Raw genomic sequence first — 121,896 nt, 5'->3', positions numbered from 1 at the left:
AACTCCTCTAAGTTGTCATTTAGATGTTTCTCAAAATAAAATTCCAACGCAAGTGAATAGAAATCCAAAAATAATCCGTCCACATATCTCCACGTATATCATCGTACCCGACGCACTCAACTGACCATATACACGTGACTACATGTACGTACCTGACCCGAACGAGCGGCACACACGTGTCGTTGTACATGTACGTGTAAAATTTAGTGTATATTGAAGTGTTTTATTAGTTCGTATTGGACATATGTTGGGATATAGCTGACAACACATTCATCTATTACTTCAATGAAATATTGTCAGGTGAGTGCAGTGTTTATTTTCAATTTGACATTGTTATTTGCAATATCGGGGCATGTGTATCTGAGACAAGATATGTTTAGAATGATACACGTGTCCCGTGCTTTATATAGGGGGTTGGCCAGTGAAGGTTACTAAGCAGAGCAAAAGAAAAATGGCTGCCACTTCCTTAGATACCACACTGTCGTAACTAGGGGATGTCTCAGAAACAATTTTTGAACAAAAATATTTCGTTAATATTTTTTTTTTAAATTTCAACTGCATGTTTTTAACTTGCATTGTCAGCTTTAAGTCTTGGTTGTCCACGTCGCTGGCTAAAATCAAATTACTTTATCCTGTTTTGACTTTTAACCAAAAGTAGAACGTGTTTCTCCAACTATTACAGTAGTTGTCAGAAACTACTATTTTGCTCGAATCATCAATCTGAAAAGATTTCTGATTCTGGATTTTCTTAAGTAAGTAACTGAAGGAAATGAATGTGTTCTTCTTAATAAGCTGGTTTTTCATTTTATCTCGTTTCACCTATGCAGAATATTTTATGGTAATTCCTCTGATTTCCAACAAGAGTATCTCTAAAAGAAGATAATAATTAATTGTAAAGTGAATATCAAGAAAGTCCATTTCAACAACTTTACCCCTATCATAGGAAAATGCAGCATATTGACAAATAACTGTTTTAATTATTTCACAAACATTTTCTTTGTATTTCCAATCCCTAAGAACGATTGTATTGGATTTCCAGAAGCCTTTGCCTCTTTCAAATTTTGTAAATCTTAGTTTTAATTCAATCATTGAATGATCAGTTCTATAGCCCGAACCAAATCAGAATTTTCATATACTGACAACAACATTTGAGATAAAAGAAAATCATCTAGCCTTCCGTTCTTAACTGGAGATTTCTTGAACCATGTGTATCTCCTTATTTTGGGATGGTTTATTCGCCAAGGGTCACACAACTTAAATTCCTCCATAAGTTTGAACACTTGTTTTCATGAATGAGGATTATTAGGGCTTTTCACCATGTGGTGAAAAGACCTATTGTTTTTGTTCTGTTTTTTATTATTATTATTATTATTATTCTACACTTTTTTTTGTGTCCAAAAGATCTTCAAAATGGTAAGAGGTATGCCAATGGCCTTATTATCATATTGTTTGGCATGAGTTGAAGGGGTGACCGCAACATTTTTAAGTAGGTCAAAAATCCAAGATGGCCGCCATGACGTCATACCTAAAAAGTTTAAAACAGCCATAACTCAATAACCGTTTAAGATACAGCAAATATATTTGATGTTTTATGTAGATCGTATAAAAGACTAACTTTTATACAATTACAGCAATTAGGTCAAAGGTCAAACTAAAAAGTTCGCTATGAGGTCAAAGTTCACGAATTTTTATTTTTTTTGATTTTGCGAAATTTCTTTTTTACATATCGATGCAGAATGTCATTCCGATGAATTTGGTGTCTTTTATTTTTCGGTAGCACTCCCGGTTAATGCTGTATGCCATTTTGAACAATCCTTTGATCTTTGCTAATTTCCCGCCAAAATGTTTAACATTATATATTGTCGAACTGAATGAATAATATAGTCTGCAATTGCTATAGAAAAGACCCCTCTAATGTTCTCTAACGTTTAATATGATTTTCATCTTCATCAAAAAAACAAAATGGCCGCTATGACGTCATATCTTAAAATTTAAAAATGCTTATAACTCACTAACAGTTCTTTTCACAGATTTCATCCAATAATATTTTTTGCAGATAATCTTAAGCGTAAACTTTTTCTCTCTACATGTTATTACAAAAAATGGCAACTTCCGGTTTTCGGTAAGGGTCAAATGTTAAAGGTCCTGTTTTTAACAATAAACTTGAAAACTTTTCTCCTGAAGTTCTGTAAGGTCTAGGATCTTCATATTTCATATATAAGATGTCCAGGGGATGGGCTATAAAGTCAGATACTAGGAATGACCTTGACCCATATTCAAGGTCACATGAGTCAAATATGTTCAAATCTTTAAATGACTCAACAATAACCAAAATGACAAGAGTCTTCATACGTTCAAGGTCACAGGGGTCCAGAGTTTAAATATACATACCGGGGTATATATACTTAACAACACCGCAAGTGAGATGACGTTAAGGCGCATTCGATCTCGTTATCATTCGCTCGAACGAATTTGGAAATATTAATTGGATTAAGATGAGAGGTCTCTTCGGCTGATCAAACTTAATCTGCGCAAAGAAAGATAACTCCCCCTAAAAACCTATGTAACAGTATATTTCTTTATAAGTGATTACCGTTGTTCATATGTTGGTAAGCAAGTAGAAATGACTCAACAATAACCAAAATGACAAGAGTCTTCATACGTTCAAGGTTACAGGGGTCCAGAGTTTAAATATACATACCGGGGTATATATACTTAACAACACCGCAAGTCAGATGACGTTAAGGCGCATTCGATCACGTTATCATTTGCTCAAACGAATTTGGAAATATGAATTGGATTAAGATGAGAGTTCTCTTCGGCTGATCAAACTTCATGTAGATCTTCACTAAAACATTTTTATTCGGGGCTGAAAGTCAAGGTCATTTATTGGTTACAACTTCAAAACCCATGCATTACCTAGTTCTTAACTTACCTGGCTATGACGGTATTGTAAACTAAATATAGTGAAAAGCCCGCCAAATTGTCTATGACAATTTCTAGTTTATATTATCATAGTTATAAAAATCCATATCTGTGTCAAGGTTTAAGTTCCAATCACCACAAATTATTAAAAATTCATTATCAAAGGTTTGCACAGCCTCTCTAATATTTTTAAAGAATTGCGGCGAGTCCTTATTTGGACCATATATGTTAATCAAAGTAAATGAATATTCAGCTGTCTGTAAAATGATGTAAAAAATGATGTAAGATGCAAAATCTGTGCCAAGCACAACACAGTGGCCGAGTACATTGGTGAAACCGGCCGAAATGCCTATACCCGGTTCCAGGAACACAGGCGCCAAGTAGAGAGTGGTAATCTCTCTAATGCTCTGGCTAAGCACTTGCTCGAAGAACACCCAGGAGACGAAGGTGACATTAGAAACTTCAAGTGTGAAGTCCTCAAGACCTTCTCCAAGCCACTCGAACGACAAGTTTCAGAGGCGGTCGCTATACACGGATCAGTTGCTGACAAGCTCCTCAATTTTAAGTCAGAATGGGAGCAACCTGCCGTAGAGAGATTGGTGGTCATGATCACTAGGGAACCACGACTGTGAACAGCAATATGTGATAGGAAATCTGATTAAAATACAGATCTTTATGACCATTCCGGTGATTAGAGGATCTGACAGCGTCCCATGGGGGGTCATGTCATGTTCAGGTGACCTTTATACCACGTGTACTCACGACCACGTGTAGGTTCTGCACCTTGCTGCATCAAGTGTAAACAACATTTCGTCCCAGTATACATATACGGTAAGCTATGTTGTTCTCTTGGGGCGAGAGGACCTTAGATGTGAAAGTTTTGGGGGGCAGCAATTTGACTGGTCTTTATCAAGGATCACGTGGACGTGGCCCCTAGTGGGAATTTCTCTGATCCTTTTTATCAAACGTAATGATAATGGGAATCTGTGTTTTATTTTATTAGATTTGATGTAATAGGCACTATGTCTACAGAATAGTGTGAGGTACGAGTTGTCTCAAAACAATAACATACCCTTAGTCGATTGTCAAACTTTGCTTTCGATTGCCACCTCGAAAAGCTGGTATGTCTGACGTTTCGACCGTGCATGTGATTGCATATAATATCCCCTTTTCATACGTCAATGTTATGTTTATGGCTACACAAGTCTATCTGATAAAGTATCTTGCGGTTATAACCATCGTTTAAACACTGGGGTTGATTAAGTGCACATAGCATGTTGGGTCGAAATGACCCGCCGTATACATCAAACGGGCCGAGACATTTCGTACCTGCACACAATAGATGTAAACAAACATGTAGACGAACACGTTGTGTTAGTGTTATTTCGGACTGAAGAAGGCCCTATAGTGGCTGAATATATATTCCATAGAAATGAATTTATTTAGGCCTTTTATTTCGGATTATTAATATACTAGCTTTATACCGTTTATCCTCATTATGAGCTGTCTGTAAACTCAGTACAATCATGCTGCCATTGTCATCTTTCAGGATATTAGTTACCTTGTAGTCAAAACTGGTATTAAAAAGAATGGTTACTCCTCGAGCATTACCTCTAAAATTATTCAACAGAATATCATATCCCCACTATTGTCTTATAAACAGACTGTCGCTATCCTTGAAATGAGTATCTTATAAACAATATATAGATTTTCCTTGAGATAATTAAAAACATTCTTTCTTTTGTTGACATCACCCACGCCCTGACAGTTCATTGCGAATATATTTAATAATTGCCATAATTAAAATATATTACTACATATCGTGTAACGTTTTCTGCGACCCCTCTTTCCTGAATCAAGCTAAAAAAAATTGACAGCGCAAAACGAAATGGAATGATCTGTAGATACAGTTTACATATGTACACCCGTACATCTACCGAACATAGATATAACATAAAAAATTATCACATGTAACACAGAAAAAGATAACCCTTCATGCTAACAAAACTAAAACAGATATTTGGCATCCTGGGGCTGATACAAGCAAATGTTTTTAATATATATAAAAAATGTGACGCAATGAAAATTGAAAATCAAAATTGATGCTAACAGAGTATTCAAAAAGACATTTTACTTTATAACTTCTTATATTTGCCTTCTGCTGTTACTCTGTATTTTTTCAGTATTTTATGCCTTATTTCTTAACTATCCCATATTGATGCCGACAATCTGTTGCCTTGCACCTATATAGCGCTATTTAGTATAATTGTTTCTCATAGACAAATCCAATACTGATCATTTAGGCATTGTTTCAAACAAGAAACCTATATCATTAAACCATCTTACTCACTAGTCATGATCGTTTAAATATACAGAATCTGGATTAGATACACTTATGAATAGAAGGCGAAAACACAAAATCATTAAATTCCATCAGATGGTTCATGGTCAGTGCCCCTCTTACCTTACTAACATGCTCCCAGCTCGTCCTCGTAATATTCACTCATACAACACAAAGGGGAGCCAATTCTTTCTATCAACCTCCATACCGCACTAACCTTTACAAAGACTCCTTTCTACCTTCTTCTGTGGACCTATGGAACTCATTTCCGGACATTATAAAATTTAATCCATCTATTACCTGTCTCAAAAATTTCCTTAACACTGATATCCCTGCTGTCCCTCTCTACTACTATTATTGTAAAACAAGGCACGGCCAGATTCACCACTCGCGTCTTAGAATGCATTGCAGTTCTCTACACTCTCATCTATATCATCGCAATCTTGTAGTTAGTCTTCACTGCGCTTGTAACCAATCTGACGAAACTTTCGAACATTTCTTTCTCCATTGTCTAAATTACCAACAAACAAGAAAGGTATGTGTCAGAAATCTACCCCATGACTATTATATTAACACTACTCTATGGTAACCCTAATATGCCCGATCAGTACAATGTAAATATTTTTGATACGGTTCAAAATTTTATCAGTTGCTCAAACCGTTTCAAATAGATATAAATACATATGTATCCATCAGTACTGCTCTATTGTCCATCTTTAAACCAATATGATCTTTTTCGTATATTGGTTATATAGTTATGACCCGTGTTAGTTTTACTGATGATCAAACAATGGCCGATTTATCAACATATTTCTGGTTTTGTATAGTTGAAAAACAAACACCATTTTTCACTACTCAATCCCTGCACCCTTCCCTTTCCCTACCAAAACACTGTATAATTAGCACTGAAAATTCTTAGAAATCAGTATTGTCCAATTGCTTATAAGATATATATATATATGGAGACGGATTAACATAAGTACATCGTACTTGTTTCTGTATCCAACCTTTTTGACATGTATATTGTACTGTATCGTTATTGAATTGAATAAAATATTGTTTAAACCAAACCATCTTGTTCAATTGTATAGATTGTGTAATAAAGTTAAAAATAATCAACAAACAAGATCCAAATTCTCTATGTAGATATCTGAAAGAAAGAAAAACAACAACTGAAATTCACAATGCAAAATTTAGCGAATATACTTAAACATTGGGTTTCCTTTTCCCTTGCACTAAATCTTCAAGATTTATCTCATGAACACAACAAAAATGAATATTAATGGTCGAGCATATTTACAGGTATCTTAATCAGCCTACTAATTAGCCTACTAGATGTAATTAAGATAGAATCAGCCACATAAGATGTTCCAATCGCGAGAATCGGGCAACTTTATAGACGTTTGCTATGCTAATTAACATTGTAACTTCGCAAAGTAGGAACAACACACGTATAGATAAGTCAAGTTCCGTGCGTTCCCACATTCCGGTTTTTGATTTCGTTATTTCCAACCAAACGTCAGGTGTCTGGTTGTTTTCTCGAATCCTTGTCCAAGTTCCCTTTTCATCTTGTCTGATCTGGAAAGCTGGCCTGGCCAGCCGCGCTCGCTTTTGTTTCAAACGCAGACATAAGTCCGTACGAATTGACATCTTCGTGTGTCTCAACTGAGTGGCCGATAATTAATCTGCCAGAGTAACACCGTATGGTAATACATTTATAGATGTTTTTGGATACTGACGTTTGGTACACGCGATTCCGAATATATCAGCCACACAATGATATATAAATGGTCTTCAAGAAGTGTCGCAAAAAAAAACTTGCCAGATGTAAACATGCCACCACACCAAGGGAGGTACCGATGTAAATCGCCTGTCGTTAGAACAGATGCTGGAAAAGAACTTTCCATCGACCATAAATACATATTTTAGTACTACATTACTCTAATACGATATGTAAGGGTAGATTCACAAGAAAAATATTTCTCAGTCCGTCTCGTTTATGTCAAAAGGCTCGTCTATGGTGGCTTATTTGTGCCATTTTCATTTTTTCGCTTTTTCGCGTTGGAAAAAACGCGAAAAAGCGAAAATCCGATGTTTGCTTTTTCGCGTTTTCTTCTAACACAAAAAAGCGAAAAAGCCAAAAAATACCACGAAAAAGCGACGGAATGGATTTTCGCTTTTTCGTTTTTCGTTTTTTTTCGCTTTTTCGCTTTGCATTTTTCGCTTTTTCGCTTTTTCGCGTTGGAAAAAGTGCGAAAAAGCGAAAAAGTAAAATAGGATTTTCGCTTTTTCGCGTTTTTTTTTCAACGCGAAAAAGCGAAAATGGCACAAATCAGCCACCATACAATGGTGTACGGCACATAGCGAAGGAGGTGTACGGCTCATAGCAAATGCTTATCTCAGGAGGTGTACGGCACATAGTCACTTTATATGAAGGGAGTTGTACGGCTTATAGTTACTATTACATAACTTTTCAGTTATGGGATGGTGAAAACAAAAAGGATAACTATTTAAGACTTAAAATGCATCATATGCATGCATCATTATTAGTGTTACTGACAGTTTACAATCATGCATAAAATTGGGGTTTGTTTCTCGTAACCAATGAAAATGTTTAAGCTTTATATTCAGAAACGTTTGGTTTTGGTTTTATTAGTTTAACGTCCTATTAACAGCCAGGGTCATTAAAGGACGTGCATGGGATCAGCGGTCTATAACTTGCAACTGCCCCACATGGGATTCGAACCCGCATCCCAGAGGTGGAGGGCTTGTGGGATTATGTCGGGCTTTGAGACACTTTCTAAGAGACGCAAATGATAAAACTTACAGTTTAGTCTACAAAATCGAATACAATTTAGCACCAAACCATCTCCATTCACTTCTTCCTCCAAAAGCCGCCGATACTAATAACTATGCTTCAAAAACTAATAGCGATTATAGAATTCCTCTTCACAGACTTTCTCTAACTAGATCTTCTTTTATACATTCTTCTCTGCATTATGTGGAATGACTTGGATGAAGCGATTAGATCATCACCTTCATTAGCAACTTAAAAATATATCTGATTTATGGAAATTCTGATGAATAATAATTGTAGAAGAACAGGGAAAATACACATTCCTGTCGAGTGCCCCGACCAGGAATCGAACCCGGGTCTGGGCGTGGAAATCTACGGCTCTACCGACTGAGGCAAAGAAGCATGCTCCGTCAGCTGAGTGACAGAGACCGTATTTAACACTTTGAGACTTACATGTGATCAAAACAGATATTAAGCAAAACCCAACATGGAACATTGGCAAATTTTATTGGTCCAGCAAGGACCCAACAAGTATACAAAAAACATGACATAAAATGACTAGAGTTTATAGAAAATAATAGTACAAAAAATAATCTCCACACACAAACAAAATTACAAATATACTGGTAAGAATGCAACATGTATTGTACATTTGAAACAATTATTTTAGCATTAATATTGCAGTGAGCTAATTACTGACCATCTAGTAATACTACTGAGCTATGGCAGAGAGCAAGCAAGTAAAAATGCTGTAGAAAGCAAATGACCCTACCCAAGTATTGAAAAATGCAAAAACCATGGGAGGGTGTGGCGGGAGCAAAATTTAGAGCAAAAAAGGCACATGGCCTGCAGCGTGCGTAGACATAGCAAAACTAACTCACAGAATTAGAGAGTGCCAACCAAGGGCGGTAACTCGTAACAAATAAGACCCAAGGACGGCAACTCGCAGTAGCACATACACAGATCTCAAAATTCACTTTATCCTAAAATAATAATTTGAGACTTACATGTGATCAAAACAGATATTAAGCAAAACCCAACATGGAACATTGGCAAATTTTATTGGTCCAGCAAGGACCCAACAAGTATACAAAAAACATGACATAAAATGACTAGAGTTTATAGAAAATAATAGTACAAAAAATAATCTCCAGCCCGGAGGAAAAAAAAAAAAAAAATTAAATGATATTATATATGAAAAGGTATTGTATGGAGGTAAGATGGAGCTACTTAACTCTTAAGCTCTCTATATACATGTAATCGCTAATGTTTAGCATAGCCTTAACAACGATGAGCCAAACTTTTGCATTATAGCTAATTTTCTCTCGAAACCAGGTTCAATGTAGCGATTGACAGCATCACTAGCCCATAATCCAATAGATTTAATGTCATCAACAGCAACACCAAGTTTGCTGAGCCAAGTGGCACCCCCTCTTCTGAAAGAATGGCCTTTAATGCAGTGATTTTGAATGCCCGCATTAGAAAGTGCAGCCAAAAGTCTTTGCCGAAAAACTGAATAAGAAAGGCAATGGCCATTTGATAACAGAAAAAGGGGGCCGAGAGGGTCAGCATGATTGGTAGCTACTAATAAAGCATGTAAAGCTGTTACAGGACACAATTCATGATTAACCCGAGGTAAGCAAACTGACACAGTATGTTCACGAAATTGAACTGTTTTTGTGCGACGCAGGACTAACAAATAACCCCACGAACAAGGAATGACATCTGACCGACACAAATCCTTTGTTCTATCATGGGATGTGCAGGTTATATTAATGGGCCTTAATAGGCCATAGAATGCTACTAGACATGCACACCAAAAACACAAGTCATCAGTCACAGATAAATTAAGGGTAGCCCTTATGCTTAGGAGAACTGAGGGAGATATAGCATCTACTGGGGTCTGTGCAACACCTAAATCACGTTTTACACCGCGAAGCAAATGCTGTAGTTGAACATTGTTTGGTATTGGGTCTGGCAGCCCCTCAAATCGATGTAGTTGAGTCAATACATTCAGATACTGACGAACCGAGGCATATGTAAACTGTCTTACACGCACCAAGTATGTCACATACAGTTGTACAGTCTCAGCACCTACTGGGACAGACTCCTTATTGACTTTGGCACAAAAGTCTATATAGCAGTTTAGTTGTGCCTTGTATGTCGACATAGTACTGCTAGCCCACGCCTTCTCTTTTAATGTCCTTGTCTCTCCTTCTAAGAAATCCACCAAATCTGTAACACATGAAGAGAGGTGACATATGTCTTAGTAGATTCACAATATTGAATGTCTCAAATTGGAGGGATGGGGCCACATTATATAATTCACTTAATTTATCTGGCTCATGTAAACGCGAGGCAGCATCCGCAATCACATTATTCCTGCCAGGCAAATATTTTGCAGTAAAATGACAATTGAGAGACGCTGTAATCCAGAACATCTGTCGACAAATAGTCATAGCAACCGGGTTGCGAGAGGTACCCTTATTTAACCATGCTATAGCACTCTTGTTATCACTATATATAATCACACGTTTGTTCCTTAATAAGGAACCCCATCGATACACTGCCAACAGCATGCTAAGAAATTCCTTAACATTAATATGTTCCATATAATACATCGGTAGGTCGAGAGACCAGTTGACATGGAAATAGTCTCCCAGGAAATAACCTCCACCTCCTTCAGTACAGGCATCAGTTTGAAGGGAGATAACTGGTGAATTCTGGATGATGCTAGTACCATTAAAATGTTCCATGAAAGTATCCCACCAGTACAGATCTTGAAAAAACTCATTGTCTAACAACACGCGATGTTTATAACTCTGTAAATTATCTTTGAGTGTAATGAGGCGTCGTAGGAATGATCTACCACCACACACAACTTGTGATGCCCAATTCAGCTTCCCAATAAGCACTTCTAACTGTTTTTTGCTTGCTCGTTTTTTAAGTGTAAAGTTGGTTATCAGCGCCTTAAACGCCATCAATTTCTCCTTTGGGAGTGAAAAAGTCATGTTTACCGTGTTAATTTCGATGCCAAGAAAGATCAAAACTTGGGATGGACTCTCCAGTTTTGAGTAGTTTATCGCGAAACCTAGTTGTCTAAGCACTGCAAGTAATGTCAACAAAGCTGTGTAACATGTGTCATAAGTCTCTCCCAACACTAGGAAATCATCCAAATAGGACAAAATTGTATAACCGTAACGATGATACATGATCCTGCAGACAGCGCTACTAAGAGTCTGAAAGATTTTTGGGCTCTTTTTTGCCCCAAATGGAAGTCTGGTATCGTATAAGTAAGTAGGAGTTGTGTCCCCTGAAAATGTCCACTGCAAGCCTGTAGCTGAATAGTTCGAGGGATGAACCCCAACTGAGCGATACGCGGAGCTAAGGGTCAACCTTAGCAAGAAACATGCCAGGTTTGATATGTTTTGAAGCTTCTCTCAAATCCATGTATGTACAACTACAATCACTAGAAATACAGTCATTTAGTGACCGACCAGCTGGACTACTAGCGTCATGTATTAACCGAATTTTACCATTTGATTTTGGTAAAGCACCCAAAGCACTGATTATCGTTGGCTTTTCCTGACTAATCTTGTAATGGCCATTAGCAAGTTCATAATTAATTTGTTCCTCTACCTTATGCGAATTCATTGAACACGATTTATAATTTTTTATTTCCGCGGGCTCCTTTGGTTCCATGTCTATAATGTTAAACCCGTTCATCACGCCACTTAAAATGAACTCTCGATCTGGGTCATCAGTTGGTAGAAGTTTTTCCCATGCTTCATATTTCATGGACCCAGACCCTGTGGCCAGGAGCCCATCTACAACTTTTTTGGAAGCGAGTCTGGATGTGCGACACTAGCACTGTGTTCAAGAAAGCATGATGAGCACACATGAGCCAGTTTACATTGAGGAAAATCACATACACCAGCATTGTATTTACGACAAATCTCTCTACCTTGTGGTGTAAAGGGACCTTTGACCTTGCGTCGAGGGTATGGGTGAGAGCGCGAGGATGACATACTGGATAGGGTAGCTGAGCCATTTAACATTTGGACTGTCACATTGTTACTCTTTGGAATTAGCTGAAAATCAGTTAACTGTGGTTGGGGGGTTCCCCACGGGAAGTTCAGGTCGTGCTGTAACTCGCGATATTCTTTGTCATATAACAAAACACTTCCCCGAACATATTTACTGAAATATCGGTTGATGGTTTTGCTGTATTCTAGATACTGACTGATCAACACACTGTCAGAGCGGTCTTCTTTCATTATATCTTGTAATATACGACTATTGCCATAGTTCCATTGTTCCACTGTGATTTTATGATAGTCCCGATCGAGTTCTTTAGCCTTGTTACACCCGATTCAGACACAGTCAGTATTTCATCCTTTTCAAACTGAGATAATGGATCATCCCATAAATACTGATGGACAAAACGAGGTTTTTTCCTACCTGATGTCACTGATGGGGTTTCAGACTGTGGACCACGTGGTTTTGGTGTGACGTCATGACGTGGTTGGCACTGGACGAGGTGTCGAAGTTTGTCCTTTTCTTTTTCGATACTTTTAAGAAGCTCCATCCGCTTAGACTCCATTTGGAGGCTTTTTAGAGTTCTTTCTAAATCGTGGAGCTCCCCTTCATCCCCCGTAGGCTGCAAATTTACAGGGGTCGTACATCGAGACGTAGCTGTGTCATGGGGGGTCGATACACGTGGTCCTGAAGCGTCTCCATGCTGCCATAGTTCAGTCTGTTCGTGACGATCATCGGATGAACTTAGCATTTCAGTTAGAACAAAGTCCTTTAATGCAGATGGTACCTTTCTGTGTCGTTTCTTTGACTGCTGGTCCATAATATTTCAAGCAAAATTTAGAGCAAAAAAGGCACATGGCCTGCAGCGTGCGTAGACATAGCAAAACTAACTTACAGAATTAGAGAGTGCCAACCAAGGGCGGTAACTCGTAACAAATAAGACCCAAGGACGGCAACTCGCAGTAGCACATTACAGATCTCAAAATTCACTTTATCCTAAAATAATAATATGTACAAGTCACACCGACCCGCTCCTTTTACATACTTAAACTACTGTTTTACACCTACACGTATGGCTGCCGATCTCGTAAAATAATATGGTGAAATCGTTCAGTTTTCATGCTGCAGTAGTATCCGAGCATGCGGGATTACCGGAAGCGCAGTGACACTCGTGAATGGAGCATCGACGTATATAGTAGATCTAAACCCCTGGTATCGCACAAAATTACTTTCTTAGAAACCGATTGCTTGTGCCAAAGCCTTTCAGTTTTTAGGAAATCAAGTCTGTAACCCGTAGAAAATAACTTTCAAACAGAAATTCAATAGGCAGACAAAGAAGATTGAGAAAAAACAGGTGGGTTTTTGTCAAAAAAACACGCGTTAATTTTTGTTTTATAACAAGTAAATCATATACAATGTATTCAAATATAACTAATGTACGAATAAATATTGGTTAAACAGCACTGTTTTTTTCTTCTATTTTTGCCTCATATAATCATGGTTGCATTTACATGTAGCACATCAGAAAAAAATATATAATTTACCCGGTACTGGCAGATATTTTAACTTGCATGGTATTGTGGAAATGTCACCCTGAGAGGATTATTATCAAACAGGATGATCTAAACGATATATAAATTCAACATACATATTTCGTTTTTCAGTGCGACGAGCTCTTGTGCACGTGGCTGTCCCTTTGATCAGTCAGTTAGGTATAATTGACAGACATGGAAGTGTATGGCCCCTCCCCCGTTACCTATATAGGTAAATATCATTAGCTGGCTAGCTCTAACCACATGTGTCAGTATTACAGTATACAGGTGATTGACAAGGCGGCGTGGTTTCTGAACCGACCGGTGACCCAGCTATTTAGAATTTTTTTAGACATGTTTCTAAAATAAATGGCATTTTATATGATTTTTTAAATCATGGTTCACCAGAAAATGTACTAGATTCTACTAGAAATTGTGTTTAGACTACAGATAGATACGTAGATACGTCATACAATATGTAATTACTACCACTGACGGCTGCGATGTCTGAAAAGCTACCGTAAGGAAAAGAAATCTTCCTTGTAATTCATAGAATAACTCCTTACATCCACAGCATTAATAACAATATATCATGTAAGTTTATCATTTGTGTATGTTTTTTCACTGATCACTGCGCGGCTAGACAAGTACGTTTGTCAACGGTATGGTGTCCCGCGCGGTAATTTTTGGTGTCACGAACACAAATGTTGTACATGCAAAGTTAAGACATCGATGCAGTCAGTTAAACTTTTTCGTGCAAAACTCATCAACAGTCTAAATTGTATCTGTGGTCATAAGTGTGAGAGTGCCTATCATTTTGTTTCTTCCAATGTAATATATATGTGAATGGCAGAATTATTTCATAAGATAACTTAAGAAAATTGAATATTGACATAAATTTGAAAGTTCACTAGTAAACTGCTATACGCATGTTCTTATAAACAAAAGTATTTTAAGACACGTGCATCAATTTATAAAGTCCAGCAAAAGATAAGGGTTTTATAAAAATGTAAATTTTGTATTAAATGTTATTAATATCGTCAATGTCTATTGTCTCCTGTTTCGTCATTGTATGTTACGAGAAGGATTTTTAAATTTGTAATAACTTTTGCCTGATGTCTTTGTCTTTTAAATTGACAATAAAATATGTTTAAACCAAACCTTTTCAACATTCCTATCTTTTGCTATCCAGATATCAACGTATATTCCGTCTTTGTACATTACAGAGTTAGCTCCCTTTCGGGTTGTTATCGATTGTTACGTCATTATTTTATGAGCGCAATTCACGTCGTTTTCTCCGAAAAAGTATGACGTTAAGCTCGAAAACATATGACGTCACAATCAATACCTATCCGCAATGGAAGATCTCTGTAATATGCAAATACGGAATATATAGATGTGCGTATTGTCGTAAAATTTGTTCTAAATTCTCTGACGTTATATGTCATCTGACTGAAAATGATCTTTATGATAATCACCGATATTGAAGTCACTATGAGCCGTACACCTCGTTTGCTATGAGCCGTACACCTACCAAATAAAATAGATCAGCAATAAGCCGTACACCACCGTGATTTAACATTGCTCCCATAACATAAATAGATGGGGCTAAGAAGTTTTTTTCTTGTGAATCTACCCTTATATATCATGATAGAGTAATGAAGTACTAAAATATGTATTTATGGACTATGGAAAGTTCTTTTCAAGTATCTGTTCTAAGGACAGGTGATTTACGTCGGTACCTCCCTTAGTGTGGTGGTATGTTTACATCTGGCAAGTTGTTTTTGCGACACTTTTTGGAAACCATTTATATATCATTGTATGGCTGATATATTCGGAATCGCGTGTACCAAACGTCAGTATCCAAAAACATCTATAAATGCAGATAATAGCGCCGATCTTAGCTCTATTCAAATCTTTATTTTCTCACTCTCGCTCCAGGGGGTAACTAGTTCCAGGGTCATTACCATACGGTGATCGAGTAACTTCCCTTCGTTTACACTCCGTCAATACGAACGCTACAGATAATTTGACATGGATACATCAGCAGTCTGTGGACAGTGTCTTTGTCACGCGGATTCCACAATACTCATCGACCGTTTCGAACCATTTCAGTCACGACGTCCAATCTTCTGGCTGAGGGGTCAACAGTACTAGCGGTGGTCCGTCGCCTTTGCCCGCTGGTCCACTGTTCTGTTCATCTTTGTCTGCTCGCCTCGTCTGCACAATAACAAATAGCAACATGGTACTCTTTTTGCCTTCTTTGTTATGGTCTTTATAGTGACACCCCTCCCCTTGCCCCATCAGTCTGACCTTCCTTGTGTAACTGTCGCCACGCGCACTTCGCCTGGTCAGAAAACCATTGTTATCAACCTAGACCGGGAATAACCAATTAAGCCCTTGGTATACGACGATCTTCCTTTTATGTGCCTCCTCACAACCGTCTTTCCATGGTACATTTCCTACAAGGATGACTTTCCGGCGCTGTTGCGACCATATCACTAATATATCCGACCTCAGTCTGAGGTGTACTGTTTCCGGAAAGACGTTTGTAAAGATATTTTTGAAGGATCGGTGGTAGAGGTTGGTTAGTTTTTCTCCATGTGGGTTGGTTTCTGCGGTTCTGTTAGTTGTTGATTTCTCGTGCTGTTGCTGAATTTGATGTTAACTAAATTAAGACTGTTAGCTTAGAACCTGGTCATGTCACCAACGCTATTGTCCTTGCTGGAGAGCAATTCTGCATCCAGATAATACACGTGCTAGCCCCTCTTGCCGCCATACAAGGTACATTCTACAAGTTGGATTTTTCACAATACCCCGTCGACACAAGTTGACTGGCAATGTGTAATACACTAGCTGGAGACTGAAGGAAAACATCACGGTGTCCATATCCGACATGGTGATCTACAACCAGGCCAGGTAACAACAACACGATGTCCATCTCCGACATGGTGATCTACAGCCAGGCCAGGTAACAACATCACGATGTCCATCTCCGACATGGTGATCTACACCAGGCCAGGTAACAACAACACGATGTCCATCTCCGACATGGTGATGTACAGCAGCAGTCAGGCCAGGTAACAACAACACGATGTCCATCTCCGACATGGTGATCTACAACCAGGCCAGGTAACAACAACACGATGTCCATCTCCGACATGGTGATCTACAGCCAGGCCAGGTAACAACAACACGATGTCCATCTCCGACATGGTGATCTACAGCCAGGCCAGGTAACAACAACACGATGTCCATCTCCGACATGGTGATCTACAGCCAGGCCAGGTAACAACAACACGATGTCCATCTCCGACATGGTGATCTACAGCCAGGCCAGGTAACAACAACACGATGTCCATCTCCGACATGGTGATCTACAGCCAGGCCAGGTAACAACAACACGATGTCCATCTCCGACATGGTGATCTACAGCCAGGCCAGGTAACAACAACACGATGTCCATCTCCGACATGGTGATCTACAGCCAGGCCAGGTAACAACAACACGATGTCCATCTCCGACATGGTGATCTACAGCCAGGCCAGGTAACAACATCACGATGTCCATCTCCGACATGGTGATCTACAGCCAGGCCAGGTAACAACAACACGATGTCCATCTCCGACATGGTGATCTACAGCCAGGCCAGGTAACAACAACACGATGTCCATCTCCGACATGGTGATCTACAGCCAGGCCAGGTAATAACAACACGATGTCCATCTCCGACATGGTGATCTACAGCCAGGCCAGGTAACAACATCACGGTGTCCATCTCCGACATGGTGATCTACAGCCAGGCCAGGTAACAACAACACGATGTCCATCTCCGACATGGTGATCTACAGCCAGGCCAGGTAACAACAACACGATGTCCATCTCCGACATGGTGATCTACAGCCAGGCCAGGTAACAACAACACGATGTCCATCTCCGACATGGTGATCTACAGCCAGGCCAGGTAACAACAACACGATGTCCATCTCCGACATGGTGATCTACAGCCAGGCCAGGTAACAACAACACGATGTCCATCTCCGACATGGTGATCTACAGCCAGGCCAGGTAACAACAACACGATGTCCATCTCCGACATGGTGATCTACAGCCAGGCCAGGTAACAACAACACGATGTCCATCTCCGACATGGTGATCTACAGCCAGGCCAGGTAACAACATCACGATGTCCATCTCCGACATGGTGATCTACAGTCAGGCCAGGTAACAACAACACGATGTCCATCTCCGACATGGTGATCTACAGCCAGGCCAGGTAACAACATCACGATGTCCATCTCCGACATGGTGATCTACAGCCAGGCCAGGTAACAACAACACGATGTCCATCTCCGACATGGTGATCTACAGCCAGGCCAGGTAACAACAACACGATGTCCATCTCCGACATGGTGATCTACAGCCAGGCCAGGTAACAACAACACGATGTCCATCTCCGACATGGTGATCTACAGCCAGGCCAGGTAACAACAACACGATGTCCATCTCCGACATGGTGATCTACAGCCAGGCCAGGTAACAACAACATCACGGTGTCCATCTCCGACATGGTGATCTACAGCCAGGCCAGGTAACAACAACACGATGTCCATCTCCGACATGGTGATCTACAGCCAGGCCAGGTAATAACAACACGATGTCCATCTCCGACATGGTGATCTACAGCCAGGCCAGGTAATAACAACACGATGTCCATCTCCGACATGGTGATCTACAGCCAGGCAGGTAAAACACACGTGTCCATCTCCGACATGGTGATCTACACCAGGCCAGGTAAAACACACGTGTCCATCTCCGACATGGTGATCTACAGCCAGGCCAGGTAACAACAACACGATGTCCATCTCCGACATGGTGATCTACAGCCAGGCCAGGTAACAACAACACGATGTCCATCTCCGACATGGTGTGATCTACAGCCAGGCCAGGTAACAACAACATCACGGTGTCCATCTCCGACATGGTGATCTACAGCCAGGCCAGGTAACAACAACACGATGTCCATCTCCGACATGGTGATCTACAGCCAGGCCAGGTAACAACAACACGATGTCCATCTCCGACATGGTGATCTACAGCCAGGCCAGGTAACAACAACACGATGTCCATCTCCGACATGGTGATCTACAGCCAGGCCAGGTAATAACAACACGATGTCCATCTCCGACATGGTGATCTACAGCCAGGCCAGGTAACAACATCACGGTGTCCATCTCCGACATGGTGATCTACAGCCAGGCCAGGTAACAACATCACGATGTCCATCTCCGACATGGTGATCTACAGCCAGGCCAGGTAACAACATCACGATGTCCATCTCCGACATGGTGATCTACAGCCAGGCCAGGTAACAACAACATCACGATGTCCATCTCCGACATGGTGATCTACAGCCAGGCCAGGTAACAACATCACGGTGTCCATCTCCGACATGGTGATCTACAACCAGGCCAGGTAACAACATCACGGTGTCCATCTCCGACATGGTGATCTACAACCAGGCCAGGTAACAACATCACGGTGTCCATCTCCGACATGGTGATCTACAGCCAGGCCAGGTAACAACAACACGATGTCCATCTCCGACATGGTGATCTACAGCCAGGCCAGGTAACAACAACACGATGTCCATCTCCGACATGGTGATCTACAGCCAGGCCAGGTAACAACAACACGATGTCCATCTCCGACATGGTGATCTACAGCCAGGCCAGGTAACAACAACACGATGTCCATCTCCGACATGGTGATCTACAGCCAGGCCAGGTAACAACACACCACGATGTCCATCTCCGACATGGTGATGTACAGTCAGGCCAGGTAACAACAACACGATGTCCATCTCCGACATGGTGATCTACAGCCAGGCCAGGTAACAACAACACGATGTCCATCTCCGACATGGTGATGTACAGTCAGGCCAGGTAACAACAACACGATGTCCATCTCCGACATGGTGATCTACAGCCAGGCCAGGTAACAACAACACGATGTCCATCTCCGACATGGTGATCTACAGCCAGGCCAGGTAACAACAACACGGTGTCCATCTCCGACATGGTGATGTACAGTCAGGCCAGGTAACAACAACATCACGATGTCCATCTCCGACATGGTGATCTACAGCCAGGCCAGGTAACAACAACACGATGTCCATCTCCGACATGGTGATCTACAGCCAGGCCAGGTAACAACAACACGATGTCCATCTCCGACATGGTGATCTACAGCCAGGCCAGGTAACAACAACACGATGTCCATCTCCGACATGGTGATCTACAGCCAGCCAGCCAGGTAACAACAACACGATGTCCATCTCCGACATGGTGATCTACAGCCAGGCCAGGTAACAACAACACGATGTCCATCTCCGACATGGTGATCTACAGCCAGGCCAGGTAACAACAACACGATGTCCATCTCCGACATGGTGATCTACAGCCAGGCCAGGTAACAACAACACGATGTCCATCTCCGACATGGTGATCTACAGCCAGGCCAGGTAACAACAACACGGTGTCCATCTCCGACATGGTGATCTACAGCCAGGCCAGGACATGGTAATCAACAACCAGCAGTATCACGGTGTCCATCTCCGACATGGTGATCTACAGCCAGGCCAGGTAACAACAACATCACGGTGTCCATCTCCGACATGGTGATCTACAGCCAGGCCAGGTAATAACATAACGGTGTCCATCTCCGACATGGTGATCTACAGCCAGGCCAGGTAACAACAACACGATGTCCATCTCCGACATGGTGATCTACAGCCAGGCCAGGTAACAACAACACGATGTCCATCTCCGACATGGTGATCTACAGCCAGGCCAGGTAACAACAACACGATGTCCATCTCCGACATGGTGATCTACAGCCAGGCCAGGTAACAACAACACGATGTCCATCTCCGACATGGTGATCTACAGCCAGGCCAGGTAACAACAAACGGTGTCCATCTCCGACATGGTGATCTACAGCCAGGCCAGGTAACAACAACACGATGTCCATCTCCGACATGGTGATCTACAGCCAGGCCAGGTAACAACAACACGATGTCCATCTCCGACATGGTGATCTACAGCCAGGCCAGGTAACAACAACACGATGTCCATCTCCGACATGGTGATCTACAGCCAGGCCAGGTAACAACATCACGGTGTCCATCTCCGACATGGTGATCTACAGCCAGGCCAGGTAACAACAACACGATGTCCATCTCCGACATGGTGATCTACAGCCAGGCCAGGTAACAACAACACGATGTCCATCTCCGACATGGTGATCTACAGCCAGGCCAGGTAACAACAACACGATGTCCATCTCCGACATGGTGATCTACAGCCAGGCCAGGTAACAACAACATCACGGTGTCCATCTCCGACATGGTGATCTACAGCCAGGCCAGGTAACAACAACACGATGTCCATCTCCGACATGGTGATCTACAGTCAGGCCAGGTAACAACAACATCACGGTGTCCATCTCCGACATGGTGATCTACAGCCAGGCCAGGTAACAACAACACGTTGTCCATCTCCGACATGGTGATCTACAGCCAGGCCAGGTAACAACATCACGGTGTCCATCTCCGACATGGTGATCTACAGCCAGGCCAGGTAACAACAACACGATGTCCATCTCCGACATGGTGATCTACAGCCAGGCCAGGTAACAACAACACGATGTCCATCTCCGACATGGTGATCTACAGCCAGGCCAGGTAACAACAACACGATGTCCATCTCCGACATGGTGATCTACAGCCAGGCCAGGTAACAACAACACGATGTCCATCTCCGACATGGTGATCTACAGCCAGGCCAGGTAACAACATCACGGTGTCCATCTCCGACATGGTGATCTACAACCAGGAGACAATATCAAACAAAACAAAAATCATAAATAACACTGTTTGTATTATATGTAGGAGACAATATCAAACAAAACAAAAATCATAAATAACACTGTTTGTATTATATGTAGGAGACAATATCAAACAAAACAAAAATCATAAATAACACTGTTTGTATTATATGTAGGAGACAATTTCAACAAAACAAAAATCAATAATAACACTGTTTGTATTACATGTAGGAGATCAAACAAAACAAACATCATAATTAACACTGTTTGTATTATATGTAGGAGACAATATCAAACAAAACAAAAATCATAAATAACACTGTTTGTATTATATGTAGGAGACAATATCAAACAAAACAAAAATCATAAATAACACTGTTTGTATTATATGTAGGAGACAATATCAAACAAAACAAAAATCATAAATAACACTGTTTGTATTATATGTAGGAGACAATATCAAACAAAACAAAAATCAAACAAAAATCATAAATAACACACTGTTTGTATTATATGTAGGAGACAATATCAAACAAAACAAAAATCATAAATAACACTGTTTGTATTATATGTAGGAGACAATATCAAACAAAACAAAAATCATAAATAACACTGTTTGTATTATATGTAGGAGACAATATCAAAACAAATTAAAAATCAAAATCATAAATCATAAATAACACTGTTTGTATTATATGTAGGAGACAATATCAAAACAAAACAAAAATCATAAATAACACTGTTTGTATTATATGTAGGAGACAATATCAAACAAAACAAAAATCATAAATAACACTGTTTGTATTATATGTAGGAGACAATATCAAACAAAACAAAAATCATAAATAACACTGTTTGTATTATATGTAGGAGACAATATCAAAACAAAACAAAAATCATAAATAACACTGTTTGTATTATATGTAGGAGACAATATCAAACAAAACAAAAATCATAAATAACACTGTTTGTATTATATGTAGGAGACAATATCAAACAAAACAAAAATCATAAATAACACTGTTTGTATTATCAATAGGAGACAATATCAAACAAAACAAAAATCATAAATAACACTGTTTGTATTATATGTAGGAGACAATATCAAAAACAAATTAAAAATCATTAATAACACTGTTTGTATTATATGTAGGAGACAATATCAAACAAAACAAAAATCATAAATAACACTGTTTGTATTATATGTAGGAGACAATATCAAAACAAAACAAAAATCATAAATAACACTGTTTGTATTATATGTAGGAGACAATATCAAACAAAACAAAAATCATAAATAACACTGTTTGTATTATATGTAGGAGACAATATCAAACAAAACAAAAATCATAAATAACACTGTTTGTATTATATGTAGGAGACAATATCAAACAAAACAAAAATCATAAATAACACTGTTTGTATTATATGTAGGAGACAATATCAAACAAAACAAAAATCATAAATAACACTGTTTGTATTATATGTAGGAGACAATATCAAACAAAACAAAAATCATAAATAACACTGTTTGTATTATATGTAGGAGACAATATCAAACAAAACAAAAATCATAAATAACACTGTTTGTATTATCAGTAGGAGACAATATCAAACAAAACAAAAATCATAAATAACACTGTTTGTATTATATGTAGGAGACAATATCAAACAAAACAAAAATCAAATATCATAAATAAACACTGTTTTTTTTTGTATTATATGTAGGAGACAATATCAAACAAAACAAAAATCATAAATAACACTGTTTGTATTATATGTAGGAGACAATATCAAACAAAACAAAAATCATAAATAACACTGTTTGTATTATATGTAGGAGACAATATCAAACAAAACAAAAATCATAAATAACACTGTTTGTATTATATGTAGGAGACAATATCAAACAAAACAAAAATCATAAATAACACTGTTTGTATTATATGTAGGAGACAATATCAAACAAAACAAAAATCATAAATAACACTGTTTGTATTATATGTAGGAGACAATATCAAACAAAACAAAAATCATAAATAACACTGTTTGTATTATATGTAGGAGACAATATCAAACAAAACAAAAATCATAAATAACACTGTTTGTATTATATGTAGGAGACAATATCAAACAAAACAAAAATCATAAATAACACTGTTTGTATTATATGTAGGAGACAATATCAAACAAAACAAAAATCATAAATAACACTGTTTGTATTATATGTAGGAGACAATATCAAAACAAAACAAAAATCATAAATAACACTGTTTGTATTATATGTAGGAGACAATATCAAAATAAACAAAATTTCATAAATAGCACTGTTTGTATTATATGTAGGAGACAATATCAAACAAAACAAAAATCATAAATAACACTGTTTGTATTATATGTAGGAGACAATATCAAAATAAACAAAAATCATAAATAACACTGTTTGTATTATATGTAGGAGACAATATCAAAACAAACAAAAATCATAAATAACACTGTTTGTATTATATGTAGGAGACAATATCAAAACAAAACAAAAATCATAAATAACACTGTTTGTATTATATGTAGGAGACAATATCAAACAAAACAAAAATCATAAATAACACTGTTTGTATTATATGTAGGAGACAATATCAAACAAAACAAAATCATAAATAACACTGTTTGTATTATTTGTAGGAGACAATATCAAACAAAACAAAAATCATAAATAACACTGTTTGTATTATATGTAGGAGACAATATCAAACAAAACACAAAAATCATAAATAACACTGTTTGTATTATATGTAGGAGACAATATCAAACAAAACAAAAATCATAAATAACACTGTTTGTATTATATGTAGGAGACAATATCAAACAAAACAAAAATCATAAATAACACTGTTTGTATTATATGTAGGAGACAATATCAAAACAAACAAAAATCATAAATAACACTGTTTGTATTATATGTAGGAGACAATATCAAACAAAACAAAAATCATAAATAACACTGTTTGTATTATTTGTAGGAGACAATATCAAACAAAACAAAAATCATAAATAACACTGTTTGTATTATATGTAGGAGACAATATCAAACAAAACAAAAATCATAAATAACACTGTTTGTATTATATGTAGGAGACAATATCAAACAAAACAAAAATCATAAATAACACTGTTTGTATTATATGTAGGAGACAATATCAAACAAAACAAAAATCATAAATAACACTGTTTGTATTATTTGTAGGAGACAATATCAAACAAAACAAAAATCATAAATAACACTGTTTGTATTATATGTAGGAGACAATATCAAACAAAACAAAAATCATAAATAACACTGTTTGTATTATATGTAGGAGACAATATCAAACAAAACAAAAATCATAAATAACACTGTTTGTATTATATGTAGGAGACAATATCAAAACAAAACAAAAATCATAAATAACACTGTTTGTATTATATGTAGGAGACAATATCAAACAAAACAAAAATCATAAATAACACTGTTTGTATTATATGTAGGAGACAATATCAAACAAAACAAAAATCATAAATAACACTGTTTGTATTATATGTAGGAGACAATATCAAACAAAACAAAAATCATAAATAACACTGTTTGTATTATATGTAGGAGACAATATCAAACAAAAATAAAAAAATCATAAATAACACTGTTTGTATTATATGTAGGAGACAATATCAAACAAAACAAAAATCATAAATAACACTGTTTGTATTATATGTAGGAGACAATATCAAACAAAACAAAAATCATAAATAACACTGTTTGTATTATATGTAGGAGACAATATCAAAAACAAAACAAAAATCATTAATAACACTGTTTGTATTATATGTAGGAGACAATATCAAACAAAACAAAAATCATAAATAACACTGTTTGTATTATATGTAGGAGACAATATCAAAACAAAACAAAAATCATAAATAACACTGTTTGTATTATATGTAGGAGACAATATCAAACAAAACAAAAATCATAAATAACACTGTTTGTATTATATGTAGGAGACAATATCAAACAAAACAAAAATCATAAATAACACTGTTTGTATTATATGTAGGAGACAATATCAAAACAAAACAAAAATCATAAATAACACTGTTTGTATTATATGTAGGAGACAATATCAAAACAAATTAAAAATCATAAATAACACTGTTTGTATTATATGTAGGAGACAATATCAAACAAAACAAAAATCATAAATAACACTGTTTGTATTATATGTAGGAGACAATATCAAAACAAAACAAAAATCATAAATAACACTGTTTGTATTATATGTAGGAGACAATATCAAACAAAACAAAATCATAAATAACACTGTTTGTATTATATGTAGGAGACAATATCAAACAAAACAAAATCATAAATAACACTGTTTGTATTATATGTAGGAGACAATATCAAAACAAATTAAAAATCATAAATAACACTGTTTGTATTATATGTAGGAGACAATATCAAACAAAACAAAAATCATAAATAACACTGTTTGTATTATATGTAGGAGACAATATCAAAACAAAACAAAAATCATAAATAACACTGTTTGTATTATATGTAGGAGACAATATCAAACAAAACAAAAATCATAAATAACACTGTTTGTATTATATGTAGGAGACAATATCAAACAAAACAAAAATCATAAATAACACTGTTTGTATTATATGTAGGAGACAATATCAAACAAAACAAAAATCATAAATAACACTGTTTGTATTATATGTAGGAGACAATATCAAACAAAACAAAAATCATAAATGTAGGAGACAATATCAAACAAAACAAAAATCATACATAACACTGTTTGTATTATATGTAGGAGACAATATCAAACAAAACAAAAATCATAAATAACACTGTTTGTATTATATGTAGGAGACAATATCAAACAAAACAAAAATCATAAATAACACTGTTTGTATTATATGTAGGAGACAATATCAAACAAAACAAAATCATAAATAACACTGTTTGTATTATATGTAGGAGACAATATCAAACAAAACAAAAATCATAAATAACACTGTTTGTATTATATGTAGGAGACAATATCAAACAAAACAAAAATCATAAATAACACTGTTTGTATTATATGTAGGAGACAATATCAAAACAAAACAAAAATCATAAATAACACTGTTTGTATTATATGTAGGAGACAATATCAAACAAAACAAAAATCATAAATAACACTGTTTGTATTATATGTAGGAGACAATATCAAACAAAACAAAATCATAAATAACACTGTTTGTATTATATGTAGGAGACAATATCAAAACAAAACAAAAATCATAAATAACACTGTTTGTATTATATGTAGGAGACAATATCAAACAAAACAAAAATCATAAATAACACTGTTTGTATTATATGTAGGAGACAATATCAAACAAAACAAAATCATAAATAACACTGTTTGTATTATATGTAGGAGACAATATCAAACAAAACAAAAATCATAAATAACACTGTTTGTATTATATGTAGGAGACAATATCAAACAAAACAAAAATCATAAATAACACTGTTTGTATTATATGTAGGAGACAATATCAAACAAAACAAAATCATAAATAACACTGTTTGTATTATATGTAGGAGACAATATCAAAACAAACAAAAATCATAAATAACACTGTTTGTATTATATGTAGGAGACAATATCAAACAAATTAAAAATCATAAATAACACTGTTTGTATTATATGTAGGAGACAATATCAAACAAAACAAAAATCATAAATAACACTGTTTGTATTATATGTAGGAGACAATATCAAACAAAACAAAAATCATAAATAACACTGTTTGTATTATATGTAGGAGACAATATCAAACAAAACAAAATCATAAATAACACTGTTTGTATTATATGTAGGAGACAATATCAAACAAAACAAAAATCATAAATAACACTGTTTGTATTATATGTAGGAGACAATATCAAACAAAACAAAAATCATAAATAACACTGTTTGTATTATATGTAGGAGACAATATCAAACAAAACAAAAAATATAATAAACACTGTTTGTATTATATGTAGGAGACAATATCAAACAAAACAAAAATCATAAATAACACTGTTTGTATTATATGTAGGAGACAATATCAAACAAAACAAAAATCATAAATAACACTGTTTGTATTATATGTAGGAGACAATATCAAACAAAACAAAAATCATAAATAACACTGTTTGTATTATATGTAGGAGACAATATCAAAACAAAACAAAAATCATAAATAACACTGTTTGTATTATATGTAGGAGACAATATCAAACAAAACAAAATCATAAATAACACTGTTTGTATTATATGTAGGAGACAATATCAAAACAAATTAAAAATCATAAATAACACTGTTTGTATTATATGTAGGAGACAATATCAAACAAAACAAAAATCATAAATAACATTGTTTGTATTATATGTAGGAGACAATATCAAAATAAACAAAATTTCATAAATAGCACTGTTTGTATTATATGTAGGAGACAATATCAAACAAAACAAAAATCATAAATAACACTGTTTGTATTATATGTAGGAGACAATATCAAACAAAACAAAAATCATAAATAACACTGTTTGTATTATATGTAGGAGACAATATCAAAAAAAACAAAAATCATAAATAACACTGTTTGTATTATATGTAGGAGACAATATCAAACAAAACAAAAATCATAAATTACACTGTTTGTATTATATGTAGGAGACAATATCAAACAAAACAAAAATCATAAATAACACTCTTTGTATTATATGTAGGAGACAATATCAAACAAAACAAAAATCATAAATAACACTGTTTGTATTATATGTAGGAGACAATATCAAACAAAACAAAAATCATAAATAACACTGTTTGTATTATATGTAGGAGACAATATCAAACAAAACAAAAATCATAAATAACACTGTTTGTATTATATGTAGGAGACAATATCAAACAAAACAAAATTTCATAAATAACACTGTTTGTATTATATGTAGGAGACAATATCAAAAACAAATTAAAAATCATAAATAACACTGTTTGTATTATATGTAGGAGACAATATCAAACAAAACAAAAATCATAAATAACACTGTTTGTATTATATGTAGGAGACAATATCAAACAAAACAAAAATCATAAATAACACTGTTTGTATTATATGTAGGAGACAATATCAAAAAAAAACAAAAATCATAAATAACACTGTTTGTATTATATGTAGGAGACAATATCAAACAAAACAAAAATCATAAATAACACTGTTTGTATTATATGTAGGAGACAATATCAAACAAAACAAAAATCATAAATAACACTGTTTGTATTATATGTAGGAGACAATATCAAAACAAAACAAATCATAAATAACACTGTTTGTATTATATGTAGGAGACAATATCAAACAAAACAAAAATCATAAATAACACTGTTTGTATTATATGTAGGAGACAATATCAAAACAAAACAAATATCATAAATAACACTGTTTGTATTATATGTAGGAGACAATATCAAACAAAACAAAATCATAAATAACACTGTTTGTATTATATGTAGGAGACAATATCAAAACAAATTAAAAATCATAAATAACACTGTTTGTATTATATGTAGGAGACAATATCAAAACAAAACAAAAATCATAAATAACACTGTTTGTATTATATGTAGGAGACAATATCAAAACAAAACAAAAATCATAAATAACACTGTTTGTATTATATGTAGGAGACAATATCAAACAAAACAAAAATCATAAATAACACTGTTTGTATTATATGTAGGAGACAATATCAAACAAAACAAAAATCATAAATAACACTGTTTGTATTATATGTAGGAGACAATATCAAACAAAACAAAAATCATAAATAACACTGTTTGTATTATATGTAGGAGACAATATCAAACAAAACAAAAGACAATATCAAAACAAAACAAAATCATAAATAACACTGTTTGTATTATTTGTAGGAGACAATATCAAACAAAACAAAAATCATAAATAACACTGTTTGTATTATATGTAGGAGACAATATCAAACAAAACAAAAATCATAAATAACACTGTTTGTATTATATGTAGGAGACAATATCAAGAAATATTTTTTTCATTTAAGTAAAACTATAAAGTTAGGGTTTGATGGTTTTACAAATACTAATAGATACAACAGGACTTAAGAAAGAATGCATTGTCTGAAAATACAGTCTGTAATTTGGTGAGCCTCTCTTTTCTTTCTGACCTGAATAATTGAGCTACAGCTTATATTTTCAGACACTCATTATAGATGTACCTAACGGGGGTTAGGTGATCATGATATGACATACGATTAAGGTCATGTGGTAGTGTGAGTTATGGGGGTTAAACAGGAGGCTAAATCTTCTGTTTGACCCAGTTTGCTGGTATTTTTGAATAGGTTTATGAATCAATATATAATAAATACTATTTACCGTCAAAACGTAGGGGATATTGACCTCATTTTGTAAAACACAAAGTATGCAAATATTTTAGTCTATCTGGTCCCATAATAGACTCGAGAAAAATATGATATATCATGTTATGTTGCATTAAGCAATAAAATTGCATATTATAAATTTAGGCATACAATTTTATTAATGGTTTGGGATTGGGGAGGTGGAAGGGTGGGTTTGTTTTTGAAACTTTGAAACGCCAATAAATGTTTTGAATATGTTCAAAGGATAAATAAACTAGCTCAAATACTTTGCTATAAAATATTGAAATGCAAGAATGATTTTGTTGTGAGCCTTTCAAATGTGTGCATTATAATGTATAATTACATTCTCTAAAATGTAATTTGTCGCAGAGAAATATAGTAAATAAAACATTTATTGGTGTCACATGTAGCCCTCCACTCCCCCCCCTGCGTCACCTACCCAATTCTACCTAATTCATAACATTCTTTACCTAAGTTTATAATACATTCATTCACTGGTATGTAAATACATTTATGTAATTGTTTAATGCAATATAATATTATATATGACGTTTTCCTTTATTCAGACACTAAATAAACTGCTTTTTTCATATTTGGCATTTATAAAAAGTTTGATTACTGTGACTAATTTTTGTTTGACAGTAAGTTTTATTTTCCTATTTGTTTTATTTTTGACATATTAATCCATAATAATTCATGAAGTATCATTCCAAAATATCAATTGATTTTAGCCAATACGGACCAAACTGAAAACTGGTCCTCCTGATATAAGCTTTAGATGACAACAAAACTACTTTCAAACAATGTTACTTTTCGAATGGAGGTCAGTCAAATCGGCACTTGTGCTGAAAACATATGTTTTTAGTGCTTACCCCGAACTGTAATGGGATAGGGGAGATTACCGTTTCCTTGTAAACTATCTGTTCTCTGAACTAAACTCTGTAGATATATAGCATCTTTCTGGGTTGGAGATTCAAAACTTTACAAATGATTGGCATTTGTTCTAGCGTCACTATCAGGCGACCAGATTGGGTGTTTCATTCCTTTTGGACAAAAGAGCAAACGTTTAGCTTTTCTGCCCTCGTTGACGAAGAAAACACACGGGGCAGAGGAATATTTGATGGTTATTGATAATTTACACAACTGGTCCATTCAGTCACGTCATACCGCTATGTTATCAATACCGTATGATGTCACAGGTAATTATGACGTCAGAATCAAAATATGACGTCGAACGCTTATCTTGATAGACAGAATTAAACGTCTAATTTCACTACTCTCATATATAAACGAAATTGAAAAAATTGTCCAGATATATATACCAGATATATACCAGATTTCGGTCCTAAATTTATGGTCTGTACATAATCATAATCATGTTTGCGCAAAACTCCAAAACTTAAACTAATGAAATATTGAGCACATCCAGTTCTATACCTTATATACAATATATACACTATATGTCCCTTGCTTTAAGCCTGCTTATAGTAATGTCTTCAATAGCAGCTAGGGTAAAACTTAATGTCACAGCTAGTTCTTCCAATACGTGTTTGTGAAGGTTTCAGTAATCTTTTATTGTGTCCCTTGTTCTGTAATGGTCTTGTTTGGTCAGCATGCTTCGGTCTCTATCACTGGTTATGTTAATTTCATTAATAATTCTAAAATCTTGTAAAACTTCACCTCTTTTACGTCTGTTCTCTAGAGATGGTAATCCAAGTTGACATTTTGAATAGGGTAAGTCGGAAAGTCCTTTTACTAGTTTGGTGGCCCAACGTTGCACATTTTCTAGTTGCTGAATATCCGTAAGTAGCAGTGGACTCCAACTGTAGTAGCATATTCTAACTGTGGTCGAATGAGAGATTTATATAATGGCAGAACATGTCTTTGTCGAGTAGACCAGACGTTCTTCTAATCATCCCCAGAAGTCGATTTGCTTTCTTGACACAAGTTGATACGTGTTTGCTAAATTTGAGCGTTGAATCAAATATCACACCTAAATCCTTTTCTTCGAGTCGAGTGTAATACTTATATATAATATAGTTTGTCCGTTGTTCCCCAACATACTGTACTCGGTTTTCTGTGTTGTTATTTCCAAAATGCATAACTTTGCATTTGTCAGCATTAAATTTTAATTGCCATGTCTGTGACCAGTCGTCCGCTTTTTGAGGTCTCTTTGTATTTTTTCCGAATCGTCGATGTTGTTGGTTGACCCATACACTTTAGTATCATCCGCTAAAAGTTTCGCTATGGAATATGTTGTTTCTGGAAGGTCATTGATAAATATAAAAAAATAAAACAGGTCCGAGCACACTACCTTTGGTACTCCGCTTATAACTGGGATCCAGGATGATGTTTGTTCCGTTTAAAACAACCCGTTGATTTCTCTCTGATAGAAACGCTTTTATCCACGCGGCCATTTTACCATTAATTCCCAGAGCTTTAATTTTTGACAGCAGACGTTTGTGTGGAACAGTGTCAAACGCTTTTTGAAAGTCTAAATAACAATGTCCACATTGTTGCCTTCATCTAGTTCCCTTGTGATGTCATCTAAAACTTCAATTAGTTGCAATGATGTAGATTTTTTTGATCGAAAACAAAACTGTTCCTCACATAGAAGTTAATTATTTTCCAAAAAATCCAAAATATGATTTCGGCAAATTGATTTCAAAGTTTTTACGACAATACTGGTTAAACTGACGGGTTTGTAATTTTGGGCTTTCTGTTTGTTTCCTTTTTTGAAGATTGGTGTCACGTTTGCTTCTTTCATACTTTTGGTAATACGCTTTCTCTGAGAGATTTATTCAATATAATTGCCAGTGGTTTACTGATTACGGATCGTAGCTCATAAAGTATCTTAGGATGAAACTTGTCAGGTCCATGAGATTTAGCGACATTTAATTCTCCGAGTTTCTTTTTGACCTGGTCTATTGTTAACTCCAGGTTACCGAGTTCCATGTTGGTTCTTGCTTCGAACTCCGGTATATTGTTGTTGTCCTCTATTGTAAATACACTGCTAAAGAACTGATTAAGTACTGTTGTTTTCTTTCTCTTCGTCTGTTGTCACAATATCGCCGTTTTCATCTGCTAGATTTGGTATTACTGATTTAGTTTTTGTTTTACTTTGGATGTATTTCAAGAAACATTAAGGAAAGTCCTTAAATTAAGTTACTATTTTATTTTTCATATTCCTCCATTGAGCTTCTTTGCTGTTTTGATGCTTCGTTTCTGGCAAGTCTTTATGTTTCGTAGTTTTCTGGAGTACATATAATAATTGTTTAATGCAATATAATATTATATATGGCACTTGTGCATTTATAAAAAGTTTTGATTTAAACTAATTTGTTTGACAGTAAGTTTTATTTTCCTATTTGTTTTATTTTTGCTACCCATGAAGTATCATTCTGTAATACGGACCAAACTGATAAACTGGTCCTCCTGATATAAGCTTTAGATGACAACAAAAACTACTTTCACAATGTTACGAATTCAGTCAAATCGGCACTTGTAAACTATCTGACTGTAATGGGATAGGGGAGATTACCGTGTAAACTATCTGTTCTCTGAACTCTGTAGATATATAGCATCTTTCTGGGTTGGAGATTCAAAACTTTACAAATGTATTGGCATTTGTTCTAGCGTCACTATCAGGCGACCAGATTGGGTGTTTATTCGTCTAATTTCACTACTCTCATATATAAACGAAATTGAAAAAATTGTCCAGATATATATACCAGATATATACCAGATTTCGGTCCTAAATTTATGGTCTGTACATAATCATAATCATGTTTGCGCAAAACTCCAAAACTTAAACTAATGAAATATTGAGCACATCCAGTTCTATACCTTATATACAATATATACACTATATGTCCCTTGCTTTAAGCCTGCTTATAGTAATGTCTTCAATAGCAGCTAGGGTAAAACTTAATGTCACAGCTAGTTCTTCCAATACGTGTTTGTGAAGGTTTCAGTAATCTTTTATTGTGTCCCTTGTTCTGTAATGGTCTTGTTTGGTCAGCATGCTTCGGTCTCTATCACTGGTTATGTTAATTTCATTAATAATTCTAAAATCTTGTAAAACTTCACCTCTTTTACGTCTGTTCTCTAGAGATGGTAATCCAAGTTGACATTTTGAATAGGGTAAGTCGGAAAGTCCTTTTACTAGTTTGGTGGCCCAACGTTGCACATTTTCTAGTTGCTGAATATCCGTAAGTAGCAGTGGACTCCAACTGTAGTAGCATATTCTAACTGTGGTCGAATGAGAGATTTATATAATGGCAGAACATGTCTTTGTCGAGTGGACCAGACGTTCTTCTAATCATCCCCAGAAGTCGATTTGCTTTCTTGACACAAGTTGATACGTGTTTGCTAAATTTGAGCGTTGAATCAAATATCACACCTAAATCCTTTTCTTCGAGTCGAGTGTAATACTTATATATAATATAGTTTGTCCGTTGTTCCCCAACATACTGTACTCGGTTTCTGTGTTGTTATTTCCAAAATGCATAACTTTGCATTTGTCAGCATTAAATTTTAATTGCCATGTCTGTGACCAGTCGTCCGCTTTTTGAGGTTTCTTTGTATTTTTTCCGAATCGTCGATGTTGTTGGTTGACCCATACACTTTAGTATCATCCGCTAAAAGTTTCGCTATGGAATATGTTGTTTCTGGAAGGTCATTGATAAATATAAAAAATAAAACAGGTCCGAGCACACTACCTTTGGTACTCCGCTTATAACTGGGATCCAGGATGATGTTGTTCCGTTTAAAACAACCCGTTGATTTCTCTCTGATAGAAACGCTTTTATCCACGCGGCCATTTTACCATTAATTCCCAGAGCTTTAATTTTTGACAGCAGACGTTTGTGTGGAACAGTGTCAAACGCTTTTTGAAAGTCTAAATAACAATGTCCACATTGTTGCCTTCATCTAGTTCCCTTGTGATGTCATCTAAAACTTCAATTAGTTGCAATGATGTAGATTTTTTTGATCGAAAACAAAACTGTTCCTCACATAGAAGTTAATTATTTTCCAAAAAATCCAAAATATGATTTCGGCAAATTGATTTCAAAGTTTTTACGACAATACTGGTTAAACTGACGGGTTTGTAATTTTGGGCTTTCTGTTTGTTTCCTTTTTTGAAGATTGGTGTCACGTTTGCTTCTTTCATACTTTTGGTAATACGCTTTCTCTGAGAGATTTATTCAATATAATTGCCAGTGGTTTACTGATTACGGATCGTAGCTCATAAAGTATCTTAGGATGAAACTTGTCAGGTCCATGAGATTTAGCGACATTTAATTCTCCGAGTTTCTTTTTGACCTGGTCTATTGTTAACTCCAGGTTACCGAGTTCCATGTTGGTTCTTGCTTCGAACTCCGGTATATTGTTGTTGTCCTCTATTGTAAATACACTGCTAAAGAACTGATTAAGTACTGTTGTTTTCTTTCTCTTCGTCTGTTGTCACAATATCGCCGTTTTCATCTGCTAGATTTGGTATTACTGATTTAGTTTTTGTTTTACTTTGGATGTATTTCAAGAAACATTAAGGAAAGTCCTTAAATTAAGTTACTATTTTATTTTCATATTCCTCCATTGAGCTTCTTTGCTGTTTTGATGCTTCGTTTCTGGCAAGTCTTTATGTTTCGTAGTTTTCTGGAGTTTGATTGTGTTTATATTGATACCAAGTCTTTCGTTTGATTTTTAAAGCATTGACGGTTGTCTCTTTCATCCAAGGTTTCCTCAATCTCCGACCCGACGGTCTTACTTTGCACACTGGTATATGTTGATCAATTATCTTGAAGAGTTTATCTTCGTTCATGGTATCGTAGTTTCCTCTACAGTAGCAATATCTTATTAAATCGGTTTTCGGTGTTGATGTTACTGTATAAACATTTAGTCTAAATACTATCACAGCGTGATCACTTTTACCCAGATGAGTTCCAACATTGAGATCCATGTCTGTGTCGAGTAGCCTCAAGAATATGTTGAAATAAAAAGTTTTCTTTATTACACTCTTAAAATCATAAGCTAAATAACCATTGTTTCGGTTGTACTTTCCAGTTCCCAGTTGATATTTTTGATATTGAAATCTCCAAAAATAAGTAAATGGCTGGAATAGTCCATAAGAGAATTGATATGTAGGATTAGTTTGTCCGAGTTTTCCCTGGGGCTATTTGGACTATTTATACAACCGACAACTAGAGTGTCATTGCCTTTCAATTTAATATTGCACCAGATCATTTCCGAAAAATCCAATTCCATAATTTCTTCATTCAATTCGGCTTTAAGTTGTTGGTCAATGTACAAGAGCACACCTCGTCCTTGCTCCAAATACAATTTTATCAATATCTCTAGCGTTGTTTTTTGGCAAAATTTCGGTTAAGGCTATAATTGACGGTGCTTCCTGTTGAATTATCAATTGAAGCTCGTTCCTTTTATTCATGAGGCTATCAACATTACTATATATTACTTTAATGTCGCTGTTCGTGTTCGTCCCAACTGTCGTATAGACACTGTGCTCGTTAAAACTGGTTTCCTACTTAGAATAGATGATGGACAGTCCTTCGTCACTAGAATCGTCAACCTCAATGTCGTCTGTTAATGGTTGAATAACAGAAAAATTGATGCTATCCACTAATGTCGACTCATCGTAGTTGTTGTAACGTCCGTGTGACAGCGACGTTGTTTTCAATATAGGCTGCGAACCTAGGCGGTTAATGGTGCTTGTGTTGTTTTGTGTGTTTGTGGCAGGAGCAAGATTTCCCACTGCCCCAGGCCCAAGTGCTAAGCTTGAGCAATCTCCTCGCTTCTTAAAAGGGTCAGGGGTAAGTAGTGGTATCACTTTCTCCTCGATCACTCCTGTTCATATTTGACGACCGATTTGAAATGTTTTATCAGCCTGTTTCACCTTTGCCCATTTCCTGCCGTCATCCATGACTTTCACAATCTGACCAGCGCGAATCTTCCCATTATCTCCCGCATCTTTACGTTGTTTCAGTTCGTCACGTAATTTCCTGTTGTTATTCCGTTGCTCAGGTGTTAGGTCTCGAGTGATAACAACCCTACGTAGACATTCATTGTGGATGTTTTTTTATCCATGATTTTGTCAAATAGAACTTTCCTGCTTCTGCTGTTTTCAAACACAAGTTTAACTGGTCTTGCTTTTTCCTTGTGTACGTTCCTATCCTAAAAATATGTTTAACGTTTAATTCCGTTTTCTCTAGTTCTCTAGCTCTACAACAAAGGAGATGTAGGTCGTCTTTCCTTCTTGCTTCACCGGTTGAAGCTTTTGATTCCGGCAAATTAAACACCATTAAATTGAGCTCTCTTCGTCTTCGCTTTTGATCATTTGCTTCTTTTAACCGTTCATTGACTATTGTTCCAATATCTTTCCTTAGATTGTCTATCTCTTCTCCTTTCAATTCCTCTACAGTTGTTTTCATTTTTTCTGGAATATCAATTTCTAATTGTTCGAGTTTGTTTTCCACCTTGACAATCTTTCCTCTGTGCAGGATTATATTTTTGATAGCTTGTTCGATTGCTGACAGTTTTGGGAAGTTTTGTTTACATACTTTGCAGATCCACATGATGTCTGAATTGTCTTCCATCATTGCGTTGTACAGTGGAGTTGAAACATGGTAAACAGTACAACAAATTACAAACATCACATTCGATTTCTTTATCATTTCTCTTGAGTTTTATGTCACAAACAGGACAGATGGATGTTCCGTCACTGTCCATTCTGGACTTTTTCTGGATGCCATGGTGTATTATCTCAAGAAACACTCCCTTTTCCAGACTGATAATCCTACACGTCTTGCCCAATATCTACTCAGTAATTTTCCAGTAATTTTACACCGTCATCGAGATATCCTAGGCATATCCTTTCATCCGGTTTCTCATTATCTTTCTTTGTTCGGTTTTTATCAGGTCCATACAGAATTTAGGTGAACTCACTGAGCGTCTTTCGTTGATTTGACAGATCAGCTCATTGAGATGTTTTATCCTTGATAAGAGTTCTCTTTGTTCGTTTTCAAACACTTCCGAATTGTTGTGCCCTTTGACAGAGTTCCACTAGACAATTGAATAGAATGGACTCTCCAATATCACCATCTTCACATGTTCTTTGTACCTACTCCCAATACTCCCCATTCTTTCTTAAATACTGATTTAGTGTATCGATGAAATTTTATACTCGTTGCTACGTAATATGATATTTATCAAACTCGTCGTTACGTAATGTGATATTTATTAAACTCGTTGAATAATTCCATATGTTACTTACTTACCTAAAGGTTCATGGCATATCAAATTATTGAACCCGTTTGATAAATTTCATATTACACAGCCATTCATGTAATCTTCCGTTTTATTTCCTTACTTTGAATTAATCTGTATCGGTTTACCATGATCATATACACGGAGCTAGCGTTTCCAACACTTGATACATTAATGTGTCTATGTTTTTAACTATACGATTAATGGCAAAAAGCTTGTTTCAGAATCTCATAAACCATGAAGATTTTAATAGCTGCGTTATTGGGAATACTGGTGGCCATAGCGACTGATCATTACTTGTGGAGAGCTCCACACGATTTTGTCCAAAACTTTAACCAGTCATACGACTACGTCATAGGTAAGCTTTGGTCAAAATATAACGTGAAATATCTAATATTTTGTTTGTCAATAACGTTTTTTTATATTTTGTACCCAATTCCAAAGAATTGAGTTTTAGACCTAAACAATTATATACATGTATTTATATAAATTGAGTAACTAAGGATGTATAGTAAACTACATGTAACTTTACCCCGATCCCATGAACATCAAACAAAAGTCAACAAAATAAAGGAAAAATGTTTTTCAATCGACTAGGGAATACCTATCTGTAAAAAAAAATATTTTTAATGAAATCATACGAACAAGAACAAAACATCATGTACATTTTGGTGCAGTTGGAGGTGGTGCTTCCGGTTTGGTGTTGGCCAATCGGCTGTCAGAAGATGCCGACGTCAGTATTTTGGTGTTGGAAGCTGGAAACTCCGAATCAGATAAACCAGTATATGATATTCCGTACAATGCTCCAAAAGCACAGATGACAGAAGCTGATTGGATATATCGGACGGTACCACAGCGCCATGCTCACTTCGCGATGAAAGACAAAGTAAGCTTTCTATCAATTAAACAGTGTCTAAGTGTACTGTATCTCTAAGCTTAATCAAAATTTGAATCTAAACCTCTTCAACATTCGTGTTGCAACAACATTTGTTTTCACGAAGACCTTGATCCTGGTTTGGATTTGGTATACAAACATGTAAACGTAACTGTTCATTTTCCAGATTCATTATTATTATTTCGGCTATGTGATATGCGATAATATTGTTTATGGTCCAACTCCTAGGTTGGTATTTTGCCACAAGGGAAAGGACTCGGGGGATCCACCCTTCTCAATGGACTAGCCTACATCCGTGGCAGTCGTCATGACTACGACTCCTGGGCAGCCAATGGTTGTGAAGGGTGGAGCTATGACGAAGTCTTACCGTATTTCCTTAAATCGGAAGACATGCGCGAAGCAGACGGATTTGATGAAGGTAAACTGAAAAAGGGATTTTTCCAAACAATTTCAAGAAATTTCATAAAATCAATTCTCGTTTTTGACGTTATAAATGAAAATGTACATCAATATATTGGAATGTGATTATTTCCTTCATAGAATACCATTCTCGAGGAGGGCCCATTGCCATATCAGATTCTACCAAATCCGAATTAGCAGACGTCTATTTTGAGGCAGCAAAAGAAATCGGGTTCAAAGTTCACGATTGTAATGGCAATAATGGAATACAAGATGGCTTCTGTCGAGCATGGGCGATCATAGGAGGGGGACAAAGATGTAACGCCGCACGTGGGTTTTTACATCCCGTTATAGGAAGGAAGAATTTATACGTCGCTATTCAGTCACACGTGACTAAAGTGAGTAGCTATTTGTGATCAATTGTTTTTAATCTAAAACCTATATACAGAACATGTAAACATGTATTGCATCTACTTTCTGGCTATGCATAAGAGTCCGTCAAGACGTTTTCATAATGGTTGACCCATCTGTATCAATGTTTTCGTTCCCCAGCTCCCGTGTCATTTTACTGCTCCTGCATTTTTTAGTCCATCTGATCGTATGACAGATTCAGAATTTCAGAAGTATGTCTGTTTTCAGAATGAATGACCATAAACTGAAAATGTTCTTCAGAGTTACCCACCATTATATCAAGTGGTAAAGAACAATCACATTTTTGACCACCTCGATCAAACTGATTATGGACATTCCATTTTTATTTTCTATATTCATATTGTTTATTAAGTTACCAACTCGTCTCGATATTCTTTGACTTGCGCTAATCACCAAGTCCTTCAAGACGTCTTATACTGTTAAGGAATTAGTTGTTACCATGACCTTTCTCATGTTTCATTTGTCTGCTTCCTTCGGCTTATATTGTGTGTATTGTAGTGTATGTCTACGTGTTTCATGCAAGGTTCTACTAGAAAACAAGAAAGCAGTAGGTGTTGAGTTTATCCAGAACGGTCGTAAGAAATCTGTGGCCGCCAGACGAGAAGTTATCCTCAACGCCGGGTCGATCGGGTCAGCACAGATCCTAATGCTTTCGGGAGTGGGACCAAAGGCTCATCTCAAAGAGCTAGGGGTAAGTAGCAAGGAATATAACAAGCAAACCAGGTGAGCAAAAAGGTGTGACATACATTGGTGACTTCAATTGATACAAAACGTTACTGTTTAGGTGATGGCCTCGCCATTGTTATTGATGTCTCCAATGAACATTAGTGAATGGGGTATAAGGCACAATTCAAATAAGACGTTATCCAACAATAAGTACAGCGTAAGGATAGCTCGGTCAAAACTTGTTTGGGATGCCCGATCTTTGTTTGACCTTATCGACTGAGTCACGTTTACAACTGCTACAATTCGATATTTTGTAATGTTGTACAGATTCCTTTGGTAGCTGACCTTCCGGTAGGCTCCGTATTAAGAGATCACATGATGTTCTTCGTGAAAGCTAATATCGAAAAACCAGTGAGTTATACTATCGCTAAGGTCTTCACCCCAATCAACTGGATCAAGTACTACCTCTTCGGTACAGGTAAGATCTATTGGAATATGTATAGGTTACAAGTTAAGTTTTATGGCACAGCTAAGATCTATCGGAATTAGTAAGTTGCAAGTTAACAAGTTAGATCTTACAGCACAGGTAGGATCCCACGGGTATCTAAGATACAGATAAGTTCCTGTGGTAGTGAAAAGGAACTAAAATACAGGTAATTCTATGATACTGGTTAATTTTACGGTACAGGTTACCGGATTAATATGTAGTTTTCTTTTGTGGAAAAACATGTAGCATTTATGCTAAGGTTTAAACTTTCTAACTATCCACTAACTTTTGTCCTAGGATTACTAACCAGCAGCGCTGCTATCGAAAGCCAGGCGTTCATAAAGACGGAACCGGACAGAAAAACTCCGGATATCCAGTTCACATTGGTTAGTTCGTTAGAGGAACACGGTGACTCGTATGGCCACTTCAACTACAGAGATGACGTAAGAATGCTTGTTTATATAAATACATGAAAATTCATTTGAGATCAAATAACAGTAATGTCCTCTAATCTATCTAGCTAATAGTAACCGATTTGTACAACACGATTTAATCGGTCTTTTAAGATACATATCATTATTTTTCCTAATATCAATAGTGAAGTCTTTAGGGCTTATATACTTCACCAGTATTGTCTGAGGTTAAAACAAAAATAAAGATGATCAAAGCCCTTAAAAATAAAATGTAAAAGTCAACATCTGGACTTTTGCTAATATCAAACAAAGGTTTGCTGCCAAATTATAAAAATTATTGATGTATTTGCTGCTAAATTAACTAAACACTAATTATTTTAGGTGAATGAAGCCTTGTATAAATCTATCCATCGTTCGGACGTACCACCAGAAGGCTTTTCTGTCGCCATCTTCCTCATCCAACCCAAAAGTAATGGTACCCTCCGCTTGGCTAGTCGTGATCCATTCGACTATCCACTTGTGGATCCGAATTACCTGCAACATCCAGGGGATGTTAAGGCATATATCCAAGGTTGGTTGTTTCCGCAGGTGAAATTAATGTATCTACTTAACCCTGTCAATGGCGGGAGGTGATGAAATTCTTATCTCGAAATTCTTCTTATTTTTCTCGAAGTGTAACGTGGAAGCTTTGACTTGCGAGGTTACATACTTGATATGACGGTTACGTCAGCCTTAAATAGTGAAAATGATATCTGTGGGATTCCTCTCCTGAGTTTGACTCGTTTATTTGCAGCATACAATTTAACGCATTGTAATAGAAATTTATGTATGACGTTTTGGTAGATCATGCAACATTACCAATAACTTGGAAGCATGTGAATTTGATATACATTCATAATCATAGGTTCATCTTATTTGCTTTAGGTCGAGGAGTTGCACTGTTCTCTATATGTAAGCAATACCATGTACACTATAGTCGATGTACAGACAATAATGACTACCTCTCAACACAACTTATTGATATTTACCGTCAAACAAACATGTTTTTGTGTTTTAGCTAATTTTAACTTCTTTTATTGTCATGGTAACGGCTTTCAGTCACAAATATTGATCAAATTGTTTATACGACAGGAGTACGTTATGCTCAAAAATTATTAAAATCTGATGCGATGAAGAAATTGGGAGCAAGTTTTCGGAGAACTGACATACCTGCATGTGACGAGAAGATCCCTGACTCTGATGATTACTGGGAATGTCTTATACGTAATCTGGCGACCACAGTCTACCACCCAGCGTCCACGTGTAAGATGGGCGCCGCCTCTGATCCTACGACTGTAGTAGATCCACAACTTAGGTAATTCATATCGACAAGGTGTATACCTATACATGTTATTCGTGTTTTTATCCTTTCATTTTTAGTAAGTATTTGGCTAACCTTTACAATATTCACTCTTTTATTTCAAACGAAAATCAACATTGTGTGAAAGGAAGAAAAGTAAGCCATGTAATGATATGAAGAAAATTCATCTGAGCTCCATGTTTCACAGCCTGACTTCATAGATATAATGAAGCAAACGAAATAACAAACAATTATGCAGAAGATAAAGAGATAAAAAGAAAATTTTCCAATTTTAGATTTTTAAATAGTCAGTTATTTTTTGCTAACATTAATATAATTTAGAGCCAAAAAACAATGAAGTGTGCTATTTTTACATCAGGTAACTTCTCGGATTGTTTATAAAACATCGAAGGAAATGTTCTATTACTGCTTACTGTATACAATGTTTATCTTTTTTTTGTAACATTTTTTTAATTTTTTTCCAGACATATTTATATAACAGTAATACATTTCCTCATCCTTACTTAGTAAACAAACACATTTCAATCTGAATTTTCATAGCTATAAATAATTATCTGCATTATTACAGTTATCAATTATCCTTATTCTCAGCTTATTCCTCATCAACACCATCCTTCTCATGCATTCTACTCAATCTTATTCTCCTTTTTGTACCTTACACACACAAACACACACACTCACACTTACAGGATATACAAACTTATACATACTCAATTTGGTCAATTCTTTTTTTCTCCTATACACATATGCCAAAACATTCACTCACTTACAAATTATACAAATATACATACATGATCAATAGGGGAAGAAAGAGAGGGGAGAGAGAATGAGAGAAAGAGAGAGAGAGAGAGAGAGAGAGAGAGAGAGAGTATAGTATGGGATATATTCGCTGGAGGTTTGCAGTTCCGCAATGATATTGGTTACTATTTTAAAATTATCAGACATATTATTTCATTGTATTTCAAGTCGTGCTGTCAGAGATTGGGTGTGATTTCTATAAGTTTAATCCATTTTTTCCAATTTTGATTGAAATTTTCCTTACATTTATTTCCTTTACCAATACTAATGTATTTCTGAATATCATAGTTTTCCTTTATAATAGTTTTTAATGATGTTATTGATAGGTTTTGTTTTAAACATCTAGATCTGTAAATGTATTGTTTCAAAATGAGTAAAATGAGGTTATCAGTTTTGTAATATATGTTTCTATTGTTGGGTATACCAAAAATGATAGTCTTTTTATTGAAAGAAAAAGGAATAACAATAAGTCTAGCAAAAATTCAAAATTTTCAAAAAATTATTGTACTTCTCTGCATTCCCAAAATATATGTGTTATTGTTTCTATTTCTGTCTTACAGAAAAAGCAATGTGGATTTTTAGATAAGCCAATTTTAAATACATATGAGTTTGTTGTGAGAATATGTTGATTTATTCTGTATTGTAGCCATTGAAGTTTCGAGATTGAAGTAACTCGGAAAGGAGTCAAGTATATTTCCTTCCAAGTTTCCTCATTAATTTCAAATAAATTGTTCCATTTTCCTTTACCAGAAGACCTAGTGTTATTTTGAAAAGTATGTGGTAGAATTCTTTGGATTCCTTTTTATGTTTAATAAACATTTCTAAATTATTGGGTATCAATGGATATGACAGATTGAAATTATCAAACTGTTTAAGAGATAAGTACTCTCTACATGAATTTATAATTCCCTGGTAAGTTACAAAGTTAGTATTAACATTAAATTTTTCTGTAAATTCGTGAAAATTGTAAAAACTTAACGAGTATGGACATTTCAAAAGGTCATTAAGAAAAATAACATTGTTCTTGTACCAGTTTTTATAAAATACCATTTTTATCCCCCGCCCAACGAAGTTGGCGGGGGATATACAAATGGGTTCCGTCCGTCCGTCTGTCCGTACGAATGGTTTCCAGAGCATAACTCTAAAACCAGTAGAGATATTTCCACGAAACTTCATACACACATTGGTCTTATGGTCTAGTAGTGCCTTTTGCTATTTTTAGGTTTTCATTTTTTGCATTTTTTCCGTAACCATGGAAACATTGCTGAAAATATCATATTTTGTACCAGGTTCGTTCCGGAGCATAACTCTAAAACCAGAAGAGATATTTCCACGAAACTTCATAGACACATTGGTCTTATGGTCTAATAGTGCCTTTTGCTATTTTAAGGTTTTCACTTTTTGTACTTTTTTCTGTAACCATGGAAACATTGCTGAAAATGGCAGATTTTTGTGTAAGAATCGTTTCCGAAGCACAACTCTAAAACCAGCAGAGATATTTCCATGAAACTTCATAGACACATTGTTCTTATGGTCTAGTAGTGCCTTTTGCTATTTTTAGGTTTTCATTTTTTTGCACTTTTTTCGTAACCATGGAAACATTGCTGAAAATATCATATTTTTGTACCAAGTTCGTTTCCGCAGCATTAATGGAAAACCGGTTGAGATATATGCAACGAACTCCTTAGGCACATTAGTATTATGGTCTAGTAGTGCCTTTTGCTATTTTAAGGTTTTCACTTTTTGTACTTTTTTTCTGTAACCATGGAAACATTGCTGAAAATGGCAGATTTTTGTGTAAGAATCGTTTCCGAAGCACAACTCTAAAACCAGCAGAGATATTTCCATGAAACTTCATAGACTCATTTTATGTAGGACTTCTAATTTTGTATTATGCTTTACTTTTTATTTAATATGCATTCGGTAAAACTCAGATATATCAAACTCAATTACTATGAACATTCACTTAATTCCTATGTTACTCGTCGCTGTTTAAACAAATCAAAAATCGCACTGTTAGCTGCTGAACTTTGTTAAAGCTAAGATCAATTCTGGTATTTCTCAAAGAAGCAAATGTTTTCAAAGTTGGTTTCACTTTGTTACAAAAAAAACATAAATATGTTTTGTATATATTCTTCAATTGCAGTTAGGTTTTAAAATACTTTCCCTATACTCTTACTAGCATATAAAATTAATGCATTAATTGATTTAGCTCTCCATTGGCGGGGGATCTGAATGACTATGTCCTTGTCCTATTTATTATTATATCCCTATTGTACCGAATGGGTGTTTTCAAAATGCCCGATATATCATGACCATTTAACTGTGCTTGTTTCTTAATAAGACAATTCCAAGAATTAAAAACATCTTTCCAAAATTGATTATTACATTTAGATTCACATTCTTCAATATATCCTACTCCACAATTAGCCATAATGTTTGTGTTAATATTGGTTTCTAGAATCACTTGCCATTTACTTGACCTTGTGTATAATCTTCTGATCCATGTTAACTTGAGAGCCCTGATAAAAGAGTATATGTCTATCATTCTAAGACCGCCTTCACTGTATTCCTTTATAATAATATCTCTCTTAACCTTATCTACTTTACTGTTCCAAAGGAATTTATATATTTCTGAGTTAAGTGCTTTTATGAAATATATATCAGGATTTGGCAGTGCTATAAACAGGTGATTAAGCTGTGAAATTAGTAGCGATTTAATAACTGGCACTTTGCCGATAGGTGTAAGAATTCGTTTATTCCAAGTATTCAGAATTGATTTAAGTTTAAAGTGAATAGTCGGGCAAAGAAAACCAGTCTAAATGCGTTCATTGGCCTTCCAAAAGTTCTCACATATTAATACAACGGTCAAGTTCTGCTTACGTTTCCCAGTTCTGACCATTGAAATAAAGAAAAGTTGAAAGCATTGAAAGCGAGGCTGCGTGGAAATTTAAACACGGACATAGTCAGCCGGGAAGACGTTTTAGCATTCATACATTAAAAATTAATTTCTACGTACGCAGACAGATTTTGACGAGAAAGTTTATTTTTCTATTCCATAAGAAATAATACTGGATACATTCACACCATTTTTACCGACTTAAGTCATCCTTGCCCGACTGTTCACTTTAAAGTTATATGTGCCGTAACTGGGCGATAATTTTGACATGTTAATTTTTCATCCTTAATTTACTAAAAACCATAAGGTTTGATGAATAAAGCTGTAAAAATCATTCAAATGGATTCAGATGACTTATAAATGGTACTTATAACACAGAAATTTTGTACTGTAAAATTGTTGTTTTTATGCCTTAAATATGGTTAAATGAAAACATACCTGCAGAAGTCACTTTACAATTACTAAAAATATTATAAAAACGTGTAATGAAATTGTAGACCACAATTTGGCTTCATGGTCTGACCGTATGTACTCATTTCACTTCACTATTGATGTAAATAAATGATTTTTGGCAGTACTGCCAAAAATCATTTTCAGCTCTTATTTTGTACATGTAAAATTAGAACCTAACGTATGCATTGAAAGTACTGTTATTTTCAAAAAGTTGGTAAATTTTGGTGATGAATAACATATTAAAAGCTCATCTTGATTCGTGAGTATGAAAAATACGGCACATATAACTTTAAAAAGTTTCTTGTCACATTCCATTTTTACCATTCTATGTAATTCTACGTTAAAATCAATACCCAAAACTGTGAAACTTCTTTTTCCACAATGCAAGTTCAATGCTGGACAAAATTGTTCATCACTATATTTCTTATTCCCTATCTAAATTACTTCAGTCTTACCCTTGTTTACTTTTAAGCCAGATATTTCTGCATATTTTTTTCAATTCTTTCAATGTTTCCCAATGTTTATTGTTGTAGGGTAAAAGGTATTTCCGGTTTGAGAGTAGCTGATTGTTCCATCATGCCTTATCTTACTTCCGGTAACACCATGGCGCCTACCTTCATGATTGCTGAGAAAGCTGCTGATCTCATTCGAGGCAAGGTCACTGTTAAACCTCGGCGGAGCTGATTAGCGGACTGACGGACTTGGTATACCTCAGGGAACGATGTGTGACATAAAGAAATGATTGAATAAATGAATATGGGCTAGATGTGATTGAATGACTGCTAATATAAGTACTCTGATGTTCTTTAATTTATTGTATATAAAACAATTATTTCCGGTGTAATTTCGTTATTTCACTGCACTGCATTTTCTCGAAGGAAAAAACCTTTAACTGCGTTTGAGCTTTTCCTTTGATAACCATCAAAATGTAAGTAAAATATCACAAAATTTCTGTCATCATGAAGTACCTCCTTAAAGAAATCACAAACCGTCATTACTGCTATTCTAATCATTGCATATATTACTTACAGCAGACGTTTTCGTTGGTCCTAAGAATAACCCACGAAACGTTATTTGGCATTATGAATGGATATGGGTGTTAATTTGCAATGAAAGTTCTAACAGCATGAACTCCTTTTGATGGTGTTGTAACGTCTTTTTCAGCAGAAAGAAATCCAAAAACCATCACAAATGGTTCCTCATTTAAACAAAAAAGTTTATATTTCCTTCAATATTAATATCAAATATTTCCATTTGCTCGGGGCTGACACTACATAACCTTACTAAACAAAAAGGAAATTTATGAGATCATACGTCGAATATATTTTGTGACGTTGTTCTGCAAGACGTAATGACACAATGCGTATTTTTCGTGCGTAGTTGCATGCTACCAGACTGAAAAACCCTAATTGTTCAATGTTATTCGCAACAATATTTGTAGTTATAATTTTAAAATGTTGAATATCCTAAAGATGGAACATATTCATTAAAATGTTGGGAGTGTACTGATGATTTTATGTTTATTTCCATGGACAGGGTACAGGGGCACTGGGCAATTTGACAGTGATCAATACATGTTGGATTAAAAATCAACAGAAAATGGTAAGATAAGCATTAAACTGCAATAAAATTAATCATAAAGCGCGTTATTAAATTTTTCTGCAATCCTGTGAGAACTATAGGACCATAAATCCCCCAAGAAGGCAATTTAATGCTTACTAAAGTAAATAAGTAACGTTATCGGCATTTTAGATAAATATGTTATACATGTATATCCAAACACACACGGCAAATAACTACAAGAGAAAATAACTACAGGAGAAAATAAAGGTTGACCTGATATTTGATCCTGACCTAGGCAGCACAGGTCTGTCATTCAAACACCACATTCCAACCACAACAGCCAAACCGTAAACAATGTGTTCAGATATATGGTGCATTAACGTAGAGTATCGTAGTGGAGTGGAATTACAAGTCTAATTTTAATTAGATTGCATTTCCTCAAATATCGATAACTCAGGATATCCATCTGTTTTTTTAGGTGTCGTAAACACTGTTTCATTTTGGGCTTGAGTTTCCATTGAGAAGTGACCTAGCACGCAAACTTTAAGAGAACCATACACGGCTTATAGTTATAGTTGTTTTCCCGTATCCGGATTCATATTTGTAATCTATATTATATTTAAGGTTGGTTTCCAGTTATGGTTGCCTTATAATTGTATAAAATGTCTTGACTTTTCCACATTAGTCTAATCTGTTCTTGAAGATGTTTGTATTTTAGTTGAAATAACATCTTCATGAAGACTATTCCATATTCTAGCAGTTCCAATGGCGAAGGTTTTGCTTCTCAGTGTGGTCTTAGATTGTTGTGGAAATATCTGAGTTTCCTCTACTGCTGTGCCGTTTGGCCACGTTATCCATGGTTTAATAAAACTGAAGGAGTCATATTAGTCATCAGTTTGATACATCATATGACGCTCTACTAGCTTGTTTCATAATTACTGATTTTTTCCTTAAAACACCAGGTGTTGGTTAACGGTAAGTATGCATACTGGTAACTGCTATCGATCTAAGCAGCACTACTAAAGCAATAGTTGGTGAGTATCTTTATCATTTATCTTCTATGATAACAGAAATGTTGGAAAGCAAACGAAAGCAAAGAAGATTTCAAATGTACTTTTACTCTCAAGAGAATTATTTACTTACCGGATATTTTCGAGTGCTTCGCAGTCTTCTTCATGCAGATTTATTATTTATCATAATCCCTTTTGATCACTTTAAACAATACTACTGAAAATTTAATATCAGTACCATGATCTTCAAAAGATATGCACATGTAAAATATCATTACTATTTTAATGTTTTTTTCTTCTGTTTTTGCTTTCCATGAGTAAGATCACATTATTCTAAGGCTAATGTCAAATTTGTTTTTCCAAATGATACTTAAAATTGTTTCGAAATATAGTTTTCACTTTGATAAATCTAATATCATATAACTAAAGTTAACGAAGTACGTATAAAATCAATTTTCCATATCTCGGCACTTTATTTGACACGAGAAACAGTTTCATATTCATTTTACCTCGCACAACTTTAATTTTAACGACACACACTCGGTATTAAGACATAATTAGCATATTTATGATAATTAAAACTAATCTCGTGTAATAACAAATAATTTCGTTCAATTTGTTCATTCGAACCACACTCAATTCTATATTGAAGACCACACATTTGATATAGCATGCTCATTTGATACTACATCCATTTACTATTTTGAAGACCTACATTTGATATATCTCATTCGCAACATTGCATTTTGGTGATCTGGTGCAACCATAAAATTACATCGTAAATAGTATGTACTAAAAATTAACCCCTTTACTTATGTATGAAACTAAATTACCTACATTGTTATCTACGTACGCTGACACGTGGAATTATATCATTTGATCGGTATTCTTACATGTTACATTATAATGACCAGATTCCATTTATATGATAACTTACAATTTTATTGTCTTTACATCGTATACTACTTTCAGAAACATTCAAAGATGCTCCATCGCCGACAGAGCATAAATGATACCCATCATTTGAACAATAATGGGTGTTTAATCGTGCATATATATGACTAATTAACAAACAAAAAAAGAAAAAAAAAAATTTGTTTTCGGTGCATGCGCAATCAGTACTGCATTTCATATAGGATATATCAGTGCCACAGAACTTTTTTGGGATGTAATTATTTTTTTTTTATTTTATCTTGATGTAAAATTAGAAGTTCAAACTTTTAAATGATGGTAATGGTGGAAAGCAAGTAACTTTTGTAACTGAAGAAAAATACTAAATCATCTGCTCCTATTTCGATAGAGAAAAATTGTCAGAGATGGAGCATCTTTAACGTTTTATTTTCTTTACATGATATTTATACTTTCAGTAACATTTAACGTTGTATTTACTTTATATGGTATATATACTTTCATAGATATTTTTATTTTGTCTTCCATTATTCATGTTCCATCATTAATACTTTCCATAATAATATTTTCATTTGGTTTTCGTACATTTTAAAAGTCAGTGCATCACATTTCAACCTTCATACATAGATAGAATTTCTTCGGCGATCTGTTCATTACCGATATTTATGCAATTTATAAACGATCTTACTTTTAAACATTTTCTATCAGAAGAAGTACTGGCCTTATTTTCGTATAAATGCATTAAACAACTTGAATCACCATGGACAGAAAGACGTTATGATTATCAGTGATTATATTTTGTATGAAACAATAAAATAACGGATATTTTATGCAATATGACCAATGATATGAGGCACACCAGTAAAACAACTTCTATCAATAATGAATACATTGAACAAGAACACTGCAGTAGTATATATACAACAGTTTATATACGGTTCCATGGGTTAAATAAACGTAAAGATATTATATAACAACGCACAAGGGTTATTCACATAGACAGACAACATAGTGTTTCTAGGGATAAATGCAGTAAATGATTTTATAAATTAATTATAATTGAGGAATCATACATTAACAAAATATGGCAAGATTCACAAATATAAGTATGTTTTCTTCTCATTGATTGACATTTCACTTATGTAATAGAGTAAAAAAATAAAGACAGATCAGCTTATATATAAAGTAAATACGATTAAAGTAAAACATATATATCTTAACACATCATTGAGTATAAACCAACGACTAATAATACATTTTGAATGATGTATATCAATGAGTATTATCATTTCAATATGGAATGCTGGAGAAAGTTTCATCTGCATCACCATTCTAGTTAGACATACATATGAAAATGCCATAAATATTACACAATGAATCATATGCATGTATTTGAACACCATTTAGGAATTCATTCTTTTCCTTTTTTTCAAAAAACATTTTTAGAGAAATTAATTTAATAGAAAGAATAAAGGGTATTACAGTAATTTTTAAGATGATTTTGATTGTCGACTTAAAATAATAACTACGTCAGATTACAATAACTGTAACTGTATAACCAATGAAGTCATGCATTGTAGTTTAAATATAGTTTTAAGTAAGAATGTGGAATAAGACGTCCAGATGACCTGTATCGCTTACCTGGCATGTTATATGGCAAACAATATATTGGTGAAGTTTTTATCCCCTCAAACTCAAATATCTGTATTGATATATGGATACAGCGAAGGAATACCAATTCTTCTGAAGATATCACATTTTTGATAATTTGCTTAAAATAATATTCTCCACATTGAGCACCATAGCTTCCACTCTTTCTTAAACAAGCCTTTCGTTTATAAATTTTTTTTTTCTTTTAATTAAGAATGTTGTAGACTAAATATGAACCAAAAATTCTTACAATCCTACAATAGAAGTATTACAAGGAATCTCCTGTTTTCCCCTAGCTGGCGCCATCCCTCTGGCCCTTGAAGATACAGGCACTTGGCTTATACAAAATTGATTCATTTTCAGTAAATAATGCCGCAGACCAAATATGAATCAATTTTTTTTTCATTCTAAATGCAGGACACGGCTTTTTAAAGAGGTCCTTCTGTTTCTGCTATTGTATTGGTCGAGCCTATCTGATTGGTTCTGTGAAGAACTACAAAATTAATTCCCTGTCAATCAAGGATGCTGTTTGCAGACCAACTATGAACCAAATCCTTACATTATTACAGCAGCAGAATTTACGAAATGTGCCCTGTTAGGCTTGCCCCTCTGGATAGAGGAAGCATAGCCATGGTAGATACAAAATTGTTTGTCCTTCCCCTGAGGATGGTTCAGACCAAATTTGGTAACAATCAACTCACTTGTTCATGACAAGTAGGAATTTATATGAAACGTTGATGGAAGATGCACGGACGGACAGGCAGAAAAACGGACAGACAAACGTGGCATGTGATACTGGACGCCGCATCATGGCATATTAGCTCACTGGTCCATTAGACCAAGGCTTGCTAAAATGAACCGAAACTGCTTTTGTAGCATAATACATATAACATGTTGGTGCATAAGATTCAAAGTGAGAATAACATGATATTCCTTTTGTTTCTCATTTCTCTAATACTTTAACATTTCTTATATCCAGTTCTGTAGGTAAAATGGTTTTGTGAGTTCTTTGAAATTCGAACTTATTATATATTCACAAATGATTGAAAGATTACATAATCTTTGCAGTGACAAAACTATTTATACATATAATAAATATATAGACATAAAGGTATATAATAAATTGAATTTTTTTTTAATAATTGTATTATCTTCTTGTCAATAACTAAGAGGCCTTAAGCATGCTTGTAGCATGATGGCCTAGGTTAAAAGCTACCAAGTAGTTTGTTCAAAGGAATGACTTAAGCCTTGATTTACATGGGTTAGGCTAAAATCTTTAAAAACAACTTCTTTTCAATAACAAAGAAACCTAGAGATCTGAATTTGGCTTTTAGCATGCTGAAATGAAGGTGCACTAATCTGATAGACCTAGATACCTGATACCTAATATTGAGCCTGAAGTATGTAAGCCTAAAATCTTTAAACAACATTTTCCCCCATAATTTAGAGATCTGCTTTAGCTTGCTGGGATAATGGGCGAATGAATGACAAGAGATCCCAGAGGGATCTTGGCGCCAACCAAAGAATGATCTATATCTGACAAAGGAAAGATGGATCTTTTCTCTACTTTTTAAACTTTTTCAAACATTCTACATATAAAATTTGAGACAGATCGCTTCAGTACCTTTTGAGAAATAGCGGTAACAAACTTCAACTATCAAAATCCAAGATTACTCCTTGGCGGCCATCTTGTTGATCAATCGGTCCCAAATCACAATATGCACAACTAGGGCCCTAGGGGAACCTACATGTGAAATTTGAGAAAGATCCATTCAATACTTTCTGAGAAATAGCGATAACAAACTTTGAATATAAAAATCCAAGATGGCTGCCTGGCAGCAATTTTGTTGACCGATCAGTCCCAAAATGCAATATGCACAACTTGGCCCTAGGGGAACCTACATATGAAATTTGAGAGAGATCCCTTCACTACTTTCTGAGAAATAGCGATAACAAACTTTGAATAACAAAATCCAAGATGGCTGCCTGGCGGCCGTCTTGTTAACCGATCAGTCCCAAAATGCAATATGCACAACTAGGGCCCTAGGGGAACCTACATATGAAATTTGAGACAGATCCCTTCAGTACTATCTGAGAAATAGCCATAACAAACTTTAACTATCGAAATCCAAGATGGCGGCCTGGCGGCCATCTTGTTCACCGATTGGTCTAAAAATGCAATATGCACAACAGGGGCCCCAGGGGAACCTACGTATTAAATTTGAGAAAGATCCCTTCAGCACTTTTTGAGAAATGGGGATATCAAACCTTAACTATCAAAATCCAAGATGGCCGCCAGGCGGCCATCTTGTTTTTCCTATCAGCCTCAAAATCTGTATGGCACAACAAGGGACCAAGGGTAACCTCCATGTGAAGTTTGAACAAAATCCCTTCAGTAGTTCTCAAGAAATATCGATAGCAAATTTCAACTGTCAAAATCAAAGATGGCTGCCTGGCGGCCATCTTGTCTTTCTGATCAGCCTCAAAATCTGTATGGCACAACTAGGGACCAAGGGTAACCTCCATGTGAAGTTTGAACAAAATCCCTTCAGTAGTTCTCAAGAAATATCGATAACAAACTTCAACTGCAAAATCAAATATGGCTGCCTGGCGGCCATCTTGTTTTTCCGATCAGCCTCAAAATCTGTATGGCACAAATATGGACCAAGGGGACCCTCCATGTGAAGTTTGAACAAAATCCCTGCAACAGTTTTTAAGAAATAGTGATAACAAGCATTGTTTACGGACGGACGACGGACGGCGGAGGACAGACGACGGACCACGGACGCAGGGCGATTTGAATAGCCCACCATCTGATGATGGTGGGCTAAAAATGTAACTAGTTACTTCATCAGAAACATGTGAACAAACCTGATTATTAGTTTAAAGCTTTTAACCTATTTGACCCTTGATACCTTGTTACTAATACCATTGGTTTTGGATAAAAGGTCACAAGGTCATTCATTTGAATCATTTTCATTCATTTGCCCATTATCCCAGAAAGCTAAAGCAGATCTCTAAATTATGGGGAGAAATGTTGTTTAAAGATTTTAGGCTATTTGATCCATGTGTAATCCATTCCCATCATACTTCAGGCTCAATATTAGGTATCAGGTATCTAGGACTATCAGATTAGTGCACCTTCATTTCAGCATGCTAAAAGCCAAATTCAGATCTCTAGGTTTCTTTGTTATTGACAAGAAGTTGTTTTTAAAGATTTTAGCCTATTTAACCCTTGTAAATCAAGGTTAAAGTCATTCCTTTGAACAAACTACTTGGTAGCTTTTAACCCATCATGCTACAAGCATGCTTAAGGCCTCTTAGTTATTGACAGAAGTTCTTTAAAATTTTAGCATAGTTGACCCCTGTGACCTTGAATGAATGTCATGGCCATTAATATGAATTGAATTATTATATGAATTGAATTATTATATAAGGTGCAGGATAACAGATGGTACATGATGACCGCTCTGGACAGATGCTCTGAAAACTTATCCTTTAAGCTCAATTACATCATACTGGAAGGTATTTGAACTGCAAGCCTTTGGGACATTAAATAAGCTCCAACAACACCAATATCTCCTGCAAGAGAAATTGTTTATCTTCAGTATCATTTTTCAAAGAGTGTTTCATTAACATAATATGGATTAAAACTATGTTTAATGATAACAGAGAGTAAAAAAACTTTCCAAAAGATAATCAAAATGTATCATAAAATAATAGAACTTGGAAATTTAGAGAACAGTTAATTAATCACATAGGAACTAGATTTTTGCTTTTATGTTAACCATGCTTGTATGGACAATTTCTCTAAGAATATATTCTATGGGGTGTGTTATATAACAATAGAACTGAGGAACTTCAGGGAGACAGTAAAATAAGTATATACCAAAAGAACTGAGGAACTTCAGGGAGACAGCTAATTAATTATATAAAAATAGAACTGAGGAACTTCAGGGAGACATTTAATTAATTATATAACAAAAGAACTGAGGAACTTCAGGGAGACAGTTAATTACTTATAACAAAAGAACTGAGGGACTTCAGGGAGACAGTAAAATAAGTATATACCAAAAGAACTGAGGGACTTCAGGGAGACATTTAATTAATTATATAACAATAGAACTGAGGAACTTCAGGGAGATAGTTAATTAATTATATAACAAAAGAACTGAGGAACTTCAGGCAGACAGTAAAATAAGTATATACCAAAAGAACTGAGGAACTTCAGGGAGACAGCTAATTAATTATATAAAAATAGAACTGAGGAACTTCAGGGAGACATTTAATTAATTATATAACAAAAGAACTGAGGAACTTCAGAGAGACATTTAATTAATCATATAACAATAGAACTGAGAGACTTCAGGGAGACAGTAAAATAAGTATATACCAAAAGAACTGAGGGACTTCAGGGAGACAGTTAATTAATTATATAACAATAGAACTGAGGAACTTCAGGGAGACATTTAATTAATTATATAACAATAGAACTGAGGGACTTCAGGGAGACAGTAAAATAAGTATATACCAAAAGAACTGAGGGACTTCAGGGAGACAGTTAATTAATTATATAACAATAGAACTGAGGGACTTCAGGGAGACAGTAAAATAAGTATATACCAAAAGAACTGAGGGACTTCAGAAGGACAGTTAATTAATTATATAAAAATAGAACTGAGGAACTTCAGGGAGACATTTAATTAATTATATAACAATAGAACTGAGGGACTTCAGGGAGACAGTAAAATAAGTATATACCAAAAGAACTGAGGGACTTCAGGGAGACATTTAATTAATTATATAACAAAAGAACTGAGGAACTTCAGGGAGACAGTTAATTAATTATATAACAATAGAACTGAGTGACTTCAGGGAGACAGTAAAATAAGTATATACCAAAAGAACTGAGGAACTTCAGGGAGACAGTTAATTAATTATATAACAATAGAACTGAGGGACTTCAGGGAGACAGTAAAATAAGTATATACCAAAAGAACTGAGGAACTTCAGGGAGACAGTTAATTAATTATATAACAAAAGAACTGAGGGACTTCAGGGAGACAGTTAATTAATTATATAACAATAGAACTGAGGGACTTCAGGGAGACAGTAAAATAAGTATATACCAAAAGAACTGAGGAACTTCAGGGAGACAGTAAAATAAGTATATACCAAAAGAACTGAGGAACTTCAGGGAGACAGTAAAATAAGTATATACCAAAAGAACTGAGGAACTTCAGGGAGACAGTTAATTAATTATATAACAAAAGAACTGAGGGACTTCAGGGAGACAGTTAATTAATTATATAACAATAGAACTGAGGGACTTCAGGGAGACATTTAATTAATTATATAACAAAAGAACTGAGGAACTTCAGGGAGACAGTTAATTAATTATATAACAATAGAACTGAGGGACTTCAGGGAGACAGTAAAATAATTATATACCAAAAGAACTGAGGGACTTCAGGGAGACAGCTAATTAATTATATAACAAAAGAACTGAGGAACTTCAGGGAGACAGCTAATTAATTATATAACAATAGAACTGAGGAACTTCAGGGAGACAGTTAATTAATTATATAACAATAGAACTGAGGGACTTCAGGGAGACAGTTAATTAATTATATAACAAAAGAACTGAGGAACTTCAGGGAGACATTTAATTAATCATATAACAAAAGAACTGAGGAACTTCAGGGAGACATTTAATTAATTATATAACAAAAGAACTGAGGAACTTCAGGGAGACATTTAATTAATTATATAACAAAAGAACTGAGGAACTTCAGGGAGATAGTTAATTAATTATATAACAAAAGAACTGAGGAACTTCAGGGAGACAGTAAAATAAGTATATACCAAAAGAACTGAGGAACTTCAGGGAGACAGCTAATTAATTATATAAAAATAGAACTGAGGAACTTCAGGGAGACATTTAATTAATTATATAACAAAAGAACTGAGGAACTTCAGGGAGACATTTAATTAATCATATAACAATAGAACTGAGGGACTTCAGGGAGACAGTAAAATAAGTATATACCAAAAGAACTGAGGGACTTCAGGGAGACAGTTAATTAATTATATAACAATAGAACTGAGGAACTTCAGGGAGACATTTAATTAATTATATAACAATAGAACTGAGGGACTTCAGGGAGACAGTAAAATAAGTATATACCAAAAGAACTGAGGGACTTCAGGGAGACAGTTAATTAATTATATAACAATAGAACTGAGGGACTTCAGGGAGACAGTAAAATAAGTATATACCAAAAGAACTGAGGGACTTCAGAAGGACAGTTAATTAATTATATAAAAATAGAACTGAGGAACTTCAGGGAGACATTTAATTAATTATATAACAATAGAACTGAGGGACTTCAGGGAGACAGTAAAATAAGTATATACCAAAAGAACTGAGGGACTTCAGGGAGACATTTAATTAATTATATAACAAAAGAACTGAGGAACTTCAGGGAGACAGTTAATTAATTATATAACAATAGAACTGAGGGACTTCAGGGAGACAGTAAAATAAGTATATACCAAAAGAACTGAGGAACTTCAGGGAGACAGTTAATTAATTATATAACAATAGAACTGAGGGACTTCAGGGAGACAGTAAAATAAGTATATACCAAAAGAACTGAGGAACTTCAGGGAGACAGTTAATTAATTATATAACAAAAGAACTGAGGGACTTCAGGGAGACAGTTAATTAATTATATAACAATAGAACTGAGGGACTTCAGGGAGACAGTAAAATAAGTATATACCAAAAGAACTGAGGAACTTCAGGGAGACAGTAAAATAAGTATATACCAAAAGAACTGAGGAACTTCAGGGAGACAGTAAAATAAGTATATACCAAAAGAACTGAGGAACTTCAGGGAGACAGTTAATTAATTATATAACAAAAGAACTGAGGGACTTCAGGGAGACAGTTAATTAATTATATAACAATAGAACTGAGGGACTTCAGGGAGACATTTAATTAATTATATAACAAAAGAACTGAGGAACTTCAGGGAGACAGTTAATTAATTATATAACAATAGAACTGAGGGACTTCAGGGAGACAGTAAAATAATTATATACCAAAAGAACTGAGGGACTTCAGGGAGACAGCTAATTAATTATATAACAAAAGAACTGAGGAACTTCAGGGAGACAGCTAATTAATTATATAACAATAGAACTGAGGAACTTCAGGGAGACAGTTAATTAATTATATAACAATAGAACTGAGGGACTTCAGGGAGACAGTTAATTAATTATATAACAAAAGAACTGAGGAACTTCAGGGAGACATTTAATTAATCATATAACAAAAGAACTGAGGAACTTCAGGGAGACATTTAATTAATTATATAACAAAAGAACTGAGGAACTTCAGGGAGACATTTAATTAATTATATAACAAAAGAACTGAGGAACTTCAGGGAGACAGTTAATTAATTATATAACAATAGAACTGAGGGACTTCAGGGATACAGTAAAATAAGTATATACCAAAAGAACTGAGGAACTTCAGGGAGACATTTAATTAATTATATAACAATAGAACTGAGGGACTTCAGGGAGACAGTTAATTAATTATATAACAATAGAACTGAGGGACTTCAGGGAGACAGTTAATTAATTATATAACAATATAACTGAGGGACTTCAGGGAGACAGTAAAATAATTATATACCAAAAGAACTGAGGAACTTCAGGGAGACAGCTAATTAATTATATAACAATAGAACTGAGGGACTTCAGGGAGACAGTTAATTAATTATATAACAATAGAACTGAGGGACTTCAGGGAGACAGTTAATTAATTATATAACAAAAGAACTGAGGGACTTCAGGGAGACATTTAATTAATTATATAACAATAGAACTGAGGAACTTCAGGGAGACAGTTAATTAATTATATAACAATATAACTGAGGGACTTCAGGGAGACAGTTAATTAATTATATAACAAAAGAACTGAGGAACTTCAGGGAGGCAGTTAATTAATAATATAACAAAAGAACTGAGGAACTTCAGGGAGACATTTAATTAATTATATAACAAAAGAACTGAGGAACTTCAGGGAGACATTTAATTAATCATATAACAAAAGAACTGAGGAACTTCAGGGAGACATTTAATTAATTATATAACAAAAGAACTGAGGAACTTCAGGGAGACAGTAAAATAAGTATATACCAAAAGAACTGAGGAACTTCAGGGAGACAGTTAATTAATTATATAACAATAGAACTGAGGGACTTCAGGGAGGCAGTAAAATAAGTATATACCAAAAGAACTGAGGAACTTCAGGGAGACAGTTAATTAATTATATAACAAAAGAACTGAGGAACTTCAGGGAGACAGTTAATTAATTATATAACAATAGAACTGAGGGACTTCAGGGAGACAGTAAAATAAGTATATACCAAAAGAACTGAGGAACTTCAGGGAGACATTTAATTAATTATATAACAAAAGAACTGAGGAACTTCAGGGAGACATTTAATTAATCATATAACAAAAGAACTGAGGAACTTCAGGGAGACAGTTAATTAATAATATAACAAAAGAACTGAGGAACTTCAGGGAGACAGTTAATTAATTATATAACAAAAGAACTGAGGAACTTCAGGGAGGCAGTTAATCAATTATATAACAATAGAACTGAGGAACTTCAGGGAGACAGTTAATTAACCATATAACAATATAACTGAGGGACTTGGCCTGGTCTAGGAATATCAACAACGGTGCGATTTTTCTATCTCACCCTAGGGTAAACAAGCTACACAAGATATATGTATATATACTTAACAATTGTGTGATGTCACAACAATGATGACAATTACAGTAATTAAAAGTATTGTTAAGTAAGTATTAAAGATGCTCCACCGCTGACAAATGGTATTTTTTCACTATCTAAGACAGGAGCTGACGATTTAGTATTTTTCTTCGGTTACAAAAGTTACTTACTTTACACCATTACCACCATTGAAAAGTTTAATTTTACTTCAAATTAAAAGTATGAAAAATAATTAATTGCATCCCTCAAAAAATCCGTGGCACTATATCCTTATGGAATGGAGTACTGATTGCGCATGCACCAAAGGCAAAATATATTATTTTATATAATTTTTTGTGTTAATAAGATATATATATACACGATTAAACATCAATTATTGTTCAAATTATGAATATCATTTATGCTCTGTCGGCGGTGGAGCATCTTTAAGTACTGACATGTCCATATTAGATTTTTTAATGTGGTAATTATAGTAAGAAAATCATTCACCCCATTTGTTAGTTAGTCTCAACCCTCAAGGTTATTATGTGGAGAGTCTTACTCTGCAAGACAGACAGACAGACAGACAGACAGACAGACAGACAGACAGACAACTTATAAGAATATTACCATATAACCCATAAACAGATTCCTGTCTCACCTATAAGGGATAAAGGATTCTATAAATCTTACACCACCTTATTACCTAGTGGGGAAAGCTTGTAATAGAAAATAAATTAGACAGATATAACGCTAAAAGGTGATTTACATACCTTCACAAGCAGATAGTCATCAAATCGGAGCTGTTCTACGATGTTAAAATGATCAAGTCCTTCAATCAGCAAATATCTGGTGGACAATCCTCGGGTATCTAATGCCTGCAAAGTAGTGGAAGTGTCTGATGTAGCAGAAAAGTGTCTGATGTAGTAGTGAAAGTGTCTGATGTAAAAGTGAAAGTGTTTGATATAGCAATGAAAGTGCCTGATGTAGAAGTGGAAGAGTCTGCTGTAATTATGAAAGTGTCTGATGTAGAAGTGAAAGTGTTTGTTGTAGTAATGAAAGAGTCTGATGTAGTAGTGAAAGTGTTTGATGTAGTAGTAGTGAAAGTGTCTGATGTAGGAGTGGAAGAGTCTGATGTAGTAGTATTGAAAGTGTCTTATGTAGTAGTAATGAAAGTGTCTGATATAGTAGTAGTGAAAGTGTCTGATATAGTAGTAGTGAAAGTGTTTGTTGTAGTAATGAATGAGTCTGATGTAGTAGTGAAAGTGTCTGATGTAGTAGTAGTGAAAGTGTTTGATGTAGTAGTAGTGAAAGTGTCTGATGTAGGGTTGGAGAGTCTGATGTAGTAGTGAAAGTGTCTGCTGTAGGAGTGGAAGAGTCTGATGTAGTAGTATTGAAAGTGTCTTATGTAGTAGTAATGAAAAGTGTCTGATATAGTAGTAGTGAAAGTGTCTGATATAGTAGTAGTGAAAGTGTCTGATGTAGGGTTGGAGAGTCTGATGTAGTAGTGAAAGTGTCTGCTGTAGTAATGAAAGTGTCTGATGTAGTAGTAGTGAAAGTGTTGATGTAGTGAAGTGTCTGAGAGTGTGAAGTGTTATGTAGTAGTGAAAGTGTCTGATGTAGTAGTGAAAGTGTCTGATGTAGTAGTGAAAGTGTCTGATGTAGTAGTGAAAGTGTTGATGTAGTAGTGAAAGTGTCTGATGTAGTAGTGAAAGTGTTTGTTGTAGTAATGAAAGTGTCTTATGTAGTAGTAGTGAAAGTGTCTGATGTAGTAGTGAAAGTGTCTGATGTAGTAGTGAAAGTGTCTGATGTAGTAGTGAAAGTGTCTGATGTAGTAGTGAAAGTGTCTGATGTAGTAGTGAAAGTGTCTGATGTAGTAGTGAAAGTGTCTGATGTAGTAGTGTGAAAGTGTCTGATGTAGTAGTGAAAGTGTCTGATGTAGTAGTGAAAGTGTTTGATGTAGTAGTGAAAGTGTCTGATGTAGTAGTGAAAGTGTCTGATGTAGTAGTGAAAGTGTCTGATGTAGTAGTGAAAGTGTCTGATGTAGTAGTGAAAGTGTCTGATGTAGTAAGTGAAAGTGTTTGATGTAGTAGTGAAAGTGTCTGATGTAGTAGTGAAAGTGTCTGATGTAGTAGTGAAAATATCTGATGTAGTAGTGAAAGTGTCTGATGTAGTAGTGAAAGTGTCTGATGTAGTAGTGAAAGTGTCTGATGTAGTAGTGAAAGTGTCTGATGTAGTAGTGAAAGTGTCTGATGTAGTAGTGAAAGTGTCTGATGTAGTAATGAAAGTGTCTGATGTAGTAGTGAAAGTGTCTGATGTAGAAGTGAAAGTGTCTGATGTAGTAGTGAAAGTGTCTTATGTAGTAATGAAAGTGTTTGATGTAGTAATTAAAGTGTATGATGTAGTAGTAGTGAAAGTGTCTGATGTAGTAGTGAAAGTGTCTTATGTAGTAATGAAAGTGTTTGATGTAGTAATTAAAGTGTATGATGTAGTAGTAGTGAAAGTGTCTGATGTAGTAGTGAAAGTGTCTGATGTAGTAGTGAAAGTGTCTGATGTAGTAGTGAAAGTGTCTGATGTAGTAGTGTGAAAGTGTCTGATGTAGTAGTGAAAGTGTCTGATGTAGTAGTGAAAGTGTCTGATGTAGTAGTAAAGTGTCGATGTCTGATGTAGTAGTGAAAGTGTCTGATGTAGTAGAAAGTGTATGTAGTAGTGAAAGTGTCTGATGTAGTAGTTTGAAAGTGTTTGATGTAGTAGTGAAAGTGTCTGATGTAGTAGTGAAAGTGTTTGATGTAGTAGTGAAAGTGTCTGATGTAGTAGTGAAAGTGTCTGATGTAGTAGTGAAAGTGTCTGATGTAGTAGTGAAAGTGTCTGATGTAGTAGTGAAAGTGTTTGATGTAGTAATGAAAGTGTATGATGTAGTAGTAGTGAAAGTGTCTGATGTAGTAGTGAAAGTGTCTGATGTAGAAGTGAAAGTGTCTGATGTAGTAGTGAAAGTGTCTGATGTAGTGTGTGAAAGTGTCTGATGTAGTAGTGAAAGTGTCTTATGTAGTAGTGAAAGTGTCTGGATGTAGTAGTGAAAGTGTCTGATGTAGTAGTAGTGAAAGTGTTTGATGTAGTAATTAAAGTGTATGATGTAGTAGTAGTGAAAGTGTCTGATGTAGTAGTGAAAGTGTCTGATGTAGTAGTGAAAGTGTCTGATGTAGTAGTGAAAGTGTCTGATGTAGTAATGAAAGTGTCTGATGTAGTAGTTGAAAGTGTCTGATGTAGTAGTGAAAGTGTCTGATGTAGTAGTGAAAGTGTCTGATGTAGTAGTGAAAGTGTCTGATGTAGTAGTGAAAGTGTCTGATGTAGTAGTGAAAGTGTCTGATGTAGAAGTGAAAGTGTCTGATGTAGTAGTGAAAGTGTCTTATGTAGTAATGAAAGTGTTTGATGTAGTAATTAAAGTGTATGATGTAGTAGTAGTGAAAGTGTCTGATGTAGTAGTGAAAGTGTCTGAAGTGAGTGTCTATGTAGAAGTGAAGTGTCTGATGTAGTAGTGAAAGTGTCTGATGTAGTAGTGAAAGTGTCTGATGTAGTAGTGAAAGTGTCTGATGTAGTAGTGTAAAGTGTCTGATGTAGTAGTGAAAGTGTCTGATAGTAGTCTGTGTAGTAGTGAAAGTGTCTGAAGTAGTAGTGAAAGTGTCTGATGTAGTAGTGAAAGTGTCTTATGTAGAAGTGAAAGTGTCTGATGTAGTAGTGAAAGTGTCTGATGTAGTAGTGAAAGTGTCTGATGTAGTAAGTGAAAGTGTCTGATGTAGTAGTGAAAGTGTCTGATGTAGTAGTGAAAGTGTTGATGTAAAAGTGTCTGATGTAGTAGTAGTGAAAGTGTCTGATGTAGTAGTGAAAGTGTCTGATGTAGTAGTGAAAGTGTCTGATGTAGTAGTGAAAGTGTCTGATGTAGTAGTGAAAGTGTGTGTAGTAGTGAAGTGTCTGTGAGTAGTGAAAGTGTCTGATGTAGTAGTGAAAGTGTCTGATGTAGTAGTGAAAGTGTCTGATGTAGTAGTGAAAGTGTCTGATGTAGTAGTGAAAGTGTCTGTTAGTATGAAAGTGTCTGATGTAGTAGTGAAAGTGTCTGATGTAGTAGTAGTGAAAGTGTCTGATGTAGTAGTGAAAGTGTCTGATGTAGTAGTGAAAGTGTCTGATGTAGAAGTGAAAGTGTCTGATGTAGAAGTGAAAGTGTCTTATGTAGTAGTGAAAGTGTCTGATGTAGTAAGTGAAAGTGTCTGATGTAGTAGTGAAAGTGTCTGATGTAGTAGTGAAAGTGTCTGATGTAGTAGTGAAAGTGTCTGATGTAGTAGTGAAAGTGTCTGATGTAGTAGTGTGAAAGTGTCTGATGTAGTAGTGTAAAGTGTCTGATGTAGTAAGTGAAAGTGTCTGATGTAGTAGTGAAAGTGTCTGATGTAGTAGTGAAAGTGTCTGATGTAGTAGTGAAAGTGTCTGATGTAGTAGTGAAAGTGTCTGATGTAGTAGTGAAAGTGTCTGATGTAGTAATGAAAGTGTCTGATGTGAGTAGTGAAAGTGTCTGATGTAGTAGTGAAAGTGTTGATGTAGTAGTGAAAGTGTCTGATGTAGTAGTGAAAGTGTCTGATGTAGTAGTGAAAAGTGTCTGATGTAGTAGTGAAAGTGTCTGATGTAGTAGTGAAAGTGTCTGATGTAGTAAGTGAAAGTGTCTGATGTAGTGTATGAAAGTAGTAGTAGTGAAAGTGTCTGATGTAGTAGTGAAAGTGTCTGATGTAGTAGTGAAAGTGTCTGCTGTAGTAGTGAAAGTGTCTGATGTAGTAGTGAAAGTGTCTGATGTAGTAGTGAAAGTGTCTGATGTAGTAGTGAAAGTGTCTGATGTAGTAGTGAAAGTGTCTGATGTAGTAGTGAAAGTGTCTGATGTAGTAAGTGAAAGTGTCTGATGTAGTAGTGAAAGTGTCTTATGTAGTAATGAAAGTGTTTGATGTAGTAATTAAAGTGTATGATGTAGTAGTAGTGAAAGTGTCTGATGTAGTAGTGAAAGTGTCTGATGTAGTAGTGAAAGTGTCTGATGTAGTAGTGAAAGTGTCTGATGTAGTAGTGAAAGTGTCTGATGTAGTAGTGAAAGTGTCTGATGTAGTAGTGAAAGTGTCTGATGTAGTAGTGAAAGTGTCTGATGTAGTAGTGAAAGTGTGATGTAGTAGTGAAAGTGTCTGATGTAGTAGTGAAAGTGTCTGATGTAGAAGTGAAAGTGTCTTATGTAGTAGTAGTGAGAGTGTCTGATGTAGTAGTGAAAGTGTCTGATGTAGTGAAAGTGTCTGATGTAGTAATGAAAGTGTCTGATGTAGTAGTGAAAGTGTCTGATGTAGTAGTGAAAGTGTCTGATGTAGTAAGTGAAAGTGTCTGATGTAGTAGTGAAAGTGTCTGATGTAGTAATGAAAGTGTCTTGATGTAGTAATGAAAGTGTCTGATGTAGTAGTAGTGAAAGTGTCTGATGTAGTAGTGAAAGTGTCTGATGTAGTAGTGAAAGTGTCTGATGTAGTAGTGAAAGTGTCTGATGTAGTAGTGAAAGTGTCTGATGTAGTAGTGAAAGTGTCTGATGTAGTAGTAGTGAAAGTGTCTGATGTAGTAGTGAAAGTGTCTGATGTAGTAGTGAAAGTGTCTGATGTAGTAAGTGAAAGTGTCTGATGTGTAGTAGTGAAAGTGTCTGATGTAGTAGTGAAAGTGTCTGATGTAGAAGTGAAAGTGTCTGATGTAGTAGTGAAAGTGTCTGATGTAGTAATGAAAGTGTCTGATGTAGTAATGAAAGTGTCTGATGTAGTAGTAGTGAAAGTGTCTGATGTAGTAGTGAAAGTGTCTGATGTAGTAATGAAAGTGTCTGATGTAGTAGTGAAAGTGTCTGATGTGTAGTGAAGTGAAAGTGAAGGCTGATGTAGTAGTGAAAGTGTCTGTGTAGTAGTGAAAGTGTCTGATGTAGTAGTGAAAGTGTCTGATGTAGTAGTGAAAGTGTCTGATGTAGTAGTGAAAGTGTCTGATGTAGTAAGTGAAAGTGTCTGATGTAGTAGTGAAAGTGTCTGATGTAGTAATGAAAGTGTCTGATGTAGTAGTGAAAGTGTCTGATGTAGTAGTGAAAGTGTCTGATGTAGTAGTGAAAGTGTCTGATGTAGTAGTGAAAGTGTCTGATGTAGTAGTGAAAGTGTCTGATGTAGTAGTAGTGAAAGTGTCTGATGTAGTAGTGAAAAGTGTCTGATGTAGTAGTGAAAGTGTCTGATGTAGTAGTGAAAGTGTCTGATGTAGTAATGAAAGTGTCTGATGTAGTAGTGAAAGTGTCTGATGTAGTAGTGAAAGTGTCTGATGTAGAAGTGAAAGTGTCTGGTGTAGTAGTGAAAGTGTCTTATGTAGTAATGAAAGTGTTTGATGTAGTAATTAAAGTGTATGATGTAGTAGTAGTGAAAGTGTCTGATGTAGTAGTGAAATAGTCTGATGTAGAAGTGAAAGTGTCTGATGTAGTAGTAGTAGTGAAAGTGTCTGATGTAGTAGTGAAAGTGTCTGATGTAGTAGTGAAAGTGTCTGATGTAGTAGTGAAAGTGTCTGATGTAGTAGTGAAAGTGTCTGATGTAGTAATGAAAGTGTCTGATGTAGTAGTGAAAGTGTCTGATGTAGTAGTGAAAGTGTCTGATGTAGTAGTGAAAGTGTCTGATGTAGTAGTGAAAGTGTCTTATGTAGTAGTGAAAGTGTTTGATGTAGTAGTGAAAGTGTCTGATGTAGTAGTAGTGAAAGTGTCTGATGTAGTAGTGAAAGTGTCTGATGTAGTAATGAAAGTGTCTGATGTAGTAGTGAAAGTGTCTGATGTAGTAGTGAAAGTGTCTGATGTAGTAGTGAAAGTGTCTGATGTAGTAGTGAAAGTGTCTTATGTAGAAGTGAAAGTGTTTGATGTAGTAGTGAAAGTGTCTGATGTAGTAGTGAAAGTGTCTGATGTAGAAGTGAAAGTGTCTGGTGTAGTAGTGAAAGTGTCTTATGTAGTAATGAAAGTGTTTGATGTAGTAATTAAAGTGTATGATGTAGTAGTAGTGAAAGTGTCTGATGTAGTAGTGAAAGTGTCTGATGTAGTAGTGAAAGTGTCTGATGTAGTAATGAAAGTGTCTGATGTGTAGTAATGAAAGTGTTTGATGTAGTAATTAAAGTGTATGATGTAGTAGTAGTGAAAGTGTCTGATGTAGTAGTGAAAGTGTCTGATGTAGAAGTGAAAGTGTCTGATGTAGTAGTGAAAGTGTCTGATGTAGTAGTGAAAGTGTCTGATGTAGTAGTGAAAGTGTCTGATGTAGTAGTGAAAGTGTCTGATGTAGTAGTAGTGAAAGTGTCTGATGTAGTAAGTGAAAGTGTTGTGATGTTGTAGTGAAAGTGTCTGATGTAGTAATGAAAGTGTCTGTTGTAGAAGTGAAAGTGTCTGATGTAGTAGTGAAAGTGTCTGATGTAGTAAGTGAAAGTGTCTGATGTAGTTAGTGAAAGTGTGATGTAGTAGTGAAAGTGTCTGATGTAGTAAGTGAAAGTGTCTGATGTAGTAATGAAAGTGTCTGATGTAGTAGTAGAAAGTGTCTGATGTAGTAGTGAAAAGTGTCTGATGTAGTAGTGAAAGTGTCTGATGTAGTAGTGAAAGTGTCTGATAGAATGAAAGTGTTGTGTAGAAAGTGTATGATGTAGTAAGTGAAAGTGTCTGATGTAGTAGTGAAAGTGTCTGATGTAGTAGTGAAAGTGTCTGATGTAGTAATGAAAGTGTCTTATGTAGTAATGAAAGTGTCTGATGTAGTAGTGAAAGTGTCTGATGATGTAGTAAGTGAAAGTGTCTGATGTAGTAGTGAAAGTGTCTGATGTAGTACTAACTCACTACTGTCATAATGATAAGGAAGAGGAAAGATAACTCACTACTGTCATAATGATAAGGAAGAGAGAAAGATAACTCACTACTGTCATAATGATAAGGAAGAGAGAAAGATAACTCACTACTGTCATAATGATAAGGAAGAGGAAAGATAACTCACTACTGTCATAATGATAAGGAAGAGAGAAAGATAACTCACTCACTGTCATAATGATAAGGAAGAGGGAAAGATAACTCACTACTGTCATAATGATAAGGAAGAGGAAAGATAACTCACTACTGTCATAATGATAAGGAAGAGGAAAAGATAACTCACTACTGTCATAATGATAAGGAAGAGGGAAAGATAACTCACTACTGTCATAATGATAAGGAAGAGGAAAGATAACTCACTACTGTCATAATGATAAGGAAGAGGGAAAGATAACTCACTACTGTCATAATGATAAGGAAGAGGAAAGATAACTCACTACTGTCATAATGATAAGGAAGAGGGAAAGATAACTCATCACTGTTATAATGATAAGGAAGAGGGAAAGATAACTCATACTGTCATAATGATAAGGAAGAGGAAAGATAACTCACTACTGTCATAATGATAAGGAAGAGGAAAGATAACTCACTACTGTCATTCATATGATAAGGAAGAGGAAAAGATAACTCACTACTGTCATAATGATAAGGAAGAGAAAAGATAACTCACTACTGTCATAATGATAAGGAAGAGGGAAAAGATAACTCACTACTGTCATAATGATAAGGAAGAGGGAAAGATAACTCACTACTGTCATAATGATAAGGAAGAGGAAAAGATAACTCACTACTGTCATAATGATAAGGAAGAGGGAAAGATAACTCACTACTGTCATAATGATAAGGAAGAGGAAAAGATAACTCACTACTGTCATAATGATAAGGAAGAGGGAAAGATAACTCACTACTGTCATAATGATAAGGAAGAGGAAAAGATAACTCACTACTGTCATAATGATAAGGAAGAGAGAAAGATAACTCACTACTGTCATAATGATAAGGAAGAGGGAAAGATAACTCACTACTGTCATAATGATAAGGAAGAGGAAAAGATAACTCATCACTGTTATAATGATAAGGAAAAGGAAAAGATAACTCACCACTGTCATAATGATAAGGAAGAGGGAAAGATAACTCACTACTGTCATAATGATAAGGAAGAGGGAAAGATAACTCACTACTGTCATAATGATAAGGAAGAGGAAAAGATAACTCATCACTGTCATAATGATAAGGAAGAGTGAAAGATAACTCACTACTGTCATAATGATAAGGAAGAGTGAAAGATAACTCACTACTGTCATAATGATAAGGAAGAGGGAAAGATAACTCACTACTGTCATAATGATAAGGAAGAGGAAAGATAACTCACTCACTGTCATAATGATAAGGAAGAGGAAAAGATAACTCACACTGTCATAATGATAAGGAAGAGGAAAAGATAACTCACTACTGTCATAATGATAAGGAAGAGGAAAGATAACTCAATTAGAATCACTCACTGTCATAATGATAAGGAAGAGGGAAAGATAACTCACTACTGTCATAATGATAAGGAAGAGGAAAGATAACTCAACTGTCATAAAAAAACTGTCATAATGATAAGGAAGAGGAAAGATAACTCACTACTGTCATAATGATAAGGAAGAGGGAAAGATAACTCACTACTGTCATAATGATAAGGAAGAGGAAAGATAACTCATCACTGTCATAATGATAAGGAAGAGGAAAGATAACTCACACTGTCATAATGATAAGGAAGAGGAAAGATAACTCACTACTGTCATAATGATAAGGAAGAGGAAAGATAACTCACTACTGTCATAATGATAAGGAAGAGGAGAAAGATAACTCACTACTGTCATAATGATAAGGAAGAGGAAAGATAACTCACTACTGTCATAATGATAAGGAAGAGGAAAAGATAACTCACTACTGTCATAATGATAAGGAAGAGGAAAGATAACTCACTACTGTCATAATGATAAGGAAGAGAAAAGATAACTCACTACTGTCATAATGATAAGGAAGAGAGAAAGATAACTCACTACTGTCATAATGATAAGGAAGAGGAAAAGATAACTCACTACTGTCATAATGATAAAGGAAGAGGAAAGATAACTCACTACTGTCATAATGATAAGGAAGAGGAAAGATAACTCACTACTGTCATAATGATAAGGAAGAGAGAAAGATAACTCATCACTGTCATAATGATAAGGAAGAGAGAAAGATAACTCATCACTGTCATAATGATAAGGAAGAGAGAAAGATAACTCACCACTGTCATAATGATAAGGAAGAGGGAAAGATAACTCACTACTGTCATAATGATAAGGAAGAGGAAAAGATAACTCATCACTGTCATAATGATAAGGAAGAGAGAAAGATAACTCACTACTGTCATAATGATAAGGAAGAGAGAAAGATAACTCACTACTGTCATAATGATAAGGAAGAGGAAAAGATAACTCACTACTGTCATAATGATAAGGAAGAGGGAAAGATAACTCATCACTGTCATAATGATAAGGAAGAGAGAAAGATAACTCACTACTGTCATAATGATAAGGAAGAGGGAAAGATAACTCACTACTGTCATAATGATAAGGAAGAGGAAAAGATAACTCACTACTGTCATAATGATAAGGAAGAGGGAAAGATAACTCACTACTGTCATAATGATAAGGAAGAGGAAAAGATAACTCACTACTGTCATAATGATAAGGAAGAGGGAAAGATAACTCACTACTGTCATAATGATAAGGAAGAGGAAAAGATAACTCATCACTGTCATAATGATAAGGAAGAGTAAAAGATAACTCATCACTGTCATAATGATAAGGAAGAGTAAAAGATAACTCACTACTGTCATAATGATAAGGAAGAGGAAAAGATAACTCATCACTGTCATAATGATAAGGAAGAGAGAAAGATAACTCATCACTGTCATAATGATAAGGAAGAGTAAAATGACAAACTCACCACTGTCATAATGATAAGGAAGAGAGAAAGATAACTCACTACTGTCATAATGATAAGGAAGAGAGAAAGATAACTCACTACTGTCATAATGATAAGGAAGAGTGAAAGATAACTCACTACTGTCATAATGATAAGGAAGAGAGAAAGATAACTCACTACTGTCATAATGATAAGGAAGAGGAAAAGATAACTCACTACTGTCATAATGATAAGGAAGAGGGAAAGATAACTCATCACTGTCATAATGATAAGGAAGAGTGAAAGATAACTCACTACTGTCATAATGATAAGGAAGAGTGAAAGATAACTCACTACTGTCATAATGATAAGGAAGAGTAAAAGATAACTCAGCACTGTCATAATGATAAGGAAGAGAGAAAGATAACTCACTACTGTCATAATGATAAGGAAGAGGGAAAGATAACTCACTACTGTCATAATGATAAGGAAGAGGAAAGATAACTCACACTGTCATAATGATAAGGAAGAGGGAAAGATAACTCACTACTGTCATAATGATAAGGAAGAGGAAAGATAACTCACTACTGTCATAATGATAAGGAAGAGGGAAAGATAACTCACTACTGTCATAATGATAAGGAAGAGGAAAGATAACTCACTACTGTCATAATGATAAGGAAGAGGAAAGATAACTCACTACTGTCATAATGATAAGGAAGAGGGAAAGATAACTCACTACTGTCATAATGATAAGGAAGAGGGAAAGATAACTCACTACTGTCATAATGATAAGGAAGAGGGAAAGATAACTCACTACTGTCATAATGATAAGGAAGAGGGAAAGATAACTCACTACTGTCATAATGATAAGGAAGAGGAAAAGATAACTCACTACTGTCATAATGATAAGGAAGAGGAAAGATAACTCACTACTGTCATAATGATAAGGAAGAGGGAAAGATAACTCACTACTGTCATAATGATAAGGAAGAGGGAAAGATAACTCACTACTGTCATAATGATAAGGAAGAGGAAAGATAACTCACTACTGTCATAATGATAAGGAAGAGGAAAAGATAACTCACTACTGTCATAATGATAAGGAAGAGGAAAGATAACTCACTACTGTCATAATGATAAGGAAGAGAGAAAGATAACTCACACTGTCATAATGATAAGGAAGAGGAAAGATAACTCACTACTGTCATAATGATAAGGAAGAGAGAAAAGATAACTCACTACTGTCATAATGATAAGGAAGAGGAAAGATAACTCACTACTGTCATAATGATAAGGAAGAGGAAAAGATAACTCACTACTGTCATAATGATAAGGAAGAGGAAAAGATAACTCACTACTGTCATAATGATAAGGAAGAGGAAAAGATAACTCACTACTGTCATAATGATAAGGAAGAGGGAAAGATAACTCACTACTGTCATAATGATAAGGAAGAGGAAAAGATAACTCACTACTGTCATAATGATAAGGAAGAGGAAAAGATAACTCACTACTGTCATAATGATAAGGAAGAGGAAAGATAACTCACTACTGTCATAATGATAAGGAAGAGGAAAGATAACTCACTACTGTCATAATGATAAGGAAGAGAGAAAGATAACTCACACTGTCATAATGATAAGGAAGAGGGAAAGATAACTCATCACTGTCATAATGATAAGGAAGAGGAAAGATAACTCACTACTGTCATAATGATAAGGAAGAGGAAAAGATAACTCACTACTGTCATAATGATAAGGAAGAGGAAAGATAACTCACTCACTGTCATAATGATAAGGAAGAGATATGAAAGAAAGATAACTCACTACTGTCATAATGATAAGGAAGAGGAAAGATAACTCACACTGTCATAATGATAAGGAAGAGAGAAAGATAACTCACTCACTGTCATAATGATAAGGAAGAGTGAAAGATAACTCACTACTGTCATAATGATAAGGAAGAGGGAAAGATAACTCACTAATGTCATAATGATAAGGAAGAGAGAAAGATAACTCACTCACTGTCATAATGATAAGGAAGAGAGAAAGATAACTCACTACTGTCATAATGATAAGGAAGAGGAAAGATAACTCACTACTGTCATAATGATAAGGAAGAGAGAAAGATAACTCACTACTGTCATAATGATAAGGAAGAGAGAAAGATAACTCACTACTGTCATAATGATAAGGAAGAGGGAAAGATAACTCACTACTGTCATAATGATAAGGAAGAGGGAAAGATAACTCACTACTGTCATAATGATAAGGAAGAGGGAAAGATAACTCACTACTGTCATAATGATAAGGAAGAGGGAAAGATAACTCACTACTGTCATAATGATAAGGAAGAGGAAAAGATAACTCACTACTGTCATAATGATAAGGAAGAGGGAAAGATAACTCACTACTGTCATAATGATAAGGAAGAGAGAAAGATAACTCATCATTGTCATAATGATAAGGAAGAGAGAAAGATAACTCACTACTGTCATAATGATAAGGAAGAGTGAAAGATAACTCACTACTGTCATAATGATAAGGAAGAGAGAAAGATAACTCATCACTGTCATAATGATAAGGAAGAGTGAAAGATAACTCACTACTGTCATAATGATAAGGAAGAGAGAAAGATAACTCACTACTGTCATAATGATAAGGAAGAGGGAAAGATAACTCACTACTGTCATAATGATAAGGAAGAGGGAAAGATAACTCACTACTGTCATAATGATAAGGAAGAGAGAAAGATAACTCACTACTGTCATAATGATAAGGAAGAGGGAAAGATAACTCACTACTGTCATAATGATAAGGAAGAGGAAAAGATAACTCACTACTGTCATAATGATAAGGAAGAGGAAAAGATAACTCACTACTGTCATAATGATAAGGAAGAGGGAAAGATAACTCACTACTGTCATAATGATAAGGAAGAGGGAAAGATAACTCACCACTGTCATAATGATAAGGAAGAGGGAAAGATAACTCACTACTGTCATAATGATAAGGAAGAGGGAAAGATAACTCACTACTGTCATAATGATAAGGAAGAGGGAAAGATAACTCACTACTGTCATAATGATAAGGAAGAGGAAAAGATAACTCACTACTGTCATAATGATAAGGAAGAGGGAAAGATAACTCACTACTGTCATAATGATAAGGAAGAGAGAAAAGATAACTCACTACTGTCATAATGATAAGGAAGAGGGAAAGATAACTCACTACTGTCATAATGATAAGGAAGAGGAAAAGATAACTCATCACTGTCATAATGATAAGGAAGAGAGAAAAATAACTCACTACTGTCATAATGATAAGGAAGAGTGAAAGATAACTCACTACTGTCATAATGATAAGGAAGAGAGAAAGATAACTCACTACTGTCATAATGATAAGGAAGAGAGAAAGATAACTCACTACTGTCATAATGATAAGGAAGAGGGAAAGATAACTCACTACTGTCATAATGATAAGGAAGAGGAAAAGATAACTCACTACTGTCATAATGATAAGGAAGAGGGAAAGATAACTCACTACTGTCATAATGATAAGGAAGAGGAAAAGATAACTCACTACTGTCATAATGATAAGGAAGAGGAAAAGATAACTCACTACTGTCATAATGATAAGGAAGAGGGAAAGATAACTCACTACTGTCATAATGATAAGGAAGAGGGAAAGATAACTCACTACTGTCATAATGATAAGGAAGAGGAAAAGATAACTCACTACTGTCATAATGATAAGGAAGAGGGAAAGATAACTCACTACTGTCATAATGATAAGGAAGAGGAAAAGATAACTCACTACTGTCATAATGATAAGGAAGAGGAAAAGATAACTCACTACTGTCATAATGATAAGGAAGAGAGAAAGATAACTCACTACTGTCATAATGATAAGGAAGAGAGAAAGATAACTCACTACTGTCATAATGATAAGGAAGAGGAAAGATAACTCACTACTGTCATAATGATAAGGAAGAGAGGAAAGATAACTCACACTGTCATAATGATAAGGAAGAGAGAAAGATAACTCACTACTGTCATAATGATAAGGAAGAGGAAAGATAACTCACTACTGTCATAATGATAAGGAAGAGGAAAGATAACTCACACTGTCATAATGATAAGGAAGAGGAAAGATAACTCACTACTGTCATAATGATAAGGAAGAGGAAAGATAACTCACTACTGTCATAATGATAAGGAAGAGAGAAAGATAACTCACTACTGTCATAATGATAAGGAAGAGGAAAATAACTCACTACTGTCATAATGATAAGGAAGAGGGAAAGATAACTCACTACTGTCATAATGATAAGGAAGAGGAAAAGATAACTCACTACTGTCATAATGATAAGGAAGAGGGAAAGATAACTCACTACTGTCATAATGATAAGGAAGAGGAAAAGATAACTCACCACTGTCATAATGATAAGGAAGAGGGAAAGATAACTCACTACTGTCATAATGATAAGGAAGAGGGAAAGATAACTCACTACTGTTATAATGATAAGGAAGAGGGAAAGATAACTCACTACTGTCATAATGATAAGGAAGAGAGAAAGATAACTCACTACTGTCATAATGATAAGGAAGAGGAAAAGATAACTCACTACTGTCATAATGATAAGGAAGAGTGAAAGATAACTCACTACTGTCATAATGATAAGGAAGAGGAAAAGATAACTCACTACTGTCATAATGATAAGGAAGAGAGAAAGATAACTCACTACTGTCATAATGATAAGGAAGAGGAAAGATAACTCACTACTGTCATAATGATAAGGAAGAGGAAAGATAACTCACTACTGTCATAATGATAAGGAAGAGAGAAAGATAACTCACTACTGTCATAATGATAAGGAAGAGGAAAAGATAACTCACTACATGTCATAATGATAAGGAAGAGGGAAAGATAACTCACTACTGTCATAATGATAAGGAAGAGGGAAAGATAACTCACTACTGTCATAATGATAAGGAAGAGGAAAAGATAACTCACTACTGTCATAATGATAAGGAAGAGGAAAAGATAACTCACCACTGTCATAATGATAAGGAAGAGGGAAAGATAACTCATCACTGTTATAATGATAAGGAAGAGAGAAAGATAACTCATCACTGTCATAATGATAAGGAAGAGAGAAAGATAACTCATCACTGTCATAATGATAAGGAAGAGAGAAAGATAACTCACTACTGTCATAATGATAAGGAAGAGTGAAAGATAACTCACTACTGTCATAATGATAAGGAAGAGAGAAAGATAACTCACTACTGTCATAATGATAAGGAAGAGTAAAAGATAACTCACTACTGTCATAATGATAAGGAAGAGAGAAAGATAACTCACTACTGTCATAATGATAAGGAAGAGAGAAAGATAACTCACTACTGTCATAATGATAAGGAAGAGTGAAAGATAACTCACTACTGTCATAATGATAAGGAAGAGGGAAAGATAACTCATCACTGTCATAATGATAAGGAAGAGGGAAAGATAACTCACTACTGTCATAATGATAAGGAAGAGAGAAAGATAACTCACTACTGTCATAATGATAAGGAAGAGGGAAAGATAACTCACTACTGTCATAATGATAAGGAAGAGGGAAAGATAACTCACTACTGTCATAATGATAAAGGAAGAGGAAAGATAACTCACTACTGTCATAATGATAAGGAAGAGGAAAAGATAACTCACTACTGTCATAATGATAAGGAAGAGGAAAGATAACTCACTACTGTCATAATGATAAGGAAGAGGAAAGATAACTCACTACTGTCATAATGATAAGGAAGAGGAAAAGATAACTCACTCACTGTCATAATGATAAGGAAGAGGGAAAGATAACTCACTACTGTCATAATGATAAGGAAGAGGGAAAGATAACTCACTACTGTCATAATGATAAGGAAGAGGGAAAGATAACTCACTACTGTCATAATGATAAGGAAGAGGAAAAGATAACTCATCACTGTCATAATGATAAGGAAGAGGGAAAGATAACTCACTACTGTCATAATGATAAGGAAGAGGGAAAGATAACTCACTACTGTCATAATGATAAGGAAGAGGGAAAGATAACTCACTACTGTCATAATGATAAGGAAGAGGGAAAGATAACTCACTACTGTCATAATGATAAGGAAGAGGAAAAGATAACTCACTACTGTCATAATGATAAGGAAGAGGAAAGATAACTCACTACTGTCATAATGATAAGGAAGAGGGAAAGATAACTCACTAACTGTCATAATGATAAGGAAGAGGGAAAGATAACTCACTACTGTCATAATGATAAGGAAGAGAGAAAGATAACTCACTACTGTCATAATGATAAGGAAGAGGGAAAGATAACTCACTACTGTCATAATGATAAGGAAGAGGGAAAGATAACTCACTACTGTCATAATGATAAGGAAGAGGGAAAGATAACTCACTACTGTCATAATGATAAGGAAGAGGGAAAGATAACTCACTACTGTCATAATGATAAGGAAGAGGAAAGATAACTCACTACTGTCATAATGATAAGGAAGAGGAAAAGATAACTCACTACTGTCATAATGATAAGGAAGAGGGAAAGATAACTCACTACTGTCATAATGATAAGGAAGAGGAAAAGATAACTCACTACTGTCATAATGATAAGGAAGAGGAAAAGATAACTCACTACTGTCATAATGATAAGGAAGAGGAAAAGATAACTCACTACTGTCATAATGATAAGGAAGAGGGAAAGATAACTCACTACTGTCATAATGATAAGGAAGAGAGAAAGATAACTCACTACTGTCATAATGATAAGGAAGAGGGAAAGATAACTCACTACTGTCATAATGATAAGGAAGAGGAAAAGATAAATCACTCACTGTCATAATGATAAGGAAGAGGGAAAGATAACTCACTACTGTCATAATGATAAGGAAGAGAGAAAGATAACTCACTACTGTCATAATGATAAGGAAGAGGGAAAGATAACTCACTACTGTCATAATGATAAGGAAGAGGGAAAGATAACTCATCACTGTCATAATGATAAGGAAGAGAGAAAGATAACTCATCACTGTCATAATGATAAGGAAGAGGGAAAGATAACTCATCACTGTCATAATGATAAGGAAGAGAGAAAAGATAACTCACTACTGTCATAATGATAAGGAAGAGGGAAAGATAACTCACTACTGTCATAATGATAAGGAAGAGGAAAAGATAACTCACTACTGTCATAATGATAAGGAAGAGGAAAAGATAACTCACTACTGTCATAATGATAAGGAAGAGGAAAAGATAACTCACCACTGTCATAATGATAAGGAAGAGGAAAGATAACTCACTACTGTCATAATGATAAGGAAGAGGAAAAGATAACTCACTACTGTCATAATGATAAGGAAGAGGAAAAGATAACTCACTACTGTCATAATGATAAGGAAGAGGGAAAGATAACTCACTACTGTCATAATGATAAGGAAGAGAGAAAGATAACTCACTACTGTCATAATGATAAGGAAGAGGGAAAGATAACTCACTACTGTCATAATGATAAGGAAGAGGGAAAAGATAACTCACTACTGTCATAATGATAAGGAAGAGGGAAAAGATAACTCACTACTGTCATAATGATAAAGGAAGAGGAAAAGAATAACTCACTACTGTCATAATGATAAGGAAGAGGGAAAGATAACTCACTACTGTCATAATGATAAGGAAGAGGGAAAGATAACTCACTACTGTCATAATGATAAGGAAGAGGAAAGATAACTCACTACTGTCATAATGATAAGGAAGAGGGAAAGATAACTCACCACTGTCATAATGATAAGGAAGAGGAAAGATAACTCACTACTGTCATAATGATAAGGAAGAGAGGAAAGATAACTCACTACTGTCATAATGATAAGGAAGAGGAAAAGATAACTCACTACTGTCATAATGATAAGGAAGAGGGAAAGATAACTCACTACTGTCATAATGATAAGGAAGAGGGAAAGATAACTCACTACTGTCATAATGATAAGGAAGAGGAAAGATAACTCACTACTGTCATAAATGATAAGGAAGAGGGAAAGATAACTCACTACTGTCATAATGATAAGGAAGAGGAAAGATAACTCACTACTGTCATAATGATAAGGAAGAGGGAAAGATAACTCACTACTGTCATAATGATAAGGAAGAGGGAAAGATAACTCACTACTGTCATAATGATAAGGAAGAGGAAAGATAACTCACTACTGTCATAATGATAAGGAAGAGGAAAAGATAACTCACTACTGTCATAATGATAAGGAAGAGGAAAAGATAACTCACTACTGTCATAATGATAAGGAAGAGGGAAAGATAACTCATCACTGTCATAATGATAAGGAAGAGGAAAAGATAACTCACCACTGTCATAATGATAAGGAAGAGGGAAAGATAACTCACTACTGTCATAATGATAAGGAAGAGGGAAAGATAACTCACTACTGTCATAATGATAAGGAAGAGGGAAAGATAACTCACTACTGTCATAATGATAAGGAAGAGGAAAAGATAACTCACTACTGTCATAATGATAAGGAAGAGGGAAAGATAACTCACTACTGTCATAATGATAAGGAAGAGGAAAAGATAACTCATCACTGTCATAATGATAAGGAAGAGAGAAAGATAACTCACTACTGTCATAATGATAAGGAAGAGGGAAAGATAACTCACTACTGTCATAATGATAAGGAAGAGGGAAAGATAACTCACTACTGTCATAATGATAAGGAAGAGAGAAAGATAACTCATCACTGTCATAATGATAAGGAAGAGTGAAAGATAACTCACTACTGTCATAATGATAAGGAAGAGAAAGATAACTCATACTTCATAATGAAAGAAAGTAACTCACTACTGTCATAATGATAAGGAAGAGGAAAGATAACTCACTACTGTCATAATGATAAGGAAGAGGGAAAGATAACTCACTACTGTCATAATGATAAGGAAGAGGGAAAGATAACTCACTACTGTCATAATGATAAGGAAGAGGAAAAGATAACTCATCATTGTCATAATGATAAGGAAGAGTAAAAGATAACTCATCACTGTCATAATGATAAGGAAGAGGGAAAGATAACTCACTACTGTCATAATGATAAGGAAGAGGGAAAGATAACTCACTACTGTCATAATGATAAGGAAGAGAAGATAACTCACACTGTCATAATGATAAGGATAGGAAAATAACTCACTACTGTCATAATGATAAGGAAGAGGAAAGATAACTCACTACTGTCATAATGATAAGGAAGAGGAAAGATAACTCACTACTGTCATAATGATAAGGAAGAGGAAAAGATAACTCACTACTGTCATAATGATAAGGAAGAGGGAAAGATAACTCACTACTGTCATAATGATAAGGAAGAGGAAAAGATAACTCACTACTGTCATAATGATAAGGAAGAGGAAAGATAACTCATCACTGTCATAATGATAAGGAAGAGGGAAAGATAACTCACTCACTGTCATAATGATAAGGAAGAGAGAAAGATAACTCACTACTGTCATAATGATAAGGAAGAGAGAAAGATAACTCACTACTGTCATAATGATAAGGAAGAGGGAAAGATAACTCACTACTGTCATAATGATAAGGAAGAGAGAAAGATAACTCACTACTGTCATAATGATAAGGAAGAGGAAAGATAACTCACTACTGTCATAATGATAAGGAAGAGGAAAGATAACTCACTACTGTCATAATGATAAGGAAGAGGAAAGATAACTCACTACTGTCATAATGATAAGGAAGAGGGAAAGATAACTCACTACTGTCATAATGATAAGGAAGAGAGAAAGATAACTCACTACTGTCATAATGATAAGGAAGAGGGAAAGATAACTCACTACTGTCATAATGATAAGGAAGAGGGAAAGATAACTCACTACTGTCATAATGATAAGGAAGAGGAAAGATAACTCACTACTGTCATAATGATAAGGAAGAGGAAAGATAACTCACTACTGTCATAATGATAAGGAAGAGGGAAAGATAACTCACTACTGTCATAATGATAAGGAAGAGAAAAGATAACTCACTACTGTCATAATGATAAGGAAGAGGGAAAGATAACTCATGTCATAATGATAAGGAAGAGGGAAAGATAACTCACTACTGTCATAATGATAAGGAAGAGGGAAAGATAACTCACTACTGTCATAATGATAAGGAAGAGGGAAAGATAACTCACTACTGTCATAATGATAAGGAAGAGGAAAGATAACTCACTACTGTCATAATGATAAGGAAGAGGGAAAGATAACTCACTACTGTCATAATGATAAGGAAGAGAGAAAGATAACTCACTACTGTCATAATGATAAGGAAGAGAGAAAGATAACTCACTACTGTCATAATGATAAGGAAGAGTGAAAGATAACTCACTACTGTCATAATGATAAGGAAGAGAGAAAGATAACTCATCACTGTCATAATGATAAGGAAGAGGGAAAGATAACTCACTACTGTCATAATGATAAGGAAGAGGGAAAGATAACTCACTACTGTCATAATGATAAGGAAGAGAGAAAGATAACTCACTACTGTCATAATGATAAGGAAGAGAGAAAGATAACTCACTACTGTCATAATGATAAGGAAGAGGAAAAGATAACTCACTACTGTCATAATGATAAGGAAGAGGGAAAGATAACTCACTACTGTCATAATGATAAGGAAGAGGGAAAGATAACTCACTCACTGTCATAATGATAAGGAAGAGGGAAAGATAACTCACTACTGTCATAATGATAAGGAAGAGAGAAAGATAACTCATCACTGTCATAATGATAAGGAAGAGAGAAAGATAACTCACTACTGTCATAATGATAAGGAAGAGGGAAAGATAACTCACTACTGTCATAATGATAAGGAAGAGGGAAAGATAACTCACTACTGTCATAATGATAAGGAAGAGGGAAAGATAACTCACTACTGTCATAATGATAAGGAAGAGGGAAAGATAACTCACTACTGTCATAATGATAAGGAAGAGGGAAAGATAACTCACTACTGTCATAATGATAAGGAAGAGGGAAAGATAACTCACTACTGTCATAATGATAAGGAAGAGGAAAGATAACTCACTACTGTCATAATGATAAGGAAGAGGGAAAGATAACTCACTACTGTCATAATGATAAGGAAGAGGGAAAGATAACTCACTACTGTCATAATGATAAGGAAGAGTGAAAGATAACTCACTACTGTCATAATGATAAGGAAGAGGGAAAGATAACTCACTACTGTCATAATGATAAGGAAGAGGAAAAGATAACTCACACTGTCATAATGATAAGGAAGAGGGAAAGATAACTCACTACTGTCATAATGATAAGGAAGAGGAAAGATAACTCACTCACTGTCATAATGATAAGGAAGAGGAAAGATAACTCACTACTGTCATAATGATAAGGAAGAGGGAAAGATAACTCACTACTGTCATAATGATAAGGAAGAGTGAAAGATAACTCACTACTGTCATAATGATAAGGAAGAGAGAAAGATAACTCACTACTGTCATAATGATAAGGAAGAGGGAAAGATAACTCACTACTGTCATAATGATAAGGAAGAGGAAAAGATAACTCACTACTGTCATAATGATAAGGAAGAGGAAAGATAACTCACTACTGTCATAATGATAAGGAAGAGGGAAAGATAACTCACTACTGTCATAATGATAAGGAAGAGGAAAGATAACTCACTACTGTCATAATGATAAGGAAGAGGAAAAGATAACTCACTACTGTCATAATGATAAGGAAGAGGAAAGATAACTCACTACTGTCATAATGATAAGGAAGAGGGAAAGATAACTCACTCACTGTCATAATGATAAGGAAGAGGGAAAGATAACTCACTACTGTCATAATGATAAGGAAGAGGAAAGATAACTCACACTGTCATAATGATAAGGAAGAGGAAAGATAACTCACTACTGTCATAATGATAAGGAAGAGGAAAGATAACTCACTACTGTCATAATGATAAGGAAGAGGGAAAGATAACTCACTACTGTCATAATGATAAGGAAGAGGAAAAGATAACTCACTCACTGTCATAATGATAAGGAAGAGGGAAAGATAACTCACCACTGTCATAATGATAAGGAAGAGGGAAAGATAACTCACTACTGTCATAATGATAAGGAAGAGGGAAAGATAACTCACTACTGTCATAATGATAAGGAAGAGGGAAAGATAACTCACTACTGTCATAATGATAAGGAAGAGGAAAAGATAACTCACTACTGTCATAATGATAAGGAAGAGGGAAAGATAACTCACTACTGTCATAATGATAAGGAAGAGGGAAAGATAACTCATCACTGTCATAATGATAAGGAAGAGGGAAAGATAACTCACCACTGTCATAATGATAAGGAAGAGAGAAAGATAACTCACTACTGTCATAATGATAAGGAAGAGGGAAAGATAACTCACTACTGTCATAATGATAAGGAAGAGAGAAAGATAACTCACTACTGTCATAATGATAAGGAAGAGTGAAAGATAACTCACTACTGTCATAATGATAAGGAAGAGAGAAAGATAACTCATCACTGTCATAATGATAAGGAAGAGAGAAAGATAACTCACTACTGTCATAATGATAAGGAAGAGGAAAAGATAACTCACTACTGTCATAATGATAAGGAAGAGAGAAAGATAACTCACTACTGTCATAATGATAAGGAAGAGTGAAAGATAACTCATCACTGTCATAATGATAAGGAAGAGGGAAAGATAACTCACTACTGTCATAATGATAAGGAAGAGGGAAAGATAACTCACTACTGTCATAATGATAAGGAAGAGGGAAAGATAACTCACTACTGTCATAATGATAAGGAAGAGGAAAGATAACTCACTACTGTCATAATGATAAGGAAGAGGGAAAGATAACTCACTACTGTCATAATGATAAGGAAGAGGGAAAGATAACTCACACTGTCATAATAGTAATCACGACTGTCATAATGATAAGGAAGAGGGAAAGATAACTCACTACTGTCATAATGATAAGGAAGAGGGAAAGATAACTCACTACTGTCATAATGATAAGGAAGAGGGAAGATAACTCACTACTGTCATAATGATAAGGAAGAGGGAAAGATAACTCACTACTGTCATAATGATAAGGAAGAGAGAAAGATAACTCATCACTGTTATAATGATAAGGAAGAGGGAAAGATAACTCACCACTGTCATAATGATAAGGAAGAGGAAAGATAACTCACTACTGTCATAATGATAAGGAAGAGGGAAAGATAACTCACTACTGTCATAATGATAAGGAAGAGGGAAAGATAACTCACTACTGTCATAATGATAAGGAAGAGGAAAAGATAACTCACTACTGTCATAATGATAAGGAAGAGGGAAAGATAACTCACTACTGTCATAATGATAAGGAAGAGTGAAAGATAACTCACTACTGTCATAATGATAAGGAAGAGGAAAAGATAACTCACTACTGTCATAATGATAAGGAAGAGGGAAAGATAACTCACTACTGTCATAATGATAAGGAAGAGGGAAAGATAACTCACCACTGTCATAATGATAAGGAAGAGGGAAAGATAACTCACTACTGTCATAATGATAAGGAAGAGGAAAAGATAACTCACTACTGTCATAATGATAAGGAAGAGGGAAAGATAACTCACTACTGTCATAATGATAAGGAAGAGTGAAAGATAACTCACTACTGTCATAATGATAAGGAAGAGAGAAAGATAACTCACTACTGTCATAATGATAAGGAAGAGGGAAAGATAACTCACTACTGTCATAATGATAAGGAAGAGGAAAGATAACTCACTACTGTCATAATGATAAGGAAGAGGGAAAGATAACTCACTACTGTCATAATGATAAGGAAGAGGGAAAGATAACTCACTACTGTCATAATGATAAGGAAGAGAGAAAGATAACTCACTACTGTCATAATGATAAGGAAGAGGGAAAGATAACTCACTACTGTCATAATGATAAGGAAGAGGGAAAGATAACTCACTACTGTCATAATGATAAGGAAGAGGGAAAGATAACTCACTACTGTCATAATGATAAGGAAGAGGAAAGATAACTCACACTGTCTAATGATAAGGAAGGAAAGATACTGTCATAATGATAAGGAAGAGGGAAAGATAACTCACTACTGTCATAATGATAAGGAAGAGGAAAAGATAACTCACTACTGTCATAATGATAAGGAAGAGGAAAAGATAACTCACTACTGTCATAATGATAAGGAAGAGGAAAGATAACTCACTACTGTCATAATGATAAGGAAGAGGAAAGATAACTCACTACTGTCATAATGATAAGGAAGAGGGAAAGATAACTCACTACTGTCATAATGATAAGGAAGAGGGAAAGATAACTCACTACTGTCATAATGATAAGGAAGAGGGAAAGATAACTCACTACTGTCATAATGATAAAGAAGAGGGAAAGATAACTCACTACTGTCATAATGATAAGGAAGAGGAAAGATAACTCACTACTGTCATAATGATAAGGAAGAGGAAAGATAACTCACTACTGTCATAATGATAAGGAAGAGGGAAAGATAACTCACTACTGTCATAATGATAAGGAAGAGGGAAAGATAACTCACTACTGTCATAATGATAAGGAAGAGGAAAGATAACTCACTACTGTCATAATGATAAGGAAGAGGGAAAGATAACTCACTACTGTCATAATGATAAGGAAGAGGAAAAGATAACTCACCACTGTCATAATGATAAGGAAGAGGGAAAGATAACTCATCACTGTTATAATGATAAGGAAGAGAGAAAGATAACTCATCACTGTCATAATGATAAGGAAGAGGGAAAGATAACTCACCACTGTCATAATGATAAGGAAGAGGGAAAGATAACTCACTACTGTCATAATGATAAGGAAGAGGGAAAGATAACTCACTACTGTCATAATGATAAGGAAGAGGGAAAGATAACTCACTACTGTCATAATGATAAGGAAGAGAGGAAAGATAACTCACTACTGTCATAATGATAAGGAAGAGAGAAAGATAACTCACTACTGTCATAATGATAAGGAAGAGGGAAAGATAACTCACTACTGTCATAATGATAAGGAAGAGGGAAAGATAACTCACCACTGTCATAATGATAAGGAAGAGGGAAAGATAACTCACTACTGTCATAATGATAAGGAAGAGGGAAAGATAACTCACTACTGTCATAATGATAAGGAAGAGGGAAAGATAACTCACTACTGTCATAATGATAAGGAAGAGGGAAAGATAACTCACTACTGTCATAATGATAAGGAAGAGGGAAAGATAACTCACTACTGTCATAATGATAAGGAAGAGAGGTAAAGATAACTCACTACTGTCATAATGATAAGGAAGAGGGAAAGATAACTCACTACTGTCATAATGATAAGGAAGAGGGAAAGATAACTCACTACTGTCATAATGATAAGGAAGAGGGAAAGATAACTCACTACTGTCATAATGATAAGGAAGAGGGAAAGATAACTCACTACTGTCATAATGATAAGGAAGAGGGAAAGATAACTCACTACTGTCATAATGATAAGGAAGAGGGAAAGATAACTCACTACTGTCATAATGATAAGGAAGAGGGAAAGATAACTCACTACTGTCATAATGATAAGGAAGAGAGAAAGATAACTCACTACTGTCATAATGATAAGGAAGAGGAAAAGATAACTCACTACTGTCATAATGATAAGGAAGAGGGAAAGATAACTCACCACTGTCATAATGATAAGGAAGAGAGAAAGATAACTCACTACTGTCATAATGATAAGGAAGAGGAAAGATAACTCACTCACTGTCATAATGATAAGGAAGAGGGAAAGATAACTCACTACTGTCATAATGATAAGGAAGAGGGAAAGATAACTCACTACTGTCATAATGATAAGGAAGAGAGAAAGATAACTCACTACTGTCATAATGATAAGGAAGAGGGAAAGATAACTCACTACTGTCATAATGATAAGGAAGAGGGAAAGATAACTCACTACTGTCATAATGATAAGGAAGAGGAAAGATAATCACTACTGTCATAATGATAAGGAAGAGGAAAGATAACTCACTACTGTCATAATGATAAGGAAGAGGGAAAGATAACTCACTACTGTCATAATGATAAGGAAGAGGGAAAGATAACTCACTACTGTCATAATGATAAGGAAGAGGGAAAGATAACTCACTACTGTCATAATGATAAGGAAGAGGGAAAGATAACTCACTACTGTCATAATGATAAGGAAGAGGGAAAGATAACTCACTACTGTCATAATGATAAGGAAGAGGAAAGATAACTCACTACTGTCATAATGATAAGGAAGAGGGAAAGATAACTCACTACTGTCATAATGATAAGGAAGAGGGAAAGATAACTCACTACTGTCATAATGATAAGGAAGAGGGAAAGATAACTCACTACTGTCATAATGATAAGGAAGAGAGAAAAGATAACTCACTACTGTCATAATGATAAGGAAGAGGGAAAGATAACTCACTACTGTCATAATGATAAGGAAGAGGAAAGATAACTCACTACTGTCATAATGATAAGGAAGAGGGAAAGATAACTCACACTGTCATAATGATAAGGAAGAGGGAAAGATAACTCACTACTGTCATAATGATAAGGAAGAGGGAAAGATAACTCACTACTGTCATAATGATAAAAGATAAGGAAAGATAACTCACTACTGTCATAATGATAAGGAAGAGGGAAAGATAACTCACTACTGTCATAATGATAAGGAAGAGAGAAAGATAACTCACTACTGTCATAATGATAAGGAAGAGGGAAAGATAACTCACTACTGTCATAATGATAAGGAAGAGAGGGAAAGATAACTCACTACTGTCATAATGATAAGGAAGAGGAAAAGATAACTCACTACTGTCATAATGATAAGGAAGAGGGAAAGATAACTCACTACTGTCATAATGATAAGGAAGAGGGAAAGATAACTCACTACTGTCATAATGATAAGGAAGAGGAAAAGATAACTCATCACTGTCATAATGATAAGGAAGAGAGAAAGATAACTCACTACTGTCATAATGATAAGGAAGAGTGAAAGATAACTCATCACTGTCATAATGATAAGGAAGAGAGAAAGATAACTCACTACTGTCATAATGATAAGGAAGAGGGAAAGATAACTCACTACTGTCATAATGATAAGGAAGAGGGAAAGATAACTCACTACTGTCATAATGATAAGGAAGAGGGAAAGATAACTCATCACTGTCATAATGATAAGGAAGAGAGAAAGATAACTCACTACTGTCATAATGATAAGGAAGAGGAAAAGATAACTCACTACTGTCATAATGATAAGGAAGAGGGAAAGATAACTCACTACTGTCATAATGATAAGGAAGAGGGAAAGATAACTCACTACTGTCATAATGATAAGGAAGAGAGAAAGATAACTCACTACTGTCATAATGATAAGGAAGAGAGAAAGATAACTCACTACTGTCATAATGATAAGGAAGAGAGAGAAAGATAACTCACTACTGTCATAATGATAAGGAAGAGGGAAAGATAACTCATCACTGTCATAATGATAAGGAAGAGGGAAAGATAACTCACTACTGTCATAATGATAAGGAAGAGGAAAAGATAACTCACCACTGTCATAATGATAAGGAAGAGGGAAAGATAACTCACTACTGTCATAATGATAAGGAAGAGGAAAAGATAACTCACTACTGTCATAATGATAAGGAAGAGGGAAAGATAACTCACTACTGTCATAATGATAAGGAAGAGAGAAAGATAACTCACTACTGTCATAATGATAAGGAAGAGGGAAAGATAACTCACTACTGTCATAATGATAAGGAAGAGGGAAAGATAACTCACTACTGTCATAATGATAAGGAAGAGGGAAAGATAACTCACTACTGTCATAATGATAAGGAAGAGGGAAAGATAACTCACTACTGTCATAATGATAAGGAAGAGGGAAAGATAACTCACTACTGTCATAATGATAAGGAAGAGGGAAAGATAACTCACTACTGTCATAATGATAAGGAAGAGGAAAGATAACTCACTCACTGTCATAATGATAAGGAAGAGGGAAAGATAACTCACTACTGTCATAATGATAAGGAAGAGGGAAAGATAACTCACCACTGTCATAATGATAAGGAAGAGGGAAAGATAACTCACTACTGTCATAATGATAAGGAAGAGGGAAAGATAACTCACTACTGTCATAATGATAAGGAAGAGGGAAAGATAACTCACTACTGTCATAATGATAAGGAAGAGGGAAAGATAACTCACTACTGTCATAATGATAAGGAAGAGGGAAAGATAACTCACTACTGTCATAATGATAAGGAAGAGGGAAAGATAACTCATCACTGTCATAATGATAAGGAAGAGGAAAAGATAACTCACTACTGTCATAATGATAAGGAAGAGGGAAAGATAACTCACTACTGTCATAATGATAAGGAAGAGGAAAAGATAACTCACTACTGTCATAATGATAAGGAAGAGGGAAAGATAACTCATCACTGTCATAATGATAAGGAAGAGGGAAAGATAACTCACTACTGTCATAATGATAAGGAAGAGGGAAAGATAACTCACTACTGTCATAATGATAAGGAAGAGGAAAAGATAACTCACTACTGTCATAATGATAAGGAAGAGGGAAAGATAACTCACTACTGTCATAATGATAAGGAAGAGGGAAAGATAACTCACTACTGTCATAATGATAAGGAAGAGGGAAAGATAACTCACTACTGTCATAATGATAAGGAAGAGGGAAAGATAACTCACTACTGTCATAATGATAAGGAAGAGGGAAAGATAACTCACTACTGTCATAATGATAAGGAAGAGGAAAAGATAACTCACTACTGTCATAATGATAAGGAAGAGGGAAAGATAACTCACTACTGTCATAATGATAAGGAAGAGGAAAAGATAACTCACTACTGTCATAATGATAAGGAAGAGGGAAAGATAACTCACTACTGTCATAATGATAAGGAAGAGGGAAAGATAACTCACTACTGTCATAATGATAAGGAAGAGGGAAAGATAACTCACTACTGTCATAATGATAAGGAAGAGGGAAAGATAACTCACTACTGTCATAATGATAAGGAAGAGGGAAAGATAACTCACTACTGTCATAATGATAAGGAAGAGGGAAAGATAACTCACTACTGTCATAATGATAAGGAAGAGGGAAAGATAACTCACTACTGTCATAATGATAAGGAAGAGGGAAAGAAACTCACTCACTGTCATAATGATAAGGAAGAGGGAAAGATAACTCACTACTGTCATAATGATAAGGAAGAGGGAAAGAGATAACTCATTACTGTCATAATAATAAGGAAGAGGGAAAGATAACTCACCACTGTCATAATGATAAGGAAGAGGGAAAGATAACTCACTACTGTCATAATGATAAGGAAGAGGGAAAGATAACTCACTACTGTCATAATGATAAGGAAGAGGGAAAGATAACTCACTACTGTCATAATGATAAGGAAGAGGGAAAGATAACTCACTACTGTCATAATGATAAGGAAGAGGGAAAGATAACTCACCACTGTCATAATGATAAGGAAGAGGAAAAGATAACTCACTACTGTCATAATGATAAGGAAGAGGGAAAGATAACTCACTACTGTCATAATGATAAGGAAGAGGGAAAGATAACTCACTACTGTCATAATGATAAGGAAGAGAGGAAAGATAACTCACTACTGTCATAATGATAAGGAAGAGGGAAAGATAACTCACTACTGTCATAATGATAAGGAAGAGGGAAAGATAACTCACTACTGTCATAATGATAAGGAAGAGGGAAAGATATAACTCACTACTGTCATAATGATAAGGAAGAGGGAAAGATAACTCACTACTGTCATAATGATAAGGAAGAGAGAAAGATAACTCACTACTGTCATAATGATAAGGAAGAGGGAAAGATAACTCACTACTGTCATAATGATAAGGAAGAGGGAAAGATAACTCACTACTGTCATAATGATAAGGAAGAGGGAAAGATAACTCACTACTGTCATAATGATAAGGAAGAGGGAAAGATAACTCACTACTGTCATAATGATAAGGAAGAGTGAAAGATAACTCACTACTGTCATAATGATAAGGAAGAGGGAAAGATAACTCACTACTGTCATAATGATAAGGAAGAGGGAAAGATAACTCACTACTGTCATAATGATAAGGAAGAGGGAAAGATAACTCACTACTGTCATAATGATAAGGAAGAGGGAAAGATAACTCACTACTGTCATAATGATAAGGAAGAGGGAAAGATAACTCACTACTGTCATAATGATAAGGAAGAGGAAAGATAACTCACTACTGTCATAATGATAAGGAAGAGGAAAAGATAACTCACTACTGTCATAATGATAAGGAAGAGGGAAAGATAACTCACTACTGTCATAATGATAAGGAAGAGGAAAGATAACTCACTACTGTCATAATGATAAGGAAGAGAGAAAGATAACTCACTACTGTCATAATGATAAGGAAGAGGAAAGATAACTCACTACTGTTATAATGATAAGGAAGAGAAAAAGATAACTCACTACTGTTATAATGATAAGGAAGAGGAAAGATAACTCACTACTGTTATAATGATAAGGAAGAGGAAAAGATAACTCACTACTGTTATAATGATAAGGAAGAGGGAAAGATAACTCACTACTGTCATAATGATAAGGAAGAGGAAAAGATAACTCACCACTGTCATAATGATAAGGAAGAGGGAAAGATAACTCACTACTGTCATAATGATAAGGAAGAGGGAAAGATAACTCACTACTGTCATAATGATAAGGAAGAGGGAAAGATAACTCACTACTGTCATAATGATAAGGAAGAGAGAAAGATAACTCACCACTGTCATAATGATAAGGAAGAGAGAAAGATAACTCACCACTGTCATAATGATAAGGAAGAGGGAAAGATAACTCACCACTGTCATAATGATAAGGAAGAGGAAAAGATAACTCACCACTGTTATAATGATAAGGAAGAGGGAAAGATAACTCACTACTGTCATAATGATAAGGAAAAGGAAAAGATAACTCACCACTGTTATAATGATAAGGAAGAGAGAAAGATAACTCACTACTGTCATAATGATAAGGAAGAGGAAAAGATAACTCACTACTGTCGTAATGATAAGGAAGAGGAAAAGATAACTCACCACTGTCATAATGATAAGGAAGAGGAAAAGATAACTCACTACTGTTATAATGATAAGGAAGAGGGAAAGATAACTCACCACTGTCATAATGATAAGGAAGAGAGAAAGATAACTCACCACTGTCATAATGATAAGGAAGAGAGAAAAATAACTCACTACTGTCATAATGATAAGGAAGAGGGAAAGATAACTCACTACTGTCATAATGATAAGGAAGAGGGAAAGATAACTCACTACTGTCATAATGATAAGGAAGAGGAAAAGATAACTCACTACTGTCATAATGATAAGGAAGAGTGAAAGATAACTCACTACTGTCATAATGATAAGGAAGAGAGAAAGATAACTCATCACTGTCATAATGATAAGGAAGAGAGAAAGATAACTCACTACTGTCATAATGATAAGGAAGAGTGAAAGATAACTCACTACTGTCATAATGATAAGGAAGAGGGAAAGATAACTCACTACTGTCATAATGATAAGGAAGAGAGAAAGATAACTCACTACTGTCATAATGATAAGGAAGAGTGAAAGATAACTCACTACTGTCATAATGATAAGGAAGAGAGAAAGATAACTCATCACTGTCATAATGATAAGGAAGAGAGAAAGATAACTCACCACTGTCATAATGATAAGGAAGAGGGAAAGATAACTCACTACTGTCATAATGATAAGGAAGAGGGAAAGATAACTCACTACTGTCATAATGATAAGGAAGAGGGAAAGATAACTCACTACTGTCATAATGATAAGGAAGAGGGAAAGATAACTCACTACTGTCATAATGATAAGGAAGAGGGAAAGATAACTCATCACTGTCATAATGATAAGGAAGAGGGAAAGATAACTCACCACTGTCATAATGATAAGGAAGAGGGAAAGATAACTCACTACTGTCATAATGATAAGGAAGAGGGAAAGATAACTCATCACTGTCATAATGATAAGGAAGAGGGAAAGATAACTCACTACTGTCATAATGATAAGGAAGAGGAAAAGATAACTCATCACTGTCATAATGATAAGGAAGAGGGAAAGATAACTCATCACTGTCATAATGATAAGGAAGAGGGAAAGATAACTCATCACTGTCATAATGATAAGGAAGAGGGAAAGATAACTCATCACTGTCATAATGAAAAGGAAGAGAGAAAGATAACTCACTACTGTCATAATGATAAGGAAGAGGGAAAGATAACTCACTACTGTCATAATGATAAGGAAGAGGGAAAGATAACTCATCACTGCATAATGATAAGGGAGAGAGAAAGATAACTCACTACTGTCATAATGATAAGGAAGACAGATCAATACCTCACTTCTATCATAATGATAAGTTATAAGGAATATCACTGTGGGATGGGAAGCATGAGAGAGAGAGAGATAATCATATGCTGCATTAAGGTTTGAAAATGTGTACCTTTAATTATATCTGTTGTTAGGTTACATTCTGTCATCCAGTCAACACTGAGCATCATGGCCGCCAGGTGAGCTCCAGCCGAATGGCCGCTAAGATAAACTCCTCTGTCATATACAGCATAGCAGATTAACATACTTCAAAAATCTATCATGATGTTGTGATGGCATTAATCTTCAAAATGAACAGATTCTAAAGCAAAATTTTGAATTTTCAAAATGTCTTTACTAAAAGGTTAGACAAGTTATTTGCTTTATAAAGATACCTTACCTTGAGCCTCTTTGAGTTGCCCATTTGATGATATAGGTCACTGCATCTTTGATCTGAGCTACAATTTCATCCATATTTGCTGAAAAAAATAACAATGTTAGAAAAATCTGAATTATATTGTATGATTGCCCCCTATATTTGTATGATTGCCATCCTATATGTGTATGATTGTCACTGCTATATTTGTATGGTTGTCTCCCCTATATTTGTAAGGTATTTTCATCTATATTTGTATGATTGTCTCCCCTATATTTGTCTGATTGCCCCCCTATATTTGTTTGATTGTCACCCCTATATTTGTATGGTTGTTTCCCCTTTATTTGTGTGATTTTCTCCCCTATTTCTTTATGATTGTCACTCCTATATTTGTAAATTGTCTTCCCTATATTTATAAGGTTGTCTCCCCTATATTTGTATGGTTGTTTCCCATTATATTTGTATGGTTGTCTCCCCTATACATGTATTTGCATAATTGTCCATCCTATATTTGTATGATTATTTCCCCTATATTTTTTGTAGTCTCCCTTTAATGGTATGGTTGTCTCCCCTATAATTGTATAATTGTCTCCCTTATATTTCTATGATTGCCACCTATATTTGTATGGTTTTCTCCCCTGTATTTGTAAGGTAGTTTCACCTATATTTGTATGATTGGCACCCCTATATTTGTATGGTTGTCTCCCCTTTATTTGTATGATCCCCCCATATATTTGTATGATTATTTCCCCTATATTTTTTTAGTGTCTCCCTTTAACTTTATGATTGTCTCCCCTTTCTTTGAATGGTTGTCTCTCCTATCTTTATATGGTTGTCTCCCCTATATATTTGTATGATTGTTTACCCTATATTTGTATGGTTGTTTTCTTTATATTAGTATGGTTGTCACCACTATATTTGTATGATTGTCTCCCTTTAACTTTATGATTGTCTCCCCTATATATGTGTATGATTGTTTACCCTATTTTTGTATGGTTGTTTTCTCTATATTTGTATGGTTGTCTCCCCTATATTTGTACGATTGTCTCCCCTTTCTTTGAATGATTGTCTCTCCTATCTTTATATGGTTGTCTCCCCTATATATTTGTATGATTGTTTACCCTATATTTGTATGGTTGTTTTCTTTATATTAGTATGGTTGTCACCCCTAAATTTGTATGATTGTCTCCCCTATCTGTAAAAATAATAGATCACATGTTCTATACCTTGTGTACATGATACACTAAAATGTCAATTTATTTGAATGCAACAGAAAATTTATATAAATTAATTTGACTGACACAAACCTTCAGGTGCATACTCATATCCCACGGGTATGACAACAGCACCAGCCTTCACTAGCGGAGCAGCCATAAAACTTGACTTTTCTCGTCTGTAATGGGTAAGATTGTTTATCAAAAAAATTTAATAGCTGTTTTATTGTTATCTATATATTTTTTTTCTTTTTGATAAATGTGATCTTTTAATCCACCAAATGATGGAGATAATACCTGTACATGCAAACCATACCCATGTTATAAGCTAGATTATTTTATATACATTTGCAAATCACTTTCAAAATCATTAAAAATAAATGTGAAATAAAAAAAACTCACTCTAAAAACTGCCAATATCCTCCATGTATATAAACAAAGACAGGAGCACCTATAGCGAACAAAATTCAAAACATCAACTTTCCTGATAAACAGAACTTCTGTATAAAATTAATACATGTATACATGTAACACATTTCAGGAATTACCCTAGTTAAGTCTTAAGGCAAAAATAAACTAAATAGTATATAGAAAAAAGAGTCATAAGAATTTGTTTAAAATGATCAGAAGTCAATTAAAATTACATAAACTTGATATTTTCATGCAGAAGTACTGATATAAAACATTTAAACAAGAAAGAAAACATCAAGAAGGGATTTCTCTACCTTGTGACAAAGACTTGGCTCCAAATATGTCCAACTTCTGTTTAGGCTTGTTTCCATAAGGAATGTCCAACTGGCAATCCAAATCTTGCTTGGCATGTTCACTTTCTGTTAAAAAGTTTAAATTCATATAGCTAATCTGTTAACAAACCTGTGAACAGTTTCATCTTTATCTAAAAGTGCATGGTCATGAAAATGATAGAGGGTGCTGGATTATCTGTAACAATGCGCATGATTTGATATAAACATATTCACTGCCTCTGTCAGGTTTCCAAGTCCGGACCTCTAGGTTACTAGTCTGATACTTAACTAATCCAGCTAAAAAGAAGTTCTCTCTAGCCGAGTGGTATATTGTGGCTTGTATTCATCAGGGTTACATATCCTTTGACTAAGAACTTCAGAAACCAAACTTATTTGTATTCATTCTTAGAATATAATACCTATTCAGTCCTAAAAAATGTTTTAATTACCTATCCCAATGACCTGAGCATGATCAGCAACAACAACATCAGCTTCCATTCGCTTTGTCCATTTTGATGGAGAATACTGGTAGTCTAACTCCTGGAAAAATACCATTATCAACTTACTATCTTGTAAATCTTGGTCATATAACAACTAGTTCAGATTCAAAGACACTAGAAATGCCTGTGAAATATAAATCCTCCACCCCTTCATATATTAAATGGGACAGGTATTTCATGAATAGGATTATAATTATATCCTTATGTTTTGATGTCATAAACACAAAATATCTGGTTGCCACTTAGATAAAGTAAGTTTATATCAACTAGTTATAGTATTACAGGTTATTTCTGCATTTGACATTTATCTTTTAAATGTCAAACAATTTACATTTGTATTTATGCCAACATACCAGTTACTACTTCACTCAAGAAACAAATGATAAAGGTTCGTTTAGATAGCTAATGTTAACCTGTGCAATATAGACAAGTACATGTCAATACACATATACCTATGAAAAAGTTATTCAAGTGTAGGTATAGGCGTTCAGATCACAGAAGGGTGATAACACTAACAGTAAACAAAACACAATGGGTTCATTTATGTTACGTCGATAAGATCTATGTTGTGAAGGAGTGCATAATTATTCTGAAATTATTAAATATCTATCTATTACTTAGATATACTGTAGTGAATTACATACATATACTCTACAGTCTGACTCTTTCGGCTAAAGCACTGATGTTGGTTTTGTTTTAAGTTTTCACATTGAAAAAAACAAATGATCTCCATACATGTACATATAAATATTTATCAGGTATTATTTTTCGAAAATGATATTTATCTTTTATTTCATACAGAAGTAACTTTATTTTTAAGAAAAATGAAAAAAAGAAAAAGTTAGTAATCTATAACCGTTTCTAATATATGTCATTTTATCGTTATGTAATTGTTATCATGCAATTACCCATCAGATCCCCATCAGATAATTACCCTCATTTACGGTTGTGTATTGCAAACCTACCTGACTCAGGGTTTTAATTGCTTCCCCATCATTTACAGTGTGTATGTAAACCTACCTGACTCATGGTTTTAATTGCTTCCCCATCATTTACAGTGTGTATGTAAACCTACCTGACTCAGGGTTTTAATTGCTTCCCCATCATTTACAGTGTGTATGTAAACCTACCTGACTCAGGGTTTTAATTGCTTCCCCATCATTTACAGTGTGTATGTAAACCTACCTGACTCAGGGTTTTAATTGCTTCCCCATCATTTACAGTGTGTATGTAAACCTACCTGACTCAGGGTTTTAATTGCTTCCCCATCATTTACAGTGTGTATGTAAACCTACCTGACTCAGGGTTTTAATTGCTTCCCCATCATTTACAGTGTGTATGTAAACCTACCTGACTCAGGGTTTTAATTGCTTCCCCATCATTTACAGTGTGTATGTAAACCTACCTGACTCATGGTTTTAATTGCTTCCCCATCATTTACAGTGTGTATGTAAACCTACCTGACTCAGGGTTTTAATTGCTTCCCCATCATTTACAGTGTGTATGTAAACCTACCTGACTCAGGGTTTTAATTGCTTCCCCATCATTTACAGTGTGTATTGCAAACCTACCTGACTCAGGGTTTTAATTGCTTCCCCATCATTTACAGTGTGTATGTAAACCTACCTGACTCAGGGTTTTAATTGCTTCCCCATCATTTACAGTGTGTATGTAAACCTACCTGACTCAGGGTTTTAATTGCTTCCCCATCATTTACAGTGTGTATGTAAACCTACCTGACTCAGGGTTTTAATTGCTTCCCCATCATTTACATTGTGTATGTAAACCTACCTGACTCAGGGTTTTAATTGCTTCCCCATCATTTACAGTGTGTATGTAAACCTACCTGACTCAGGGTTTTAATTGCTTCCCCATCATTTACAGTGTGTATGTAAACCTACCTGACTCAGGGTTTTAATTGCTTCCCCATCATTTACAGTGTGTATGTAAACCTACCTGACTCAGGGTTTTAATTGCTTCCCCATCATTTACAGTGTGTATGTAAACCTACCTGACTCAGGGTTTTAATTGCTTCCCCATCATTTACAGTGTGTATGTAAACCTACCTGACTCAGGGTTTTAATTGCTTCCCCATCATTTACAGTGTGTATGTAAACCTACCTGACTCAGGGTTTTAATTGCTTCCCCATCATTTACAGTGTGTATGTAAACCTACCTGACTCAGGGTTTTAATTGCTTCCCCATCATTTACAGTGTGTATGTAAACCTACCTGACTCATGGTTTTAATTGCTTCCCCATCATTTACAGTGTGTATGTAAACCTACCTGACTCAGGGTTTTAATTGCTTCCCCATCATTTACAGTGTGTATGTAAACCTACCTGACTCAGGGTTTTAATTGCTTCCCCATCATTTACAGTGTGTATGTAAACCTACCTGACTCAGGGTTTTAATTGCTTCCCCATCATTTACAGTGTGTATGTAAACCTACCTGACTCAGGGTTTTAATTGCTTCCCCATCATTTACAGTGTGTATGTAAACCTACCTGACTCAGGGTTTTAATTGCTTCCCCATCATTTACAGTGTGTATGTAAACCTACCTGACTCTGAGTTTTAATTGCTTCCCCATCATTTACAGTGTGTATGTAAACCTACCTGACTCAGGGTTTTAATTGCTTCCCCATCATTTACAGTGTGTATGTAAACCTACCTGACTCAGGGTTTTAATTGCTTCCCCATCATTTACAGTGTGTATGTAAACCTACCTGACTCAGGGTTTTAATTGCTTCCCCATCATTTACAGTGTGTATGTAAACCTACCTGACTCAGGGTTTTAATTGCTTCCCCATCATTTACAGTGTGTATGTAAACCTACCTGACTCAGGGTTTTAATTGCTTCCCCATCATTTACAGTGTGTATGTAAACCTACCTGACTCAGGGTTTTAATTGCTTCCCCATCATTTACAGTGTGTATGTAAACCTACCTGACTCAGGGTTTTAATTGCTTCCCCATCATTTACAGTGTGTATGTAAACCTACCTGACTCTGAGTTTTAATTGCTTCCCCATCATTTACAGTGTGTATGTAAACCTACCTGAATCAGGGTTTTAAATGCTTCCCCATCATTTACAGTGTGTATGTAAACCTACCTGACTCAGGGTTTTAATTGCTTCCCCATCATTTACAGTTGTGTATTGTAAACCTACCTGACTCAGGGTTTTAATTGCTTCCCCATCATTTACAGTGTGTATGTAATACTACCTGACTCAGGGTTTTAATTGCTTCCCCATCATTTACAGTGTGTATGTAAACCTACCTGACTCAGGGTTTTAATTGCTTCCCCATCATTTACAGTGTGTATGTAAACCTACCTGACTCAGGGTTTTAATTGCTTCTCCATCATTTACAGTGTGTATGTAAACCTACCTGACTCAGGGTTTTAATTGCTTCCCCATCATTTACAGTGTGTATGTAAACCTACCTGACTCAGGGTTTTAATTGCTTCCCCATCATTTACAGTGTGTATGTAAACCTACCTGACTCTGAGTTTTAATTGCTTCCCCATCATTTACAGTGTGTATGTAAACCTACCTGACTCAGGGTTTTAATTGCTTCCCCATCATTTACAGTGTGTATGTAAACCTACCTGACTCAGGGTTTTAATTGCTTCCCCATCATTTACAGTGTGTATGTAAACCTACCTGACTCAGGGTTTTAATTGCTTCCCCATCATTTACAGTGTGTATGTAAACCTACCTGACTCAGGGTTTTAATTGCTTCCCCATCATTTACAGTGTGTATGTAAACCTACCTGACTCAGGGTTTTAATTGCTTCCCCATCATTTACAGTGTGTATGTAAACCTACCTGACTCGGGGTTTTAATTGCTTCCCCATCATTTACAGTGTGTATGTAAACCTACCTGACTCAGGGTTATAATTGCTTCCCCATCATTTACAGTGTGTATGTAAACCTACCTGACTCAGGGTTTTAATTGCTTCCCCATCATTTACAGTGTGTATGTAAACCTACCTGACTCGGAGTTTTCTGGTAGCTGTTATCCCAGTCCATGGTTGGTCGGGGGTCAACAATCCAACTCGCTAACTAAAAATTTACCAAAATTTGTTATTCATTTTGATTCATATTTGTCAATACTTTGTGAATTCTCACCACTGTATATTAAGCTGCTTTTAATGTTTTAAGAATCTAACCCTGTGATAGGAGTAAAGTGGCATTGAAGCTGCTGATGGGGATCTACCCACTGAATGCAGAGGCTAAATTCACATGTTTAGTATTATCATTCATCTGTATAAGAAGCTAGGAGACAGCAATGAAGATGATGGCCAAGGCAGCAAAAAGATTTTCATGCTGGGTTCAGATGAAGAAAAGTACCAGTAGCTGGCCTGGACACCCATCAACAACACAGTTAGCACTGACCATCATAGCTGACCCCGCTCAATGGTGAGGCGACAGCTGTGAGTGGGGAACACAAGTTACTGTTGACATTGAAAGCATCTTAGTGCGAGGCATACAAATAAGGAAATGTATATTTTAATGTTGTGCAAATACTTCATTCACGTTATTAGGTCTCGATCTGATCATGACAAGTGTACTGTAAAAAATAATACTTACTTGACCCATTTTGGGCGTTTACGTTTGTAGAAAGTGGGACAAACCAAATCTGACCTTAACTGTTAATGGTCCTTGTCGATATCACAATCATTATCATTAAATGTATTCATATCTACAAGTATTGTAAACACCATCCTTGATACTCCAGAGGTTACTATCACTGATGTGATATCCACCCCTGGGTTACAATCACTGATGTGATATCCATCCCTGGACTATCTCATAATAAAACTGGAGGCAACAGAAGACAATCTGACAAAGCTAATTTGATCATTTGATGTACATCATAGGAACACTAAGGAAGTCACTAAAAGCATGTGATTTGTTAGAACAAATTTTATTATACTGCCTTTGAACACTCTGTTCCCGTCTGACGACAACCATCTGTCAGAAATCTATCATCTGTCATTCAGAGCTACATGTACGTTAGCTACTGTTGTAGCGGAAAAGATATCACCTTCTGACTGAAAAGTCAGTCAGAAGGTGATATCTTTTCCGCTACAACAGTAGCTAACGTACATGTTGCTCTATACATGTATGTCATCACAGCTAAGCTACGTGTGACATCACAGCTAGTGATTGGTCAATTATTTTCTCTTTAACTGTCTCCAGTTTTACTATGAGATATTAACGTCAGTGAGTAACCCCTGGAGTATCAAGGATGTGTAAACACAAAAACGTAGCTTAGTAGATCTATTTATGCAAATAATTTTCTTCTTCCAGCATGCGGCTGGCAAAGACTTTTTTCAGTTTTGGAAAATAGAATTACGTTAGGAAAGCATCTTTTAATTTGTGTCTTATAAAAAGAACGTAAAAAATGCGACTAAAATTGTGATATTCGAAAGAACCTACTTACAAGGACATGTTGGTGTAACGATGGATGCTTTGAGCTACTTTCACTTTCACTTGACAAATAAAGCTGGGTTTCACTTTCACTGTTTACTTTCGTATTGCTAGTTTCCATTTCGTGTAAAGTTATTTTTACTTCTACATAATTCCGTCCATCAATGAATTTCTAAGTATAATCTCTTTTTAAGATAAAAGTGTACATGAAATTAATCTAGAAGATCCACCACAACACAAAATACGCCGAATCTCCAATGGATACATAAAATTTAGCCACATTTTCGAACTAACATGGCGTCAAATTTGAACACTCCGGCAGATTTCCTTACACGGAAAGGAGCAGGTAAGTTTTGTTTCTACAGAAATGCCGTTAAAATAATTGTCTGCTTAAGAATATGTTTTGTTTTGTTTTTTAAATATCACTGAATCACTTTTGTAAGATACTCTCTCTCAATTTTCAATTTTTTGATAACAAATAAATTCACGCCACGACATGCTGCTGCATGCTCCGTTGGTACATGATATAGACTAGCTGAGAGTGACAATAGTCGCCATCTAAATGACAGGGGCATTGCAATTTGAATAAACGGACATATTTTCTCACATTAGTACACCGTAATATGTACATACATGCAGTATCGTGCATATACATTATCTACATCTATATAGAATCTCGTGGTCGACTACTCCAACAATAGAGGTATAGCCACAGGGACTTGTAACGTAGGCTGTGAGAAAGTCTGCTGTGTATACATGTGTACTATATATACTATATAAAAGGACAAGGGAACCAACGACTGCATTTTCCACGTTCATAGTGAAATAAAGGTTTGTTAATATATTATTTCGTGTTTGAAGTTGTGTTTTCCATGTCGAAAATTTATTTAAGAATATATTGGTATTAAATATGTACATATTTATCCATGTTTGACGGAATACGGGCGACTTTTGTAGAGGCAGTTGTACCTCTTCCAAGCGAGCCGTTGGTTCCCTTGTCCTTTTATATAGTATATATAGTACACATGTATACACAGCAGACTTTCTCACAGCCTACGTTACAAGTCCCTGTGGGTATAGCACAACGAGACACTTTTGGAACATTACGTCGTGTCTAACCTCTAACTTCGGATAGGTCATTTACCCGATGCTGAGGGTAACATTTTCAATGTTTGGATTGTGACAATATAAAACGTTTAAATCATAATTAAATAGTCACCAATGTCAAATACCTACCTCTTTTTCATAAATCAACAAGTATTTTGACAAAATCAACCGTAAAATCCATCTAAAACAAATACTTACATCTCCTAACGTAAACTTTCATAACCCAGACAAAACTTCATGTTGAAAGCGGTCCGGCCGGTAAATAGAAAAAACTAATTGCAAATACCCCAAAACGTTTGCACTGCCTTTACTTTAATTTACTTGCATTCTGCCTGCATGAATCCATGTACCGTTTTTTGCAGTAACCAGCCACCATATTTAAAACTAGGTCAAAATGTTACGGAAAAGAATCATCATATCTAATCCGCTAAAATACTATTTAATGAGGCCTCAAGTTATGGTTTTCCTAGATCAATGGGATAATTAATACCTTAACTGTAAGTATACATCAATGTTATCACTGTTAGAGCAAGAAATATTGATATTATTGCACTTTTCCTTCCGCTTTCATCTGCACATAGGTCAAGAACTGTCAGTGATTGCCGGTTCTCACATGCTTCATATTTTCTACACTCACTTTAATCGATTTGGTTTATTTAGTTTTTCGTCCTATTAACAGCAAGGGTCATCATGTTATATTATCCCCGAATGTTATATGTTATTACATTAATTATTTGACTACACTAAGATCTACTGACTTTTACAGCCGTGCTATATAAACCCCTACCGCTCTACCGCTGACTTGTATGAGTGTAACCGATTTGAAGAGTTTTACGTGCCGTCACGCTATCGTTTCTGGGCACCAAGAAATGAGTGTACTGTAGCCGTGTTATTTATAGACTGGAGTACTGTCGCCAAATCCACAGGTAAATTGGTACTGAATGCTACGCTCTGGCCTCTCGTCCAGCTTAACAAAACTGAATGACTAGTTAGCTTAACCGATCTATATATCATCAACAATGCGTCTGTATCTACTTAAAAACAAAACAAATATTCTTCAAATTGCATCAACATTCACTTGACTAGTATTTCTTTATTTCAGATATTTTAACAAATCTTCATATTTCTAGCAAAATTGCATATGAAACTCCTTATAGATCTAGCAATGCTCATTACGTAGGGAACCTCCATATTATTTCCCGGCTGCAGGCCGTATGCAAAAAGTCAAAACACACGTGGGATTTATAAGATGGGTCCTAAATTGTCCTATATTTAGGATTTTCAATGAGTGGTTTGTAAAATTATTTCAGTAAAACTGACAAGCTACAAGGTTAGTGGCATTTTTAACCGTACTTTTATAATTAGCCATCAGCTTGGATCTGGAGCCGTACAGGTAGTGACTTTTACTCACCATGTGATTATTGTAAGCCAACGTACAATGTATCTGCTATCCAATTGCTCTTTAAAGTTTGTTAATGATCTTAAACACACTTTTAACTTATTGTGGCAATTTTAAGTAACTAGATAATAATAATTTCAAATAGTTCTGATAACTATTCATGTGTAATATCTCCAGACATTGACATGTGTACGGAGTACGGCAGACTGGCAATATTTTTGACATGTTCTGCAAGATATATTTCAGTTACGGTGGCGAATAAAAGAAAACAAACACAGTGCAATTATATTACGTTATTTCTTCTAAATACAACACTTCTTTGTTCAAGTTGTCAAGCATTTATTGTGAATGTTTTGCAATGAAATTACCACCTTTATAACATTGAATTTGTGGTTCCGCGGACATCCTTTTCCCAAAAATTTTTGAATGCGCAAAATATACTAATAGTAGATTTTTTTCAGCATTTTCTGCCCTAAGAAAAAAACACATGTGCAAAGAACACTGGTGTGTAAGTTACACAAGTTTTTACGGTATTTGTAACAATTATGATTGTGTTTGGAACAGCTGATGTAGCCAGTGATTTACCTGTGGTTGGCGACAGTACTCGAGTCTATAAATAGCTACACAGTGAGCCGGCCAGTGTCTAGTACTTTTGCTTATAAACTTCGAATCTGATTGTAAATCATAAACTTGATTATTAGCAAAATCAATCAGATCATCTTCATCAGTACCCTAAATGTTTTTATATCGCCAGTATTTGTTCTACTTGACGCATGCGTGGCGGCAGTTTTTAAGTTTTACAAAAAGCTAGCGGCTTTGCTAGGCCTAGTGAAAGATTAAGTTTTTGCGACCATGACTGAGTAAATACTGCAATATTTTTCAAAAATTAAAAATCTACAGTAATGTTGTAACCGTTATAGTCAATATGTTTACATTACGGTAGCTGTTCAATCAGATTGTTTATATTTCTTCAGCTGAAGTACCAGATGAAGTAAACAAAATCCTTACTTCCTCAGAATGTATCCTTGCGATAACAAAACCAAAACTTATATCTGACTTAATGTGATACATGATAGTCACCTAGCTTATTGAAAATAGATATCATAGCTTCGTTAGCTTCCATATGCCTACTAGAACAAATTTTGAGGAGAAATGGCCACGATCTTTTGACAGTGTACCAAGGATTTGTTACTACGTCCTTGGTCAAGCAGACACATGTTTTATGCATCAAAATTTCCATTACAATGATTATAATACATAAATGGTCAACCTACGCTTAATCAGTGATTTATATTTCTTATCAAGACATTGGGACAGAAAATCGAGTGATCTGTCTCCAACGCATGCAGTATTGTAAGGGAGATAACTCAAAGTACAGATGGTCATTACAAAAAAGTTACAGTACTATTAATCAATGTAAAACAAAAAAGATATCTGTATTAATATTTTGGGCATTAAAAATCAAATAAAATATGGAATAAAATGAAATACAATGTAGGCTTATATGAAATAATGTTATTTTTCATCAATTCTTTTTAATGTTAATGACATTGCTTTTACTAGATTAAAGATATCTATGATTTGTATTTTAAGGAGACAATTCACTCAGGTTAATTCTTTTACATAACCAAGAAGCAAACTATGGCATAAATGTATTGTTCTATATTTCTTATGAAACATATAACATAAAATATTGACAAATTCCACGTCAATGTTTAGTATTTTAATTGATAATGTTGTAATTACAAATCGTTGATCAATACGATTAAGCAGGTACAATATGTACGATGTACTCATACCCGAGCCAAAGTCACGCATGTTAAACAAATGAACTACATAACCACTGAGGAGGTGATAAAATGATTTTGAGGCAACATGATTCACCTTATAAGGTAAACACACTACTGTCAGCGATTTGAGCAGTTTTAGACAAGGACAGGGTTCGGCATACAATGTGTAATGGCGGACGGCGAGCGAGTTTGAACATTTCACGCGCATTTCACCACCATGGGCTTTTCTGGCATATCGCAGTAAAACCGACTGATCTAATTTCCATTAAACTGGATTTTTTCCGATTTTTTGTGCAAATTTTAATGTTCTCTTAGACTGAATTGTCCCTTTAATGAGAGTCAGTAAATGGTAAATAATAGTTTCTTAAAATGAAATGAAACAAGTAGTTTATTTATTACATGTAATTTATTCTATTTACATCTTAGAATCATGATTCAATATTAAGATTGATATTTCAAGTCATTGTTTAATTAATATTTTTTTCAAATATTACTTGAGAAGTGCATTTAAAAAGAAAAAAAAATCATAAGAGAAATATATACCTTTCATATGGATAACTAATACAGTGATTATTATTTTCATTATTGCATATATATTTTTTACCAATTATATCTTTGTGTTGATTTTAATATTTAACAATTGATATTGGCCTATAATCTCTAGTTTGGAAAAAAATAAGCCAATGGTTCATTTCTAATTTACTAGCATTTAGCCATTTAATTGGTAAGTATGGTTATACATGACTGTAAAGTATAATCAATGTACTGTATACATGATAATTAACATTATCAGACATGTTAACCTTTGGTGAGCAAAAAGAGGTAGATTTTTGACTCAAAAGCGGTAGCATTACACGCGGCATTTTTTGCGACGCGTCAGAGATATATAAATATCAATAATATGCAAAATAATTACAAAAACATATTTTGTTAACTAATTATGATTTAACTTTAATTATTACCATAGGCCTTGCATTGGTGGCTCATTTTGTATTTTTTAAATGTTAATTAAGGCTTACATTAAATTTAGAAGATGAAAAATGCCAATAAATACATTGTATACTTTTATTTCAATGCTATTTATCACCTTTTTCAATTATACATTTTGTCTATTTTTTTGTGTTTTTTCCACTTTTTTTTTTTTTTTTGTAATACATACTGGACTCGTTTTCTTTTGATTTATGCAAGAAAAAATACAAATTTTTGTTTCTGAAATTTACACCAATATTCTAGAGAAATAATCACCCTGAAAAAAATAATAACTTTTTTTTAATGATATCCTGAAAAAATATACCAAAATCCGGCTCCTTTATTAGAATCAACCCATTCCAAAATGGCGGCCATTACGATTGCAAAGTTTATGATTTTCAGCAGACACTGTATGCCTATTTTACATTAAAAACGTGAGTAAATCATTTCAATTATAAGTAGTGTTTGTTTTTGAAATGATGCTTACTATTTTTAAGCACACAATTTATTGAAAGGCCAGCTCAGACACAAGCCAAGGTGGAACTAGCCCCAGGCTGCTAATTAGCACCAGTGGGTGTTGGTCAGGGAGTGTTCACACCTCCTTTGTATACTTAATTATGAAGCAAGTCACCCTACTCAGTCTGGTATGCATTTTGAAACCACCATGGCAGCCCCAACCGACTATGAAAAATTCAGAAATCGGAAGAAGAAAAAAATGAAGACGATGTTTTGCAGAAATCGGAATATTTGGATATTAAAGCAGTAGGCGGAATATCAGTCTCAAAAGCGGTAGACTTCCGCCAGAATCGGTAGGGTTAACATGTCTGGACATTATCGATAGTCACTAAAAGGTATAAATCAAATGCAAGTACATAACTTAATACAAATTAAATAATGAGAATACAACAAATATCTGACACAACTTAGTTGCCCAGTAATTAATAGCTACAACTAAATCAATCATTTATATCCATTCTGTTAAAAATTGTTTTAAGCTCTCTTGTGCAAAATGTACTTATGTGTTTGATTTTGATTAATGACGGTCACAAGTAAATTAGTTTATTCTATCAATATATTGACAGCATATATACTCAGATGCCTCTTGACATTTCTTTTAAATTTTAGAAAGTATATTTTCAAATACATTTATTCAGGAAATACAGTATACTGTAGAAACATGTGGACATTGATATTTTGGGTTTTTTGTGGTAGGGTATGTATATTTCATAAATCACTGAAATGTTATAAGGATATCTTCATACCTGGTACTATTTGTCCATCTATTGTCTAAATCTATCTATATATCTGTTCATCCACTAACTTAGATTATTCTATTGAAGCTCACATGGATGTTCTCTGAACAAAATATGTACATGTATGTAAACACTGATCAGATTTAGATACAGAGGATTCCGCTTATTTGAATAAGTCATTTTTCAGAAGAAAATATGTGTATGCAAATAACCGGAGTATTTGAATAGGCGGAGATGACATTTTGCAACTTCGTTTGACCTCACACATATGTATGTGAACAGGCAAATAGGCATATATATCGTTTCGTTTACTTGATAAATACGTCAATTATTTACACTTAAAACGCAAACAAACAACAAGTAATTATTTTTGAAGTTGTAAATCGATTTTAATAACAAAAAATATTCCAATATTAGATTCTTGTTTACGTTAGATCGACATGTGAATATTTGAGAAACAGCTAAACGATCGATATCAAATGCAATAACTAAGTAGGATTGAATTTGTGTCAACAATTCTGAACCTAAATAGGTCTAATAAAGAAATTTACGTACATTTGCCTGGCAAAATGAACTTAGGATCGTGATTAAACTTCAAAGTGCCGATCAACTAGTAGTTTTGTTTTTACACATGTGTATGAATTCGAAAATGGCGGCAGGTGATGAAGCCATGCGTTCACTGGACCTAAATGTGTTTTGAGAACTCTCTCTGTATTGTTGATCTATACGGCGAATAGCTTGATAACATTTCAGAAATTAATGCATATTCAAGTAGCAATGAAACAACGTAGCAAGTATCTTTTGTATCCTACATACTGTACGAAACTTGCGGTAGTCATTGCACGCCGACTTTGCATGCTTTTATGTCTCGTTCAACGAGACACTTGATTCGCACATGTCTGTCGTAGTCAACAAGACTCTGGTTGAACGAGACTACTCATGAATGGCGATTGTTGTAAGGAAGCATGGTTTCTCCAACCGATCACGAACTAAGGTACGTTACGTTAATAAATAAACATATTTGAAAGTTCAAATGCTTTAATTAGATGTTTGAGTCAGTGATTATACTAAAGTTGTGATCAACCGCTGCTGACGTAAATCGTAACGGCGTCGAATACCTTTGCAGATTCATGCATAAAATAACAAGCCATACGATAACGTTAATCTGTCACCATGATGATTTCTAGTATAAGCGATGTGTCTTGAAACATATATCGGCGAATTTCGCTAAAAAAATATTGCAAAATTGAAAATATTTAAGGATTAACTTGAATAGATATTTTATGTTATGGAGATATAACACAAAAATCTGAGTGTACTCTAAATAAACCGCGAAGCGGTTTATGATGAGAGTACACTCAGATTTTTGTGTTATATCTCCATAACATAAAAAATCTATTCAAATTAATCCTTATAATTCAATTTACTAAAGATAATCTCTTCAACATTTAAAATTCATTTTGGGACTCTTTTGTCTATGAAATTATTACGCCGTCATCTCAGCCAATCAGAAGCGACGTTACAAACGGCGACGCCATTTTTTCTTTTATGGGCTGATAAAGTAAATTTTTAAGCCAATGGAAATGCTCGTAACAAGCAACATTGAATTATTCGATTTTATTTTTAGAATTTCCCAAATATTTTATTCAAATAACCGGATGTCATGTAAAAGTCTATGCAAATACACGGAGTTAAAAAACAAAGATAAAGAAGGAGAAAATCGGGACCGCAGAATTTTATGCAAATAACCGAAATATTCAAATAACCGTTATTCAATTATGTGGAGTCCTCTGTAGTCCTTTTTTTCTTTTTTGCACTCAAAATTGAGACGCCAGTCCTGTCTAAATCTGTGATGTAAGTGAGTTTGATTTCATGGTCAATGTTATGGTCATTTGGCTAAAGTGTCTATATAAATTTAGAATATTTTTTAGGTCATCTGACCCAAAGGGTCAGGATGACCTATTGTCATCATGCACCGTCAGTCGTCGTGCGCCGTCCGCCGTCCGCCGTTCGTGAACTTTTCATTCAAACGACTTCTTCTCAATAACCGGAAGGCCCAGGGTACTCATATTTGGCCTGTAGGTTGCTGGGATGAAGGGCTACTAAGTTTGTTCAAATGAATGACCTTGACCTTCATTCAAGGTCACAGGGGTCAAATAGGCTAAAATCTTTAAACGACTTATTCTCAAAAACCAGAAGGCCCAGGGTACTGATATTGGGCCTGTATGATGCTGGGATGAAGGGCTACCAAGTTTGTTCAAATGAATGACCTTGACCTTCATTCAAGGTTAAAGGGGTCAAAAAAGCTAAAATCTCTAAACGACTTCTTCTCAAGAACCAGAAGGCCTAGGGTACTGATATTGGGCCTGTAGGATGCTGGGATGAAGGGCTACCAAGTTTGTTCAAATGAATGACCTTGATTTTCATTCAAGGTCATAGGGGTCAAATAGGCTAAAATCTTTAAACGACTATGTTGTATTGTACTAATAGTCAGATGACCGTTAAGGCCCATGGGCCTCTTGTTAGATGAATAGCTTGTGAGGACATATTGAAGTCATAAGTCAAGGTCATTTGAATTACATTTTCCTTTAAACAAAATTTCCTCAAAACCATACAACTATGAGGTCTAAACAGATATACTCATATCTCTATATGATCAATAAATAAGAGGCTTACAGCCCTGTCTGTGAGCTTATAACATGCTGAGATGAATGCCTGCGAACAGGTTCAAATGAATAAACTTTACCTTAACTAAAGGTCACATGAATCAAATAGCCAAATACATGTACTTTTAACTGACTTCTTGTCATTAGTTCAGATGACCTTATACATTATTAGAACTGTAGTATTAAATTTAATACAAAGTATAGGGCTTCAAAGTATCTCCAAATAATTTAATCAATTGCATTGACCTGTATTCAAAGTCACAGGGTTCAAATAAGCTATTTGTAACAACTTCCTGCCAATATTACAGCTAAGAGTACTGATATTTAACCAGTGTTATGTTTGTATTTTAAGTGATCGAGTCCAAATTTGTCCTGGTAGCAAGTGAATGAACTTTGAGGAAGCTGTTCTATGCTTTATCTTAATTAATAAAATACCAAATAGTTTTGAAATTAGGACCATTACATGTCTTTTTCATGATTTCGAATAACACCTCCTTCAGTACTTTCAGTACTTTGATTTTACTCAATTATTTCAGGGGCCTGTACGTTTTCAATTGGGAGAAATTTACAGAGTTTTTCTTTATTTGGGAAAATACTTACATAAAATTGTGAAAATATAGCAAAATTTCTCAGGGGGAAGGGGCCTTAATTTATTCGGCCCCAAATATACCCCCAAAAAATCACTGGCCTGCGTCCATAAATTATCTTATTAAAAAATCTTATTAAATAATTCATGCAAGATGGTCCATTATTCATTTTAATGTAGCTACGTATATTAGAACTTGATCAGTTCACACATTTAGTACACTATCTGAAAGGATGTTGTATTCTTCTTGTTTGTATTTCTTTTGTTAGCCCAACAATTTAATACATTTGTTCCATGGCGGCCTGACAAACAAAATTAAAGAGTTTCAATTTGAGATCACACATAGAATACTCTACACTGAAGACAGATTGCAGAAAATGAACAGATCAAATGGAGCTTGTCATTTATGTGATGGTAATAGGGAAACATTATCCCACCTATTTTATAACTGTCCACACACAACTCAATTAGTTGAGAAAGTTAGTACTCAGATTTTAGAAAAATAACCAAATCTGGAACCTGCTACAGAAAAAGATATACTCTTAGGATCTATTACCATAACCAAACAACAAATTACATAAAAAATACAATACTCTTGTCCATGAAGTACATAATATGGTTGATAAAGAACCAGAAAAAAATACCATAACAAAGCAACTGGACTCAACTCTGTTTTTATACAATTAAAGAATTTATTACTTACACATATCAATCTCTTTGTCAAAACTAGCTACAACAAAGACAACGAAAAAGAGATGGAAATAATTAGATTGAAAGAGATAGTGAAAGCAAGTGGTGTATAGTGGAGTATAGTTATATGTTGTATGATATCGTAGATATGTATATATGTATGTACATGATTTGTAATTTAATGTATTGTAATGCAACCTAACACATGTTTGTATAATATATTTCGAAGGAACAGGTTTGTAATAAATTACTTATATTTTAGGACAAATATTTCCCACTTACAGTCAGCATTTAACATGTCTAACGTAACTTAAGAATGATAAAATATAATTTAAGTTCTCGTATGCAAACAAAATCATGAAAACAAGACAATACTACCTCTTTATTACTGTTGACATATCCCAACCAGAAACGTGTCAGGTTGTATAAACTTATGTAAAAAGTTAGGTAGGAGAAATCTGGAATATTCAGTGTCATATATGTATGCTACTTTTTAAAGTGTACATGGAACGGAAAATTATATTTTGATATGTTATTCTCTTTGATCTCCTGACAAGAATGTTGAAAACCGCATCAAAATCGGGCGTTTCAGTACCGAGATACTGCCCTCCAAAGTACTCAATTTTTAGCTCACCTGGCCCGAAGGGCCGGTGAGCTTATGTCATGGCGCGGCGTCCGTCGTCCGTCCGTCCGTCCGTCCGTCCGTCGTCCGTCCGTCCGTCCGTCAACATTTCCTTTAAATCGCTACTAGTCATAGAGTTCTGCATGGATTGTAACCAAATTTGGCCACAAACATCCTTGGGGGAGGGGGAACAGAACTTGTATAAATTTTGGCTCTGTCCCCCCCGGGGCAGGAGGGGCGGGGCCCAATAGGGGAAATAGAGGTAAATCCTATAAATCGCTACTTGTCCTAGAGTTCTGCATGGATTGTAACCAAATTTGACCACAAACATCCTTGGGGGAGGGGAAACAGAACTTGTATAAATTTTGGCTCTGGTCCCCCAGGGGCAGGAGGGGCGGGGCCCAATAGGGGAAATAGAGGTAAATCCTTTAAATCGCTACTAGTCATAGAGTTCTGAATGGAATGTAACCAAATTTGGCCACAAACATCCTTGGGGGAAGGGGAACAGAACTTGTATAAATTTTGGCTCTGGTCCCCCGGGGGCAGGAGGGGCGGGGCCCAATAGGGGAAATAGAGGTAAATCCTTTAAATCGCTACTAGTCATAGAGTTCTACATGGATTTTAACCAAATTTGGCCACAAACATCCTTGGGGGAAGGGGAACAGAACTTGTATAAATTTTGGCTCTGGCCCCCCGGGGGCTGGAGGGGTGGGGCCCAATAGGGGAAATAGAGGTAAATCCTTTAAATCGCTACTAGTCATAGAGCTAGTGGAATGTAACCAAATTTGGCCAGAAATATCCTTGGGAGAATAAGAACTGAGTTTGTATAAATTTTGGCACTGGTCCCTGGGGGCAGGAGGGGCGGGGTCCAATAGGGGAATTATAGGTAAATCCTATAAATCGCTACTTGTCCTAGAGTTCTGCACGTATTGTAACCAAATTTGGCCACAAACATCCTTGGGGGAAGGGGAACAGAACTTTTATAAATTTTGGCTTTGGCCCCTGGGGGCAGGACGGGTGGGGCCCAATAGGGGAAATAGAGGTAAATCCTATAAATTGCTACTTGTCCTAGAGTTTTACTTGGATTGTGACCAAATTTGGCCATAAATATCCTTGGGGAAGGAGAACAGAACTTTGGCTCTGACCCCCTTGGGGCAGGAGGGGTGGGGCCCAATAGGGGACTTAGAAGTTGATATTAAAATTCCTTCAGAAAAGAAACAATGAACCTGTATTCAGAACATTACTTGGCATTACAAACCAGGTGAGCGATACAGGCCCTCTGGGACTCTTGTTTTCCATAACCATGGAAACATTGCTGAAAATATCATATTTTTGTACCAGGTTCGTTTCAGGAGCATAACTCTAAAACCAGAAGAGATATTTCCACGAAACTTCATAGACACATTGGTCTTATGGTCTAGTAGTGCCTCTTGCTATTTTAAGGTTTTCACTTTTTGTACTTTTTTCTGTAACCATGGAAACATTGCTGAAAATGGCAGATTTTTGTGTAAGAATCGTTTCCGGAGCACAACTCTAAAACCAGCAGAGATATTTCCATGTAACTTCATAGACACATTGTTCTTATGGTCTAGTAGTGCCTTTTGCTATTTTTAGGTTTTCATTTTTTGCACTTTTGTCGTAACCATGGAAACATTGCTGAAAATATCATATTTTTGTACCAGGTTCGTTTCCGCAGCATAACTGGAAAACCGGTTGAGATATATGAACGGAACTCCATAGGCACATTAGTCTTATGGTCTAGTAGTGCCTTTTGCTATTTTAAGGTTTTCACTTTTTGTACTTTTTTCTGTAACCATGGAAACATTGCTGAAAATGACAGATTTTTGTGTAAGAATCTTTCTGGAGCACAACTCTAAAACCAGCAGAGATATTTCCATGAAACTTCATAGACACATTGTTCTTATGGTCTAGTAGTGCCTTAAATTTTGCTATTTTTAGGTTTTCACTTTTTGTGGTTTTTTTCTGTAACCATAGAAACATTGCTGAAAATATCATATTTTTGTAGCAGGTTCATTTCCGGAGCATAACTCTAAAACCAGCACAGATATTTCCACGAAACTTCATAGACACATTCTTTTTATGGTCTAGTAGTACCTTTTGCTATTTTTAGGTTTTCATTTTTTGCACTTTTTCTGTTACCATGGAAACATTGCTGAAAATATCATGGTAAATGATATAGGTTACTTTGCAAAACTCCACCCATCTTTGTGTATATAGTCTAATATAAATGTCAAGGCTGTATACCTGATTCAACAATTGCAGCCCCACTCTACTTGAATTATACTCCATCTTTCTTTAGCTCAACTTTCTTTTTCCTGTTTTTTTTTCATATACATAAGTCTCCACAATCAAACTTACTTCAGCTTTGATATCTCCATTGGCGGGGGATCTGAATGACTATGTCCTTGTTGGTATTACATATCGATCGATATTGACCAAAATTCACAGTGAATTGGATATCCGAAATCTAGCAACGATCAGAAATTATTTGCATTGCTCTTTCTCTATATGTCAAATATATACATGATTGTTTCTGAAGTATATGATACACTTGTTCTGTTTGAACTGTATATTTTACTGTAAACCAAGAAACAAATATCACCACATTATGCAACAGTTACATGATGGTCCATCGCTAACTTACCTGTGAACTGACACCTGATGTGAGCTAATCAACAGAGCGTGACAGGTCACTAAACACCTTTATTACGTAATCTGGTTAGCCCACAGCTCATTAGTCTCGGTTGACCACGCGTTTTAGTTACTGCAGTATACAGGTGTTGTAACGGATCACTGGAGACTTTTGTTCTTTTCCATTTTTGTTTTATTTTCGATTCAACATCTATAAATCCAGTTCACAATAAGTTCACAATCTCTAAATATCTCTTGTACTCAAAGGTTTCTCTCTCTTCTGTTTTGTATCTCTTGGCTCCAATTCTCTGTTCTTACTCTCCGCTCTTCCTGCTCTTCTTGCTCTTACTCTTCTACTCTTACTGCTCTTACTGACTCTTCTGTTCTTACTGACTTGCCACACCTAAATTTACATATATATAAGTTCCTGGTGACCCTCAGAGAAGTCACCCCCTAAGGCTACCTACTAAAACCCAGGCTGACCCCAGAATCCACAACACTGTGTTTCTTATTAAACTTTAAACCTTATTCCTGACAAAACCAATAATGATATTTAAAATCTATAAACTATCATCCCTAGAACACATTCTCTAGATTATAATCATATCAATTTAGATTTACTTTAAACACATCATATTTACTTCATTTACACTTTAATTACTTTTACATACCTCAAATGACTTATAAACTAATACAGTGCTCAAGCTACCACATTGTTTAAGATAATAAAAACATCTTCATAAACTGCATAACTTACTCTTTCAGCTGATATCTATCTTATTCTCTAAATAGTTATTACTAATTAGAAATAGTACATTTAATCTACTAAACAAAAACAACTATTCATAGAGGTAGAGTGTCAAGCCTTATCTTGACCCAGTGGGATGTCTGACCTAGCTGACCATCATGATGCTGGCACAGTATGACACTTCCCTTCACAACCCAAATCACAAGCACTTACATAATATACCTGGCTAACAGGATTTACACTACTACACAGGTAATGCAGCACGACATTGGCTATTTGGTAGTATTCTAATTTTGATACCTCATATCTGCTGTTTGGATTAGAAATAGACATTTTCAGTCTCATTTTTTCCCGTTTGACCCGTGCATGATTTATTTTACAACTAAAGAATGAGCTTGAGCGAAATATTAACAAGTCTTTGGATGTACTGTATTATTTGGTCAGGGGTCCCGAATCGGGGTCAATGGCTTCGGACTTCAGGTGTGTTCTAAAGACAAGTCGCATTATCTCTAATACTGTAATCGCTATGAAACTTGTACTTTCTCCATTCTAAATTTTATCTAATGACGCATTTATCAAGCCTTATATACCAAACCATTCCGTGTACTGTATTTGATTAGGGTACATAAAGATATGAAAGTATTCATATATAAGTGTATTTATGTATTCATATATATTAGTAACACAGATCATAATATAAATATTCTTTATATCGTATTAAATTGCAACTAAAGTTAATTGGAAGATAGTTGTTTTCCTTCTATTTTTTTTTTACCATAAGGAGTTGTCTCCCCTGTTATTATTTTTTTTCTTGTATAAAAGAATACGGTTGTAGTCACATTAAGTAAGTTAGTTGTGTGGCTATTTATTATGATTGTTTATATTAAAAGGATGTGGATGTATGGTTTGTAATAAAGAGAGAGAGAGATGTAGCTTGTTTAAAATAAAATTATAAAATATGGAAATTGTGTGAAAGTCCTTCTACGAAAGGAACATATATTGTATAAAATATATTTAAAAAAAAACCCCAAAAAAACCCAACATAATCTACTGTAAACACAAGACAAATTTGTGTTAAAAATATCTTGCAATCAATTTCATATATGATACAATATGAATGACATTTTTATAGCATACACAATAAAAAACACTGTACTGTTAATTGTACATGTATTGCTACATTTGTGGGGTTAAGCTGCCACGACCTTCACCTTCTCAACACAACAGTAACAGTGATGTCTGTCAAACAATTGTAGATTTGTTTACAGTGTCTGAACATACATTCACTATATATGAATCACTCCAGATTTGAACGCCATAAATCATAGTCATGCAGCACTTGCATCCACTGAAGTGTAGAACAAATATTTGTGAAAAACTGTTCTGATAACTGAATGACAGTAATAGTCTGGTGGATTTTCCAACAATTAATCAGGCATTTATAATGAAATTTAGTACCATTTACAGGTGGAACAAATATATCTTGAGTAGTATTCAATGTTAGAGACATTGTTACATATCTTATAAGAACACCATTGCGTAACAATAAATATATCAGACAATATGTGTACTTATTGATGGAACACTGGAACATTCTAAAGTGGAATGACAATTACAGTACATGTACATACTAAAATGTGAAATCAAAAAGGAACATAGAAAAACACAGAAACTTGAGATAAAGTTCAATATTTTCTTTATTTTTTTCTTTAGCTTGACAATCGATCTTTACATAGAATACTTTTTAATTTTTTATGTGTTTGCTGATTAGTTCTGCTGGTAACAAAAGTAATACTAAAACTGTTCGTTCTTCATCTGTTGGTCTAGCTGCCTTACACTACAATAGGCCACAAATTGTCTTAAATTCCCACAGAACACTTCAAATTACTAAGCAATATCATCATATCACTGTTTAATTTCCATATTGTTTCCAACCAAAGAGTTAAGCTTCGGCGTAGCCCACTTAGCTTTTTGGGAAGCTAAAACTTGTTATATATAGGTGCACTGTACATGTATAGATTTGCTGATGATTTTATTTTCAATGCAGGGAATCAAGAACCCTTGTGTTGATACCACATGATACAAAAGACTTATTAGTAGGGATACCTCCAAAACCCTGACCAAGTCATCACTTGATCTGTTTTCCATCATGTCCCCATTTCAAACATTGTATTCACTTCTATTGTCCTACCTAGCTTGGCTTCTTTCATTATTCTGGCATGTGGTCTCATTTTGCATTTTAAATGCTTTCTGTTTTAACTACATTGGCGAAATTTATATTTGTTTTCCTTTTAAAGTTTTATAAGAGATTTTTTTTAATCGCCATCTTTGTTTGCACTCCTTCTATTGATATTCAAGAATATCCTCTGAAATAAAAGTACACTCACGTGTTAGTCTAATTAGTAGTGATGAGTCGGTTAATTCAGACTAAAAATTCAACACACTAGTTCACATTAAATATTTTGTGTTACAGAAATGCTGAAGGCCAATGTAACAGACAAAGTTGATTTACTGCCACCCTCCGCCTTCGGCTCAGCAGCTGGAAATAATGGATGGAAAGAACTGGCTGAGGCTACCAAAGAGGTCCTTCAACTGAAACTGGAGAACCAAAAACTCAAGTAAGTACACTGTACAACAATGTGAGGCTACCAAAGAGGTCCTTCAACTCAAACTGGAGAACCAAAAACTCAAGTAAGTACACTGTACAACAATGTGAGGCTACCAAAGAGGTCCTTCAACTCAAACTGGAGAACCAAAAACTCATGTAAGTACACTGTACAACAAAGTGAGGCTACCAAAGAGGTCCTTCAACTCAAACTGGAGAACCAAAAACTCAAGTAAGTACGCTGTACAACAATGTGAGGCTACCAAAGAGGTCCTTCAACTCAAACTGGAGAACCAAAAACTCATGTAAGTACGCTGTACAACAAAGTGAGGCTACCAAAGAGGTCCTTCAACTTAACTGAAGAACCAAAAACTCAAGTAAGTACACTGTACAACAATGTGAGGCTACCAAAGAGGTCCTTCAACTCAAACTAAAGAACCAAAAACTCAAGTAAGTATGCTGTACAACAAAGTGAGGCTACCAAAGAGGTCCTTCAACTCAAACTAAAGAACCAAAAACTCAAGTAAGTACACTGTACAACAATGTGAGGCTACCAAAGAGGTCCTTCAACTCAAACTGGAGAACCAAAAACTCAAGTAAGTACGCTGTACAACAAAGTGAGGCTACCAAAGAGGTCCTTCAGGTCAGTAAGTACGCTGTACAACAACTCAAACCTGGAGAACCAAAAACTCAAAAGTACGCTGTACAACAAGTGAGGCTACCAAAGAGGTCCTTCACTCAAACTGGAGAACCAAAAACTCAGTAAGTACGCTGTACAACAAAGTGAGGCTACCAAAGAGGTCCTTCAACTCAAACTGGAGAACCAAAAACTCAAGTAAGTACACTGTACAACAATGTGAGGCTACCAAAGAGGTCCTTCAACTCAAACTGGAGAACCAAAAACTCAAGTAAGTACGCTGTACAACAACAAAGTGAGGCTACCAAAGAGGTCCTTCAACTCAAACTGGAGAACCAAAAACTCAAGTAAGTAACGCTGTACAACAATGTGAGGCTACCAAAGAGGTCCTTCAACTCAAACTGGAGAACCAAAAACTCAAGTAAGTACACTGTACAACAAAGTGAGGCTACCAAAGAGGTCCTTCAACTCAAACTAAAGAACCAAAAACTCAAGTAAGTACACTGTACAACAATGTGAGGCTACCAAAGAGGTCCTTCAACTCAAACTAAAGAACCAAAAACTCATGTAAGTACGCTGTACAACAAAGTGAGGCTACCAAAGAGGTCCTTCAACTCAAACTGGAGAACCAAAAACTCAAGTAAGTACGCTGTACAACAATGTGAGGCTACCAAAGAGGTCCTTCAACTCAAACTGGAGAACCAAAAACTCAAGTAAGTACGCTGTACAACAAAGTGAGGCTATCAAAGAGGTCCTTCAACTGAAACTGAAGAACCAAAAACTCAAGTAAGTACGCTGTACAACAAAGTGAGGCTATCAAAGAGGTCCTTCAACTGAAACTGGAGAACCAAAAACTCAAGTAAGTACACTGTACAACAATGTGAGGCTACCAAAGAGGTCCTTCAACTGAAACTGGAGAACCAAAAACTCGAAGTAAGTACACTGTACAACAAAGTGAGGCTACCAAAGAGGTCCTTCAACTCAAACTAAAGAACCAAAAACTCAAGTAAGTACACTGTACAACAATGTGAGGCTACCGAAGAGGTCCTTCAACTCAAACTAAAGAACCAAAAACTCAAGTAAGTACGCTGTACAACAATGTGAGGCTACCAAAGAGGTCCTTCAACTCAAACTGGAGAACCAAAAACTCAAGTAAGTACGCTGTACAACAAAGTGAGGCTACCAAAGAGGTCCTTCAACTCAAACTGGAGAACCAAAAACTCAAGTAGTTACAACTCACTCTCAAACTGGAGAACCAAAAACTCAAGTAAGTACACTGTACAACAATGTGAGGCTACCAAAGAGGTCCTTCAACTCAAACTGGAGAACCAAAAACTCAAGTAAGTACGCTGTACAACAAAGTGAGGCTACCAAAGAGGTCCTTCAACTCAAACTGGAGAACCAAA

General features: G+C 35.1%; 3 protein-coding genes and 1 long non-coding RNA gene across 6 annotated transcripts in view; 2 read left to right on the top strand and 2 right to left on the bottom strand.

Annotated features, from left to right (window-relative positions):
• Positions 1-18,698: 18,698 nt before the first annotated feature.
• LOC138307224 (alcohol dehydrogenase [acceptor]-like) lies at positions 18,699-48,236 on the top strand. Of its 3 annotated transcripts, XM_069247861.1 has the most exons (11): positions 18,699-19,160; positions 38,532-38,665; positions 38,985-39,193; positions 39,431-39,620; positions 39,743-39,999; positions 40,557-40,724; positions 41,027-41,177; positions 41,484-41,629; positions 41,981-42,170; positions 42,731-42,953; positions 47,643-48,236. In XM_069247861.1, the coding sequence occupies exons 2-11, from the start codon at positions 38,545-38,547 to the stop codon at positions 47,791-47,793; spliced, it is 1,806 nt and encodes a 601-aa protein (XP_069103962.1). In that variant the 5' UTR covers positions 18,699-19,160; positions 38,532-38,544; the 3' UTR covers positions 47,794-48,236. The 3 variants fall into 3 exon arrangements, with proteins under 3 accessions (XP_069103962.1, XP_069103977.1, XP_069103970.1); XM_069247876.1 differs by lacking the exon at positions 47,643-48,236 and having other exon boundaries at positions 42,731-42,957; XM_069247869.1 differs by lacking the exon at positions 18,699-19,160 and having other exon boundaries at positions 38,341-38,665.
• Positions 48,237-51,501: 3,265 nt separating this feature from the next.
• On the bottom strand, positions 51,502-62,579 carry LOC138307216 (uncharacterized). Its single transcript, XR_011205949.1, has 2 exons — positions 61,809-62,579; positions 51,502-55,823 (listed from the first exon to the last, which is right to left on the bottom strand). It is a non-coding gene; the product is annotated as an uncharacterized lncRNA (long non-coding RNA).
• Positions 62,580-94,559: 31,980 nt separating this feature from the next.
• On the bottom strand, positions 94,560-102,859 carry LOC138311441 (kynurenine formamidase-like). The gene is made up of 9 exons (XM_069252812.1): positions 102,780-102,859; positions 101,924-101,982; positions 101,324-101,395; positions 97,280-97,370; positions 96,813-96,917; positions 96,490-96,538; positions 96,181-96,266; positions 94,898-94,976; positions 94,560-94,734 (listed from the first exon to the last, which is right to left on the bottom strand). Exons 2-9 carry the CDS (start codon positions 101,930-101,932, stop codon positions 94,560-94,562), a joined length of 666 nt encoding a protein of 221 aa, XP_069108913.1. The 5' UTR covers positions 101,933-101,982; positions 102,780-102,859.
• A 108-nt stretch (positions 102,860-102,967) lies between these two features.
• LOC138307207 (coiled-coil alpha-helical rod protein 1-like) overlaps positions 102,968-121,896 on the top strand; it is an 81,468-nt gene continuing 62,539 nt past the window's right edge. The window contains 2 exon segments of the mRNA XM_069247845.1: positions 102,968-103,112; positions 119,722-119,866. Coding sequence (XP_069103946.1) covers positions 103,061-103,112; positions 119,722-119,866 — 197 coding nt within the window. The 5' untranslated portion in view covers positions 102,968-103,060.

The sequence above is a fragment of the Argopecten irradians genome, chromosome 1, assembly GCF_041381155.1.
Source record: "Argopecten irradians isolate NY chromosome 1, Ai_NY, whole genome shotgun sequence".
NCBI classification, from domain to species: domain Eukaryota; kingdom Metazoa; phylum Mollusca; class Bivalvia; order Pectinida; family Pectinidae; genus Argopecten; species Argopecten irradians.
Note: the sequence above shows the minus strand (reverse complement) of the source record. Positions and strands in the feature narration are given on the sequence as shown.

What these genes read in the sequence shown, in the direction of transcription:
- LOC138307224 (XM_069247861.1), top strand. Translation starts at nt 38,545, where the DNA reads ATGAAGATTTTAATAGCTGCGTTATTGGGAATACTGGTGGCCATAGCG. An exon ending in ACTTCGCGATGAAAGACAAA is followed by an intron (nt 39,194 to 39,430) that starts GTAAGCTTTCTA and finishes TCCAACTCCTAG; the next exon opens with GTTGGTATTTTGCCACAAGG. An exon ending in ACTTCAACTACAGAGATGAC is followed by an intron (nt 41,630 to 41,980) that starts GTAAGAATGCTT and finishes TAATTATTTTAG; the next exon opens with GTGAATGAAGCCTTGTATAA.
- LOC138311441 (XM_069252812.1), bottom strand. An exon ending in TGCTCAGGTCATTGGGATAG is followed by an intron (nt 96,918 to 97,279) that starts GTAATTAAAACA and finishes ACTTTTTAACAG; the next exon opens with AAAGTGAACATGCCAAGCAA. An exon ending in ATATGAGTATGCACCTGAAG is followed by an intron (nt 94,977 to 96,180) that starts GTTTGTGTCAGT and finishes TATTTTTTTCAG; the next exon opens with CAAATATGGATGAAATTGTA.